Below are 127,891 nucleotides of genomic sequence, written 5' to 3'. Positions count from 1 at the left end.
TGTAGTTCCACTTTGGCCTCATCGGACCATCTCCTCACCGTCTTAACTACAGGCTTAGCAGCTTTCAGCTTCTGCCTGTAGGACAGGATAAGATGAACCATACAGTGATCAGATAGTCCCAAGGCTGCACGGGGGACAGAGTGGTATAAGTCCTTTAAAACAGTGTAACAATGGTCCAGAGTGTTAGAGTCCCTGGTGGGACACTTAATGTGCTGTTTATATTTTGGCAGTTCGTGGCTCTGTTAAAGTCCCCCAAAACAATGAGCAAAGAGTCCGGGTGTTTTTTCTCCACATTGTTTATCTGGTCAGCCAGGTGTTGTAACGCCTCAGTAACACAAGCCTGAGGAGGGATGTAAACTCCAACCAGAATAAATGAGGAAAACTCTCGCGGAGCATAAAACGGTTTGCAGTTTATGAATAATGTCTCCAGATGAGGACTGCGCGATTTATTTAGAACCGTGACATCAGTACACCAACCTTCGTTAATGTAAAAGCAGACTCCGCCTCCTCTCGTTTTCCCTGTAAGCTCCGTTTCGCGGTCCACTCGGTGCAGGTGAAATCCAGGCAGGTGGAGAGAAGTGTCCAGGATGTGCTCACCAAACCAGGTTTCGGTGAAGCACAAGGCAGCAGATCTGTTAAAATCCGTGTTGATTGTGTTGAGGAGCAGCAGTTCATCCATCTTGTTGACCAGAGAGCGGACATTAGCCAGGTGAATAGACGGGAGTGCAGTGCGAAACCCCCGCTGCCTCAGCCTGACGAGAGCGCCGGCTCGCTTCCCCCGGTGTCTCTGGCGTCCTCGGCGGAGACCATAGAGAGCTGCTGCTCCTCCAACAAGGAGCTCTGAAAAACTTTCCGGATTGATGAAAGCCGATGAAAGAACTTTACTGGTGGTTAATTCAATGTTTATGAGTTCTTCTCTGGAGTATGTGACCAGCGAAGAAATGCAAGAAACACAACAAATACACAAAAACGTAGAAAGTACGAGAGAGCGAAGTACCGAGGCAACCGTCCGCAGCGCCATCTTGGAGTATAAGTCCAATTAAATCAAAAAAAGTTGGGACGGTGTGGAAAATGCAAATAAAAAAAATAAAGCAGTGATTTCTAAACATACTTTGACTTGCATCTCATTGAAGACAAAATGAACCTCAGATATTTCATATTCTGTTGGTCAACTTCATTTCATTTGTTAATATCCATCCATTTGTGCATTTTAGTCCTGCAACACATTCCAAAAAAAGTTGGGACGGGGGAAATTTAGGGCGAGTAACGAGGTACAACAAGAAAATAATGATGCAATTTGAAACAGGTGATGTCAACAGGTGACTGTAATCATGATTTGGTTGAAATCAGTATCCAGGAAAGGCCAAGTCTTTGAGGAGTAAAGATGGGCTGAGGATCTCTAGTTTGTCAACAAATGCCTGAGAAAATGATTGAAATGTTTCAAAACAATGTTCCTCAAAGAAAGATAGGAAGAGATTTAGATATTTCACCCTCTATGGTGCATAATATCAAACCACTGAAGGAATCTGGAGGAATTTTAGTGTGTAAAGGGCAAAGGGTTCAAGCCTAATCTGAACTCCCATGATCTCCGATCCCTCACTGCACCAAGAACTGCCATTCATCTACAGCTGATAGAACCACGTGGGCTCGGGGTTACTTTGGCAAACCTTTATCAAGCTACAATACGGAGTTACAGCCACAAACACCAGTTAAAACTTTACTGTGCTAAAAGGAAACCTTATGTTAACTGTGTCCAGAAGCGCTGTCGACTTCTCTGGGCTATGAGGCATCTGGGATGGACCATCACACAGTGGAAACATGTATTGTGGTCAGACAAATCAGTACTCCAGATCTTTTTTGGAAGAAAATGCTCCGAAGATGAAAAGGACCATCCAAACTGTTACCAGGAACAAGTCCAAAAGCCAGGGTAAGTCACAGTATGGGGTTGGGTCAATGCCCTTGGTGAAGGTAACTTACCGTACACTTCTGTGAGCACTAATGCAGAAAAGGACACTGAGATTTTGGAGCAACATATGCTGCCGCCAAGACGACGTCTTTTCCAGGGAGATTTCAACAAGACAATGCGAAACCACATTCTGCTCACATTACAAAGGCGTGGCTGTGGAAGAAGAGGGCGTCTGTCCTTTAAAAAACAAAAACATTTTAATGAGGTAAAACATCAAAGAATGTGCTGTTGTATGGTTTTGAGTGCAATATAGGTCAAAGATTATTTACAAATCATTGTTTTCAGTTTTAATTTCAATTCCAACATATTGTCCCACCTTTTTCTGATTTGGGGTTGTATTAATTAGCTTTAAAGCATATATGCAGAGCCATGGCCTCACTTTTGTTTATAAATGCCTTGAGACCTCAAGAATGGCACAGGAATAGTTTTAAGCGTTAACAATAAATCTAATATAGTCATTTTTACGATTAAAGTGATTTATATAGGTAGCGGTCTGAGTGAACGACGTTGACATCTGTGACGTCACAACAGGAAGTCTATCAGTCTCCTCGCCATTTCCGCTATACTACAACACAGAGCTGACTGCAACTCCGATCCTCCATTTTGAGCTAATTTATCGCCATGCCACATAGATGTGTTTTTGGCCAGTGCAGCAACATGACAGTAGGTGGATTTACGTTGCATTCATGGCCCAAGAATGTTCAAACTGCAAAGATTTGGACGCGTTTTGCGAGAAGTTCATGAGCACATTGGGTGCCTATGAAGTGGTCTCTCCTCTGCTCTGCACATTTTACTGAAGACTCGTACGAGACCTCTGATCTGTTGAGGAACGTTGGTGATAAGTCCATATTGAAAGAGGGTGCAGTACCAACAATTAAAGGAAAAGAAAACTACAAGAAAAGGAAAGTATTTTATTTATTTATTTTTTTTAAATAGGAAAGTGAGTTCAGTTGCACCAGTTCTCCCGGAGTGAGCCGAGGGTTGTTGCTAAAACCCGGGACGGGACATATCGCTCGGGCAGTGACCTCCCCACAGTTGTTGCTAAAACCGGTGACGTCCCGTTCCGTCCCGGGTTTTAGTAATTGCCTGAGCCGAGCAGTAATGGCGGAATACACAGTATGAAGAAAAGTGAATGAGTGGAGCAGTCGTCTGATTTCTAAACTGGATATTGCTGCCATCTCGCCCTTACATGGAAGAAGTGAATGAATGGAGAACTGAACGAACAACTGAAAATCAGATTGTTTCAAAACAGTCAGCCACAAGATCAGCCTTCAAGAAGCGAGAACACAGATGGGTAAGCTCCGACTTCCATTTGGATTAAAACAAACAAACAAACAAACAAACAAACCCAAACCACGTTGTTTACCTGCATTTAGATTAATCCATGTAACTTGTATTGTGTGTTTAAGTTAGTGGTATAAGATTATTTAATTTGCTTCAGAATGTGATTGTCTCAGTTCATCTGATTATTTAATGAGCCTTTTATGTTTTATCAGTGAAAATGCATGCATGTACATGTATGTTGCATAAGTTATAACACCCATCCTGTTTTAATGAGAGTCAACCCACAATCAATGAAGTCAAATCAGTCTTAGTTGAGCGAGTCGGTAACGGGATTTCTTACTTTCACCATAAATTTTTATTTATATGACTTTGGTCTATAGGTGTCAAAGGTCTCGGCCTTAAAACCGGTTACCGCTGTGACATCACGCGCTCAGGGCTGGCTGGCTCAGCGGGGCAGCTCCAATGACAACTTTGTGGTCGATTTTAACTCTCAAAAATATATACATTTTATTCAAATTTATGTAGCATACAAGAGTCAAGGGTGGAGATACTATCCACTCAAATGTATTTAAAAATAAAGGCTCTGCGTATCTCCTTTAAGGTACTTGTCAATTCGCCTATTTCAGTTATTTTTATTCTTTTTAGTCAATTATTTTTATCCTATTCTACCTACTGGTGGCACGGTGGTTAGCGCTGTCACCTCACAGCAAGAAGGTCCGGGTTCGAGCCCCGTGGCCAGCGAGGGCCTTTCTGTGCGGAGTTTGCATGTTCTCCCCGTGTCCGCGTGGGTTTCCTCCGGGTGCTCCGGTTTCCCCCACAGTCCAAAGACATGCAGGTTAGGTTAACTGGTGACTCTAAATTGAGCGTAGGTGTGAATGTGAGTGTGAATGGTTGTCTGTGTCTATGTGTCAGCCCTGTGATGACCTGGCGACTTGTCCAGGGTGTACCCCGCCTTTCGCCCGTAGTCAGCTGGGATAGGCTCCAGCTCGCCTGCGACCCTGTAGAACAGGATAAAGCGGCTAGAGATAATGAGATGAGATTCTACCTACCCTATGATTTTTTATTAATTTGAGATATAACAAACAAAAACAGGTATACTCTTTCACTACTTTCATTAAAATGCTTTGTTTCCCAGCTGGAGGCGATGGATGGAAGGATGAGGAACTCCAGAGACGGGGGATGGGGATGGATGATTGTTGCTTCTTCTTTCGTCACCCTGATCTTCACTCGCTCTGTTGCCAGGTGAGTTACGATACATCATGATATAAAGACTGCATTCAGGGTCGAGTCCAATTATTATGCCCGTGTTTCCGTGGTGAACGTTCCTGGTGTTCAGAGTCACGTTACGAATCTGTTGATTTTCTGAGCTCCACAGTCAGATTATTAAAGTGATGTGTGTAATTCACACCTCCAAAATTATCAGATTTTCTTGTATAGAAGCATCCGAGATAGAGTTTTATACTAGGATCTAGACAACTGGCTTTAAACACAAACACTCACCTGTACAGTTGGAAAAAAAAAAATCCAGGATAAGGAAAGAAGAAGGAAACTGGTTTCAAATGTAATATGATGTAACATAAAAGCAATTTAAAAATGAAAGACTAATGAGGAGATATATTTCATCATGGCCAGGTTCTTGCCCAAACTGATAATCGTATCATCAGTTTTTCTTTGGCTAATCAGACAAAATACACCACCACTCTTGCCAGAGCATTTGGGGGTTAGGTGCCTTGCTTGAAAGCACTTAAGCCAGTCTTGCTGGTTCAGGGAATCGAACCAGCAACCATTTGGCCATGGCTTCCCCCCAAAATGATACATGAACGAGAAGATTTTGAGAGTGTTGAAATAAATCGATCAAGTGTCTCGTATAATAACCAATATGTGATTGCATAAATCATCCTAGCATTATCACATTAATCACTGGTTTAATTTAACAAAATGGCTTCCACAGTCATCATTCAGCAGCACAGAGTGTCAGAATAGCACTTGATCCAGCATAGAGTGTTATTTTATATTCGATGTATTTATATTGTGCTCAGATAGTTACTCGCAATTTAATGAAGCCATAAGATGCTACATTAAGGTCATGAAATTATATTTGTTGAATTAATAAAATAAAGTTGGTGCTTGTGTTAATTTGATGCACTCCAAGTCTGCAGTCAAGAAAATATGTGAAGGATCATCTGAGCGAGAGCTCATCTACTATGCTTACAAAGAAACTTTCATTTCATCCATAAAATATTCACTCAAAGTTGCTCCTGCACCAGGGCCTGGTCGTCCCAGGCAGTCTCCTGTTCCAGTACTAACCAGATCCTTAAGGCGCACTGGGCGGCACCAACCTCCACTTCTATAGCCCTCGGCCTGTCACCTATTACCGGTACATAGCTAGGGTTGCAGTGGGGGCTGGTCCTCTGGTAACTATGAGAGTTTGACTCCCCACTCGCATTTGTATAGAGATCTTGCAGTCACGTGACCGGAAAGTACACAACCGCCATCTTGTCGGTCAAAAACACCGCTGAATACTGCTGCACTCATGTACAGAATGGATCAATTTCAACCGACGGACTACACGGCTCATTTTTCTAATGAACAGATAACTAGATATATGTCTAAAATAAACGATCTACAGATTTGTGACCCTTATGGCTTACCGGACGGAGTTTTCACGACCGGATTTTGAACTGTCAGCGGAATACCCGGACGTGTATAATTACCTCATTAACTTTCCCTCGCGGGGCGGCACGGTGGTGTAGTGGTTAGCGCTGTCGCCTCACAGCAAGAAGGTCCGGGTTCGAGCCCCGGGGCCGGCGAGGGCCTTTCTGTGTGGAGTTTGCATGTTCTCCCCGTGTCCGCGTGGGTTTCCTCCGGGTGCTCCGGTTTCCCCCACAGTCCAAAGACATGCAGGTTAGGTTAACTGGTGACTCTAAATTGACTGTAGGTGTGAATGTGAGTGTGAATGGTTGTCTGTGTCTATGTGTCAGCCCTGTGATGACCTGGCAACTTGTCCAGGGTGAACCCCGCCTTTCGCCCGTAGTCAGCTGGGATAGGCTCCAGCTTGCCTGCGACCCTGTAGAACAGGATAAAGTGGCTCGAGATAATGAGATGAGATGAGACTTTCCCTCGCTGTTCAGTGGTGAAGCACTGCGTGCTTATAAATCTCTGGACAGTTATCTCTACAGAAATTCAGGATTTGTCAGCGACTCAGATGTGGCATCTTGTAAACAAGAATCCTCATTGGATGGGTAAGTCACTTAAGTATTGAGTATAGCACTGACCAGCCGATTATAGAATAGAATAAGGTAATTCCAACTGTTATTCCAAATCATCCGTCTTGTTTACATGGATCTGGCGTTGGAGAGGTAGAGGCTTGGCAGTGGAGATTTGAGTGGCTGTTTTCTGAGCTTAGTCAACAGGCCGGCTCTGCAGCCTCGCTTTTGCTTCCGCTCCCGGCGCCACCTCCTTCGCTTTGCTTCCGATAACAATCCACGGACACCCCACTGGTCTCGCTATCTCGTCTGGAATGTTTTTTTTTTTTTTCTCGTCCGGAATGTTGCGCATGCGATGGAAATCGCTACAAACCGTCATTTTCTGCTGGAAACCAATGTCCAGTAAGTCCATACGGTTGTAGTGGATATTGAAGTCCGGTACAGATGAACAACACGCAAAAATACACACAAAAAACATAAAAAACGTGCACAGGTAGGGAGAGCTTGTAGCCACAGCCGTTGTAGTAGAATTGTATATAGTAGGGTTTTCCAGAAGAAAAGGTAGAAGTAAAAGCAGAAGTAGAAGGCGGAATATGGCGTTTGACCGACAAGATGGCGTCTGTCACAATCTGGATCGGCTGTGACGTCACATGCAAGTGCTCCATTGCAGAGTGCCTTGCCAGATGGCAGTAGGTACCATTTTTATGATGGTCTTTGGTATGACCTGATGGCAAGTAGAACTCGCAATCTCCCGGTCGAGAGGCGGACATGCTAACCAGCTCACGGTAACATTCACTGCTCCAGATAAAGCCGTGTCTCTTATTAAGATGCATCTCCTTTGATGTACTCAAAAACATTTTTGTGGACTTTAAAGTGATAATTAAGCAATTAATAAATTGATTGATTATTGAGCGAAAACTCAAATAATGCATTAAATACTGTAGTGAATTTTGAGCCAAAACATAATTTGAGTGAACTTGCAGCCAAAACATAAATTTCCACATGACATTGTTTGTAGTTACATCAGACTGTCAAATGGTGGTGCTGGACTTAATGCTGCACCTCACCCGAGCTGAGATCACAAACGAAATATATGCTTAAATTGCATATTCTGGATCAATTTCATTTTTTTTTATATGAAAGTATGCCCCTTTACACACTCATCCAGAAGGGTAATTTTGCACAAGGCCATCTGTCTACAGCAGAAAAAAATAAAATAACAAAACGCGTCTGGAAAAATCCCAAGGGAGTCTGGAGCCAGATTCGTGACGTCACCTGCGGAAGCGCCAGCAGGCTGCGCGAGCTTTGCACGGTTTCAGTGCACAGCTTGTGTAGACCAAGCGCTCCCATTTCTCTCTCGTTGTCCGGTCTTTTGGGAAATGATGAGTACTAATCCCATCATGATTAGTGTTGCTACACCCTCCTAAGATACATCTTAGGATTACGCGATAACATTGAGGAAATTTGCAGAAAACCACCAGGTCGTTTTCTTATAAACAAACCAGCACTGACGTAGGATTCAGAATGAGGCGTCCCGCACGCAATGTCACGAAAATCAATGTTTGCCAGGAAATTCAAATGCAAAGTTTTTTCAGAGGCGGACCAATTCGCCTCAAATGGCTTGATTTCAACTGAATTTTTCCTGGTATTGTGCAAGGTAAAAAAAATTGCAGAGAATGCAGAATGTTACAGATATTTGACCAAAGTTTAATATAAATAGGAGAATTACATTGGCCTTGTGCCTGAATTTACCCGTGATATGCACTTTAAGTTCAACAACAGAGTTGAGCATAACTGAGCCACAGCTCAGTTAAAATATAGCCAATTAGTAGCAACGTACATCTGTTTGTAAACCTTTAAAGATATAAAAGGTAGCTAATGATCATAATTCTTATCAATATCTATTATTTAACCCATGAAGAGAATCATTAATAAGATTTTTTTGTTGTTGCTGCAGGTGTCTGTCGATCTTCTTTGTGGAGTTTCAGATGCAGTTCTCCACAGATTACTCCACAACGTCATGGATTCACTCCCTGCTGGACTTTACCACTATGCTCTTTGGTAAGAAAAATCATTTACAAGATCACAGTTTCCAAAAGAAAACTTCAACATATCGACAATGTTTTTAATCTGTTTATACGAAGCGTCTGCTGTTCAAGACCCTGTGAAGGACCTGTTATGATTGAAACAATAGTGTATTAGAACGAGTGCATGAATATAAACCTGTGATTTGCAGCTACTCTACTGTCAGAGCTGCTGTTATAGGAAAAAAAGGGGGGGGGGGAACATAGGCGCTATTGTTGGACTTTTAAAATCAGTCACTCCAATCTGAATACATTAATTGTATTTTGAAACCTTGTTCCCATTTCTTTAATGTATCTGCAGCTCCTTTGGGTAGTTGTGTAGGAAACTGCATGTCCACTAGAATAGCAGTGATGACTGGAGGACTTTTATCTTCTGTTGGACTCGTCCTCAGTTCCTTTGCCCCCAGTCTGCAGTTCCTGTATATGTCTCTGGGAATTCTCACAGGTGAGACACAACAGGTCTTAGCTCTGTATTTAAAGGGTCAGAGTGGCAGCTTGTAGACTTCTGGATGGTGGGAGTAGGGTCTTGTTGACTGGCAGTTATTGAAGCTTGTAGGCCTAACATTGGTAGGAGTATGAGCTTGTAAGCTTCGGGATGGTACATGTAGGAACATGTAGGTTTCAGAATGGTGTGCATAGGAGCTAGTATGCCTCAGGATAGCAGGAGTAGGGCCTTATAGACTTCATGGTAGCAGGAGTAGAAGCTTGCCGACTGCAAGCTGGCAGTTATCAGGCCTACCTCAAGCTGGCAGACCTTACAGTGTTTGGTAAGTTTAGGCGGTTGAACGGCTCATCATGACATAAATAGGAGCTTATAGCCCTCAGAATAGAAAGAATATGAGCTTGTAGACCTAAGAATGGCAAGAGCTTGTAATCCTCAAAATGGCAGCAGGAGGAGCTTGTAGTCCCTCAGATGGTACAAGCCAGAGTTTGGAGGTCCCAGGATGACAGGAGTAGCAATTTGTACATTTTACAGTGATAGTTGTAGGAGCTTGTATGCCTCAGGATGGCAGGAGTAGGGCCTTGTAAACTGTAGGATGGCATCAGTAGGAGTTCATAGAAGTCAGGCTGGCAGTTATAGATGCATGTAGACTTTACAATGGTAAGAGTAGAAATTGTAAGCTTCAAGATAACAGGAATAGGAGCATGTAGGCTTCAGGAATGGCAGGAGTAGGAAATATTGGGCTTCCCGATTGTAGGGGTAGGAGCATGTAGGCTTCAGGATGGAAGGAGAAGGGGTTTGTAGGCTTCAGGATGGCAGGAGTGGGAAATATTGGGCTTCCCGATTGCAGGAGTAGGTGCTTATAGACTTCAGGATAGCAGGAGTAGAGTATGATCCCTTAAGATTTGAAATTCACCACTTTCATTTATATCCTCCACAGGTTTGGGATTTGCCCTCAGTTACACACCAGCGGTAGCGATGGTGGACACCTATTTCAATAAGAGGAAGGCTTTGGCATATGGAATTGCCATGTCTGGAAGAGGCATTGGAATCTTTATCCTTCCTCCTCTGCTTCAGTACTTGATCAACCTGTACTCCTGGAGGGGGGCTCTTCTTATCCTAGGGGGTCTTGTTTCAAACTTGTGTGTCTGTGGGTCTCTTATGAGGCCCCTAGTGGTCCAAAATAAAGGTGAAAAAGAGAATGCCAAACCAATCTTTGATGAACTTGATGTTCAGGGGGATTTAAAAGCAGTCAAGTTGGTTGGTATGGGTCAAAATGAGGATAAATGTGATAAAGAGCAAGAAGAGGTAATGAGTCTGCTCAGATCTCAGGGAGGACAAGCTAGCCATGAAGGGTTAGGAGAGAAAACGAAAGATTCCAATCAAGAAGAGATGAAGGACAAAGAGGAAGAACATTCAGAAGACCTCATGCTAACAGATACTGATATGACAGGAAACTTAAAAGATTCAAAGCAAGACACAAAAAGTGAGCCCACTAACTTGAAAGACTCGTCAGCAGAATCAGTTATAAAAGATTCAGATCTAGTCACTAAGCAAACGAAATCAAATCTTGCCAAGTCAATGGTGGCTGACCTACAGATAGCTGACTTGAAGCAGCATGACTCAAAGCTAATCAACTTTATGCTAACTGACACAAAAACTGATTCAAAATTAGTCTGTTCGGTGCTAGGCAACTCAGAACTAGCTGACTTGGATGCCCAAGATGACTCAAAATTAGCCAAGTCAAAATTTTGTGTCTTAGGGTCTGATTCAAAGCTACTGGAGTTAATGCTAGCTGAACCAAAACTCGCTGGCTCAGAGGTAACTGATTCAAAATTAGCTGACTCAACGCTAAATTACTTAAACCCAGCCGAATTAATGCTAGCTGACCCAAAGCTAGTGACACCAAAGCTTCCCAACTCACAGTTGCTTCGTGAGATGTCATCTGAAGGTCCTGGTTTTCTGATCAAGCAATCAAGAAAAAGGAGAGAACTGGAACGCTGTTTCTTCCCACCCTCCTCAGACAAATACAGCTTCCTGCTCAAGCCTGACTTCCTGTTGTTCTCAGTATCTGTCCTGTTCCTGGCGTTTGGCTACAGTTTGCCGTTCGTGTACCTGGTGCCATATTCTCTCAGCATGGACATCAGTCAACATCAGGCTGTCCTCTTCATGTCAATCCTAGGAGTTATGGGAATTGTGGGTAATATTACTTTTGGATTGATCTCAGACAAGAAGTGAGTAAATATCATGATCAAGGTCTTACTAATTAGGTGCTAATTGGTCTTAAAACTAACCTGACACTATGGATAATTCACTGCTAATCTGAGACTGTTGTTAGTCTGTTTTACTGCTAATCCAAGACTGATAATCTACTGCTAATATGATATTACTGCTAAACTATTGACAATTTATAGTTAAACTGAACCTAATGCTAATTTCCTACTAATCTGAGATTATTGATAATCTACTAATATTTAAAGACTACTTCTAATCTAACAATAATCTCAGACTACTGCTAATGGTGCTAATCTACTGTTAATATGTGATTGTTCCTGTTCAGGTACTGATCTGAACCTGCTGCCAATCTAATTCCTAATCAGAGACCACTGCTAATCTACTATTAAGGTTATTGTTGATAGTCTGCTACTAATCTGAATCAGATGATAACTTACTGCTAATCTAATTCCTAATCTGAGACTACTGCTAATGGAGTTAATCTATTAATGTGATTGTTGCTAGTTTTGCCAATCTACTGTTAAGCTAATTCCTAATCTGAGATGACTGCTAATCTACTTTAAATATGTGGTGGTTGCTAGTTTGCTACTAATCTGAATCTAATGCTAATTTACCGCTAATCTGAGACTACTGCTAACCTGCCACAACTAAACCAAGACTACTGCTAATCTAGTATTGCTAATATGAGACTACTGTTAATCTACTTGTAATCAGAAACCACTGCTAATTTACTGTAACATGCTAATAATGAGACTATATTTTGTTTTTTTCACTCAGGTGTTTGAGGACATTTCGTGTAATCACGTTTCTGATCACAGTGGGATTCGAGGGACTCGCATGCCTCTTCGTGCCCTTATTAAGGAGTTTTTCCACACTTGTATCCTTCTCCATTTTCTTTGGCTTCTTTGATGGGGTCTGTACGGCTCTCACTCCTGTGGTGACCTGTGACATCGTAGGCTCCGCCCACCTGTCCTCAGCTCTGGGTGTGATTGGCTTTTTGCATGCCATTCCGTACCTCATCAGCCCACCAATAGCAGGTGAGAACACTGCATAATTATGGTCCAAAATGATTACAAAGATTCTGGGAAATAATACATCCAGGGTGTTGTACATATTCCACTTTCTCACAACTGTCTGACTGTTTCTCTTTGTCTACCTATCTGTCCATATACTAGTGCATCTCAAAAAATTAGAATATTGTGAAAAAGTTCAATATTTTCCATCAGTTATTTAAGAAAGTAAAAGTTATATATTATAGACTCATTACACAAACTAAAATGTTTCAAGCATTTTTGTATTTTAATCAGTATGGCATACAGTACAAAAACATTAAAAAAACATCTCAAAATATTAGAATATTTCATTTTGAGTTTGAGTAAAACAGTATGAACACAGTATCTCTCGGTCTAGTTCAGTACACACAACCACAATCATGGGGAAGACTGCTGACTTGACTGTTGTCCAGAAGATGATCACTGATGCCCTCCACAAGGAGCGTAAGCCACAAAATGTCATTGCTGAAAAGGGTGGCTGGAAAAGGTGCACAAGCAACAGGAATGGCCGCAGTCTTGAGAGGATTGTCAAGAAAAGTTGATTCAAGAACTTGGGAGAGCTTCACAAAGAGTGGACTGAGGCTGGTGTCAGTGTATCAAGACCCATCACAAACAGACATCTTCAAGAAAGGGGATACTACTTTCGCATTCCTAATATCAAGCTACTCCTGAGCCAGAGACAATGTCAGAAGTGTCTTATCTGGGCTAAGGAGAGAAAGAAATGGACTATTGCTCAGTGGTCCAAAGTCCTCTTTTCAGATGAAAGTACATTTTGCATTTAATTTGGAAATCATGGTTCTAGAGTCTGGAGGAAGAGTGGAGAGGAACAGAATCCAAGGTGTTTGAAACCCAGTGTGAAGTTTCCATAGTCTGTGATGATTTGGGGTACCATGTCATCTGCTAGTGTTGGTCCACTGTATTTTATCAAGTCCAAAGTCAACACAGCCATCTACCAGGAGATTTTAGAGCACTTCATGCTTCCATCTGCTGACGAGCTTCTTGGAGATGCTGATTTCCTTTTCCAGCAGGACTTAGCACCTACCCACAGTGCCAAAATTACTACCAAATGGTTTGCTGACCATGCTATTACTGTGTTTGATTGGCCAGCCAACTTGCCTGACCTGAACCCCATAGACAATCTATGGGGTATTGTCAAGAGGAAGATGAGAAACACCCGACCCAAAAATACAGATACGCTGAAGGCCACTATCAAAGCAACCTGGGCTTCAATAACACCTCAGCAGTGCCACAGACTGATCACCTCCATGCCACACCGCATTGATACAGTAATTCATGGTAAAGGAGCCCCAACCAAGTATTGAGTGTATAAATGAATATACTTTTCAGAAGGGCGGCACGGTGGTGTAGTGGTTAGCGCTGTCGCCTCACAGCAAGAAGGTCCTGGGTTCGAGCCCCGTGGCCGGCGAGGGCCTTTCTGTACGGAGTTTGCATGTTCTCCCCGTGTCCGCGTGGGTTTCCTCCGGGTGCTCCGGTTTCCCCCACAGTCCAAAGACATGCAGGTTAGGTTAACTGGTGACTCTAAATTGACCGTAGGTGTGAATGTGAGTGTGAATGGTTGTCTGTGTCTATGTGTCAGCCCTGTGATGACCTGGCGACTTGTCCAGGGTGTACCCCGCCTTTCGCCCGTAGTCAGCTGGGATAGGCTCCAGCTTGCCTGCGACCCTGTAGAAGGATAAAGCGGCTAGAGATAATGAGATGAGATGAGAGATACTTTTCAGAAGTTGGACACTTCTGTATTGTAAATCCTTTTTTTGATTGATCTTAGGGAATATTCTAATAATTTGAGATACTGGATTTCTGATTTTCATGAGCTCATCTCATTATCTCTAGCCGCTTTATCCTGTTCTACAGGGTTGCAGGCAAGCTGGAGCCTATCCCAGCTGACTATGGGCGAAAGGCGGGGTACACCCTGGACAAGTCACCAGGTCATCACAGGGCTGACACAGACACAGACAACCATTCACACTCACATTCACACCTACGGTCAATTTAGAGTCACCAGTTAACCTAACCTGCATGTCTTTGGACTGTGGGGGAAACCGGAGCACCCGGAGGAAACCCACGCGGACACGGGGAGAACATGCAAACTCCGCACAGAAAGGCCCTCGCCAGCCACGGGGCTCGAACCCAGACCTTCTTGCTGTGAGGCGACAGCGCTAACCACTACACCACCGTGCCGCCCATTTTCATGAGCTATAAGCCATAATCAAAATTAAAACAAAAAAGGCTTTAAATATTTCACTTTACATGTAATGAATATAGAATATATGAAAGTTTACCTTTTTTAATTAAATTACGAAAAAAAGGAACTTTTTCATGGTATTCTAATTTTTTGAGATGCACTAGTGTATATATAATATAAAAATATTTTTCTGTTTGTCTCACTATCTCTCCATATTTCTGACTGTGTGTAACTTCCTGTCTGGCCATCTTGGTTCTGTCTGCTTGTCCATCTTTCTACCCGTCTCTCTCTGTCCCTCTGTCTGTCAACCTATTTCATTACATTAACGGCATTTTATCCAGAGCGACATACAACATACCCATCCTGGGGTTTAGGAGCCTTGCTCAAGGTCCAGGGAATCAAACTGGTAACCTTTTGGTCCCAAAGCTGCTTGTCTAACCCTTAGGCCATGGCTTCCCCATGGAAGACTTTCATGGCTTTATTTCAGTTGCTATTGCTCTATGGCTGCAGGTGGGAGCAAAGGTGCCTGCCTAGGAAGGCTCTGGGCACTTCAGCGTCTTCCTTGTCATCAGCAAAGTGACCTGAGCAGGGAGAGGAAGGAGGCATGAGTTAGCATGCTCTGGGATAACCCAACTAGCCTGCGTTTGTATTAGTAGCTGCTCCAGCCGTGTGTGATAAACTGGCTCTGCCCCATGGCCATACTGCTCTTGGTGGTCCAAAACAGTGGTGCTGAAGTGTCACTGTCTCTTCAGCGCCATTGCAGCCGTAGTGTGAGGAGCATTGCGTTGCTTAGGCGGGGACTTTCTTGGGTTGCCATCATACGATCCATGTGGTTGTCAATCTGTTTGTCCTCATAACTCTTTGTCTCTGTCATTTTCTCTCTCTTTATCTGTTCACATGTCTGTCTGTCCCCATTAGTTTTGACAGGTTGTGATTTAGTATGAAACTGAAATCTGGCAAAAAATCTTCGAGACATTAGAGAAATAGAATTAATTTTAATTTAATCACTCCGTGTGTGTTTTTCTCAGGTTGGCTGTTGGATCAGTCAGGCTCTTACACGGTGGTCTTCCTCTTCAGTGGACTCTCACTCCTGTGTAGTTCTTTCATCTTGGCTGCTCTGTCAGTACTGCGTCACTGCTGTAGGGAGCATGCTGTCTCACTTCAAAACCATCACCAAGCCTGAAGTCACAGACACAACGTCTCTAAAAGCATATTTTTCAAGGAATAAAAAAAAAAAAGGTCACAGCATCTCAAAAAAATCTAGCCCAGGAGACACACACTGTCTGACTATGTCTGTCTATCCATCTGCCTCTGTCAGTCTTTCAAACAATTTTCTTCCTGGCCATCTCTCTGTCTGTCTATCTGTCTTTGCCTTTTCATCTGTCTCTTTTTATACCTGTCTGATTGTTCATCTGTATCTTTTGGGTTCTGTCTATCCAGCTGTCTCACTGTCTGTCTGTCCGTCCATCTCTCGGTCCAGAAGAGTGTGTAATAATGAACTTAAAGCTATATGGATGTGCGTTTGTGTTCACCATCACTAATTAGCTAGTTAGCAAGCATGATATTAGCTAGTGACAATGGTGCTACAGTAGTGCAATAATCATGGGTTCTCCATCCCAAACCATGTTCTTTGACAGTACAGTGACTTATGATAGTTCTTCTGTCGATGCAGGATAAAGTAATAACTAGCCCATTAATCAGGATAACTATTTATGGTAACTCTAAAAGCAGCTATTTGTACTTGATGTATGCGTCACTCAATGCTCTTATATAAGGCTGATGTCTATAAAACAATCCTTCTACACACGGTTCACCCTGTGGATGAGTGTAAAAGCTCTGTACCTGTGGAAATGTGAAGATCAGCGCTTGAGGCTGCACTTAGATGAGTTCTGGTGGTCATTTCAACTCCAATTGTAATGTTAAAGGATAAACTCCCATTAAGTAAGTACACATTATCATCACCACGTGTGGTTCAGTAGGTGAGTGTTGCACCTGGCTCAGGGTGAACAACCGGGTTTGGAACCAGCCCTTATTGGGCTGACTATAACTTATACATCATAGTTGTTTACAGATGAGTAAATATGGCTGTAGGAGGTGGCTCAGTGGGTGGAGTCTGTATCAGGTATTTGTGATTGGGGTCTGTACAAAGTGGCTCAGTGAGCGGAGTCTGTCAAACGATCAGTGGGGGGGGGGTGTATAATAATAGTATATAACAGCAATGTATAATAAATAGTATAGCAGTGTAGCGTACCATATAGCGTCGCATTGTATAATAGTGTACGAGTATAGCACTGTATATAATATAGCACTATAAAATAGTATCGTGGTGTAAAACAGTGTAGCACTGTGCAATAATATAGCAAAGTGTAATAGTGTGAAAGTGTACAGTAGTATTGTATTGTACGTGCGATGATGGCACAAGAAAGCCCCTGCCTAAACAGTGCACTGCTCCTCACACTACCACTCTGATGATGAAGAGGAGACAGTGACACTTCAGCACCACTGTTTTGGGCCACCAAGAGCAGTGTGACCATGGGGTGGAGCTAGCTCATCACATACAGCTGAAGCAGCGCCTCAACCTACCCTCCTGGAGCAGCCAGAGGAGTGTAAACAGTTTCCAGTCTGGTTCTTGCAGAGTATGATGATAGACACCTGGAGTGGGCATGGATCTGGTGGGTCCTCTTCCCAAGTCTGCCTAGAGCCATGAGCACATACTGGTCATTATAGAGGACACCACACCTTACCCAGGGGCAGTTCCTCTCTGGAAGACCATGAAAGAACAATTGCTAGGGTGCTGGTTCTGCTTCTCTCCTGTGTGGGTCTCCCAAAGGAAGGTTGTGTGAGGGTTGCTGCAAGTCAAGCAGATTTATACCTCAGTTTACTACCCTGGAACAATAGCCTGGTTGAGCAGTTCAAACGGACACTGAAGAGAATGTTGTGGTGGATGAGGATGGCAGAAACTGGGATCCTCCTTCTCCCATACATCCTGTTTGCAGTTCAAGAAACCCTACAAGCATCAACAGGGTTCATGTCATTTAAGTTCCTGTTTGGGAGAAGGCCCTGGAGCCTCTTAGATGTGGCAAGAGAGGTCTCGGAAAAGCAGCTATCCCCAATTCCTACTACCATTGAGCACGTGAGGGAGATGCAAGACCACGATCAACAGGGTGGCCCCCATTGTCCACCAACACATGCTCAAAGTCCAGGTTGAACAGAGCAGAGTCTACAACTGCCCTGCCCAGCCCTGGGAGTTCCAGCCCCATTACTGTATCCTACTTCTTGTACCAACAGAAAACTGCAAGTTCCTCACATGCTGGTAGTGCCCCTTCACTGTGTCTGAGCAGGTCAGCCCCATCAACTACCACCTGCAACAACCCAGGAAGAGGAGACCCACATAAATCTGCTAAAATGATGGATTGAGCCTCTCCTGATACTCTCAGACCATGCTTCTGTCCCCCTGGAAACATCGGGGTGCACCCTGGTCTGGTAAGGTGAAGAACTCATGGCCCAACTACAGTGAGAACTGGGAAAACTACTGGACCAATTTGGGGATGTATACTCAGTAGAATCAGGTTGGACCCACCTAGTTCTGCATGACATTAAGGCCCCCCTGGGGTAGTGATCAGACAGCTCCCCTACTGTATCTGAGAGGCCCACTATCATGCAATTGAGGAGGAAGTTGCTTGAATACTGCAGGATGGGGTCCCTCAAAGAGTCCACCAAGTCCCACTGTAGCAGTTCCCTTTGCTGAATGGGAGTCTGAGACTGTGCAACTGACTTCAGAATGCTCAGTGGAATGTCAGATGATGTTGACATCTACCCTCTGCCCAGGTTGGATGACTTGGTTGACCGTCTGGGGAGGACCCGCTTCATATCCACCATCAACCTCGCCAAAGGCGACTGGCAGGTGGCTCTGACACCTGACCCAAAACTGCCCTCACCACCCCGTCAGGTCACTGCCAGTATTGGGTACTCCCCTTCAGCTTCCATGGGCACCTATAATGTTCCAAAGCCTAATGGACATCTTGCTGCACCCCACCAAGAGTTCATAGTGGCCTACTTAGATGAGGTCATCATTCACTTGTCCACCTGCACAACCTCAAAGTCATCTTAAGGGAGCTGAGAAAAGCAGGGCTCACTGCCAACCCCAGAAAGTGCCACCTGGGGCTGACCAATAATAATAATAATAATAATAATAAGTTCAATTTATATAGCGCCTTTCAAAAAACCTAAGGACGCTTTACAATTATAGACAAAGAAAAAAAAAACAAAAAATAATAAATAAATAAATGAATAAATAATAAAAAAAGTAAAAAGTCCACCAAGTAGGGGTCAAGATGTAATTCCAGTGGTGTAGCAGCCACAGTCCCACCAAAAGGTGCATGAAAACGAGTCCCACATCTCCAGCACAGCTGCCGTGATGCCGTCAGCCACATCGCGCGAACACCATGCCGTGGATCCACAAAGCGAGCACAGAAGCTCCGCCACGCAGAGCGCTGGTGTGTCCCAAACCGCCTGCACAGCCGCCGCGACGCCACCGAGCAACATCGCTCGGAACATCACGCCAAGCATTAAAGCACAGAGCGCTGGACAACCACGAATGTTAAATGAGCAACGAGCTCACTGCAGTCCATAGCTGGGAGCGCAGGCATCGCCCACGGCGAACCAAGGTCTGGAGGGAACCAACGCCCAAAACTGGATCCGGAGCTACACCACAACCGGCGGACAAAACACTCAAACAAACATCAAACTACACACAAACACAGAAAAAAATAAATAAATAAAATGAAAAATTGAAAAAGAAAGAAAATAAAAATAAAATTAAAAAAGCTCTGGTGAGAAGCGGCAGCCAAAATGCGCACGACGTACTCTCAACCGGAAACGAAAAAAAAAAGCGTGAGAGTCCAAGGTGCAGTACCTGGGCTATCACATCAACCAAGGGCTGCTGAAACCATAGGCAAGGAAAATTGAGGCAGTCCAGAAATACCCCTGGCCCACCATCAAGCAACAGGTAAGTAATCTTCTTGGGGCTGGCTAGATATTACCACAGGTTCATGTCTCATTTTTCCTTTATAGCCTCTCCCCTCTCTGACCTGACTAGAAAAGGCAAACCAGATGAGGTGCAGTGGACCAACAAGGCAGAGCAGGCATTCCAGGCCCAAAATAAGGCCCTCACCACCATCTCTGTCCTCTGAAACCCAGTCTTCTATCAACCCTTCAACACCCAGATGGATATATCACAAATGGGGCACAAGTGCTCTCTCAGGTCTTGGAATGAGAAGAACATCCCTTGCTGTACATCAGCTGCAAACTGTCACCCACAGAGAAGCAGTATGCGGCTGCAGAGAGAGAGAAGCCTTGGCCATCAAGTGGGCGATCATAGAACTCCAGTACAATCTGCCTGGTCATCACTTCACTCTAGTTACTAACCATGCCCAACTTCAGTGGATGACGACAGCAAAAGACACCAATGCCTGTGTTAATTGCTGATTTCTGTTCCTCCAAGACTTCTGTTTCCAGGTCCTGTCACGGAACAGACAGGAGAGGAGATCAAATGCGCTCAAACCACAGTTTATTAATAATAGGGGAAAGGGGAGTTGGAAGAATGTGTGTGGGTGAAGTCCAGTGGCAGGAGAACTGAGAGGCAGGGATGGCTGGTGGTGACATCTGAGGTCTCCCATCCAAGTACTGACCAGGCCCGACCCTGCTTAGCAGCAGAGATGAGACGGGACCAGGCGTAGTTAGAGAGGTGTGGCTGTAGGGCTGAGCGAGCTGGAGATCAGGCAAAGGTACAGGAGGAGCAGGCAAGAGGCAGAGTCGACAGAACAGAAGGCAGATCAGGTTACCGGGGCTGGAGAGCAGACAGACAGAACAGGAAATCTTCAGGAGTCAGAGTAGTAGGAACACAGAGCAGGTTATCAGGCTGAGAGTTGCAGACGATCCGACACTGAGGCTAGGGAGAATTGCAGCTTAAATATACCCAGGGGGAAGCAGGTGATTGGCAACAGCCAATGACAATGACAGTCACTGAAATTTAATAAGAGGAAGTGAGTGCAGGCGTGGCCGGTAATGCTGAGTGGAGATGTACCTGAAGAGAGAAGCCCACAGGTAGGACCATGACAGGTCCGACATGGAGCTGGGACCCAGCAGAGGAACACCAATGGCCTATCAAGACACTACTGCCTGTGGGCCGAACCTGCAAGAACAGTATGCTTGGCGCTGGGGGGGGGGGATATTACTGTGGTCCAAGAAAGCCTCACTTAAACAGCAAGCTGCTCCTCATACTACCGCTCTGGTGCTGCTGAAGGGACAGTGACACTTCAATGCCACTGTTTTGGACCACCAAGAGTGCCATGGCCATGGGGCAGAGCCAGTTAATCACACATGGCTGGAGCAGCTTAAGCACACCTCAATCTACCCTCCTCGATCAGCCAGGGGACTGTGAAGAGGCACTGCCACAAACACAAGTTAGTCTGGTTCTTGCAGAGCATACTGAATGATGCCTCCTTTTTTTCCCCTGCCTAGGTCACTTTGCTGATATCAAGGATGATTAGGAAGACACCAAAGCAATAAGAGCACGTCCAGACAGTCCCCACTGCTCCCACCTACAGCTGGAGAGCAACAGCGACCGAACACTCGGCTGGCTCCTGCATCCTGCTACACCACTCTCACACAGCCTCCTTTTCCCTCACTTCCCCCTTCCTTTTGAAGCAATAAAATGGCACCTCCTTTCCACTATGCCCGAGTTAAGTGTCTCTGCTCACTCTCCATAGCCATGAGTGGTACATGTGGCATGGATAATGGTATAACAGTGAATACAGCTGTGTACAATAGTGTTGCGTTTCAGCCTGTTAAAAAAAAAGGGGGGGGGGGAATCCAAAAGAAAAAAAGGTGTATAATATTGTAAAGTATAGCAGTTTACAAGTACAGCCAGATTATACATTGGTATATAATAGTATTGTATATTAGTGTATCGTGGTATAGTATTTTCGAATAGTTTAGTACTGTATATACATTATAGTTGTATATAAACAGGAATATATTATCAGAGTATAATGGTTCAGTGTTTTCCAATAGCATGGTGTGTATAATAGTATATTAGTGTGCATATATAATATAGCCATGTATAACAGTACTGTATATGGACAAGTGTTTTACTGGGAAATACACCACTCGTGTTTTTCATCAGAGCTCCATCCGGGACATGGAGAACCAAAACCGTGGCACAAATCCCTACATGTCACTCGTGAGGAAATCAATGAATTTTGATAAATTTGGGTACTTTGTGGATGTTGGTTTGAAGATATGAAGTTTATGTTGAAAAACTTGCATTTTTCATACGAAATACATTGCAGGTCTGAGTGATATATTTCCTGATATTTCACTCTGATGACATCACTCCCAGCGTTTTCCCACTGACTAGACGCGCGTTGTCAAAATGGCGAGCCAGTTCAAAATTAAAATTCTTTTGATTAACTTGCGTATTTATTTGTGGATGTGTCCATATAATATAAAGAACATTACATGGTGGCGTGAAGATGTGAAGCTTATCTTCTCATGTTGAAAAATGGCTCACTCGTGATGTATACATTCACCACTCGAAGATAAACTTCATATCTTCGCGCAACTGTGTAATATCCTCTATATATCAGAGTATAGTGGTATAGTATTATATAATATGGCATGTATAATATTGATGATGATGCCCTTTATTGTCACTAGTCACATGTACCAGCGAGATTAGCCGTCAACCTGTCCGTACATATACAACATACAATTGACATAGGGTAGACAGGACAGGAAGACAGGGATGAAGATAAAAAGGAAACATAACATGAGGAGAGATAAGGAAAAAAAGAACACCCCCCACTATGCTCCTGTCAGGAGTACAGTGTAGGAGGAACATTTAAAAAACCTTTGCACATAAGCACACAACAACACAAGTACACTTTAAACACGGGACTTGAGGGGAGGAGGTAATCCAGCGCAAGCAAGCAGCCATCCGCTCCTGCAGCCATGAAGGCGCTGGTCACGTACCCGCTTGTCACACTGGGGGTAAAAATGGCGACCGCGGAAAATTAGAGAAGGAATGCGAGGAATGCGAGAGTGTCTCCCAGCAGTGACCTTCAGGGGGAAATGTTGCCTCAGCAACAGCCTGAACCGAGGCTGGTGCTGTCTCAGGGAGCCGAATGTCGATAAGATATAAAAATTGTTTGGTCTTTCCAGACGCAGTCTTTGCACGTCCACACCGCTCGTCCATATCTGTCCATTCCGTCCATTCTATTCCAATTCAAACTGATCTCCGAAAAACGTATTCCTTGCAAAGCTGAAAGCTGCTCCAAGATAACAACCATTTTGTGGTTAAAGTTCTGAATGTCCACAGTCCAAGTGCCAACAGCTTTGCCCACCACTCCAACCATATCGGGCAGCTTTGTGGGGCTTTGAACAGCTGTCACCGTTGTCTGATTTCCTCGATATACCAGGGCAATGCCTAATCCAATCAGCAAAAGTCCTGTAATAATGGTTCCGAATAGGTAGATATCTTCAATGTCCTCCACAGAAAGAATCACTAGGCACACGACCCGCCACCGCTCCCACGCATCCATCGTGTAACCAGCTGCAAACGTTCCAGCAGGACAGGCGGGTTCCCCTGAACCCAGGCTTCTCGTCGAGAAAACTGTGTCAATTTCGTTAGGAGACCAGTTTATCAATTCCATGCTTTTTTTAGTTTAGAAAGTAATGCAGGGAGAGTCTCTTCAAAAAGTACAGCAGACGAGACAAGACACAGAAGCACAAGCAGGGGAAAAAAGGAGGGAGAGGGAGAGCAGAAAATGCGACCGCCTTCCATGGAAGCACGGAGAGAAAAAAAAAAGTAACAAAAAAAAAAGTGTATCAGTTATTGTATGGTTACAGTTAATTAAACAAAAAGCAGAGATATAACAGGGAAAACATTGTCATTTTTTAATCTAATCTTTACACAAACTCCCTAACATCAATATACACAAACAAACATGAAGCCATTTATTGAAAGCAACCCAATTCAACAGCATTTTACAAATAGCGTCTGAGTTACAGAGTGGCGAAGGTTTTTCCCCCCCTTGGAATTTGAGCTTTTTTTAAAGCAAATTTATGATTTTATAATCTTGTAGATGTAACGGCAGACTCATTTACCATCACATAATGAGGGAGACGACAACAAAAGTAAGCTTTAAGAAATTTATTTAAACAACAAAAAAAACATGTCTAGGGATAAAATATAGGAGTGAGGTTATGCGTGAGTGGATGCAAATAAAAATGGTCAGTATATAAGATTGTGTTCAAAATAAAAGAATAAGAGCTGAGGACAGAGAGAGAGAACAAGCAGGTACAGTAGTTCCAGTCAAGACAGAGGGAGAAAGAGCCTCCTGAGGCCATAGGCGCCAGCCCCTTTATAGCCCAAGCTGGCATTACAGGTGTACCAAATCAGGTAATCAGGTACCAGGACCCAGCCCTACCCGTGCACTGACAATGCTGGGCCTGAAGGGGGCATAAATGGGCGTAACATAGAATATTGAATTTTTTTCTCATAAATTTACAACTTTGACCTTGAAAATTCTCATTTCATCTCATCTCATTATCTCTAGCCGCTTTATCCTGTTCTACAGGATTGCAGGCAAGCTGGAGCCTATCCCAGCTGACTACGGGCGAAAGGCGGGGTACACCCTGGACAAGTCGCCAGGTCATCACAGGGCTGACACATAGACACAGACAACCATTCACACTCACATTCACACCTACGCTCAATTTAGAGTCACCAGTTAACCTAACCTGCATGTCTTTGGACTGTGGGGGAAACCGGAGCACCCGGAGGAAACCCACGCGGACACGGGGAGAACATGCAAACTCCACACAGAAAGGCCCTCGCCGGCCACGGGGCTCGAACCCGGACTTTCTTGCTGTGAGGTGACAGCGCTAACCACTACACCACCGTGCCGCCCCAATTCTCATTTCTTTTTCTCAAATTATTTTCCCCTCTTTTTTAAACCTACAACCTATTTGTCACATGCACACTTCAAGCACAGTGAGAGTCATCCTCTGCATTTAACCCATCTGAAGCAGTGAACACATACACACCCAGAGCAGTGGGCAGCTATACTACAAAGCCCAGGGAGCAGTCAGGGCTCAAGTACATTGCTCAAGGGCACCTCAGCCCAAGGCCACCCCATGTTAATCTAACCTGCATGTCTTTGGACTGCGGGGGAAACTGGAGCACCTGGAGGAAACCCATGCAGACACGGGGAGAACATGCAAACTCCACACAGAAAGGCCCTCGCCGGCCACGGGGCTCGAACCCGGACCTTCTTGCTGTGAGGAGACAGCACTAACCACTATGCTGCCCATATAATATAATTACCCCTTGTTGTATATATTAAAAAAAACAAACAACAAAAAAAACGCCCCCTTGGTTAATGGTTGGAAGAAAAAAAAAAACCCAAAACCTCTATTATTACAACTTAACTACAAAACTAAAACATGAAAAATCAATAGTTTGTAAAGATCTACAAGCAAAACATTAAGGTTTTGGCGCAAAAAAAAAAAAACTCTGGGAAGGAAAAACACCTTGAGAAAACATGAGGAAGGAACCTTGAGAGGAACCAGACCAAAACAGAACCCAGATGAGGATGGTTAAAATTATAATGGATTCAGAAATGACACTCGTGCTTGAGTTCCTGTTCCCAAATTTGGCCCAGGAACTCGAGCACGAGTGTCATTTCTGAATCCATTATAGTTTTAACTTCAAGTCTGATGGATCAAACTGAAATTATCTGTTCAGTGATGGAGACTTGAGAGCAAATTGCAGTCTTAAGGCTACACGACGAACATCCCCAGCCTTCTTTATCATTTCTTTGTGGAACCATCAACAGTAAGTTCTTTGATCTTTAGGATGTCCATGTTGGAGGCCATCAGATTAACGATAATGTGCAAATATTTGTGTGATGTAAACAAGATCGATTTTTTTTCTTGGCTGTCGCTTGGATCCTCTTTAACGTCCCTTTAGAGAACTAAGGTACATTTCCATTACTATTCACGTCTCTCTTGTCTTCTTTTCCTTTGACGAGTTCATGGACCTCCATCGCGGTATTCCTCATGTTGATGGAGAGGAGGTTCTCACGCAGCACTTTGTAAGCTCCTGCCCTGCCATGTTTCTCATACCAAGCCGTCAACAGCTGATAAGCCCGCTCACTCGCGTCACGAGGATTTTCATCCATTATATTGTCTATTACGGTCTGAGGCAGCAGTCCCTGACGCCTGACCACTTTCCGGACCACATTGAAACCCAGAATTTCCGCTATTTTCGGCAGCAACTCTTTCAAATCTGGATCTACAGAGAAAGACAAAATCACAGACCTGGGTGTTAAGAAATGTCATGAATCTCAAAAGGCAACGGTAACATTTATTTAAAAAAAAAAAAACCTCTGATGAACTAAAAGTCCTTGGCTTGCTTGTTTGTGTTTAGAACCAGCTTGTCAAGTTAACAGTAGGAGGTGAAGCTTAACTTAGAAAAATAATTCAGGTGTAGGACAAAAATTTAGCGCTTTAGTCAGTAAAAAAAAAATTCTCTCTAATTTCAGGCTAAAGTTTTATTGTAAGAAATGTTTTTAAAATCCATTTTACACTTGTTAAGCACAGGAACCCTTGTTGCTAACTTGCTAGCATCCCTCAGTAGTATTAACAATCTGGCTAGCCTCATGCTAACTAATTGGCTAATGCTAGCTAAGAAAAAAGTGTCACTAGCATTGCTACATAGTTAAAAAATTGATGCTTTCGATGAAGCTAGATATCAACTATTCAGAGATTTGAAATATATTTGAACAAATATTGTTTGATTTTAAAGACATGCTTCAGGAAGTTTCTTAAGATTAGCACTACAACAACAGTGTTGCTAAAATGGACAAGTGTGTATTTTTTAATGTGCTAATAATAAAAAAAAGTGAACTCAGGACACCTCATTTAACTAGCTGGGTTTCTTACATCGTAAACTTGTACTACTTGCTTGCTATGTAATCCTAGATGAAAAAAAATGCTAGTCTTGCACTTGCTAGTGAGCAATATAATTCGTATATGCTAATAAAATAAAACCTGTCATGCTAGCTAGGCTAGAATTAGCAGATCACACCAACCAATTATCTCTCAATAATGTTAACGAGGTAGCTAGCGTTAAAGGAGAACTGAAGTCATTTTTAAACTTGCTTTATTTCTTAATTAACGCGTTATTCAATTACGTTTTCGGTTTTAGTAACCTTATATCGTGACTCGTATTGGCAGCTAATTGCAATTAAATATTATACTCGTCGGCCTATTCGGTTTTTAGCCGTGTTGAATTTAGTTCATTTGGTCCACGGCAGGCGTCGCTTATCCACACGATCTTCACGAGACTTGTGCGAGACTTCGAAACGTTAAGAAGTGTCAGCCAGGTGTCAGCGCCGCCATTTTTAAAACTGTTTTCCAAATGAAATATTGCACAAAAACGAGTTTAAATGACGATTACTGCCGACTTTTTTCAAACTTTCCTGATTGCATTCAAAACAAACAAAACTTCCAGCTTGATTACGTCAGCATTCAAAAGAGGGCACGCGCGTCTTTTGACAACCCGTGTCCGAAATCGCTCCCTACTCACTATATAGTGAGGACGCCATTTTGTAGTGCTGTCCAAAACCTTAGTGAGGATTATTTACACCCTATATAGTGCACTCAAAGTATCCCACAATGCATCACGAAAAGTAGTTTACAACGATGGTCACTAACCAAAGCAATATATCCCATCATGCATTGCAGTCACGCTGAAAGAAATCAAATTAAAAGCCTCAAATTTGATTTAATAAAAGGCAGCGACAAAGAAGAAAGAAAGTATTCAGCCTTGATTTAAAAGAACTGAAAGCTGCAGGTACTTTGTATTGATTAATGTGTGAAATGCGCTCAGTATAATATGGATTTATCACAAAAACACACGCATGTATTTATTATTTTGAAACCCACCAGCCGACTGATCTGGCACGTTTTAACTGTGCGACAGTATTGACGTAAATACCAGCGCGACGGAGTAGTGTCCGAAAGCGTTTTTTCATTTTGCCAATGAGCTCCTTATATAGTCCTCTATATATTAATTCCCTATATAGGGAGTAGTGAACGAGTGAGTGATTTCGGATACAGGGAACGTTGACAGATGTCGGTCACTTTGATTTCCGCTGTACATTTTATTTCCGTCCTACGACGTCTCGCACAGGTCTCAACGAATCTCGTTTACGGCCGTCGCTTTGACATATGGACTGATAATATTACAGAGCGTATTTCAAACACTCATAACTTGCTACAGCAGCGACAAAATTATCAAAAATGCATTCCTATATTTAATAAAATGAGATAAATAGAATTTTGATTAAAAAAAGTTGCCTTCAGTTCTCCTTTAAATGCTTGTTCAAAAGCAAAGCTAGCTTTAAAAAAAAAAAAAGCTAGCTAGAATCAGTCTTGCTAGCTAGTTAAAGATGCAGCACGCTGGGACAGTTTTATGGTATTTATTTCCCCAAATATCGTTCAGGGCTTCAGTGTAGAACAAAAAAACCCAAAACACTTAGAGAATAAATGGTACTTTATGTTTTTATGTTAAAGGTTTTTATTATTATTAATTTGATGCTCTGAAGAAAAATTGAATTATAGTCATAGGGATAGAATTAGTAACCTTAGTAAATACCTTAAAAAAAAATTGTGTTTATTTTGATGATTTAACTTGATGTAGCTTTTATCATTTTTTTTTTTTATTTTCCTTTTATTTAATATGTAAATTAACCTCATGGGGACCTACACACCAAATCCCATTACACTTGTACCGTATTTTCTGGACTATAAAGCGCACCTGTATATAAGCCGCATCCGCTCTATTTTTCAAAAAAAATTTAAAAAAAGATATACAAGCCGCACCGGGCTATAAGCCGCAGATATCTATGTTGAAAAATTAGATATTTACTGCATGTACAGAACGATTTTGTACTGTAAATGTACATGTACGTACCTGAACAGATTCTTTCCGAACAGTGCCTTTTAACACGGCAGCAACTTTGCTGATTAAAACGGAACAGAACCAAGAGAAAATAACCGGTATTTATTTACCTTCATTTCTCCTGTGTTTGAAACCACAAGTCACTTTAATCATCTTCGCTGGATTTGAAAATAATTACCAGTTAGTAATTTGTCGTGCGTGTTCTATCTGCTAAAGATCTGCTAATTCTTCTTTGCATTGATTTTTCGTCTATCTTATTTTTGATTCTACTTCCGGTTAGAGCGCCCCTAGCGGTGGAAGAAAAATCCACAGAATAGCCGCACCTTTGTATAAGCCGCATGGTTCAAAACCTAGGAAAAAAGTAGCGGCTTATAGTCCAGAAAATACGGTACATTAACAGTAAAGTTTTTTTTTTTTAATTCGTTTGTTTGACAAGGGCCAAAATTTGATGGTACTTTTTACATTTAAATAAACAAACAAACAAATAAATAAAAACTTACCACCCAACAGCTCCAGTGACTGCGGAGGAAAGAAAAAGGAAAAGAAACATCATGAAAACATCACAAAATCATCAGAAAAAAAAACCACACAAAGCATCTAAAATATTTGGATTTTGGACTAATATTACACAGAATAAACACTTCTGAGCCATTTATTCTCCGTGTCTCTCACCTCAGTACTGTCCTTTCTATGGGGTTTGAAACAAAACTTCTGTTTCCTCTTTAGAACCCACATGATGAGTGCAATTGTTAGTCCGATTACCGCGATCATGACGAAGATGGGAACTGCGATACCTTGTGTGGCGTTTCAAAAAAAAATAAAAAAATCCAGGTCATTAAAACGCATTTTTAAAAAAATACTTCCAGTCATCACCTTTAGTTTCATTACATTTTAAAAAAATGTTCCACTTGCTGTTTCACTGTGTTTTCATTCTTTATGAGAATTACCTGTTACACTGTGAGCACAGTTCAGCGTCTTTAAATCCACAAGAGATTTATAATGTGTTTTTTTTTATCCATCTCTAGTTACATTTAATATTCTGAGAAATGTTTCCTCCATCACTTATATTACAGCAGCGATAAACACACAGTCCTTCCTTCACCAGCATCTTCTCTTTTCTCTCAGAAAACACAAAAGTCTGACTGACACTGGAGACTCCTTCCTTACAGAACTGTTAAATTCATTATAAATAAACCAGTTACATGCAGCTGTGCTACTGTCCGAGAGAATTCATCAACACCTTCTGACCAATCAGAGTCCAGAACTCTACAGTGCAAGTTTTAACTTGCGGTAGTGCAAATTGTTACTCTCACTCAGGATCGTTCTACTTTATTCTATAACATTCATAGAACATTTTAGGATGCTATTTCTCCCTCAGTTTTCAACCAAATCATCACTAAATTTCGCATGAAGAATCCCTCGGGGCTGAATTATGTTGCTGATCTGGAATGATCCATGAAAAACTTTTTTTTATTTTTTCCAATCAGTTTTTTAAAATTTTTATTCAGGTCGGCAGCACGCAACTTTTCCTCACTAAACGTCATTCTGTATTACCGTTCCAGATGTACAGTGCCTTGCAAAAGTATTCATCCCCCTTGGTGTTTGTCCTGTTTTGTCGCATTACAAGCTGGAATTAAAATGGATTTTTGAAGCGTTAGCACCATTTGATTTACACAACATGCCGACCACTTTAAAGGTGCACATCGTTGTTTTATTGTGACACAAACAATAATCAAGATGAAAAAACAGAAATCTGGAGTGTGCATAAGTATTCACCCCTTTTGTATGAAACCCCTAAATAAGAGCTGGTCCAACCAATTCACTTCATAAGTCACATAATTAGTTAGTTAAGATCCACCTGTGTGCAATCAAAGTGTCACATGATGTCTGTATAAATCAGCCTGTTCTGGAAGGACCCTGACTCTGCAACACTACTAAGCAAGCAACATGAGAACCAAGGAGCCTCCAAACAGGTCAGAGACAAAGTTGTGGAGAAGTATAGATCAGGGTCGGGTTATAAAAAATATCCCAAGCTTTGAATATCCCACGGAGCTCCATTAAATCCATTATAGCAAAATGGAAAGAATATGGCACCACTACAAACCTGACAAGAGAAGGACCCGCCCACCAAAACTCACAGACCGGGCAAGAAGAGATGCAACAGAGACACCAACGATAACGCTGTGGGAGCTGCAAAGATCCACAGTGGAGATGGGAGGATCTGTACTTAGGATCACTTTAAGCCGTACACGCCACAGAGTGGGGCTTTATGGAAGAGCGGCCAGATAAAAAAAGTGTCACTGCTTAAAAAAAAAAAAATCACGTTTGGAGTTTGCCCAACAGCATGTGGCAGACTCCTCAAACACATGGAAGAAGATTCTCTGGTCAAAGGAGACAAAAATTGAACTTTTTGGCCATCATGGGAAATGCCATGTGTGGCACGAACCCAACACCTTGAGAACACGATTCCTACAGTGAAGCATGGTGGTGGCAGCATCATGCTGTGGGGATATTTTTCATCTGCAGGGACAGGAAAGCTGGTCAGGGCTGAAGGAAAGATGGATGGCACTAAATACAGGGCAATTCTGGAGGAAAACCTGTTTGAGTCGACCAGAGGTTTGAGACTGGGATGAAGGTTCACGACAATGGACAATGACCCTAAACATACTGCTAAAGCTACACTGGAGTGGTTTAAAGGGAAACATTTAAATGTCTTGGAATGGCCGAGTCAAAGCCCAAACCTCAATCCAATTGAGAATCTGTAGCATAACTTAAAGCAGTCAAAATAAAAATTGTGTCAAAATAAAAATGTGCACCTTTAAAGTGGTCGGCATGTTGTGTAAATCAAATGGTGCTAACCCCCCAAAATCCATTTTAATTCCAGCTTGTAATGCGACAAAACAGGACAAACCCCAAGGGGGATGAATACTTTTGCAAGACACTGTACAGGGTACTGTGACCAGCTAGCGCAAAATCACTGTGACTTTAGCCACAGTATCTATCTAGTTTTATTTGAACTTTGGTTTAATAAACTAGAAATACATTTAAATAAACATCTTTCAAAAAGAGCACACAAACTCTTTTATATAAACCGATACGTTAAACAGAACGTTGTGAAGGTCTAACAGTTCTCTGACATCATGACGTTTGAAGTTACAAACCTTGAGACTGTTTTTCGTTGCACACGGTGTTATTGATGAGACTGCAGGGTTCTTTAATCCCAAACTCACACCTGCCAGACAAACGGAAAGGGGAGAAAAAAAAAAAAAGAAAAATACCATATTTATCAGTGAATGGGTTTGTTATTGCGTACAAAAAAAGGTTCTATTCAAAAAATAAATATAATCATCACCAGATGAAAAATATACATCTCTTCACTTTTTGTAGTTTTCGCTTTTAAATACAGTCCTGTGCAAAAGTCTTAGGCACATGTAAAGAAATGCTGTCGACCAAAAACGGCTTAAAAATAATGAAATTAAATGTTTCAGCCTGAAAAAAAAAAAATACTATAAACAGTAATCAGTGAGCCATAATAAAAGAAACAAAGTCAGTATTTGGTGTGAGACGACCCTTTGCTTTAGTCTCAGGTCCAGTGAGGTCAGTTTTATGCGGAAATGATCTGTAGGTTTTACTGAGCGTCTTACAGAACCAGCCACGGTTCTTCTGGACACTTTGTCACACTCGCGTCTTCATTTTGCACCAAAACCCAGCAGCCTTCATTATGTTTTCTTTTTTAATCTGAAAAGTGCTCTCTTATGGAATATACTGAGCAAACTTTTTTTCTGTAACATTTAATTTTTTGCTGGAAAATGAACATTTGGACTCTAAAATATTTCTGTACTGACTCGATAATGAAGAAGTCATAAAATAGAAATCTATAACAAAGTTTGTATGAAAAAAAATAGGGTGGCGAAGACTTTTGCACAGTACACTATACATCTCCCCACAATCACTGGATATGAGCAGTCCTGTGCTCTGATTGGCTACCCTACTACTAGGATATATCAGCTCATATACCATGAATAGAGAAAAACAAAAATGGCGGAACCAACTGAGGATGAAATAAAAACTCTACTCGAAAACAAACCCCCCCCAAAAATTATCAATTATTTAAAAAAACAGAAATGACTAAAACGCTACGTTCACACTGCAAGGCTTAATGCTCAATTCCGATTTTTTTGTGAAATCCGATTTTTTTGTGAGGTCGTTCACATTAACAAATATATGCGACTTATATGTGATCCTCAGTATGAACGAAAAGCGACCTAAAAGTGTTCCGCATGCGCACTGCAGGATACGACGACGTCACACGCAGTGAGCATGGCCAGTGTTTACGGAAGTAAAACCGCCCGGTTGCGGTATGACCCATCCAATCTAGCTTGAATAGCTGCATCCCCCCAAATGGAAATCAGCTCCCTAACCTCTGCGTCCTTCCATTGAGAAGATTCAGAACCTTCACAGCCCGAAGCGTCCCTCGCATTGATGTCATGCGCAGGGGCGCAGATACGTTTTTTGAACTGGGGGGGGGGACAAAAAACTGGGGGGGACAAAGCTGCCAGCAAACCAACCCCAACCCCGATATGCCTGTCAAACTTGTGGGTTACTATAGCAACCAAGCTCGAGCTCGCAACCTGTGCAGTCTGCGCAGCTCAACCAACCGAATATCAGTCTTTGTTTTGTTTTATGTGAGTTGTTGCAACTATATGTATACACTGCTGTGCACCTCAATAAACCGAATGGTAATTAGTCTTTTGGTTTTTCCGTGAGGTTTGCCTTATGCAAAGTGGGGGGGACCGAACGAAGTGAATTTAAATCTGGGTGGGACGAATCCCACTCGTCCCACCCTCTATCTGCGCCCGTGATTATGCGCCATGTTGTTGTAACTTTTTTTGAGAGACCCGCCGCCTACTTCAGCGCAGAATAGTGACGTTTGTGGCTTGTTGATGACGTGTAAGTCGGATGAATGCGACCTGGCGGTTCAGACTGAAGTCGCATATGAAAAGAGCAGATAGGAATCGGAATTAGGACCACATATCCAAACGGCCTGGGTCGGATTTGAAAAAATCGGATCTGTGTCGTTCATATTGTCAATAAAAGATCGGATACAGGTCACATATGGGGAAAAAGATCGGATTTGAGTCACTTCAGCCTGCAGTGTGAACGGAGCCAAAGAATATAGATTTTTGTTTGCTTCCCCCCCCCCCAATATCTCCTGTTCCATACTCCAGCCCAGTCGGTGGCGGTAATGCACCTTTAAGCTGGTTTGCCAAACACCAAAAAACCCTAAAGAAGAAGAAAACGCCAAAAAATACAAAAGAAACAAAATATGGAATGAAAGTATTTCATGGTAAGAACATATCTTTTTTTTTTTCTCAAGAATTATCTCATCTCATCTCATTATCTCTAGCCGCTTTATCCTTCTACAGGGTCGCAGGCAAGCTGGAGCCTATCCCAGCTGACTACGGGCGAAAGGCGGGGTACACCCTGGACAAGTCTCAAGAATTATCATTAAAGCATTTTCACAAAAGTGTTACCGTCATTTCGTCGGTTTGTTTACATTCTAAGCGGAAATAATTGTACAAAACATCTGACAACGTTTTTATTTAGCAAATTTGCAAAAAAATTAAATACACTCTCTCAAAATCCAGTGACTGCAGATAGAATAAAAAAGTTAATTCCACTCAATCTTGTCGTACATGGCTTATAGCCAACTCGGTGCTACACGCCCCGTCGGCTATCAGCTCATGTACGACTCGATTTCATGGAATAACTTAATTTCATATACACACACACACACACGCATATTGGTGATAAAGCTTTATCACGTAAAAACATTGCTTCAATTAAAGGGTAAATGATTTTGTTGAAAAGGTCGTCACATCTTCACTGAGATTAAAGGAATTAACTACCAACATTTTTTTTCCATTAGCACCTTCCAGCCATCTCTACCAAGGGTGCCAATAATTCTGGATCTGTCCTCTAATTGAAGGATACCCTCACGTCTATAAACATTTTTATAAATCTAATATCTGTGAACACTTAAACCTCCTCTGTACTCTGAATGATCTCCCCTTCAATCTTTCTGCCGCTGAAGACTTCACAGTAATGTGTGTGTTAAGTTTCTTTAGATTTACATTTAGATTTATACACGTGTCGTACGTACGTGCTGCAGGCATAGCAGATTCTGCAGTAGTCTCCTTTATCGCAGTAATGGTCTTCCTTACAGCGGCAAACAGTGTTCGAGGTCGATGTGCATCTTCGGTCTTCCACCATGTTGTCTACGGCAGAGATACGAGAGCAAAATAACGTGTTACTAAACAAACATTTTTGGATCATCTGCAGTATGACAATTATTTACGTGATCTAAAGTTAACAAAGGACCATCATGGGGGAAGTCTGCGGACAGAAAATCGAAATCCATTTCACTTTTTATTCATCGACAACAGATTAAGAACTGAAATTGGCTGTGAAAAGCAACAAATTCCGGTAATATTTTGGTAAAAGCCACAAATAAATGAACACCCTGACACTGACGTTTTCCACCAACAGCATTATTCCTCTCAGACCACAGTAATTTAACATCAACTTTTTTTTTTTAATAAAGAACTGCATGTTGAGGCTCTCAAGTGGTGCAATGAAAATGTGTTCGCCCTTTCATCTGGAGATACGTCTGTGAAGGCTCTCATGCCCCTTTTCCACCAAAGCAGTTCCAGGGCTGGTTCGGGACCAGTGCTTAGTTTGGAACCGGGTTTTCTGTTTCCACTGACAAAGAACTGGCTCTGGGGCCAGAAAAAACGGTTCCAGGCTAGCACCAACTCTCTGCTGGGCCAGAGGAAAGAACTGCTTACGTCAGCAGGGGGGCGGAGTTGTTAAGACCAACAACAAGACCGCAAAAGATCGCCATTTTTAAGCGACGAGAGGCAGCAGCTGTACAAACGCGAAGTCATCCATTATTATTATTGCTGTTGTTGCTGCTGCTGCTTCTTCCATGTTTTTGCTTCGATATTCGCGCCAAGGTTTATGCAAACGTAGTGACGTAACTGATGTATACAGCGACGTAATGACGTGGCTTCCCTTAGCACCGCGAGCTATGGAAAAGCAAACTGGTTCTCAGCTGGTTCGCAAGTTGAACGAGTTGTGAACCAGCACCAGCCCCGAACCAGCCCTGGAACTGATTTGGTGGAAAAGGGGTATGAGTCATCCAGGTCATCGTCAACCATAGGTGCTAAAGAAGGCAACTGGACTTGTTTGAAATCCTTGAAGATGTTTTGCCTCTCATCCAAAAGGCTCCTTTAGTTCTGTCTGACTAGTGGAGAGTTCCAGGTATTTATCCTCTAGTGGTCATTCCCTACATTTCTGGACTATCTGAGAAACTCAGGAGGATCTTCTACAAACACAACATGCCTGTGTACTTCAGACCCAGTAACACTGAGGCAGAAATGTGTCCACCCTAAGGACAGAACACCTAGACGCAAACAGGACAACGTAGTGTACGCAATTCAATGCAGTGAGGAATGCACGGACCTGTACACTGGGGAAACGAAAACGACTGCTTCACAGGCGCATGGCTCAACACAGGAGAGCCAGTTCCTCAGGCCAGGACTCTGCAGTCCATTTTCATCTCCATCATTAAGGACACTCGTTTCAGGACTGCAATGTAGCCAGAGAAGACCGGTGGTTTGAAAGAGGACTAAAAGAAGCCATCTTTCTCAACCTGAACAGAGGAGGTGATCCGAGACACCATTTATCAGCCACCTACAATGCAGTCCTTGGCACACTTCCCAGAAAAATGAATACACATCCACACCAAGGCCCTGTCCACACGGCAACGGATTCAGGTGAATCTGATAAAATTGTTTATCGTTTCGGCCTGGCGTCCACACGGCACCGGCATTTTGGGTGCCCCAAAACGAAATCTTTTGAGAACGGGTTCCAGAGTGGAAAAATCTGGCAACAGAGCTGTTGCGAAGTCGTCTGGATGAGTAGAACGGATTTGTTTACGATGACGTCACAACCACATGACTGTCAGTGCTTCACGCCGGGTAGAAGTGTAACGAACTTGATGCGAGTTGTCAACAAATCCTATAACTTGGTTCATGAAACGCGCTTACAAAATATTTTCACTGTGAATATTTATTGTGTAATGGTGCAAAGTGAGAGAGAGTGAGTGAGAGAATAGCCCTTAGGGCAGAGTCTTTAGTCCAAACACTGCGGAAGCAGTACCAAACCGCGCACCGCCCGTGCGCTTTCCAAAAACAAAAACAATCCCGCCAGCAAAAATAGGAAAAAAAAAAAAAAAAGGAGCGATCTCACCTCTTCAGATGTTGGTTTAAGTCCGACAATACATTCCTCAAAAAGGGCGTAGAAGAACAAAGTAATCCATCAACGTGTAGCATTCAATTTATTCCGGACCATTAAAGAATTCTGGAGGATATCAGAATGTTGGCGTACCGGCTTCCATCTACCCCCATTCATTCCTCTTTCCGCGTCTTTCGTTTTACGCTACTGATTAATAATCAAAACTTTATGTGGCTGATGCTACAGAAGAAGGGGTTTATGCACATGCGTCCTACTTCTTCTATTGTTCTGGTGTCTCCGATGGGACCGTCTTACAGCGCACGTAGAGGTGTGGCATGTGTATTGCATCGTTTTCAGCAAGCGTTGCGTTGCCATATGGACCTGATATTTTACTGATCTGTTGCCCATGTGGACGCGATATTTAAAAAAAAAAAAAATCTCGTTGCCGTTGTGTGGATGTAGCCTAAGACTCAGCTGACTTCAATGACCCACATGATGGCAGAGAGCGCCAACGATCCACAGATCACCCTAACGACCCTCTAGGCTACTAACACCGTTCACACACAGCCTCCAGTGACCCGAACACCTACAGGATGGCTGAGAGGGTCAACGACCCATGTGACCTCAACGACTCTCCTTAGGGTTGCTTTTGGTCCACTAGAGGATAAATGCCTGAAACTCCCCACTAGTTAGACAGAACTGAAGAAGCCTTTCGGATGAGAGGTGAAACGTCTTCAAGGATTTCAAGCAAGTCCAGTTGCCTTCTTTAGCACCTATGGACTTTCATCTGGAGGTCGAGTTTGAATCCTTTTAGCTCAAGAGCAAAATTGGCCATACTCTCAGGGACGAAGGGAGGCGTGGCGTTCTCTCTGGCTTGTCAATTACAGTGACACGAGCCAATCAGGCATGTGGAAGTGGGCAGATAGGAGGCGCTTGCCTCCGAGTGTTGTTCACCACCCCTGGATGTTGCCTAAGCAGCACTTCGAAAATATGCAGTTGTCCCAGCCATGGCCTAAAGGTTAGAGGCAACTTTAGGACCAAAAGGTCGCAGGTTTGATTCCCTGGACCAGCAGGAATGGCTGAAGTGCCCCTGAACAAGGCATCTAACTCCCAACTGCCTGTGGTATGTCGTTCTGGATAAGAACGTCTGCTAAATTCCTGTAATGTAATATACCTCAAAGGAAGCACCTGATAGCCTTCGCCTTCCTGGTTATGTGATAGGAAGAGCCATTTGGTTTGTGGGAATTGGGCACATTGGAGAAAAAAAACGGGGAGGTAAAAAAAAAAAAAAAAACCTCCGCATTGTACGTTTTATCGTTACTTTTAATGTTCATGAAATGAGTTAGTTCCTGTTGTCACTTACATTCTAGCAGCGATAAACAAACAGTCTTTCCCTCACCAGCCTCTCTTTATTCTCTCTCCAAGTTAATATGAAAAAAAACCCCACAACTTGTCATCTTTTGTTACCCAAGAAACTATGAAGAAGCGTAAACTCCTGTGTCCTGAAGATGTCGGAAAACTTAGTTTCAGCTTCACCTCTGACACTGGAGACTCCTTCCGGAAACTTGTATATCAAGGATTTTTAAAAAGGACAAATCTGGTCTGACCAACCAGAAACCAAAATTCAAAAACCCGTTCAGGGACGTACCATTGTTGCCACACGTCCTACAGCGTTCACAGTTTTTCTGATTGCTCTCATGATCCATATACGATCCTGACTCACAGGAGTCACACTGCGGGGCACTTCCATTTGAAGTGCAGTCACTCTTTAAATACGTACCTGAAAAACAAAACACAAAAAATAGAAAGGAAGTCTTCCGTGTTTAGAGCTTAGACAGTTCTACGTACGGTTCATTTTAACATCTCCAATTCGACATGATGCTCAGGACGGAATGGAAGCTTTGTCTTTCTACAATTTTTTCTGCATGAAATACGACTTTTTAATTAAAAAGGGAGCTCGTAAAGCTTCATGTTGGAAAAAACATCACTGTCCAGTTTCTTTTTTTGAAGTACCATTCCCAGCTGTTTGTGGTTTTACCTTTGGAACAGAGAGAACACCGAAATCCGTTACTCGCCAGGTAAAACCCAACAGACCCTGACTCGCGCCTCCGACGTCTCGGGTCATTTCTTCTCACACACTCAGCCAAGCAGACGACGCTCCACTGCAGGGAGGGGAAAAAAAAAAAAAAGGGGGAAATGACATGACAGTAATTTAGGAACGAACATCACACCTTGACTCATTAACTTGTAAAGTGTCTCGCTGCCTACATGACCCCAGTGTCAGTGAGACAGTTTGCATATCTGGTCATGTGACCTTACCGGAAGAACAGGATGACATTCATTGACAGATCAAGTGTGGTTTCAAGAACAGTAGCTGGTTAGGGTTTGAGAAAACTGCAGTCAGTGGTGCAGTCGGCGCTAAAAACTTGTGCTCACTAGCAAAAATTTCAATAGCTGTGTAGCTGGATATCGTTAATACTGAAATAATATTGCTATCATGTTGGTTATATGTGATGGCGTGATCAGGTTAGTATAATTAAACCTCTGTGTTTCAAATGTTTTTAATAGAAAATGCTAACAGTTTTTATTCTATCCGCATTCACTGGATATGAGCGATCGCGCGCTCTGATTGGCTACTCTACTACTAGGCTATCAGCTCATATACCGTGAGTAGAGAAAAACAAAATGGCGGAACGTGTTGCTGAACCAACTGAGGACAAAAAAAAAAAAAAAAAAACTCCACTCGAAAACAACCATTCCCCCCTCCCAAGAAAAAAGCAACAGAAAATGAAAAAGTATTTGATGGGAAGAACGTAGCTTTTTTTTTCAAGAATTATTAGTAGCAATTTGTGAAAAATGCTACGTCATTTTGCCGGTTTGTTTACATTTAACAGTTATTCCACAAAATCTTGTCACACATGGTAAATGGTAGTCGGTGCTACGTGCCTCATCGGCTGTCGGCTAATGTACGACTCAATTTTGTGGAATAACTTAAATATTAGCGCATGTGTCCAGAAAAGTTCGTATCAGTACGTATATGACGGAAAATTCCGTGGTGAAGTTAGCTAGATGGCTACAACTGGTTACTTCCTGGGAAAGCTGTCCCATCTTCTACAACTCTCCATCTCCATGTATTTTTAGGTCTTCCACGCTTGCACTTTCTTTCTGGGTGTCTAGCGAAGTGCCGTTTTTATGTCTTCTCTTTCGTGCATCTTCTCATCAAGATGGTCTCTCGGGTGGCTTGTCTGAACAGGTCTTTGCTGGAGACGGTTCTTGGCCAAAGGATTTGTAATATTCTCCTGAGATCGTTTTGTATGGGATGCTGATCAGGTCTTTCTCAAATCATCCTCTGGCATTCGGAGCCAGACAAAGGAGTTGATCGAGCACAGCTCTGGGACATTTTCAGTTTGGTGTTTTTACTATACTGTGATGATTTCTATAGGTTGTTAAGGGATCTGAAAGCATTTTGGGCTTTATTTACTCAATTCTTGAGGTCAAGTCCTGCTTCTCCATCGTTACTCACTATACTACCAAGGTCAGTAAAGTTTTCTGAGATAGGAAGGTTTTCTCCGTTTAAGTGTCAAGTGTAGTTGTTTTACCGGCAGTACACGCTCAGGGACTTGGATTGACCAGTTTTTCAGGTTACTCTGGTGTAATAATGAAAGACAAATAAAACCAGTGACATTCCAAACAGTACTCAAGTATCAAATGCCAATGTATTACTACTTTAATTAAAGTCCATTTTTAAATATCTTCTGGTCTAGTACTTCTCACTTCCAGCGGTAGCTTGTTCTATGTCTGAGGCCTGTAGTATTGTAGACTATCTCGACGTTTGCCAGAGCTGATGGGGATCCCAGTCCGAGAGGAGCTCGACAGCAGTTCGGGTACGAACCTTTATAACAGAAGGTTTTGCGGACTGCCTTAAACACTAGAGGGTTGACTTCAACCCTCTTAAGGCCTCTGCATGCTCTTGCAACAAGGCTTTCGCAGATAGCTTTTCGCAGACAGTTGTAATTTATCGTTGAGCGGGGAGTAATAGGCGTGCGCGACGTTATTCACCGGCACAACGCAAGGGGGCGCGAAGTCGCTAGGAGTAGTTGGTGGGTGTGGTTAGTGGAGTGTTTATCCTCCGGTTACTTATAATGACTAGAACTTTTTTTTTTTTAAATAATGACTAGAACTGGAGTCGTATAGATGTACGTACTTCCTCAATCAGCTCTTCATGCTGCTCCATCTTCGCTCGTGTTTTTAAAAATGCCGGTCGTGAAAACAAACCAAACCGGGAAAGTAGGGAAGCGGAAGTGCGTGTACAGCGGATGTAGAGTGGACCAATCAGAGCCCTCTTGTCTGCGAGGCTTCTGCGGTGGTCACAATTTTTGGGAGGTGCGCGCAGAGCGTCTGCGAAGGTGGGGGGGCTACGCAGACACTGTCTGCGACGCTATCTGCGAGGACTGGGTTGTCAGCATAAATTGGCCTTTACTCGGGGGCTCCGTCTAAGGTATTAGGCAGAGACCCGTCCACCCGTAAATTTGACGGGCGATTGCCGATTTCAACGGGCAAGTATACACACAGACGGATACTGAAACGGACGATAATGCTGAAAATTTTCGCACATGAATACTCCCACATGTCATCCGATAAATCCAGTTATGTTCCGCCCACACACGGACTGGCCATCGGGAGTAGCGGGAGTTTTCCCGGTGGGCTGGTGGTTCAGCGTGGGCCGGCGGAGAAAAAAAAAAAAAAAAACAGTTGCGCGCTGGCCTTTAATATGATAAGCAATGTTAACAGTTTGTTAAAGAAACTGTTAACATTGCTTATCATATTAAAGGCCAGCGCGCAACTGTTTTTTTTTTTCTCCGCTGGCCCACACTGAACCACCGGCCCACTGGGAAAACTCCCGCTACTCCCGATGGCCAGTCCGTGTGTGGTTCCGCCATCATTTACAAACCGTAAGAAACACAGTTTAATACGAAAAATACTGAAAACTTGAAATGAAAAATCAGAATATTTCATCGTTTCCGCCATTTTGGCCCGCACTGAATCTTGTAACATGCGGACTGAATAAATCGCGAATTCTGATTGGTCAAAAATTGCCAAACACCCTGCGTTGTAGTTTCCTCTTTCTTGGCGGGAGAACCGCATTTTTTTTTGCTGACTCACTCTTCTGGATCAAGATGAATCCCAACAAACGCCCCAAATTGAATGTGACAAAAACTGATTCGTTTTTCCACAAAAAGACAGAAAAGGTATGTGTGATACATTGATTAACAAGGGGGTTTCATTGGGGTATGGTAAAATAGAATACTGTTGGGTTATTTTTTTTTATTAAATACTGTAACTAGATCAAAAGATTATATACAATTCATTGTTGTTTATTTTCTTTTCACTTTTGTTACCAAATCAGACACCATACATACATCTGATACATTCAGGAGTGAAACTGAAAAAAATACAAAGTAAAAATATGCAATATTTCTGATCAAAAATTACACGCCATTTCACCCTGAAAATGTCCTAGAATGCAGGAAATGAAGTCTAAATTTCAAAAATTTTCTGGGGGGGCATGCCCCCAGACCCCCCTAGAGGGACTTCGCGCCTGCGCCGCTCGTCTTCGCACCTGCGGCGCTTATCAGGATTATATAAAATATTATTTTTGACTGGTAAATTTCTTTTTCTGCCTAATACCCTAGCTCCGTCCCTGCCTCCACTAACAAAGTCTCAGTAGAGACAGGGTCCTGGAGGAGTGTACGGCCTGTGATGATCCTGGCAGCTCGGTTTAATGCCTTAGTTGTAGTGTGTGTGTTTTGTTGTGCAGCGACACAGTCATCCATTTACATGTAGAGGTGTTGACATTTATTTCCTGTCAGGAGCAGGGTTGCAAAGTTTCCAGGAATTTTTACATTTATTAAGTTTTAAAACATTTTATCACCCAGAAAAACAAATTAAAACCCCTCTTAAACCTTTCAATTATGTACCGTTTTGTGCTAATTCAGAATAGGACATATTGCTAAAGGCCAATTAATAAAAGGCTTTTAGTTTTTCAATATTAGCATTATATTCAGATTTTTCAGTGAAAAATTATTATTCTCAATCATCCAGTCCGAGGGACACTTAATAGAAATCCAGTCAAAATTGTCAAAGGTCAAATGCGCATTCCCAAGTTCCCTACCACAAAAATGTAGAAGGTCTTGTATCCCTTAGTCTACTATGCATATTTTGAATACTTTTTTTTTTGGTGTGTGTGTGTGTGTGTGTGTGTGTTGGGGACCTCTCGAATCTGCATTTGAATAGATTTCTTTTAAGTGTCCCTCGGACAAGATATCTAGTAATTTTGAATTGAATAGATTATTTTTCTAGAGTGTACCCTTTGGTAAGAATTAACTGGAAATCTAACTCATTGCATAACAAGTAGTGATTTCTAAAAATCTTGCGAAAACTCAATTTTGACCATTTTTATTACAAATTCTTTTTACAAAACTTGACTTGTCTACAGATTTAAATCACAAAGGTATCACATCATAAAATAAGGAATATTTAAAAAAATGTAAAATTTCTAATTACTAGTAGTCTTGAAATAAGTTTTGCTGCTTGTAAAATATATTGGTGCCACTTTTTTTTCTTTGAATCTGGAGCAAGGCTGTTTAATGTCATTGTTTTAATAGCATTGTATAGCCTAATCCGATCATTTGCGAGCAAATTACTTGACAGGATACGGTTTACAAATCAGTTGCAAAATGAAAAAGGAATTCAAGCTGTTGAAGTAGAATTAGTAAACAAAAAAAAAAAGTTACAGGAAGCAGTTTTCAAAAATCATAAGTAGAGTTAAAGTTGCTTTTGAAGAGGAGTTCTCACAAAGTCTAAGGTTATTGTTGAATTCATTATACATGTAGCAGGAAAAACCCCTATTGTTTTTGTAAAACATTTGGTGGTTATTAATTTTCTCAGTTGTTTAATTAGTTACATGCTTGTATGTTCTTCTGAACAGAACAGAGACCCAGAGAAATATCCTAATCTGAATAAAAGGACCTTTTTTTTTTTTTAAATCAATTTTTAAGTAACGTTGGTTTTGAAAATTCCTGAAAGTTCCCCCAAAATTTCCATGGAAATTCTGCAACCCTAGTCAGGAGCTCAAGACTAAATCTACATACATACATCTCTGGGACATTCCACCGAATGGCTGCCATTTGCTTGTTGTACCACTCCCAAATTAAACTTAATTTGTTATATCTTTTCAACACTGATTATAACAACACACATTTAACTATTCAAAATGTGTATTGGTCAACCTCAGGCTACGTTATTATTATTTTTTTTACAAGGTTTGGAAGTCAGTCAAAGATGGCTGCATACTCTTTATATGAGTAACAGGACTGAGTTTTAAGCCTAGGATTAGCTAATACATGGAATTAAGCCACATGGCATCATCGCTAATAGCATGACCACACTTAGCACATTCCACTGATTTACCAAAAATCTGTATTTTTAATATAAACAAATATCTAGTTAATATCTAGAGTGTTTATACTGTTTATATTGTCTGTTTGAGTGTTTAGTCTGTCGTTATCTATTGTTTATACTGTTTATTTATACTGTTTATATTGTTTGAGTGTTTAGTCTAGTTCATATCTAGAGTGTTTTATACAGTTTATATTGTATGAGTGTTTAATCTGTCTTGTTCTTATCTAGTGTTTATACTGTTTATTTATTCTGTTTATATTGTTTGAATGTTTAGTCTGTCTAGTTCCTATCTAGAGTGTTTATACTGTTTATATTGTTTGTTTTTCAATTATTCTATTTTTATTTACTGCATTGCCAGTTTGCACCGTGGGTCAGAGAGGACTGATTTCTCATCTGTGCTGTATATCGAGCATGTATAGCATATTTGACAATAAAGTTGACTTGACTTGATATCATCTAAGAAATAATTTAAGTAACGGACAGTATGTTGACATTGACCTTATCAGTCAGAGTTAAACAATCATCAAATATATAGAAAAGTAAATGAGAGAACTAACTTTTGGTCTTCCCATGGCCTTCAGAAGACACAACTGATGTAACTTCTTGTGGAGCATGTGATTTATGGAATGTTCCTAAATTTGTCAGGTGGGTCATTCCGTGCCAACTCACCTAAATTTCAGGAACTCCCCCACATCACCGTCTCAGATTTTACTCAAAAAATTCTCTAATCAAGAATCATATGTTTGTACCACACATGCAAAATATTAGCCCCCAATTATGTTGTAGTTTTGGAACTACAGGCCTTTGAAATATTGATGTCAAAACACCACGTCGAAATTGGCTCTTTCCCCAACTTCAGAGACCCATAACTTTTTATTGCAGCTATCTAGAAAGTTGTGTGTGCAGATTCTTACTGAATGATACCCACTCTTTTCAAATCTGTTGCCAGAAAGCCTCTGAAGGACATACTTTTTGCATAATAGGAAGCCAAAAATGGCATTTTGGCCAAAATCGCTTAAAATTCATTAAAACTCAAAGGGGCCTAGTAGAAATATGAAACTAGTTAGATTTTTTTCCTCATTACATAGTAATTGTAGGGTTGTTATCTGTTCACAGAAACATATTTTGCGATGAAAATTATATTCCTGAATTTTTAAAAATTTTTTTAACATCTTACGTCCTTTCCAAGGGGGCTAAAATAGGGCATTTTTGCCATCTTATTTGTTAATGTGGCTAGGGGTTTAGGATCTTCTAGTTTTTTGTGAAGATGCTCTCATATAAGATGTAACTACTCCCTGATTTTTTTTTAACAAACGCCCCTTGCTTCATATTTTAATAATTTTTTTTGTACATGGACAGTTTCATCATTTTTCACTTTTTTCCATATTCAGAACTCTGTAACTCTACACTGGAAAATTCCTACTAGCAGCTATTTCAGATTTACATACACTGACATACAAATTTTCATATTTTAGTAGTAGTCTGCCCAAGAAATTCATATTTTTCTTTCTATTGGGACCTAAAAACAGCTATTTGGCCAAAAATGACAAATGTTGACTTGATATTTTTCAAGTTCTGGAGGGAATGGGTTATTTTCCTCATAAATTAAAGATGTGGTGACTTTTTCTATCCATATATATATATATATATATATATATATATATATATATATATATATATATATATATATATATTAGCAATGATATCCTTAGTAAATGTTGATTTTTAATTGAAAAATGTGTCTTACATTCCTGTTATTTGAAATCATATGTCAATTTCATGAGACAAGGACGAGACAACACATTATCATGGCCACCACAAAGCAGGAAAGATGAATGTTGGGTGCCTTTGCTTCATGTCCTTTGTGTGGTAGAGGCCCCAAACATAAAAAGTGGGGGACGCCATTACCAACTAACAGAGGATGACTTCAAACTTGTGAAAGACTTAAGTTTTAACTTATGTACTACTAGATGACAGTTTATGAGTGTCTTAGCACATCACATGAAACTGTACTGCCTGTGAATGAATTACCCATTATCATGGATGCCCATATTTGACTTTAAATTATGTACAAATCTTGTGATGTTTTTCAACATCATGATCATGGATCATTGAATGTGTTAATATGTAAATAAAACCTCATTGCTAAATGTTTTGTGCTTACACAACCTTGAAGTATATAAAAAATACTACTCCAGAATTTTGTTGTTATTTTTCTATATTTTCCAAGGATATTCAACAAAAATTGCAATTATACCTAAAATTTTCTAATTGCAAAAAATAATATACAATACAGAAAAAGTTGTTCAGGAAATGTGTATGCCTAGATTAGGTTCTTATAAGCCTTAATTTGTGTGCAAAACACCCCTTTATTATTCCCTTGTTTATTAAAAGCTGCCCAGCGTTTTTGTCATTTTTGGCCAAATAGCTGTTTTTAGGTCCCAATAGAAAGAAAAATATGAATTTCTTGGGCATACAACTACTAAAATATGAAAATTTGTGTGTCAGTGTATGTAAATCTGAAATAGCTGCTAGTAGGAATCTTCCAATTTAGAGTTACAGAGTTCTGAATGTGGAAAAAAGTGAAAAATGATGAAACTGTCCATGTACAAAAAAAATTATTAAAATATGAAGCAAGGGGCGTTTGTTAAAAAAAATCAGGGAGTAGTTACATCTTATATGAGAGCATCTTCACAAAAAATTTGAAGATCCTAAACCCCTAGCCACATGACCAAATAAGATGGCGAAAATGCCCTATTTTAGCCCCCTCGGAAAGGACGTAAGATGTTAAAAATTTTTTTGTAAATTCAGGAATTGAAATTTCATGGCAAAATATGTTTCTGTGAACAGATAACAACCCTACAAATACTATGTAGTGAGGAAAAAAATCTAACTAGCTTCATATTTCTACTATGCCCCCTAGAGTTTTAATGAATTTTATGTGATTTTGGCCAAAACGTCATTTTTGGCTTCCCATTATGCAAAACGTATGTCCTTCAGAGGCTTTCTGACAACAGATTTGAAAAGAGTGGGTATCATTCAGTAAGAATCTGCACACACAACTGTCTAGATAGCTGCAATAAAAAGTTATGGGTCTCTGAAGTTGGGGAAAGAGCCATTTCGTCATGTGGTATTTTGACATCAAAATTTCAAAGGCCAGTAGTTCCAAAACTACAATGAATTGGGAGCTAATATTTTGCATGTGTGGTACAAACATATGATTCTTGATTATAGAATTTTTTGAGCAAAATCTGAGACGGTGATGTGGGGACCCTTAGGTGAGTTGGCACGGAATGACCCAGGTGGGGTAATATGTTTGGGTAACAGGACTGAGTGAAAACCCAAGGACACGACTAAAATGTGTATTTTAACTAAGATATTGTGGATTTCTTATGAAAACAAATATTTAAACCATGGAGTCACACAACAGTGCAAAATAAATACTGTTTCTGAAAGATTTTAATCATAATATTTCATAGTTAGAGTGCGGGGATGGGTAACACATGCTATTTTTCAGTGTTTTAGGTAGTTTTTATTAATCCTTACAATTATATAATCTTAAATTTGAACTGTGCAGGACATTCTGCGTAAAAAGGAAATGTATTTTAAAGTACATTTTTATGTGCATTTATACATATAATTTCCTATGGACGGAAATGGCACCGATTCGGTGGAATGACTCCTCTGCCATATTACAGGAATAATTGTCGTAAACGTGAGAATGCTGGCTGGCTGAGAAACACGTGACCTAAATTAAAGCTAATTAACTTTTTTTTTTTTTTGGTTAATGAGAAAAGTGGGCGGCACGGTAGTGTAGTGGTTAGCGCTGTCGCCTCACAGCAAGAAGGTCCGGGTTCAAGCGCCGTGGCCGGCGAGGGCCTTTCTGTGCGGAGTTTGCATGTTCTCCCCGTGTCCGCGTGGGTTTCCTCCGGGTGCTCCGGTTTCCCCCACAGTCCAAAGACATGCAGGTTAGGTTAACTGGTGACTCTAAATTGACCGTAGGTGTGAATGTGAGTGTGAATGGTTGTCTGTGTCTATGTGTCAGCCCTGTGATGACCTGGCGACTTGTCCAGGGTGAACCCCGCCTTTCACCCGTAGTCAGCTGGGATAGGATCCAGCTCGCCTGCGACCCTGTAGAACAGGATAAAGCGGCTACAGATAATGAGATGAGATGAGATGAGATAAGTGTTAATATTGAAATCTCTTTAGTTTCTCTGAACACGGTGGAATTTTTTTTCCCCTTTCAGAGCGGGAAGTTTTCCGTCTGGTTAAAAACACAGCGACAGTGAAAGTGAAAGTGAAAGTTATGCTGCGTTCATGTGCTATGGGAAGGTGATATTTTCCAGTTGGGAAGTGGTATTTACCAGTGTGTTGTGTTCACAAATTAAAGCTGGTGGACCAGATTCAGAATCAGGCCTGTTATTTGGCTAAAACAATTCTAGATTGCCTTGTTCATCAGCTGCAGCAGGAATAGGAGTTATCAAAGGTCAAAAGGTCAATAATGCTGAACATTTCCTGATCATGACAAGCAGAGATTTTCTTAACACATTGAATGCCACGCAGTTTTTGGAAATTTGGCTGGAGCCACAATGAGAGAAGCCAGTATCTAGATCATTGTTGGCGTTCTTTGGACAGCCACAGAATATTTTGTATTAGGCTATAATATACATATTATAATGTAGTACATAACATGACTCGTTTAAAAGGTGAGAGTCAGCTTTCCGTAGGTAAAAACCACTTCTTTCTTGGTTCATAAGCTAGTCTTGTACCGCTCGCCGCCATGTTGAAAAGGTTAAAGTTCATCTCACCTCGGCAACTCGTGTATCAAAATTAACTACGAGTTGCCCAGTGGAAAATACCACAAGAGGGGGCGCTCATGTGTGCTTTCCATGTCGGCGTTTGGTATTTAACATAATTCCCCATAGCGCATGAACGCACCATAATAACCACCTGTACACACACACACACACACACACACTAAACCAACAGAGCAAGTCAAAGCGATCACTTAACCCCAAACTCATTTCTGTTGTGTTGCCCATGTTAAACACAGCTGCTTATATTTAGACCGGAAGTGGCCTGCATGACACACTAACACACCCGCGTGAGTTGAGAAACGTGACAGAAAGGAAGAGAACATAAACACAGCCGGTTCTTATGATTACAAAATAAAAAAACAATAATATTTAAATGTTGTTTACTCACAAACACACAGAGCAGCCCGAGCAGCTTCATCTCCCTCACACACCCAGCCTCAGGAATCTTACAGACTTTCCAAAATAAACCACCCTCCTGTAACAGGAAGTGACACAGAGTGAGAGTGAAAGAGAGAGATCTTGAGTGTGTGTGTGTTTTACATATATGGACTGTAGGGGGCAGTATTGCACAACTTTCACTCCATGGTGTTTTTGAGACATTTACCCCTTCTGTCACCTCCAAAAGTTTTCGCACCTCTCGAAAAAGTGCATCCTGGAAAGAACTTCAAAAAGGTATACGTGTGTGTGTCATCAATGCTGCTCTACGCGTCCCTGTCGCTGAGCTGTTACCATAGAAACGATATCCGGTCACAATTAATATAGTAGAAACCTGCACGACTGTCAGAGCTGCTCTTACAGAGAATTAAATCAACACCTTCTGACCAATCAGAGTCCAGAATCAGAAGCAAAACACACACACTGTGTGCCATGTTATCCATAATGAATATGTTCAGCTTTTAAAAAGGGGTGCCAATACTTTTGGCGCAGATTAAAAAAAGTGTGTGTGTGTGAGAGAAGGAAGGAGGTTAGCAGCCATTAATATGAACACACACACCCTGAACCTGTAGTGTGTCCTCTCAGTGAACCCAGCTTACTGTCACACTCAACCTGTTAGTGACACCTTGAAGCCTGGGTGTGTGTGAGAGAGAGAGAGAGAGAGAGAGAGAGAGAGAGACACACACACACACACACACACACACACACATTAACGACTTGTGAGACAGAAAAAGCCATGAAACTGTGTGATATTCAACACTCTGTACTGTTATTCCAGACACCTCACAATATGGCTGCATTCTATTAACAACCAAGCGCCCTTGGTAGGCAGGCCGCAGTTAAAGCTGTTGCCATGGTGATTGTAGCTAAGTAACAATGCACAAGTAAAGTGGCAGCTAGCTTGTGGTATTTAGCGACATGTTTCCATAGTAATGTTACTAGTAGTAGAAGTTAGTACACTATTTAGCGCTCGTGTTGTAACACAACCGTTACACTGTACATGATTCTAGAACCTTGGCATTACTGGCTCAAGAAAATTTATCATCCTAAGAACTCTCCAGCTGCATCTAAAGACCTCTAATGCCGCTTTTCCACTACCAACGCGGCTGAGTCGGGCTGAGCCGTGCCGTGCTGAGTCGAGCTGAGTGGGGCTGTTGGCGTTGCATTTCGACTACAACCGCGCTGAACCGTGCTGGCTGGAAGTGGGTGGACACATTGGGTGGAGTTAGCGAAAGTGGGTGGACGTCAGGTGATATCGTTAGGCGGCGCAAACAGTGACATCAGTGAGGTTTTAAGCGGTAGTCTCACGACCCGAATAGTAAACAATAAACATGGAGGACATGGAGTCGTTAGTGTTGCTGGTCTTGGTGCTGTAGCTTGTTGTCGCCGACAACGCCAACAGATACTGGCAAGATTGTATAGATGAGGCGAGGCGCATAAGGCTTCATAATTCTCCTTCTTCCGGGTTTACAGATCCCAGCGTGCTCACGGGGCGTGTGTGGGCGTGTGAGGACACTCCTCCTCACCAATCAGTGCACGGGGAGTGTCTGCTCACGCCCCCAGCCTCACTCGGCTCGGTTTGGCTCGCTTCAGCCCCACTCCAAAACCGTGCGAGTTTTGGGGGCTGAAGCGAGCTGAGTCGTGCTGTTCTTAGATAGTCAAAACGTGAGCCGTGTCGGGCTGAAGTGAGCTGAAAAAGGGTAGTGGAAAAGGGCCATAAGTTCTGGCCACACCTTCAGCTGGAGACAGGAAGAACTCGGAGAACCTGAGCTGGAGTTCTCGGCCTCACACTTCGCATCTAGAACCCTCAGTGCACGAGGGAGGTGGAAGGGGCGATGGGGTGAAAACTTCTAGAACCTTCACACTAAAGATAACAAGGATTCTAGAATCTGTGCACATTCAGGAATCTTCATACTAAGGATCCTAAAATCACCTCAGGGGGGATAGAACCTTCCCTTTAAAAACTAACACACTGAGGGTTTAGAAGGTCACCTTCACAATGAGCATTCTAGAACGGAGCATTCGGAGCGCTTCGGAAACCTTTGCACAGAGGATTCAAGAGTTCATTAATATTCTAGAACTGTTACCTCAATAATTTAAAAAAGCAGCTTTTGCACTGAGCATTCTAGAACATTCACACCAAAGATTCAGGAAACTTCACATTGATCATTCCAGAGCCTTTACATTGAACATTCTGCATCAAAGATGACAAAACCTTTGCACCAAACATTCTAGAACGTTCGCGCAGAAGATTCAGGCACCTTCACAGTGCGCATTCTAGAACCTGTGGATGAAAGATTAAGAAACTTTCACACAAGCATTCAGGTACCTTCACTTACCACTCGAGAACCTTTGTGTGAAGAATTTACTGTAAAAACATTTGCACGGAGCATTCTAGAACATTCAGGAACCTCCACACTAAATATTCTAGAGCCTTTGGATCAAAAAGATTCAGAAACATTTACCCTGAGGATTCCAGCATGTTCACTAGTTTAGAATATTCTCGAACACAGTGCTGTGAAAAAGAGTGTGAGCTAGTCCCAGAGTACATCAGCTCTGATTGATTTCATCACTAGTAGAACGTTACAGACACTTTAGAACACACATCAAAGTGTGTGTGAGGTTTAGACGACAAAACGGACAACTCTGTGGTCTGACTTGGGCGTCACCATGAACACTGTCTCTCACACACACACAGTTATTGATGTAAATCAGACCGCAGTGTCACTGGTGTGTGTGAGTGAGACCTTTAGCCCACCAGCGAGGAAAACACACACTTCTGAAGAAAACCACCTTCCCCCCAACCCTTGTGTGTGTCATCCTCAGCTGTTTTGGCGAACGATGCACGTCAGTTAAAGCTGCTTTTTCAGGTTCAACTGTCAAACAGAGAGAGAGAGAGAGACAGAGAGAGAGAGAGAGATCTGTCCTCAGTCAGAGTTCCTGCACTGTGTTCCTCACACTGAATGGAATTGCTTGTGCGTGTGAACACAAAAAGACAAACTGACTATTTTCCCTTAATAAACCATGCGCAGGGCGGCACGGTGGTGTAGTGGTTAGCGCTGTCGCCTCACAGCAAGAAGGTCCAAGTTCGAGCCCCGTGGCCAGCGAGGGCCTTTCTGTGCGGAGTTTGCATGTTCTCCCCGTGTCCACGTGGGTTTCCTCCGGGTGCTCCAGTTTCCCCCACAGTCCAAAGACATGCAGGTTAGGTTAACTGGTGACTCTAAATTGAGCGTAGGTGTGAATGTGAGTGTGAATGGTTGTCTGTGTCTATGTGTCAGCCCTGTGATGACCTGGCGACTTGTCCAGGGTGAACCCCGCCTTTCGCCCGTAGTCAGCTGGGATAGGATCCAGCTCGCCTGCGACCCTGTAGAAGGATAAAGCGGCTAGAGAAAATGAGATGAGATGAAACCATGCGCATGTAGGGAGCATCTTGCTGAATGGAACACGGCATCAGTATAGCGAGTGTTCAATTCCGCGATCTGTCATCACTGAGTATCGTTACACACCACGTCTTGTGTTTCTGTAATCACTTTATATCCCTCAGGAGGTGTATGAGCAGGTCTCTCTTTCTCATGTGAGAGACAGCAAGATGGGTTCATCGAGAGGACACACGTGTGCGCGTGTGTGTGTGGGAGTCAGAGCTCGGTATTAATTCAGACATGACAGCCGCTCATTTCTCGAGGCGGCAAACATACTGTAATCCTACACGCGCGCGCATACCGTACACACAAACACTGAAAGGAGGAGAGAGAGCCTGAAAGTAGACGAGGCAAATAAGAAAAGTCGAGAACCTGAGACAAACAAAAAGATGGAAAATGGGAGAGATGAACCGAAAGGAGGAGGTGGAGATAGGGAGGAAGTGAGAGAGAGAGCGCAAGAATGACAAAAGGAGAGCAAAACGGAAAGAAAGGAGACACAAAGAGGGACTTGATTTTTCCCAGGCGTTCGACCTTGTGAATCATTTGCTCCTTTTAACCAAGCTGAAGCACCTCAATATCAACAAAACCTTATGGTTATGGATTCAGAGCTTCCTAACCGGACGAACGCAACAAGTAAGGCTTCCTGCGGTACTCCCTGGGCTGGCGTTCCACAGGGTTCTGTAATCTCTCCATTGCTGTTCAATATTTTCATTAAATTACATCAGTGGCGCAATACCAGAGGATATGCGTGCGCATATTGCTGTGCAGGTATGCTGATGATTGCTAGTCTGGCTAACGCGACTTCAAAGCTCTGCGAGCATTTGGTCTGGTAGAGATATTAAGCCCAACCGTTTCCCAAAGGCGTGGTTGACCCGCCTCCCTGAAATGCCTCAGTTTGCTACTGGTCGAAGCCAGAAAAGGCTGTGACGAAGCTTAAACCAATCACATCACTCTTTCCTCTGACGTATGTGACGCGACGGAAACTGCTTGAGTAACAGGAAGAAGATAAATACCTCCAGGGCTGCTCTTTGCTCCGTTTTCAATGAGAACTTCCCGTTGAATGCTTTCAATACAGCATCTACTGCTGTGTCAAAGGCTTGCCGCTGCTCCATGTTCGTAATGTTTCTAGTGAATGAAGCGCTTCCGGCATAGATTCTGTTAACAATCTATGGCTTCCGGTCGCAGTTCTACTACGTCACTGCCTTGAACACGCCTCTACCCAGGGCCGTTGGAGATGCTCAAAGTTGATTGGCTCCCGATTTTTCGGGAGCTTGGAAGAGCTGGAGATAGCTTGCCTTGCCAGACTAAGCTCGCAACAGGCCCTCGTGTTGCGTCACACTTAGGACGGGCGGGCCCAGGCTAGATGATTGCACCTTGTACGAGAGTACATCAAAGGTCTGAGTCCACGATGTACGGTAAGTGGTGCTTGATAATTTGCACGAGTGGTCAAGTTCCAACCAAATGGCTCTCAACAGCGAGAAACTAAAGATAAGTGGATGTCCTTCAACCAGGCATCCACCGAGCCTGACCACCTGTACACAGGAAGTGATCCCATCAAGAGAGTCTCAACGTTTAAAAACTCTTAGGTGTTTGACAACAGGATCTGCACTGGAACCACCATGTTAATGAAAGAATTACCAGTGCTAACAATACTTACGCGAATGCAGGAAGGATAATCTACTTAAGGTTGTGGGGAATCACTGCTTACTGTACTAAGATAAGTCCGGTGCTAGAGTACGCATTGCCAGTCTGGAACAGTATGCTGAAGTACCTCGCAGAGAAAATACAACAAGTGCAGGATTGCCATAATTGGCATCCCGAAGACAAGTCTTGCAAGTCTGGAGGAACGAAGAGATATGAGATGACCATACATGAGCTTGAAAGAATTATTAAGGACCCTTACCATCCAAATCACGTGTTCCTTCCAAGAATGGCAGCCCACAAGTACGCAACTAAGAACAAAAGTGGTCTTGCAAGACCATTATCAAGACTGTCTTTTATCTCAAGAGCACTTATTCACTTCTGATCTCATTAACCCCCTCCCCCACACATAGCTACCGATGTGAGATAGTTGTTCGAGCTGGTGTTTATCAAAATCTGCATCTACAAAAGTAGATCTCGATGCTGAAATTGAACACTGGATCCAAGCTGCTAGTTATGCCTGTGTTTGAATGCGTGAGAAGGTATTGGAGGAAAGAGGCAAAGAACATACCCAATTATTGGTACATCAGGCAGTTATTCTGTCGTCTCTCTTGTACGGCTCAGAGTCCTGGACCACATATAGGTGGCACCTCGAGCCACTGGAAAAGCACTGCCGTCGTCATCTCCTCAGGGTCAGTTGGCAGGATTGACAAACAAACAGCAGTATTTTGAAGGAGGCCAACTGGGGGAAGCCATGGCCTAGCTGTTAGAGAAGCAGCTTTGAGACCAAAAGGTTCCCGGTTTGATTCCTTGGACCAGCAGAAATGGCTGAAGTGCCCTTGAGGCAAGGCAACTAACCCCAACTGGCTGCTCTGGGCATGTTGTACGTCGCTCTGGATAAGTGTCTGCTAAATGCCTGTAATGTAACTGTACTAGCATGGAGTCTATGGTAATACAGTCAACTCCAAAGGTTGGGACACATCCTGAGCCAAATCCTCTACGGTCAACTTGGCTCAGGAAGAAGGGCGTGACCAGGTCTGAGAAAACGCTTCAAGGATCATCTTAAAGCCTCCTTAAAGTCACATAACATCACTACATGATGATGAATTGGGGGGACCTTGCCTGCAACAGACCGGGAAGGATGGCAAAAATGTATTCTGCTTTGAACTAGGGACACGCCGCAATTGCTGGGTTGCATCTGGCGTCACATCCACCTCGTTAGATAATGCAAGACATGAAGTGGTGGTCAGCTGAGCTCACCGTTTAAAGCAGGGGTGTCCAAACTGATCCATAAAGGGCCGTGTGGCTGCAGGTTTTCATTCCAGCCATGCAGCAGCACACCTGACTTGGCTCATTCAATCAACTGAACTGTCTTCACACAGTCAAATACTTGCAGCCACACCCACCCTTGATTAAAGGGTGGGTGTGTCAGTTGATTGAATAAGCCAAATTAGGTGTGCTGCTGCATGGCCGGAATGAAAACCTGCAGCCACACGGCCCTTTATGGATCAGTTTGGACACCCCTGGTTTAAAGCGTTACCATCACTGCAGCGCCTTGATAGTCATTAAAATGCCCTACGATTGCATTGGTTTGCGCTAGTCGAACCAAACAAACTGAAACTGAAAAGTTTCTTCTGGATTCCCAGTGATGTGATAAAGCATGAAAGAGCAAAGGATTTTACCCAATGACAATGAGAAAGGTGGCTCATAAACCCTTCACTGTGATGGAAGGGAGCAGAGTCGAAGAATACTCGAGTCTGCAGTGATCACTTCGTGAAAGGTTTGTAAATTCCTTTGATTTATTTCGTTTGGATTCGCAAAGTCACTTTATTCGCCATTTTCCATTATTTTGTGATGTTTTGAAGGAAGTTCAGGAGACGCTTCAGTCCTCAGATGTGTTTTTGTTTACCGTTTGATCATGGTCACCATATTGGAAACTAGCACGCATGTTTTCACTTTACTTATCAGGATGCCCAAGCGATCTTTACAAGGACGATGATGTAGATTGGGCTCCTACACTGAACTAGAGAGAGATGATCATCGAGACGATCCATGGAAACACAAAAGCCGAGCTCACGAGTTAACAGCGTGAAACTGCTTCCCTGGCCGTGCAGTTACAGTGAGCCGTGATCACTTCTCCGTCCTGTTTCACCAATCCCCAGGTCTTTAAAGGATCTTTGTGAACGATTTACCTGGAAGAGATCATCATGGAGGATTGGGAATCGAGTGGTTGTGGTTTGTTTACACCTGATACTAAAACTTGCAGCATCCTAGCAACCATCACAAAGACGCGTACAAAAAGCCTAGAAATTCCTCCTTACCCGGGCAAAAACGATACAGGATTTACCTTGTAGTGTCCTGATCCCCAAATCTTTAACCCAGCCACGTATAAAAAGTTGTACACATCCATGCTCTTCCAGGTTTTCATCTGTGTGTCCGTGTAGAACGATGTCTGCAGCACCAGGTAGTTTGAGATGTCGGGGAACTTGACAGATGGATCATTTTCCAGCTCGTAGGAAAAAGCCTTCTTTGTAAGCATGTAAGGATCTAATTCTATTGCAAAGAGCAACTTTCTGAAGGTATCTTGATTGGGACAGTTTCACTAGCTCTTTGCATAATGGCAGCCAAATCAGTTTCCCTGACCACCACTTCATTCACCGGAAGTAAACTTGCGTGACTGAATACAACCTATACTGAACAGAAATGTCTATGACACAAAGAGTGAGAGAAGGAACCTCCACCAGCTACTTCTGACTAGAGGTGGGTAGTTGTCTGCCTCTCGCATTGGACCGGTCAGAAACCTCAGGGTCCACGACTGAAGTTCAAGCAGATACTCATTTTGAGTGATTCCTGATGATCAAGATCTCATCGAGACAAAGAACTAATTTCTTGTTATGCCTTTTTTTTTTAAAAACCCATGCTGCTAAAGTGATGACACATCAGAGAGCTCACATAAGCCTATAAAATTTGTGGAATTTATAGTTCTATAATTCTGCAAAAGTTGCTGTGTGACTGTTATTAAAAGTGCTGTACAAATAAAAATGGAATTGAGCTCCTCGTGGTTCCTGATGGTCTTTAATGGACATTTAGTGAAAATGTGTTGTTCCTGGTTTGTGAGGGCGAATAAAATATCCGTTTTTCATTCTCTCCACATTCACTGGATATGAGCAATCGCGCGCTCTGATTGGCTACTCTACTACTAGGATATCAGCTCGTATACCATGAGTAGAGAAAAACAAAATGGCGGCGCGTGTTGCCGAACCAACCGAGGACGAAATAAAAACTCGACTCGAAAACAAAACCTCAAAAAAAAGTTTGATGGCAAGAAGGGTTTTTTTCCCCCCCAAGAATTACAGCATTATTCACAAATTGCTCGTTATTTCGCCAGTTTGTTTACATTCTAAGTGGAAATTATTTTGTCGGCTGTTTTGTATAAAGTTTTTATTTATCAAATTTGCAAAAAATAAAAATGCTCCGTTTTTCAAAATCCAGTGAATGTGGATAGAATAAGTTATTCCACTCAATCTGGTCGTACATGGATTATAGTGCTACCAGCTCATGTACGACTCGATTTTGTAAAATAAATATTCTTATAGTAATTATATACATTATTTAAAAAAAAACAAAAAACAGGTGGTGTTTAACAATAAGCACACAATCCCTACTGGAAACCATTAAACTAAAACCTCAATCATTTCCTCCAGATTTTCCTAATGAACTGAAAACCTAGAGCAGCTAGCTAAATGCGTAACGTAGTACCTGAGTCAACCTTTCTAGCTAGAAAAAATTAAACTGTCTAACGGATGGAAGCGACTTCCTGTCTGTTGTGTAGACACAGAAATATAAAACAGGCAATGTTTAATAAAAACACATTGTATAGCATTTATTAAACATGTACACTAACTCCAATATAACATGCACACCAGTTTGTCCTTTAAATGTTGAGTGTTAACATTATTGCAAACACTGGTTCCCTGCGCTTCTGTGTATTATATATAGATATATTTATATAGATTTATTATCTTAGGATTAAAAAAAAAAAAAAAAACAGGACAATTACATGGTTTTCTTCTTTCTGCAAAGTTTAACATTATACACAGCGAGGAAACGGTGGGGGAAGGGTGGGGGAAAGAACTACGCATCCCAGAATTCATGGTTCACAGCGTAAAGGGGCAGGGTCATATGGGTTGAGTAGGAGGGGCTTGCGGACAGCACAAGAAGCATTCACAGTAAGGGAAACGGGCGTGTGCTGACGGAGCGACATCCTTTTTTTTTTTTTAAATAAATTTTTAAAAAATTAAATATATTGTGTAAAAATATAGAGCACTCAAAATGACATGACTGCGAGCTCGGTAACGGAAAGGAGGCGGAGTTACACCGACTGTTAGGACGCCCCTGTGATCTCATAAGGTGGCAGTTGGGATTTAATCTAAAAAAAATAACAGTCAGTCAGTCATCTGAACATCACGAACAGCCCCACAGCCGTGCTTTTTTTTTTTCACTGAAATGATCTCACTGGCAAAAAGGAGGCGGAGTTTATGGATGCCACTGCGACGACATCAGGCAGCAGTAGATTTTCAAACTCAAAAAAAAATAAAATAAATAAAACAGCCAGCTACCGGTCACCTTCACTCCTCAAAATGCAACAGGACCAACGACTAGCCTTTTCTTTTTTAGCCCTGCCCCTAACAGTCACATTTTAACGTTCAGAAAGTTTACGATTCAATATAAAAATAAATAAACGACTTGTACCTTCAGAGATACAAATAGTAACGATGTGTCAGCAGCTGATGCTAATTGTAGTTACAGATAACACAATTTCAGTCTTGAAGTATTTTTAGTAATTCATGGACACATCTGAGGTAAACGTTGATGATCCTGATCGTTCTATCCGGTTCATAAGGTCACTTTGCCTTTACATCGCTAGTTTGAAACACTTAGCTAGCCAAATCAAAAGCTAGCTAATCATTACCTAGCTGATACCTTTTCCGGTTGCCTAGCAACAATGTCCTCGCAACGTTTCAGTTACGTCTGAACGCACGATTAGCCCCGGGTTTGGTATCATTCTTCCTGTTCACTCTTGATTCCTGAACAACGTCGTATGCTTTTATTTTCGCAAGGCGGCCATTTTGGATAGGTCACAAATGGAGCTTGTTAGGATGAAGCTCCGCCCCTGATGATCAACTGTGATTCAAGTCACTTGCAAAAAATTCATTTAACTGTAAACTATTGTAATGTTACACAATATATTTAATTATTTAAATCATTTTGATTTATCTGAGGGGACGAGAAAACCAGAACGACCAAAAAAAAAAAAACTCCGATGACATCACAACGCGTGTTCAAAACATCTCGGCTGTGTCTCATTCAAGTTGATTTAAAGTCATCTAAAGTTATTCTAGTGCACTGCTGACGTTGGATATTGAGAACACGTCACTCTGATGTCTAAAACATCATACTGAATATCGCGGTATGTCGTCTGATTAATCAGCACACACCCTGGGAGGGGACAGGAGACTGAGCGAGCGAGGGAGGGAGGGAGGGAGGGAGAGAGGGGTGGAGGTTGGGCGGGGTTTCACAAGGGAGCGAAGGAGATGAGGAGACGGAGGGAGCGACTGGCGACTGCAGCACTGGCCTGGGTGAAGAGAAGGAAAGAAAAAAGAAGAACCATTGAGAAATAAACGGGCGTGATTTCGTCTTCGTCCGTCCTGCTCCTCCTCTCCTCGCCTGATTGCCAAGTTTATCATCTGACACAAAACTGGATTTTTTTTTTTAATATAGATTTATATTTATATATAGATATATATACAGAGTAGCTACAGGACCCGCCCACTTGCCTCAGCCAATGGTGTAGATATCCATTTAATAATAATAATAATAATAATAATGCAGAGCTTGGTCAGGAGAGCAGAAGTGATGGTTTGGTTAGCGAGGGCAACGTGGGCAGGTCCTTTTCTCTTCAGTACATTTTTCAAGTTTTCTCCTTTTCCCCCCCCCCATCTGGTGTTGGTTGGCTGTTTGTTTTTTTTTTAATGTCCATGTCTATTATAGGTAGCTGAATTCGTGTGTGTGGCGAGTGTGTGAGAGATCAGACTTTCGTGATCTGTGTGTGCTGTTCCTCGTCAAACGGTTCGTTCTCGGGGTCCGAGTCGGTCGTGTCCGAATAATGGTAATGATCTGGCTCGTTGTCGCTAACGTCCGGAGTGACAGAGGTGGAAGTGCTCGCCTCAGAGTTCGACGCCTCGTCCACCGTCTTCGTGAAAAACAGCTTCACCTGAGAGAGAGACAAAGAGAAGAGACAAGAGAGCGTGAGACAGACAAAAGGGGGGGGAAGGGGAAAAAAAAAAAAAAAAAAGAGAGGAGAGAGCACGAGAGGAGAAAAGAGAAAAAAAAAAGCAAGCGAAGAGGGACAGAGAGACAAAAGAGAGAAGTGAATGTTCTGGAACTGGTCCATAATCACTGCTCAGTGGTTGTTCTATCCGACTGTGTTCACCTGTAACGTGTCTTCAGGATTACTCTGCGTATTTAAACCCTCCGTATCTTTTACGAAGTTTTATTGTGCCCCTGATCTACGAGTTTACAAGGAGAGTGTCGGAGAATAATCACGCCCTGATTAGTGTTCCGGTCGTGTCCTCACCTTAAAGTTAGGAGAGAAGTATCTGTTCGCTTTGTCTTTATTCGCCTTGTCCAGGTCGTTCTTCGTCAGCCCGAGAATCAGGTAGTCTTTCTCTCCGTCCCGCTCCCTGTCTTTCTCTCTCTCCCCTCCGCCCATCCCTCTATCCCGCTCAGAGGGAGAGCTCTGGCTCTGATTGGACGAGTGGCTGTCGCTGTCGTTCATAGCCGACCCATTCTCCACTCGCTCTCCACTCTCGTCCGGCCCGGGGATGAAGAACGTGTTCACCCAGAAGTGGAACATCTTCTCCTGCACACACACACACACATTTATATTTTATAACCACGCTACACACAGATCTGATGCAGGGTGAACGCCCAGATCAAACAGGGTTGAGAGGTCACTGACCTTCTTCATCATCTTGTTCTGCTTATGAAAGAACTCGACTTTGATGTCTCCACACACAGGAAGCGGCTGAGGAAACTCGAAAATAATGTGTTTGTCCTCTCGCCTTGTGTGAGCCGGATGCGACGTGTGGATCTTCACTTTCAGCTGGTAGACAACAAACTGAGGATCTGTGTGTAAGAGAGAAGGGAAAGAGGGGAAGAAGAGGGGAGAGGGAAAAAAAAAAAAAACCCTTCAAACATGATGTCACTTCCTGTATAGAATTTCCCAACTCGGAACCTCCCCATTTCCCAAATTCCCCATCTCTGTGTAACTCAAGTTCTTTGGTAACTCACTTTTTCAACAGCAACTAAAACTGTCAAACTTTTGTGTTACCATGACAACCCCCATCTGTTCATCACTAACGCAGGGGTGATAGCGTTCCGGCGCGCCGTGCCGGATTTCCGGCGCGCCGTGGCTGGGGAAAAAAAAAAATCTAGTTCGCCCATTGTCCTGTGTCATTCTGAGATGCGCAGATAGACAGTAAAGGGAATTCGGAATTCCCTTTACTGTCTATCTGCGCATCTCAGAATGACACAGGACAATGGGCGAACTAGATTTTTTTTTCCCCAGCCACGGCGCGCCGGAAATCCGGCATGGCGCGCCGCAACGCTATCACCCCTGCTAACGTTAGCCAAGGTAACAAGATAACTAAAACCTGTAGCTAAAAGTTTTCCACACGGTTAGACTGAATTTGCACATCAGCTTGTGCTGATGTTCTGAATGAGGACTCGAGTGTGCTGGGACTTACTGCAGGTGCCACTGCTGAACATGGGCAGCGTCTCGAACACCATCTTGTGGAAGAGCAGAGCCACGGGTTTGTAGTCCAGACGGTTTTTCAGCAGGAAGCTGTAATAGTGCACATACCGCCGCTGACTCGGGATTGTCACACCCTGACACACACACACACACACACACACACAAAATAAAACATAGCAGTCAGGTTCTAAAGCTTGGGCTCTTGAACAAGAGCAGGGTTCGACATCAAGCTTTTCACTGAGGAGACTTGAGAACAACTGAGGCACAAATCTGGTAAATGCTTAATAATTTGGACACTGTCCTAAAAAGCTCATTCCAGCTAGGGGTAAAAACAAAAAAAAAAGAAAAAAACACACACACAGCTGGTGAATATGGTATTACTTGAATAAACTAACTACTGAACTCAAGTCACCTAAATTCTTGGGCAACTCGAATCCATAAATGCTTACGGAACCCATATTTCTCTGCCACTCACTAACTCAAATTTTGATTCTTGGCAACTTATTTTTTGGGAAACCATATTCTTATTCTTTGGTCACACACTGTTGGGTAACTCAAAATTCTTAGTCCTGAGTAAACCAAATTCTTATTCCCGAGTAACCCAAATTCCCAAGTAACCCAAATTTATTCCCCCGAGTAACCCAAATTCCCGAGTAACCCAAATTCTTATTCCCCCGAGTAACCCAAATTCCCGAGTAACTCAAATTCTTATTCCGGAGTAACCCAAATTCTTATTCCCCGAGTCACCCAAATTCCTGAGTAACCCAAATTTATTCCCCCAAGTAACCCAAATTCCCGAGTAACCCAAATTCTTATTCCCCCGAGTAACCCAAATTCTTATTCCCCCGAGTAACCCAAATTCCCGAGTAACTCAAATTCTTATTCCCGAGTAACCCAAATTCTTATTCCCCGAGTCACCCAAATTCCCGAGTAACCCAAATTCTTATTCCCGAGTAACCCAAATTCCCGAGTAACCCAAATTCCCAAGTAACCCAAATTCTTATTCCCCCGAGTAACCCAAATTCCCGAGTAACCCAAATTCTTATTCCCCCGAGTAACCCAAATTCCCGAGTAACCCAAATTCTTATTTCCCCGAGTAACCCAAATTCCCGAGTAACCCAAATTCTTATTTCCCGAGTAACCCAAATTCCCGAGTAACCCAAATTCTTATTTCCCGAGTAACCCAAATTCCCGAGTAACCCAAATTCTTATTTCCCGAGTAACCCAAATTCCCGAGTAACCCAAATTCTTATTCCCCGAGTCACCCAAATTCCCGAGTAACCCAAATTCTTATTCCCGAGTAAACCAAATTCCCAAGTAACCCAAATTCTTATTCCCCCGAGTAATCCAAATTCCCGAGTAACCCAAATTCTTATTCCCCCGAGTAACCCAAATTCCCGAGTAACCCAAATTCTTATTCCCGAGTAACCCAAATTCCCAAGTAACCCAAATTCTTATTCCCCCGAGTAACCCAAATTCCCGAGTAACCCAAATTCTTATTCCCCCGAGTAACCCAAATTCCCGAGTAACCCAAATTCTTATTTCCCCGAGTAACCCAAATTCCCGAGTAACCCAAATTCTTATTTCCCGAGTAACCCAAATTCCCGAGTAACCCAAATTCTTATTCTCAGAGTCACCCAAATTCCCAAGTAACCCAAATTCTTATTCCCCGAGTCACCCAAATTCCCGAGTAACCCAAATTCTTATTTCCCGAGTCACCCAAATTCCCAAGTAACCCAAATTCTTATTCCCCGAGTCACCCAAATTCCCAAGTAACCCAAATTCTTATTCCCCGAGTCACCCAAATTCCCAAGTAACCCAAATTCTTATTCCCCGAGTCACCCAAATTCCCAAGTAACCCAAATTCTTATTCCCCCGAGTAATCCAAATTCCCGAGTAACCCAAATTCTTATTCCCCCGAGTAACCCAAATTCCCGAGTAACCCAAATTCTTATTCCCCCGAGTCACCCAAATTCCCGAGTAACCCAAATTCTTATTCCCCCGAGTCACCCAAATTCCTGAGTAACCCAAATTCTTATTCCCCGAGTCACCCAAATTCCCAAGTAACCCAAATTCTTATTCCCCCGAGTAATCCAAATTCCCGAGTAACCCAAATTCTTATTCCCCCGAGTAACCCAAATTCCCGAGTAACCCAAATTCTTATTCCCCCGAGTAACCCAAATTCCCGAGTAACCCAAATTCTTATTTCCCCGAGTAACCCAAATTCCCAAGTAACCCAAATTCTTATTTCCCGAGTAACCCAAATTCCCGAGTAACCCAAATTCTTATTCCCCGAGTCACCCAAATTCCCAAGTAACCCAAATTCCCAAGTAACCCAAATTCTTATTTCCGAGTAACCCAAATTCCCAAGTAACCCAAATTCTTATTCCCCCGAGTAACCCAAATTCCCGAGTAACCCAAATTCTTATTCCCCCAAGTAACCCAAATTCCCGAGTAACCCAAATTCTTATTCCCGAGTAACCCAAATTCTTACTCCTGAGTAACCCAAATTCTTATTCCCGAGTAACCCAAATTCCCGAGTAACTAAACTATTTTTCCTTTGGCAACTCAACTTTTTTCCACCCAAGTTCACCATCATGGCCCATGTTCTGGTGGCTTATAGATCAGATCAACCATTTACAAAAGGCATTGTGTGTGTGTCATCCTAATTTAATTTGCATCGCTGTCACATTTAAATACGACACTGAAAGCTGACTGATGTAACATCGCTGCTTGCAATCTGCTCCTACATTACAGGATTTCCACGAGTTGACGTGCAATGCAAACAGATACCCTGAGAAACCATCACAAGCCCGTCTGAGATGAGTACACACCCACTCAACCATCTCAGAAGGGCAAAGTTTAAAACCTGAACATGACATTCACATCTTCAGCTAGACTTTTGTTTGCAAACTTTAAATCATAATTTTCTTTACGATATAAAGTTTAACCTTTCTGAGATAGTGATTAAACCATCGTGTGTCCGGTCAGATTGGCAGACTTAAAAAGTCAACCTCTGGTCTCATGTGTAGTAATGACTGATATATATATATATATAAAAATTACATCATCATCATCATCATCATCATCATCAGTACTGCAGTCTCAGTTATTATTTTCGACAAATCATTTGAACCACCAGTTTGTCTCTCCATACCTTCTTGTCCCTCGTCCTCACTTCTCCATAGAAATCCAGAGCTTCCTGCGACTCCTTAAATTTCCCACGATGCAACAGGTAAGCACAGATCATCACCCCTGTGCGCCCTTTTCCTGCTTTGCAGTGAATTGCTGCAACGTGGTTCTCGTCCTCGGAAAGCCACTGATCGAGATCCTCACAGAACGGCTTGATGAGCTCTAGCTGAGGGGGGTTGTGGTCTTCAAATGGGTACTGAGCCACTGCCAGAGACCCAAAAAAAAAAACCCACAAGATCAGACTTCCTGTTCACTGTCTTGAGGCACGGACTGCAGTTGGAGATCAAATTATTCCAACAGTGTTAACACAGACAAAACAGTCGACCATTTTACTAATTTAATTATTAAGTACATCAAAGCAGGCATGAAAGCAAACCTTATAGCCATTCCTTTGGACGTAAACACGAGAGGCTCTAAAGCGGAACCCTGTGGGACACCATACTGCACTTTAAGATCTAATTCATGTTCTAAGCCCAACTTCACCATTTTGAGAATTCTGTAGTTCTCATTAATAAACATGTCCACAATCCGCCCAGTTTCCATGATCCGCCCACTTCCGTGGATGTTTGTGATATGTATTTCTGAAAAGTTTACCGCGTCATGGTTTCACTTATAATTTTGAAAAGCCTGTTTTTATGTTTCAGTGTCAATATGTAGACCATCTTTTTAATATTTATTTTATTCTTAGTAACTATTTTATCATCACTACGCGGCTCAGGGAGACGCATCACTGTTTCATTGTGTAAAACAACAAAGAAAACTTGATACCTGACTGAAATTTCCTGAGCTTTCCATCATTTCTGCCATTTTGTTTAAACAGCTTGAACATAAAACCCCGCATGCCAAGGTCACTTGTACACGACCCAAAGCAGACATGAAATTAAAAAAAATTTAATACGGAGAACTTCATCGCAGTATGTCCCACCATCTTGAAACTACAGATAGCGTGGCAATCGTTTCATCCATACAGCATGAAAACGACTCGTAAAAAAATAATCAACGTCCCAGATCTACATCAAAGTAACCCATGAACCGTCTACCATCTGTATGTACGAGCAACACCCAACTCACACCTCTCAAATTAGAAAAAAGTACTTCCTGTTTCATGACGAAAACACCGCAATTCTCCACAATATGCACATATTTATTATGACGGAATACCACTTCCTGTTGTTGCTGCTGCTTAAAAAACAAAACAAAACAAAAAACCTTCCTCGTCCTGATTTAGCATCATAACCTGATGGAAAAAAAACCTAACCGTTCACATGAGTCAGAACCGCACGACGTAGTCGCGGTAAGCCTTTGGCAAAGCGGTTCACAGCAACTTCCTCTCTTCATTTCCCTTTAAATTAAGACTAGCCAAAAAAAAAAAAAAAAATTCCAAACAGAATCTGTACGTTATGAAATTCAGGACTAAAACCTTTGTGTTTCTGTAATTAAAGATAGATCCCTTTATACATAAATTAACTCCAGGTCCACTTGTTTTGAAAGTGACATTAGATCAGAAGCTTTTTCCTTTTTAAAAAAAAAAAATTCCTGTGTGTAACGTGTCCTCGTCCACTTCTCCTCTCTGTTTCCTCTTACTCCTGATTCTATAGCTGTCGGATTCCCCCCCAATTCATTTCTCGTCTTACGGTTTCGAAATGAATGGTCCTGCGTTCCCTTCAATTCTGTTTCCAATTTTAATGCACCCTCGTCCACTTCCCCTTAAAATGAACTCGTCCTGCTTTAAAAAACAAAATCACATTACTCCTGATTTAGAACTAATCTGATTCAGAGAGAGATACAACCCAGAAGGGCTGTGTTCCAATCCAGTTTTAATGCACACTTGAAGTTAGCAAATACAAAAATCCCTTTTTTTAATTATAAAAGAAAAAAGGTTTTGAAAAAAATTTAAAAAAAAAAAAAAAATCTGGTATAATTTAACGTGGTTTTCTGTATCTGCACGTTTTTTCCTGGACTCACCCCGACAGTTGAATTTGGCCGTATCATAGTGTCGTTCTGCACATCTGAAAACACACACAGTACAGTAATAAAACTCTGTGCTGGGGATCAGCTGGTGTGTGTGTGTGTGTGTGTGTGTGTACAGGAACGTGTATACAAGTTAAGGTATGTGCATGTGCACAGGTAGGGGCTGAGAGAGAAGAGGAGAAAGGAGCGAGAGAGTAGAGAAAAGAGAAAGCAAAAAAAGAGCGAGAAAGAGAGGAGAGATTGAGAGGAGAGCAAGAGCACAAGTGAGGAGAGAGAAAAGAGCAAGAGAAGAGAGCAAGAAGAGAGGAGCGATAGCATGTGTGCACTTCTAACCCTAACAGTTTACAGATCCTCATCATGGACCCGATGTGATGGCAAGACTGGACTCTCAGTGAGTCTCTGGGGTGTTCACACGGCAACTTTTACTCCGGTGTAGCGCCGGGGCTGCCCCGGTAGAGCGTTCACACGGTGCAAAGTTATACCGGTGTAGCCCCTGAAAGCTGCTTAAACCGGTGCAAATCTAACCCTGCTCGGGAGGTGGTTTAAGAAATTTACTCCGGAGTAAATGCTAGTTTGCGGTAGTCTGGCTAACGTGACTTCAAAGCTCTACGAGCTATTGGTCTAGCCAAGATATTAAGCCCAACCGTTTCCCAGAGCCCGTGGTTGACCCGCCTCCCTGAAATGCCTCAGTTTGCTACTGGTCGAAGCCAGAAAAGGCTGTGACGAAGCTTAAACCAAATCACATCACTCTTTCCTCTGACATATGCGATGCGACGGGGCTAACTGGTAGATTAAACTCTTACCGAAGCCGGTTGGAAGCAAGGCGAAAACGTCCTTCCTTTCAATAAATACCTCCAGGGCTGCTCTTTGCTCCGTTTTCAATGAGAACTTCCCGTTGAATGCTTTCAATACAGCATTCGTGAATGAAGCGCTTCCGGCATAGATTCTGTAAACAATCTATGGCTTCCGGTCGCAGTTCTACTACGTCAGTGCCTTGAACATGCCTCTACCCAGGGCTGTTGGAGATGCTCAAAGTTGATTGGTTCCCGATTTTTCAGGAGCTTGGAAGAGCTGTAGATAGCTTGCCTGGCCAGATTAAGCTCGTAACAGGCTCTCGTGTTGCGTCACGCTTAGGATGGGCAGGCCCAGGCTAAGTTTGCGGGGCAGCACCGATATAAAATGGGACGTCTGAACGCTACAGGGGTAGACTCGCTATGTGTGAGGAGAGTTGATTACATACGGGCATTGCATAATTTGCATCCTGGTATTTTGCGCTTCCAAAATGGCGAATATCAACAACAACAGAACTGCGTGTCTTCCAGTGTTGCAAGATTGGGCGGTTTTAAGTGCATTTTGGCGGATTTGAACATATTTTGGGCTGGAAAACGTCAGCAGTATCTGGCAACACTGGTGTCTTCATCCACGTTGTTTTCCCGGCACTTGGTGATGCCATGACAACCGGGAAAAGGAAGTACATTTTCACACATGCGCATATTTCATTTCCGCATTATTACTATCGTATCGCACGGTCGCAAAAACTGCCGTGTGAACACAAGTGGGGCTGCACCGGTGCTAACACGCTTCTCTCTAGTAAGCAGGTTTGTGACGTGTGAACGCTCCACAAAATTTACACCGGTGTAAGATATATCGCAACAAAATACATCGGCGCAGCATCGATGCAAATATGTGTCGTGTGAACACCCCTTCTCTCTCTCTCTCTCTCTCTGTGTTCTTCTTCTTGCATCATTTATAGGGAAAAAACAATAATTTGGTGCACAAGTTTTTAATTTAATCTGGGTTTTCTGAAATCAGCACCGGGTCAAATATATACTGTACATACACCCGTCTAATATTTGGTTAAAACGTCCCTTAGCGATTTTCACCTTCACCATCAAGCTCCCATCAGAACTCGGGTTGGATCTCGGCCCTCTCTACTCGCCAGAATTAACAGAGTTCAATTAAAAGGGAAAAAAATAAAAAATGTGCGCGCATTTCCTGGAACTGATCCGACTTTTACACACAGTCCACGTGTTTTTGACTTGTTCTAAGCTTCACGCTAGAATTCCGGAAGGCTGGGAGAATTTTTGTCCCAAGACAAAGGGGTGCCCCTCCTCTTTCTCCCCATACAAGCTCACCCAGTTTCAGTCTTGCATAAAAGGCACACGTTTTTACACCACCTGATACGGTCTCTCTTCAGCGCTACACATTCGGCAGGAATACACGTATCCTGCTTGTGTCAAGTACGCGCGCGCAGGATTTTTTTTCCTCTTGGTCACATGCTGCTTTGCTCACACTGCCCTACACTCAACATTCACAATGTAAAAAGGTATAGGTGATAACGGCGCTAAAGAAGGAGGGGTGAGCTTGTGTGGGGAGAAGGAAGAATGATGAAGGGCACCCCTCCACCACCACTTTGGATTGGGATGAAAATCTTCAGAATTCTAGTGTTAATATTAACCTGAAGAATTGAGCTTCCATTCACCAGCTCTCCAAATCAACAAAACAGCCCCAGAGCATGATGCTACCACCACCATGCTTCACAGGCTACACCGCTCCTCTGGCCGTTGTGGCCAAACAGCTCCATCTTTCTCTCATCTGACCATAAAGCTTTCCTCCAAAAGACTTCTTTTTTGTCCATGTGTTCAGCTGCAAACTCTACTTGAGCTTGAAGATATAGATTTTGGAGCAAGGTCTTCTTTCTTGGATGCCATCTTTCTTGGATGGCAGCCTCAGTCCATGGTGATGTAAAACTCTTGTCTGAAGACAGTGTTCCAGAAGCTTCCATGGCAGGCCTGTTCCTTGGTGGTTCGTGACCATCCGAGCCAACTTCCTCTCAGATGAAGGGGATAGTTTGGATCTTCTTCCAGCAAAGTGGCTACACCTCCGAATAACTTCAGAAGGTACCAGCTGTAGTCAGTAATTTTCAAGAGGAAGTTCAGAGGCCTTGGTCTTTGGCACGTTAAGATGTTTTAGAGCTTTCAGCACCGCTGAATTAATCATCCAAGTGGGTGTATATTTTTGAACCTCTTATCAAAAACCCAAAATAAATGAAAACTTGTGCACCAAATTTTTTTTCCCATCCCAATTATAGATGTTGTACAACCATTCCACCACAGGAAAAAAAAAAAAAATCGCTGAAAGTCCAAAATTACCATCACATTCATGTCTATCAGAGGTGGACAGTAACAAAGTACATTTATTTGAGTACTGTACTTAAGTACACTTTTTGAGTATCTGTACTGCAGAAGCATATTGAAGTATATAAACGTTTTATTCCAAGAGAAAGCCTCCAATGAAGTTGTCTGTGCTTTTAGAGCTAGCAATAATGTTACAATAGCTATACAGTCTGGTTAGTCAAATGACTTTCTATAGATTTGCCCACCAAGTTGCCGTAGCCTTGTCCACGGCTAACGTTAACACACAGCTAGTTAACTTGGACGCTGTTAGCATATAAAAACGGAGTTATGCCAAGACGAATAACGTTAACTTATCTGAAGTCCTTTCAGAAATATATGTTTTAGCATAATCTTACCAAATAAACAGAATCTTTCTTTTCTAGTAACATCCACTACCCGATATGATTTCGAGTTTGAAAAGAGTTCGCTAGCATGTCAGGTGGAGTTTCACTGACTAGCTAGTTTAACGTTAAACCACCATGATTCCACAGCATGCGTTCATTTTCTGAATTCACATCTGTCTCTGGTAACGGCGTTAGGTTTTGTAAGCGTCGTGGCAATAATACAACGACGCATTGACAGAAAATGTACTTTTAATACTTAAGTATTTTTAAAAGCAAGTACTTCAGTACTTTAAGTAAAAATGTGACTGGACAACTTTCACTTGTATCAGAGTAACATTTGACCAGCGGCATCTGTACTTTGACTTAAAGGTCCCATGGCATGAAATTTTCACTTTGAGGTTTTTTAACGTTAAAATGAGTTCCTCTGACCTTCTTAAGTCACCCCAGTGGCTAGAAATGTCATAATGTGTAAACCAAACTATGCCCACCCGTTGTCAACATTTGAGAATGGCGCGTCAAAACGGCACGTTGATAAGCTCTTCCCTTTACTACGTCAGCAAGGGAGATGATCCCCACGCCCCCCCTCTGGATTCCCACCCACTGTATGGATTGCCCCGCCCAGTTGTAGTGAGGAGACCATAGAGGACACAACATGGCACCACCTAAGCGAGTGAAACATGGAAATTGCGCTGTACATGGATGTGACAACACAGAAAGGAGTCTGTTTTTACTGCCGACGGGAGAGCCCCTGAAGACACAGCGGCTTAATTTTATTTACTTCAATAATACGCCGTCGAGTCTACCTAAGACGGTGTATGTTTGTCGGAAGCATTTTCCTGATGAATGTTTCCACAACTTGGGACAGTACAGGGCAGGTTTTGCACATCAACTGTCACTGAATCCTGGGTCCGTACCAAGCATCCCTGCCGCATCAGCCACAAACACCGAACAAGTAAGTGTATAACTGTTAAGTCGTTTTGCCGTGTTTTAAAATCGGTGCCACGTTAGCCTTGCAATGGCTACATTAGCTGTGCAGCTAACCGCTTCCTGCAGTTAGCCAGGTAATCTGCGCTACAAAACCAGGGTCGGACTCCGGGTCAAAAGCGAAAGCTTGGACTGTTGCTTGACCTGCCATTGCTACTGTTCACACACAGGTAGCATGCCCGCAGCTTGGTCAAGCCCCTCCCCCTCGGCCCGCCCCCACCCTCTACCCTTCCCCGCCTCCATGCTTCTCATTAGCAAAACGACGCACTGGGAAAAGGGCTGAAATGGGGCTTTCTCCCAGGAGGCTATATCTACGTGCCGAGGGTTCATTTCGAGAAAGGCTGCGGATATAACATCCGGAAACCTCCACGAGCCCGTTTAAAGCACCAACAAACCACCATGCCATGGGACCTTTAAGTAATGAAGTTGGTACTTTGTCCACCTCTGATATCTATGATGAGTGTCCGTAAACTTCTGACCTCAGCTGTTCAAGTTGTTCAAGTGTGAAAACTTACAGGTTATAGATTTTGTAATGGTTTCTGTGTTTGGAATCCAAAAACCTGCAAAGACAAAAAAAAAAAATAAGTATATACAGTATATAAAAACCATTTAATATGCTGTGGGAAAATGGTCTTCATTTTTATTTTATATTCATCCCCAATTCCAAAAAAGTCGGGACGCTGTGTGTAAAAAAAAAAAAAGTAAATTAAAACAGAATGCAATGATTTGCGAATCTTTTTTGACCTATATTCACATGAATACAATACAAAGATGAAATTTTTTTTTTTCAACGATTATTGTCCTCAGTTACCAAACACTGAGTAGAAAAAGGTGATGCTACGTTTACGTTTTTGTCTTATTGTTGTACTTCTGTGTACCATGCTTTGTGGCTTTTATACACTGCCACACAAAAAATAAAAATCCACTGATGTGATGACAAGTGGCAATGTTGCCGAGTCTCGACCTGACCATCTGAATCAACCCCAGATCAGAACCCTGCCTCCAGAGGCTTGTACTACAGTGGACACTACGCATGATGGGTTCATCGCTTCATCAGCTTCCCTTCTTACCCTGATACGCCCATCACTCAGGAATGGGGTCAATCTGGACTCATCGAACCCAAGCCACATGACCTTTACCCGTCGCCCCAGAGTCCAATCTTTATGCTCCCTCGCAAACTGAAGTCTTTTCTCCTAACCAGTCTCACGAACGAGTGGTTTTCTGCTGAACACACAGCTGTTTAGTTCCAATCCTGCAAGTTCTCATCACACGGAGTGTGGAAATGCTCTTAATTTCACTATTAAACATAACCGTGAGTCCTTCTGCCAAATTTTTACCATTTGACTTCAAGTGTTTAAGTGATCTCTGATCACGGTCAGTCAGGATCTTTTCCCAACCACATTTTTTCCATAAAGCTGACGGGTCATCTCCATCTTCCCAGGTTTTAATAATGTGTTGGTTAGTTCGTAACCCAATTCCAGTCATTTCAGCTCAAATCTCCTTAGTTGTTTTCTTTGACCTTCTGAAACATAGTTCCATGATGACGAGATACAACTTCAAACATATCGGTTTAAGAAATGAGCAGCTACTCACTGCATCAGGTCGAGTTAAATGAATCATTGAAGCTGAAACACATTAATCACTGCAGTAATTATAAAAATCTAAGGCTCTTTCATATTTGCATATTTAAATCCATATATCCTTTTTTTGGGGGGGGGCAGGCAACGTATATTGCATCTATTGTTTGTTTCTCTTGTATACTGTGGACTCCTATCATACATGTTTCCTCTTATTTATTCCCTGTACAGCACTTTGGAGACACTTGACTGAAAAGCGCTTTATAAATAAACTTTACTTACTACTTAAATGGTCAGATGTCTGCAAAAAGTTCCAAAAACTTGTGACAGGAGCGTTTACCACCGTGTTACGCCACCTTTACTTTTAACAAAACTCAGTAAAGTGTTTAGGAACTGAGGACACTAATTGTTGAAGCTTTGAAAGTGAAATTCTTTCCTATTCTCACTCGATATACGACTTCAGGTTGTTCAACAATCCGGAGTCTCCGTTGTCTCATTTTGCACTATACATCAATGAGGGGCAGGCCAGTTTAGCGCCTGCACTCTTACTATAAAGCCCTGCTGTTGGAACATGTGCAAAACATGGGTGGTTGTTGTCTTGCTGGAATAAACAGAGATGTCCCTGAAAAAGTCATTGTCTGGATGGCAGGATATGTTGCTCCAAAACCTCTATGTACCTTTCAGCATTAATGGAGCCTTCACAGATGTGCAAGTTACTCCTGCCATAGGTACTACCACACCCCCCCATACCATGACAGATGCTGGCTTTTGAACTTTGTGGTACTTTGCGTCAGTCCAGATCAGATGAGCTCAGGCCCAGAGAATTAACCAGCGTTTCTGTATATGGCTTTCGCTTTGCATGGCAGATGCAGCGATGAACTGTGTTTACAAACAGTGGTTTCCTGAAGTGTTCCTGAGCCCATGTAGTAATATCCTTCATACAATCACGTCAGTTTTTAATGCAGTACTGCCTGAGGGGTTGAAGGTCACGGGAGTTCAGTGTTGATTTTGGGGCCTTGCTCTTACATGCAGAGATTTCTCTGAATCTTTTGATGATGTTCTGGATTGTTGATGGTGAAATCCCTAAATTCCTTACAGTTGTACATTGAGAAACACTGTTCATAAACTTTTGGACTATTTACTCACACAGTTTTTCCACAAAGTGCTGAACCTCACACCATCCTTACTTGTGAACGACTGAGTCTTTCCAATTACCAGTGAACCTCTTTGCCTGTAGAACGTTCCAAATGGGCATTTTTGAGCATTCTACAACTTTCCTTCATTCCTTAATCCTTCATGCTTAATTGAATTTGGACCAGTTTTTTGAAGAACGCTTGGATTTTGGACCCGTTTTTACATTACAGACATTTAGCAGATGCTCTTATCCAGAACGACGTACAACATACCCAGAGCAGTTGGGAGTTTAGGTGCCTTGCTCAAAGGTACTTCAGCCGTTCCTGCTGGTACAGGGAATTGAAACAGCGTCCTTTTGGTCCCAAAGTTGCTTCTCTAACCAAAGATGAACGCTTGGACTGTGGACCCCCTTCTCCGAAGAACGCTTGGACTGTGGACCCCCTTCTCCGAAGAACGCTTGGACTGTGGACCCCCTTCTCCGAAGAACGCTTGGACTGTGGACCCCCTTCTCCGAAGAACGCTTGGACTGTGGACCCCCTTCTCCGAAGAACGCTTGGACTGTGGACCCCCTTCTCCGAAGAACGCTTGGACTGTGGACCCCCTTCTCCGAAGAACGCTTGGACTGTGGACCCCCTTCTCCGAAGAACGCTTGGACTGTGGACCCCCTTCTCTGAAGAACGCTTGGACTCTACAACTTTCCCAGTCTCTTGTTGCCCTGGTCCTAACTTTTTTGGAACATGTTGCAGGCATCAAATTTAGAACAAGTGTATATTTACAAAAAAAAACAGGTGGTTATCAGTTTGAACGTTAAATATCTTGTCTTTGTCTTGTATTTAAGTGAATACAGAGTGAAAAGGATTTACAACTAATCACTGTATTTGGTTTTGATTTACTTTTTTTTTTTTTTTTACAGAGTCCAAACTTTTGTGGAATCAAGGTTGTATAATTCAGAAAGATCAGAAGAAACAGTAAATATGAGAGAGAGAGAGAGAGAGAGAGAGACTAACCGTACGACATCATCTATGTTGTTGCGGTAAACTCCCTCCAGTCTCTCAGCTGGAAACCCCATAGCGATGATGTTCGGGTAAATATCTAACACACACGTTAAGGAACCCAGATCTGTCCAATCACATGTCACACCTCATACACAAGACAGAGTATATACACTCATTAATCCACATTATTCTCTCTCCTCCCCCCTCACACACACCGGAGTGTACGAGTGTGTGTGTGTGTATACGTCACCGCAGAGACGGTTACTCTGTGGTTTGGTGGTAAATGGACAGCTGGGGTTACATTTTTTCGGGAACTAAATGAAACGGCAGAGGCCAGGTGCTGTCACTCTCTCTCACACACACACACACACAAACGACCCAGAGTCACTCCTGTTACACACAATTACTACACAACACTCACCACGACGCTGCTGCTGCTGTCAGAATAAAATAAACGGCTCATCAGGAAGAGTTTACAATGTGGTGAACTGCAGGATGAATTTGGGGGCGGAGTCTGAGTTTTACTCGTTTTATACGATTCAGAGTCGAATTGTGAGCCGCGCTTCCCTTAAAGAAGAATTATTTCACAGAAGACGAGATCACATGTCCATATGATGCTCAGTAACTGCCCGTGTTTGAAGGGGGTATAAACGCACAGCACTACAACGCTGCGGTCTCTCACCGTGTTCGTATCTCTGATGCGTGGACACGTCACACCGTGGACGCAGACGCTCTGTGGGGACACAGCACGCCTCTGGGCGGGGAACGCAGGCTCGCAATGTAAACACACACTGAGTGCGTTTACATGCACATAGAGAAAATCGAATTTCTGCCGTTGCTCGACTGAAATCCAAGTTCTAAATGCCATGGAAACACCTTAGCTCGGGTGAAATTGAACCGAACTTGATTTCTCGTAATCGAGCTACACGACCTAGATTATGCGATTGTAGCCGAGCTACTTAGTGCATGTAAACCCTATCGAGCTACGTAGTCGAGCTACTTACTTCAGCACTGCCCCTTCCGGAAGTGACGAGTGACGAGACCACAAGCGGGAAACATGACAGCCTCGGTTGGCATGACAACAGTAGTAGCGAGCAGCAGAAGAGGTCAGGAGGAACAAACGAAGAAGAGAAAATGGCGAGCAGAAACGTGCACTTCTGGAGCAATGAGGAGACAGAGTTCATGCTCATTCAGCTTAAGGAGTTGAATATATTAAAATTCATGGACGGGAGAAAAACGCGCAATGGTGAACACGGAACTGATAACTTTGTTTATACTCTTGAATAGCTCTTCTTCATGACGACAACCGGAAGTGTACCAACACGATGGGGCATGTAGCGCCACCTGTGGCTCGGGTGCACAATGTACCTCACACAATAGCTCGATTTCCTTGTGTGCATGTAGGATTGGATTTCTCTGGCACCCCTGCTGGGACCCTTAGCTCGATTACCGACAGCAGCTCGGTTTGGATGTGCATGTAAACGCACTGACTGATGTGGATTTTAGTTCAGCGTAAAAATCACTAACGCAGGAATACTGAGGTGCTTCTTTACACCAACATTACAGTCTCTGTGTAAAAAGGGTGAGAGAAAGAAAGACAGGCAGAGAGAGAGGGAGAGAGAGAAAAGACAGGCAGAGAGAGAGAAAAGACACTGAGATACAAAGACAGCAAGGAATGTCACTATTTTGTGAAAGAGGTGTCAAGAAAGCAAGAAAAAAAGCAATAGATAGAAAAGAAAATGCACTAAAAATGGAGGAAAAGATGGCGGCAAAAAGGAAAGAGGAAAGAAAGAAAGAGGATAGTTGGATGCCAAAAGCAAACAAAAGAGAAAAAAAGAAGACAGAATAGATGGATGTACAAAGAAAAAGGGATACCAAAAGTAAAAGGGCAGCTGGATGCCAAAAAAAAAACCCAAAAGGATGGAAAGAGAAAAGAAACTCAGCGACAGAACAGCAGAACAGAAAAGGGGAAAAACAGAAAGAAGAAATTAAACAAAAAGAGAACAAAAATTAAAAGAAAACTGACAAAAAGCAAGGAAATAAAACGCAAAGAAAGACAAAATTATACAGAAAGCAAGAAGAAAAGAATGAAAGAGAACGAACAACATACAAAATGAATAAATGTATAAATAAGCAAAGAAAGCGTTGGGTTCTGCTGTTAAACAGACGAGGTTCTGACGTTTTAGACGCCGAACTGCAGGTTTTCTGTCTCGGTTGTTAAACGCTTCACTACATGTCTGATTGTGATATAATTCAGTTGGTTTGGACGTTCGACGTGAACACGTGATCAGAGCTCAAAGCCGCACCGAGACAGGAATCAATACGTGGAATCGGGGTGGGGGGGGGTCACGCTGAACGCTCTAAAATCATACTGGTGAGCGTTACGCGACCGTCCACTCTGTTTGTACTAGCAGCTAATTAGTCCAGAATATTTTCATTCAGTTATGATTAAAAGAAAAGGAGATGTATAAAACAGAGGGTGGGCGGACGGGCAGTCTGTGTGCAGGGACTTGAACCATAAACACCTCGGCTGATGGATGAATTAGCACTCGTTATTATTACTACACTGGTATAAAAGTGAGTCAAAATAACTTCCACTTTATTTTTTTTCCTTCACTCTTTACCCTAACCGCTCATTTCTTTCTCCCAGCTCTCTCTGCACTTTACCTTTTATGGAATTTTGTGGGCGTCACTATATGCAAATGAACTGTGTCAGGAATGCACTTCACTCAAACGTATGAAGAAAAAAAAATTAAAAATCAGGATTAACAGATCGTCTGTAAATGAGGTTGGGTTTACGCAAACATTTACACAAAATTACTAAAAATTTGTGAACGAAGCTCGATGTACGGTACGAGATTTTATGCTTCTCAAAAATATCTTTAAGCACGAAGAAGGCTTTGCGTTGGACATTTCAAATTTAATGACGACAAAAACAAACTACAGGATGCAGGCTAGCTGAGAAAACGCTAGGGGAGTAAAACCATCACAGCTCTTACGCTTCTGTAGGTTATTCTCGGAGATCTGCTGCATTCAGTCTTCAACAACAACAGAAACGTATTTTAATTCCATCTGTAGAAAAGATTTTCTGAAGAAGTGAAACAAAACCCCGACTCATATCCAATGCCAAGATGGCTAATATCGCTAGATGAGCGCTAATATTGCTAGTAGTACAAGTGCATGAACACACACCACTATTTAAACCACACAGACGTAGTTAAAGGAGTCGTCCTGTGACGGCGCTGATTCATTAATATTAAGCAGGTTACTTAATTTGGTATCGTAACGCCCACAAGCGCGATTCACTCACTCCAAACTGATTCTCGGGTCGATTCAGTCAAGCTGTACCGAGCTCTGGAACCGGTTTGGACAGATACCATTAACATGGGCTTTTTTTTTTTTTAAGAACAAACCTGTGTTTGGAAGGTTTTAGGAACGATTTCAAGCCTCTAAGGTTTGGGCAAAAATGATGTTGTGCACCAAGTTAAATAAATAAATCACAAATCAAACCTCAAAAATGCTTTAACAGTAAAAACAAAACTATAAAACACGATCAGAGGGTTCTGTCCTGGACGACGCATCAAAAATGACCTCGTACTTCTGTAAATGTAACACCGCGAGTTGGCCTAGTGGTTAGCGTGTCCGCCTCTCGATCGGGAGATCGCGAGTTCTACTCACGGTCGGGTCATACCAAAGGCTATCGTAAAAATGGTACCTACTGCCGTCTGGCAAGGCATGCTGCAATACAGATGCGAGTGGGCAGTCAAACTCTTGTGGTTACCAGAGGACCCGCCCCCACCGTAACCCTAGCTATGTAATAGGCGAGAGGCCGAGGGCTACGGAGATCGGCGCCGCCCTATGCGCCACAGTGTGGGAAGGGACTTTGACTTTTTGACCGACTTCTGTAAAGGTGATACAAACTACTGATGAAAATCCTCTTATTCAACAGGATCCATAAACATCACCTGGAGCTACGGATTTAAAGGGGACACGCCGTGTGGAAAACGTTACCTTTACGGTCTGTAACAGACAAAGAGAGGAGGCTGTCGCTAACTTGGCTTAGCTTCGCATGCTCAACGTACTCAACATTAGGGATGTCACCGATCGCAAACTACAGAAATATTATCGCGTATATAATTCCAGGAATACTTCCTTGATATGTTCAAAAACATCCGAATGTCATCATAAAAACAGCAACCTGAAGACTGTAGCATGGCAATTCTGTGGGCGGGGCTGACTGGTCTCATTTAAAAGATGTGAGCCAATCAGAATGAAGATCTTTTTAAAGGAACAGCCACAAAAATCAGCCCATTTTATCCTAAAGTGATTACACAGCACCATAAAACAGCACGAGGGAAAAGAAGCAAGGTGTTTTCAATTTAACAAAAAAAATCAAACGTTACAAAATCATCTCTGGGAATAACATAAGTGAATCGTGTTTGGTCCGTCCCCTTTAAACACAGCGCAGCCTTTCAGATGAGAACACGGACACTCCGTGAAATCAACCAATACAAATCCCGGAGATCTCGGGGAATAATTACATTACACACTTCCACAGGAGAGACTCAACCCAACACCATACAGGGCTTCAGAGGCATCTTCACTTCATGCTTAATCGAGCCCAGACCCGTTTTTAGACGAGCACTCGGACCTCGGACCCGTTCTTAGACGAACTTTTGAATTTTGGACCCACTCTTTGAAGAATGCTTGGATTTCTGAACCATTTTTTAAAAACTGCTTGGATTTCGGACCGATTTTTGGAAGAATACTTGAATTTTGGACCTGTTCTTTGAAAAACGCTCGGATTTTGGATTTATTTTTGCACTGACCAGATAACGTTATGCACATGCTCAAAATCATCAAAAGTTAAACTCATCCAAATCATAAAACTGTGATTCAGTCTCAAACTCGTTTCTGAACGCGACTGGAAAACGTCCTAAATGCAACCTGTGCCATTCAATGCAAGACAAGCTCATCTCATCTCGTTATCTCTAGCCGCTTTATCCTGTTCTACAGGGTCGCAGGCAAGCTGGATCCTATCCCAGCTGACTACGGGCGAAAGGCGGGGTACACCCTGGACAAGTCGCCAGGTCATCACAGGGCTGACACATAGACACAGACAACCATTCACACTCACATTCACACCTACGCTCAATTTAGAGTCACCAGTTAACCTAACCTGCATGTCTTTGGACTGTGGAGGAAACCGGAGCACCCGGAGGAAACCCACGTGGACACGGGGAGAACATGCAAACTCCACACAGAAAGGCCCTCGCCAGCCCCGGGGCTCAAACCCAGGACCTTCTTGCTGTGAGGCGACAGCGCTAACCACTACATCACCGTGCCGCCGCAAGACAATCTTTTGTTTAAAAAAAAAAAACCAAACCCATAATATGATGAACTGATCATAACCTGATGATACGGCCCGACAGAAAACCACACATCAAAATAAAAAACGGTGAATTTAACCTTCACCCCACTCTCCGATGGCGACGCCTCCTAATCCACCCACCTCTTATTCATTTTAACCAAAGAAATTAGGATTAAAAAGTAAATAATTTAAAAAAAAAAAAAAGCAGCCCGGCTTGTAGGTCAAGGATACATGTAAGGTCCAGATCGAAGCCATCTTCTTGGTATCGTCTCTTTTCTCGGCTCACAATCTGCTTAATGAAGGCCATCGCAGATCCCAAGTTCACCGACGAACACGATTCCGGATAGAAAGTCGTTCGTCCCCGTGTGCACCGTTTTAAAGCAGATTCAGATATTTACACGTGTCTATGACACAACACGACGGCTTCGGAGATCCTGTCCGATCCAGCAGATCCTGGTAGTGAAACCGCTCCTAATTACGTTAAGCGTATACCTGTGTCCAGAAAGTTCTTGGATCTGCTTAATACATAAATACATAAAGACGCTGTCCGGGGTCTTGGATGCGAAAACCTGGATTATTTTTAAACCTTAAGTCAAAAGCAGGCCTTGTAGAGCGTTCCGAATCCTGAAAAAGAAAAGGAGTTACAGCTTCTGGGTGTAAAATCAGATTTCGAATGGATGTCTTGGACGTTCCTCGCGGTTCTTCAGGCCTCCTGATGACGAGCGGAACTGTTTGAGATGGAGAAGACGGATCCTCTCCAGCAGGATGGAAAAGCAGGACTATGATATTCCAGTCTACGATGGAAATCACGCCGTATCCCTTCTTCGAACGGTTCTGAGATTAAAACGAAGAGTTAGGGTTTATACGCCGTAAAAGCAGGGTTAAATTCGGGTCTTTTTGGACGTGTGGACCAGGATTCGGACTCGGAATACGCCGTGTCGGTTCTGTTCGAAGTAGTAGTTCTAGAAGGTAGGTGTGTGTGTGAGAGAGAGAGAGAGAGAGAGAGAGATATGAAGCTGAACACCAAGCAGGCCCTGAACCTTATATATATATATATATATATATATAGATATTTTCCAGAAAGCTTCAACTCGCTTTATAAAGAGCTGCTAATGAATAAAATGAGCTTATAAACGAGAGTCCTAAAGCTGTAAGGGCCCAAACAGGGCTCCAGTCCTCCTCCAGACTCCAGCAGGCCTGAAGCTGACGGTCTCAGGGTCTGTCACAGACATAGCACAGGGTTTATAAATGTGTCCTAAAGCTGATCAGGATGCTCGTGGAGAGTAAAACGAAAGCAGAAATCCTGAGTGTCCCAATCCTCCAGGAGAGAAAAGGGCTCTCCGATCCTCCAGGAGCCCAAACGCAGAGCATCAGATCCGCCGTGATTTACCTCAGAACCGGGGAACAAAACCTCTCCATCGCCTCTGCTGCAGGGGTCACAGGAGCCACCAAACGTCCCTGCTCACTCCCGATCAGTCTGTAGGGGCCATTTCTGCCTCTGTGTCTGTCTGTCTGTCTGTCTCTCTGTCTGTCTCTCCTCCACCTTTAAAAAGCCCCAGCCGTCCTGGTGAGACTGACAGAGCTCATCTCCTCCGTTCAAAAGGTCGCCGCGATTTCCGCCGCCAGCCTCCGCCTCTCACACCCCCAACACCCGGCCTTCACAGCAACCTCCACAACGCACATTTATCCACAGGAATCATCTTCCCGTCGTCTCTCTCGGTCTCTCCACACAGCTCAACTCTCAAACTTCCATCATGGCTTCCAGCGGAGGAAAAAAGAAGCTAGATCTGGCAAGCTGAGAATCCCTCCGCCGCCACGACAAATAGCGCCTGTGGATCTCGGCTCCAGTTCACTCAGCAAGGCCTCAATTACTAGGTTTTAGTCACCGATTCACTGCAAAAACATTTCTTTTAAAAACCCGTGATTTTGTTTCTCAAAATTTTTTTGTTTATAATTTTTTTTTTCCACCGAGCAGAAGAAGCGGTTCGAACTCAGTGTGTTGGCTCTAACTGTGAGGCGGAAGAACACGCGGCTCGAGAAGTGGCGCTTCGACCCTGTCAAAGTGGTCACGTGATCAGCTCATTGGGGAAGTTTGTAATGTAATGCATGTTACAGTACACACAAATACACACGGTTTTATTTACATACACTATTTTAAAGTATTGATATTGTTCATTATTTTACTTTATTTTATAGGTCAGTTCAAAATTTACAATGCAAGCAATGATGGATGATCCATCCATCCTCTACAGGGTCGTACTGTGGGTGAGACCTATGGTCAATTTAGAAGAAACCTTTATTCATCACATGCAGAGTGAAATTCATCCTCTGCATTTAATCCATCTGAAGCAGTGAACACATGCCAGCGCCCAGGGAGCAGTCAGGGGTTCGGTACCTTGCTCAAGGGCACCTCAGTCCAAGGCCGCTCCACATTAACCTAACTGCATGTTTTTGGAGGAAACCGGAGCACCCGGAGAGCATGCAAACTCCACACAGAAAGGCCCTCGCCGGCTGCTGGGTTCGAAACCGGAACCTTCTTGCTGTGAGGCAACCGTGCTAACCACTACACCACCTGCATGTCTTTGGACTGTGGTGGTGGTGTAGTGGTTAGCACGGTCGCCTCACAGCAAGAAGGCTCCGGGTGTGGTTCCGGCCTTTCTGTGTGGAGTTTGCATGTTCTCCCCGTGTCTGCGTGGGTTTCCTCCGGGTGCTCTGGTTTCCCCCACAATCCAAAGACATGCAGTTAGTTTGACATGGGGCGGCCTTGGGCTGAGGTGCCCTTGAGCGAGGTACCGAACCCCTGACTGCTCCCCGGGAGCTCTGGGCTGCCCACTGCTCTGGGTGTGTGTGCGTGTGTTCACTGCTTCAGATGGGTTAAATGCAGAGGATGAATTTCACTGTGCTTGAAGTGTGCATGTGACGAATAAAGGTTTCTTCTTAAAAAAAAAAAACAGCTTCTACAGATCATCTCATCTCATCATCTCTAGCCGCTTTATTCTGTTCTACAGGGTCGCAGGCAAGCTGGAGCTTATCCCAGCTGACTATGGGCGAAAGGCAGGGTACACCCTGGACAAGTCGCCAGGTCATCACAGGGCTGACACATAGACACAGACAACCATTCACACTCACATTCACACCTACGCTCAATTTAGAGTCACCAGTTAACCTAACCTGCATGTCTTTGGACTGTGGGGGAAACCGGAGCACCCGGAGGAAACCCATGCAGACACGGGGAGAACATGCAAACTCCGCACAGAAAGGCCCTCGCCGGCCACGGGGCTCAAACCCGAACCTTCTTGCTGTGAGGCGACAGCGCTAACCACTACACCACTGTGCCGCCCTGGGTGGATCATATATACAATATATCAATAATAGAGCTTGATAATGAACTGGGAGAATAAATACAGTGTAGTCCAGTTCGTGCAGTAGTGCAGTTCTTCAACACTCTTATGGTCTGTGGGAAGAAACGGTCCCACTCTGTTGGGTCATGTCCCAAATGAAACCAATTTAGTTTAAATGATCAATCAAGTAAGCTTTGGACTATAATTACAATTATATTGTGATCATCATTGTGGTATGATAAATAATATGGACCACCTGGTTATATATCACAGACCTTATTTTAATAAGTAATAATCAAACACACACATTTTAACCTATGCGGCTGTGGTCAGGTGTCTTCAAGTATGGTAGAGTATAAAAGAGTGTATTAGAGTATGAAAGAGTGTGTAAGAGTATGAAAGTGTGTAAGAGTGTGTTAGAGTATACAGAGTGTGTAAGCATGTGGTGGAGTATACAGAGTGTGGTCGAATGTACAGAGTGTGTAAGAGTGTGTTAGAGTATACAAAGTATGGTAGAGTATGATGGAGTATACAGAGTTTGTTAGAGTGTGTTAAAGTATGCCGAGAGTGGTAGAGCATGGTAAAGTATACAGAGTGTGGTAGAGTGTGTTTGAGTAAATGGAGTGTGTTAGAATGTGGTGCAGTGTAAAAGAGTGTGTTAGAGTTGTTAAACAGAGTATGACAGAGTGTGGTGCAGTATAAAAAAGTGTGTTAGAGTGTGGCAGAGTATATAGAGTGTGTTAGAGTGTTTTAGAGTAAACAGAGTGTGGTTGAGTGTGTTAGAGTAAACAGTGTGTGAGAGTGTGGTAGAGTGTGTAATAGTATGCAGAGTGTGTGAGAGTGTGGTAGAGTATACAGTGTGTGTGAGAGTGTGGTAGAGTGTGTTATAGTATACAGGGTGTGTTAGAGTGTGGTAGAGTATACAGTGCGTGTGAGAGTGTGTGAGAGTGTGTTAGAGTATACAGAGTGTGTGAGAGTGTGTTAGAGTATACAGAGTGTGTGAGAGTGCGGTAAAGTGTGTTATAGTATACAGGGTGTGGTAGAGTGTGTTAGAGTATACAGAGTGTGTGAGAGTGTGGTAGAGTGTGCTATAGTATACAGGGTGTGGTAGAGTGTGGTAGAGTATACAGAGAGTGGTAGAGTATGGTAGAGTATACAGAGTGTGGTAGAGTGTGTTATAGTATACAGGGTGTGTTAGAGTGTGGTAGAGTATACAGAGAGTGGTAGAGTATGGTAGAGTATACGGAGTGTGGTAGAGTGTGTTATAGTATACAGGGTGTGGTAGAGTGTGGTAGAGTATACAGAGAGTGGTAGAGTATGGTAGAGTATACAGAGTGTGGTGGAGTGTGTTATAGTATACAGGGTGTGGTAGAGTGTGGTAGAGTATACAGAGTGTGGTAGAGTATACAGAGTGTGGTAGAGTATACGGAGTGTGGTAGAGTATACAGAGTGTGGTTGAGTATACAGAGTGTGGTGGAGTATGGTAGAGTATACAGAGTATGGTAGAGTATACAGAGTGTGTCCATTTTAAACGAGCCTTGGCCCAGAGAAGACGTCTGCGCTTCTGGATCATGTTTAGATACGGCTTCTTCTTTGAACTATAGAGTTTTAGCTGGCAACGGCGGATGGCACGGTGAATTGTGTTCACAGATAATGTTCTCTGGAAATATTCCTGAGCCCATTTTGTGATTTCCAATACAGAAGCATGCCTGTATGTGATGCAGTGCCGTCTAAGGGCCCGAAGATCACGGGCACCCAGTATGGTTTTCCGGCCTTGACCCTTACGCACAGAGATTCTTCCAGATTCTCTGAATCTTTTGATGATATTATGCACTGTAGATGATGATATGTTCAAACTCTTTGCAATTTTACACTGTCGAACTCCTTTCTGATATTGCTCCACTATTTGTCGGTGCAGAATTAGGGGGATTGGTGATCCTCTTCCCATCTTTACTTCTGAGAGCTGCTGCCACTCCAAGATGCTCTTTTTATACCCAGTCATGTTAATGACCTATTGCCAATTGACCTAATGAGTTGCAATTTGGTCCTCCAGCTGTTCCTTTTTTGTACCTTTAACTTTTCCAGCCTCTTATTGCCCCTGTCCCAACTTTTTTGAGATGTGTTGCTGTCATGAAATTTCAAATGAGCCAATATTTGGCATGAAATTTCAAAATGTCTCACTTTCGACATTTGATATGTTGTCTATGTTCTATTGTGAATACAATATCAGTTTTTGAGATTTGTAAAGTATTGCATTCCGTTTTTATTTACAATTTGTACTTTGTCCCAACTTTTTTGGAATCGGGGTTGTAGTATACAGGGTGTGGTAGAGTATGGTATACAGAGTGTGGTCGAGTGTGTTATAGTATGCCAGCGTGTTTGAGTGTGATGCAGAGTGTTTAAAGTGTGTAACACCATATTAAGGTGTGATAGAGTTTGATAAAGTATGTTATAACATGGGCGGCACGGTGGTGTAGTGGTTAGCGCTGTCGCCTCACAGCAAGAAGGTCCTGGGTTCGAGCCCCGGGGCCGGCGAGGGCCTTTCTGTGTGGAGTTTGCATGTTCTCCCCGTGTCCGCGTGGGTTTCCTCCGGGTGCTCCGGTTTCCCCCACAGTCCAAAGACATGCAGGTTAGGTTAACTGGTGACTCTAAATTGAGCGTAGGTGTGAATGTGAGTGTGAATGGTTGTCTGTGTCTATGTGTCAGCCCTGTGATGACCTGGCGACTTGTCCAGGGTGTACCCCGCCTTTCGCCCGTAGTCAGCTGGGATAGGCTCCAGCTTGCCTGCGACCCTGTAGAAGGATAAAGCGGCTAGAGATAATGAATGAATGAATGAATGAATGAATGTTATAACATGTGAGAGTGTGGTAGAGTGTGAGTGTGTTACTTGTGTTTCTAAGTGTATGTTATTAGGTGAGAGAGAGAGAGAGAGAGAGAGATGTCTGTGATAGACAGACAGTTCCAGCAGGTGGCAGTAGTGTGCTGTATAAAAGCCCCACATTAAAAATATGACGTCATTTCTTTTGTGTTCGCAGCTCAGCAGCTTCACTCTGATTTTTTTGGTGAAAAGATGCTGTTCCTGTGTTTGACTTCTTTGAAAGCTGATCTCCATTAACGATGAAATTAATAAAATACTAGAAAGCTAAGAAATAAAACATACCGGTACGAAAAATAATTAAATAAAAAGTATAAAGCGGCTAGAGATAATGAGATGAGATGAGTATTACTTTTGAAATAATATAGAATAAACTAAAAAGATTAAAAAATGACAGAAATGTTTTGTGACTTAAACACTGGATATGAAAGATAAAAAGCTCTGAGCTGTTCGTGTTATAGAAAAAAAATAAATCACCAGAATGTCTTCAGTTTAAACAACAAAAGGATCGTTTTCACAAATTAGTGAAATAAATATGTATATAAAATAAACAAGTACACACCAATGTTTTATGATTGGCTGCATAAAATAAATACAGAATATATTCTATAAATTAACATGCATCTTTTTTTATATTAAAAAAGTCTTTATATTCATATATTCACATTATAATTATTATATTATTCTTTTTTATTGTTTGGCTTGTTGAGACCCTATGTGTGAATATAGTGCAATCATTAACATAGCAAAATAAATAATAATAATAGTAATAAGTAAAAAAATTCTAATAAATAAATTAAGACATAATTATGATTATATAATATCGATAAATATACACATACTGTACACGTTATATATTTAATTTATTTTCCAAAATGGATTACATACAAGGGATAAATATTTATTTAATAATTATATATATATATATATATATATATATATATATATATATATATATATATATATATATATATAATATTTATATAAATATTCAGATTATAAATGAACACATCCATATTAATTTAAAATAGCTAAAGCAGGCATGATTTTTATTTTGTAATATTTTGCTTCATTATTTACTGAGCTGCTCCTTGAAATACAGCAGGTTTCAGAAACACACGGAGTCTTGCATCATGCCTGTGAGTGTGTGTTCAGCAGTCAGGTGTGTGTGTGTGTTGTATTTTTTTCTATAGAACTGGGCTTCAGCAATTTTGAAGTTGTTAAAGAATGAAATAAATGTAAATAAACCACAGCATTGTTCAATTCTGGTGTCACATTCACTGGACATTCTCCATCACCTGCAGGTTCATCTACTGCACAACACACTTCACACAACAACTCCCATCATGCTTTGCACCACTCCCTGTCACCTGAGTACTAATTATGAACACCTGTTCTCAATCACTACCAAGGACGCGTTATCCTAATGGGCCTCATAGGCAGCTGCCCAGGGCCTCGGCCACTAGGGGGCCTCGGAGGTAGCGAGATCGGAAAATATGAAACGATATTTTCACAAGTTTTGATCATATTGATAACATGTTTGATGCATTTTGCCACCCGTAAGGAAGCCCACCTTGTCCCATCGCATACGGTAAATCACCCGTCATTGTCAATATGATCACTGTCCACCATGTCTTCACACGAGGCGATTAGAAAACATGATAGTGGTGCTAAAAAACGAAAGCAAGCACAGCAAAAAAGAGACCGACAAACAGAAATTCTTAACAAAATTCCAAAACTTTCAAGCTTTTTTAAAAGCGTTGATCACCCAGAGGATCCAGCTGAAACTGGTACATCTTCCCTTGACAACACTAACCCTGACACAGATTTGCCTGCACAGATTGCTAATGCTGCACAGATTGCTAACGATGATATAGGTTCAGTGGAGGAAGAGCCATGTGAATGCGACTCGCCATCGGCCTCCTTAGATGGCATTGGTGATGCACACATAAATAGGCCTGACCCAGAGACATTGTTATCTACTCCTGATACTGATGTCGCATCTTGGGGTACAATAACAGAAGAGTTGCAGAGTCAATAAAGGTGTAAAAGCATCACTTCTGTGCCAAAATGCGGACGTCTGCTTTGCCGCATCTGAGCGCATATACCGTACAAGACTGGTAAAAGACATTTAACTAAAGCGCTGTTCACACGCTCCATGCGCAATGGAGCACATGTTCCAAGAGATTGGTTAGTTTACTCTCCCTCAACGGGTAATGTTTTTTGCTTTTACTGTCGGCTTTTTGGCGAGAGCCCATCTTCTTTCTCTTCCACCGGTTTTTCCGTCTGGAAGCACAGCTTTGCCCGTGCAGAGGAACACAAAGTTAGCCAACCACACAGAAAAGCCGCCCTTGTCTGGCTGGCACGCACTCAGGCTCGTTCGATTGACTGTGAATTATTGGAGCAATGCAAAGATCAGGAGAGCTATTGGCAAGAAGTTCTTAAACGAGTAGTTGCCGTGATTTTCTGTCCGAGTGCGGCCTGTCATTTCGAGGAAGTGAAGAGATTTTCGGGTCACCTCATAATGGAAATTACCTCAGAATACTAGAGCTTCTTAGCCAGTTCGACCCTTTCTTATCTGAGCATATTAAGAAATATGGAAACATGGGGGGGTAGCACCTCTTATCTCTCGAATACAATATGCGAGGAGTTCATAGCATTAATGGGGCAACGCGTTCAGGCAGAGATAATTAAGCAAGTGCACCAATCCAAGTATTTTTCCATGATTGTTGACTGTACCTCTGATTTGGCACATATTGACCAGTTGAAATTTGTGGTCCGATATGTATCACAACAAGGCAAAGTGTTTGAAAGATTTCTGAAGTTTCTCTCCATATTCAGTCATACGGGTGATTCGCTTTTTGAATCGGTGTCTCAGATTCTTAACAAAACGAACCTTGATATCCAGAATTGCAGGGGGCAGTGTTACGATAACGCATCAAATATGTCAGGGGTGTACAAGGGTTTGAGAGCACGCATCCAGGAGGTAAACCCCTTGGCCAACTGGATACCTTGCGCTGCTCACTCGCTCAATCTTGTAGGAATGAGCAGTGTTGACTGTTGCACTGAGGCTACCTCTTTTTTCAGATTTTTGCAGTCCTGCTACACTTTTTTTTCAGGATCTCCTCGGCGATGGAAAGTTTTAATGGATGGGCTTGAACCAAACAAAAACAGACATTTAGAGACATTAAAGTCCCTGTCAGACACAAGATGGGCTTCCCATGCACAGGCCACTAAAGCGCTTTCCATTAACTATCAAAATATACATCATATCTTGCGCAGTCTTTCTACTGATGCAACTCAGACTGCTGACACAAGAGAGGAAGCTAAATCCCTTGTGAAGAAAATGAATAAACTCGAGACAGCTTTTTTTAGTCTGTTTTGGAATAAAATCTTGCAGAGGTTCCAGACAACCAGTGTTATGCTGCAGACAGTTGATTTAGATCTCATTAAGGCTGTAGCCTTGATTCAGTCACTGACCGATTTCGTCCAGGATTTGCGTGATCATTTCGAAGAAATAGAAATAGCAGCCAAAAACATCTCTACTACACAGCAATACAGGTCAGAAACTATGCGTCAGGTGACAAGGTCAAAGAGAGCTGATGAATCAGACACCCCTGATCATATTCTCACTGGGAGCGCGAAGTTCCGTGTGGAGGTTTTTTATGTCATCATAGACAATTTAGTAAGCGCATTGCACAAGAGATGCGATGCCTACAAAGAGATCTCCAGTTTGGCTTCATGACCACTCTGCGAAACATGTCCACAGATGAGATCCTCACCGCCTGCCGCAAAGTCGTAAATAAGTTCAGTGAAGACCACCAGGTCGAACTTGAGGATGAGTTTATCCAGTTTGTATCATTCTGCAGTAACATGAGCATCGATCTCACACCTAGCAATATGATGAGGCTCCTGAAAGAGCGAGAACTATCAAGCATTTTCCCAAATGTGGAAATAGCGTTGAGGATTTATCTGACGCTCCCTGTGTCAAATGCTACCGGTGAGAGATCTTTTTCTAAGCTTGGGCTCATCAAAAATCGCCTTCACACCACAATGACTGAAAACAGATTAAACTTTTTAACTGTAATGTCAACTGAATATGATCTGCTATGCCAGCTTGAGTTCAATGATTTAATTAATGACTTCGCTTTCCAGAAAAGTAGGAAAGTGCCCTTGTAAGTTGACCCATGGCTGTCAAACTGAATGCGCAAAGCTGTGTGCCACTGCTGTTTGGGACATTACGTGTGTGAAAGGATGAAATGTTTCACATAGCCTAACATTTTGAGATTTATTTCTGAGAAGCAAGATATTTTTCTTTCTTTGTTATCGCTCTTTGTTTTCACAAGTTAAAAGTTGCCTGGATTCCAAAATGAAAACGAACGGTTATATACCAAATGAATGTTCTTGTTCTGAATACTAAAGAAACTGTTGTAGGCCGAGGTTATGTTCTTGACATGTTGTTCATTGACTCACTCATTCAAAGGCTTCTTGAGGCTAAACTTTAGTGATCCAGACTTGTTAACCATGATGTCTGATGGAGTTTTTCACCATGCAATTGCCTATTTCACCATTGCTTTTTCTCGATTAAATAGGTGTTGATGGATATAAAGTTTTATCGTTCAATAGTATTTCTAATTGTGCCATTATCATTATTTAAGCTTCTGTATCTAGTTAGACAGGCACGTCTGAGGGGGTGAATTTGCTGAGCACAGTTGACAACAGGCGGGGGTGGGGCCTCGGGGGTGTGTCTGCCCAGGGCCTCGGCAAGGGTTAACGCGGCCCTGATCACTACCACACACGACTTAAGGACTCTGCATTCAGACATGTTGTAAAGTATTTTTCTGGTTCATGCTGTTTATTACCAAGCCATTGTTTATGTTTGCTATTTCGGGTATGAGGTGTGCCTGATCATTGAGATTACCTCTTGTGTTATTCTGTTTATGCCTGTTTGTTGACTATGCCTCTGCTTGTTGGATTTGTTTGCCTTTTTGACTTTTTATTAAAACACTTGCATCCTCTCATTTCGTGTCTGGTGCTTATGACCAAATACAGTACTTCGCCATAACATGGATGCATCAGTGCAAAAGAACTTGCACAGTGTGCTCATCAATCAGGGCCAGCTCATGAATAAACAGCAAGAACGCCTCCAAGCCACAAAGGAGAAACTCATGCAGCTAGCCGATGTGCTGTTGTAACCTTCCATTCCTTGCTTCTCGCAAACCTGTTCAGTCATCACCAGCTTGCTAATTGCACGGCCAGACAAAGTCAGCGGCAAAGCTGTGCAATGCCAGGGCTTCCTGCTACAGTGCTCTATGTATTTTGCTGTGCAAGAGGGAGCTTTAGATCAGGACAAGGTGGCTCAATTCATCAACCTGTTAACAGGCAAAGCTATCTGCTGGGCTACCACCATCTGGGAACAGAATCATGGGGCTTTGCATACCTATAAACAGTTTGGCCATGTTCCACTGGGTGTTCAACCACACACCTGAAGGCAACGAGAGCAGCGAAAGCCTGCTGGATATTTGGCAGGGGTAACGATGTGCCACTGAATACACACTCGAGTTCTGGACACAAACTGTGGGAAGTGGATGGAATGAGTCTGCGCTAAAGGCTGTCTTCCACCATGGACTCAACGCAGACATCCGCATGGAGCTCGCCTGCCATAATGAACAAGTTACCCTCAATGCTCTCATTGATCTCACCATTCACCTGGATCAGATCATTCAACACCAATCCAAAGTGTCAGGTACTGCTTGTACCACAGCTCAAGCTGCCAGTCCAGAGCCCATGTAGATCCAGCACACCTGGCAAAGCATTGGTGAAAGAGAGAAGCGATAACGTGAGGGCTGGTGTTTTTGCTGTGGCAACACCGAGCAGCTCATCTCCAGTTGCCCACTATGCTGAAAGACCCTAGCCCAGAAGCAAAGCAGGGAGAGAGCCCCTGTGGCCTCTCACCCTGCCTCAGTGAGTCAATTCCTATCTCTCTCTCATAAATCCTTGATGCTACCAGTGCAGATAGAATACTCAGGCTCCCTTTCTCCCCTTACAGCACTGATGGACTCTGGGGCTGCTGGAAACTTCATTGATCGTCACACAGTCGAATGACTTCAGATCCCACTGCTCCTCCTATCCAAGCCTCTGCCTATTCATGCCATTGATGGTGGACCCACTGTGATGCATTGCACTCCATCACTGGTGCTCCATGTCAGGGCCCTGCACAGGGAAACCACCAGCTTCCTGGTCACATTCACACCTGCTCACCCCATTGTACTAGGTATGCCTTGGATGGAGCAGCATGACCCAGTCATCTCTTTGGCCAGATGGGAGATCATGCAGTGGTCACTGCATTGCCCCTAACACTCCTGCCTGCAACACCAACACCTCTGCTTCACCTCCACCACAGTGGAAAGTCCAAAAACCATGGAACAAATTTGAATCCCTCAGGAGTGCCACACCCTTAAGGAGATATTCAGCAAGAAAATGGCCAGTGGTCTGGCCCCACATCGGCCATATGATTGCACCATTCATCTGCTATCTGGCACTTCTCCCTATGCAGTCACATCTACCCCCTATCCCTCTCAGAATAATAGGCTATGGAGGAGTATGTGCAAGAAGCAATCACCCAGGGTTATATTCAACCCTCTACTTGACCCACCTCAGTGGGCTTTTTCTTCATCATAAAGGAAGATGGGGGTCTATATCCATGTATAGACTATTGAGGGCTAAATCAGATCTCTGTCAAGTACCCATATCCTCTGCCTTTTGTGCCCTCAGTCCTGGAACAGCTACGGCCAGCCAAGGTCTTCTCAGAACTGGACCTTAGGAGTGCCTACAACCTTGTGCGCATCTGTTTAGGGGAGGAGTGGAAAACCACCACTGGTCACTATGAATACATGTTCATGCAATATGAGATCTCTGGCACCCCCTCTATCTTCCAGTGCCTGATTAATGATGTGCTCTGGGACATGCTGGGAAAATTCATGATCGCTTACATTGATGACATTCTGATCTACTCCCCCTCACTGGACATTCCTGGAGTACATCATTAGCCCTGAGGGAGTCACTATGGACCCTTCCAAGGTCACCGCTGTTATGTCTTGGCCCATTCCAAAGACTGTCAAGGACCTGCAATGCTTTATCGGACTTGCAAACTTTTACCAATGCTTCATATAGGGGTTTAGCAGCATTGCCATGCCCCTGACGTACCTTCTCAAAAAGGGGGCCAAGAAACTGGCCTGGAACCCATTGGCTGAGGTGACTTTCTAGGCTCTCAAGAGTGTGTTCACGTCGATACCCATCCTTAAGCACCCAGACCTTGAACAACCCTTTATGTTGGAGGTGTATGCCTCAGACACAGGAGTTGGCTCTGTACTATTGCACCATTTCAGGGAAAAGCCAAAACTGCATCCAGTGGCCTTCTCTTCAAGGAAGCTGTCTCCCACTGAACAAAATTTATGATGTCCACAACCAAGAACTCCTAGCCATCAAGCTGGCCCTGGAAGAATGGTGGCACTGGTTAGAAGGCACAAAGCACCTGTTTGTCATATTTACTGACCATATAAATCTGTAATACCTGTGCACTGCTAAGAGGCTGAACCCGAGACAAGCCCGGTGGGCTCTTTTCTTTACATGCTTCCATGTTACCCTGTCTTACTGTCCTGGTTCCCACAATACCAAGGCCGACTCCTTGTCAAGTCAACATGGAACAAACGAACCTGAACCATGCCTGAACTCATTTTTCCTCCTTCATGCTTCATCAATGCCATAACCTGGGAAATCGACCAAGAACTGGCCTGCACATTGTCATCCCACACTCCTCCGGGATGTTCCACCAAGCTCACATATGTCCCACCATGCCTCAGGGCTCATCTCATCATGTGGGCTCATACCTCTCCTAACACTGGCCACCTCAGGGTTCAACACACTTACCAGCTCTGAAAGATCAAGTACTGGTGGCCTTATATGCTCGCCAACATTAATCAACAGTCTCTTCCTGCTCTGAATGTGCCAGAGCCAAAGTTCCCAGGTCAATGCCAGTTGGCAAGCTTATGCCTTTACCTACCCGAACTCCCATCACAGTGGACTTCCAGACAGACCTCCCTGAATCTCAGGGGAAAAGTACCATCCTGGTCATGCGTGACTGCTTCTCTCACTTCTTATGCCTGTTGCCCCTGCCCAGTCCACCCACAGAATTCGAAACAACCGAACTCCTGTTTAACCACATATTCAGAAACTTTGGACTTCGCTGGACATAGTCAGTGACTGGGGTGGCCAGTTCACCTCCCAAGTCAGGAAGGCATTCATGGAGAAGTTGGGTATTACCATGAGCCTCAAATCAGGCTATCATCCTCAAGTCAATGGCCAAGTTGATCAGGCCAATCAAAAATTGGCACCTTCCTTCATATCTTCTGCTCAGACAACGTGGAACATTGGTCATGTTTACTCCCATGGGCTGAATATGCACAAAACTACCTGTGACACTCTGCTACACAGCTGACACCCTTCCAATGCGTGTTTGGCTTCCAGCCCACCTTGTTCCCCTGGAACAACACCCCCACAGATCTCCCAGCTGTCAGTGAATAGCTTCAAAGGAATGAGCAGGTGTGGGAAGCTGCTCAACAACATATGAACCAAACTACTCAAAGACACAAGGAAAATGACAATCGTCATCCAGGTGAAACCCCTGAGTACCAACCCAGGGACAGAGTGTGGCTGGCCACCAGAGACCTTCAGAACCGGGCCAGCTGCAGAAAGCTACAACCCCACTGCATTGGACCTATAAAATCTTAAAGAAAATCAAAAAAGTCATCTGACTCCTAGAGTTATCATCACAGTTGCCTCTCTCCCTCCTTCCATGTCTCTGATTTAAAACCTGTCACTCTGGGACCACTTGCATCCAATTCCTCAGCCAGCACTCCCCCAGAACCCCTTGAAGTAGAAAGCTTACACTGTTAGACTCTTCTTCTTTTGGCTGCTCCTGTATGTTCAGGGTTGCCACAGTGGATCTGTTTCACATATTTGATTTGGCATAGGGTTTACACCGGATGCCCTTCCTGACGCAACCCTCCCCCATCTATCTGAGCACTAAGAATGCGCTGTCTTGTACAACCCCAGTGACTGGGTATTTTACCAAATCTGCATGGGGGAAACCAGAGCGCCCATGCAGACACAGGGAGAACATGTAAACTCCACACAGCAAGGCCATGAGATTTGAACCTGGAACCTTCTTGCTGTGAGGCAACAGTGCTAACCACTACACCACCATGCCACCCTTCCTAGACTCATGCTGGAAGAATGATGGCTTCAAGTACCTTGTGGACTGGGAGGGCTATGGCCTGGAAGAGCAATGTTAGGTTGCTGCCAAGGACATTCTTGACCCCATTGCTCATGAGGGAGTTCCATGCCACACGCCCCAACAAACCTGGCCCCTTTCCCAGAGGCCACCCTTGCACTTGTTCAGCTCCTGGAAGGAGCTCATTGGAGGGGGCTCGGTCACATTCACTGCATGTTTTTCATCACCTGCATGTTTAATTTACTGCACAACACACCTTGCACTACAACTCCCATCATGCTTTGCACCAATCCCCGTCACCTGAGTACTAATTATGGGCACCTGTTCTCTAATTATGGACTCACTACTTAAGGACTCTGCACTCAGGGCCCGTCCACACGAGTACGTTTTTGTCGAATCTGCATAAATACTTTATCGTTTCGGCCTCACGTCCAGACGGAGCTGGCTTTTTCGAGATGTGAAACCGGTATTTTTTGAAAACGGGTCCCAGAGTGGAAAAATCCTAAAACGCCGGATAGCCCGGAGTCGTCTGGACAGCGAATGCGGATTTTTTCAGAAACGATGACATATAAGCCCTGCCTCTCTAACCTTTAACCTCAGCTGCCGCTGCTAGACGCATCATAACAACAACAATGGCAGACTACAGGCTTGTGCTCATACTGCAGAAACATCCAATGTGACACGAAGTAGAAGTTCCACTTCATTGTCGGTCCACACAAAAGACTCTCCTCTTCCTCTCAGAGTTGCGTTGGCCATGATCATCTTCTTCTCGTGTTATGAGCTTGTTTGTAAACAGCGCATGACCTTTATACGCATGCTCCATGGCTTCTCTTCCAGTTTTGTGGTGGCATCACAGCGCCACATACAGGCATGGCATATGTACTACAGCATTTTGGGTCGTTTCCAGTGAATCCGTGTGGACGCAGATATTTCTGGAAACGACTCCGTGTTTACGGAGATTTTTTTTCAAAACAACAGCGTATTGGGTGAGGCTGCGTACTCATGTGGACGGGCCCTCAGACTCACTTTGGGAAGTATTGTTTTGGTTCCTGCTCTTCATTACAAAGCTGCTCTTTGTTTGCTATTTCCGGGTGTGACTTGTGCCTGATCATTGATGTTGCCTCTGGGATTATCCTGTTTATGCCTATTTGCACATTGCTTGAACTCTGTCTGTTGACTATGCCTCTGCTCATTGTTTGGGATTTGTTTGCCTTTTCAAGCTTTTTATTAAAACACCATTCATCTGCACTTGCATCCTCACCTTCCATGCCTGGTGTTTTGTGAGATGTGGGTTGTAATTGGTCAGAAGGTGTTGATTAATCTTCTATAACAGCAGCTCTGACAGTATTACAGGTTTATATTAATGCACTCATTCTAATACGCGATCATTTCTATAGTAACAGCTCATTCACACGGACAGATTAAAAATTTGTAATGTGGTGAAGTTCTCTCCTCATTCAGGAGATGTTTATGTAACATTTATATAAAGAGTCTCCAGTGTCAGTGCTTTGTAACAGTTAGAGGTAAAGCTGTGAATAAGTTTTCAGACATCTTCAGGACAGAGGAAATTATAATAATAATAATAATTATTATTATTATTAATTTCAAGAGAAAGAATAGAGAGACTGTGATGGAATGACTGTTTTATAGTTACTATAACGTACGTGAGAAAAGAACCCAACACGTTTCATGAACATTAAAATTTTCATTTTAAAAATTTAGGATGTGCTATTCTTTAAGAGATTAAAAATCGTTCTTGGCAAATTGCTGCAGCGTAAGAGGAATAAAACATTTCAGGTGGTAACAGCCACATCATATTCTCACAAAACGCTTACAAGCACATGTTCATATTCCTTTTGGGATCCTTAAGTTTGTATACATATTTCATACAAAAATTCACCTGTAGAGTCTGAAATGTTTTATTCAAACATAGGCCCGCTCTTTAATTTTACACTTTTTTTTTTATTAGCTGTCCATCATGCACACCGCATCCTGGTTGCATCCCTGCAGCAGCTTTTCATATCGTTTTCTCACATCCTGGTACAGAGGTGAAAGGTCATCGAGGCCCGGAAGGGTCAAAGGTTGCTCGTTGAGCCGTGCCTGCAGCCGGAGTCCGTCAGGGCAGTCAAACAGTGCCATCAGCAGGTTGGCGGCATATGGTACAATCAGACCGGTACGGAACACTCGCCCACGGTGAGAGGCAAAGTTGGAAGAGTTGAGAGGAACACTGTCTTTAAACAGGTCCAACAGTGTGAGCAGAGGCAGTAACGTCTCAGCGTGGCCCACCTGCACCATGACCACCTCGGAGACATGCCCACCCGACCTGACCCACAGGGATAACATTACATACAGTACAACATTTAAAAGACTTTAAAAGTTCATTAGTTAAAATGTTTTACAGTGTGATAGCAGCAGTATTTGGTTTCATGTGGAAAAAAAATTTCAATTAAATAAGTAACCAAAGAGTAAGTAACTAATGAGTAACTGATTATCAAGTAAGTAACTACAGTAATAAGTAACCAGTAACTAAATAACTATAAAGTAACTAGTAAGTAAGTAGCTAACTAACGGAGTATGTAATTAAGTAAATAAGTAGCTAATTAAAGTGACCCAGGTTGATGTATTAAAAAGATCAGTAGTACCCTGTGGAGCTAGGATAACCCCTAGGTACTTGAATCACACGTTGTATTGCCCGCTGCCTCAGGCCTGTGAAGGAGAATGAGCTGGAAAAACACAGCGCACTAATGTTTACACTTGGGTACAGAAACGGCCGAAGTTTATCCTCATTATAATATTATAATGAGCAAGATCGCAACAAACGTGGTGGAACCGGTGGCCTCCGACACAGACTTGTCTGCCGTGTTTTTTCCCTCTCTTTTCTAGCACGTTTTGCCGCTGACAATGTCAGATACTTCCTTAAAATCGTTGTTTTATGTCTCGATTTAGGAGACTTCGTTCGATCTGGGCTGTCCGCCATGTTTGCTGTGGCTCCGCAGTCATGACCTTTGACCCGCACATGACCTTACATGACTTTTCCGAACTGTCTGCTGAGCGAGCGGTTTGTAAACAGACTAACACGTGGTTAGGACGCCACGCATTAGGAAATAAAATACAGTATATCGAAACACGATGCATCCCAGCTATGGGGATGAGTATCAGCTCAAACAATTCAGAAAGGGGAGCGGATTAAACGATTCCTGAACCAGCACATCGACCTGCATCACTTTAAGTGTGTGAGTAAGTAATGAATAAACAACTCATGTAAGTAACCATGTCGCTCACTAATGCCGCTTTTCCACTACCAACGCGGCTGAGTTGGGCTGAGCCGTGCCGTGCTGAGTTGGGCTGAGTCGAGCTGAGTGGGGCTGTTGGAGTTGCATTTCGACTACAACCGTGCTGAACCGTGCTGGCTGGAAGTGGGTGGACACATTGGGTGGAGTTAGCGAAAGTGGGTGGACATCACGTGATGTCGTTAAGCGGTGCAAACAGTGACATCAGTGATCTTTTAAGCGGTAGTCTCACGACCCAGATAGTAAACAATAAACATGGAGGACATGGAGTCGTTAGTGTTGTTGGTCTTGGTGCTGTGGCTTGTTGTCACCGACAACGCCAACAGATACTGGCAAGAGCGTATAGATGAGCTGAGGCGCATAAGGATTCAGAAATTCTCGCAATTCGTAATTATTCTTCTTCCGGGTTTGCGGTGTTTACAGATCCCAGCGTGCTCGCGGGGCGTGTGTGGGCATGTGAGGACACTCCTCCTCACCAATCAGCGCACAGGGGAGTGTCTGCTCACGCCCCCAGCCTCACTCAGCTCGGTTTGGCTCGCTTCAGCCCCACTCCAAAACCATGCAAGTTTTGGGTGCTAAGCAGGGCTGAAGTGAGCTGAGTCGTGCTGTTCTGAGGTAGTCGAAACGCGAGCCGTGTCGGGCTGAAGTGAGCTGAAAAAGGGTAGTGGAAAAGGGCCATAAGTAAGTAACCAGGAAGTAGTAAGGAACTAAGTATCTAACTAAATAATCAATCAATAAAAATAATTTTTAGGTATTTTTGTTACTCTATCTCTAATTAATTTGATCATCTTTTTTTTAAATTAAAAACTAGTAAATTATTTTCATTGTACTCTTTGTTCTATCGTGTGTTTTATCATTAAGGTTCTTTTATTACAATAAATGGAGCATAACTATTTCACTGTAAAACACTTTGTGCTGCTATGTGCATAAAACTTTATTATTATTATTGTGTGGTCTTTATAATAATCTGAACACCTGCTCCATGATAAATGCAGTAGTTGTGAGTTTCATACTTGATCTGACTGGCCACTGTGTCGAGGCGTTTGAACAGATCGTGGAAGAGAACGCAGCTTGATTTCCTGTTAATGTCGTGACCAAACCCACGTTTCCAAAACTGCTTCAGATCCCCAGCGTACTCCAGTACCTAGGAGAAAAAAATAAAAATACTATGAATAAATATTTATGTATTGACTTTCATCAATCAGTTTAAAATGTATTTTACAGAGTGACAGTAGCAGGTATTTGGGTTAATGTGGAAAAAATAAAATAGAACAACCTTTTATTAAATTACGTAACTAAAGGAAGTTATTATTATATAAATAGGTTTGATCTGAATCCTGGGTAAAATAAAATAAAAATAAAATACATTAATCTATAAATTTGCATAGGTTTTAAATGAATAGAAGAAATTGGCATAATAAATAGACAAACAAGCAAACAAACAAAACCAACCAAATAAATAAATTTAAAAATTTTTAAGTATATTTGGCTTGATGTAGCAAAAAAAAAGGAAACTAAATAAAATAAATTGTAAAAAATTATGATAAAAATTAACTACATTTAATTTAAAAATATAATTCCATCTGAGGGGCGGCACGGTGGTGTAGTGGTTAGCGCTGTCGCCTCACAGCAAGAAGGTCCTGGGTTCGAGCCCCGTGGCCGGCGAGGGCCTTTCTGTGCGGAGTTTGCATGTTCTCTCCGTGTCCGCGTGGGTTTCCTCCGGGTGCTCCGGTTTCCCCCACAGTCCAAAGACATGCAGGTTAGGTTAACTGGTGACTCTAAATTGAGCGTAGGTGTGAATGTGAGTGTGAATGGTTGTCTGTGTCTATGTGTCAGCCCTGTGATGACCTGGCGACTTGTCCAGGGTGTACCCCGCCTTTCGCCCGTACTCAGCTGGGATAGGCTCCAGCTTGCCTGCGACCCTGTAGAACAGGATAAAGCGGCTAGAGATAATGAGATGAGATGAGAATTCCATTTGACTAAAATAAAAATAATACAAATGAATTAAATTGTCAAAATACTTTCTGGAAAAAATATTTTTTTCAGAAAGTTAAACACTTGAAAACAAACCAACACCACATGGATCATTCCCAAATAAAACACTTCCCTGAAATTTGCTCAGCGTGCAACTCAATTAACCAGGTTCCGGATCAAAAATATTTGAAAATGAACTTCAGGCCCTAATCACACGAACACACTGACGTATGGGTGTGGTTTTATCCGTACCTGTCCATCTGCTTCGTCGAGTAACCAACACCAGGGTGAATTCACGCTGAGGATGGTGAACTCGTACGCACACAGATAAAACACCGTCTCCACAAAGTCTGCAGCGCAAAAGAGACGCCGTTCAAACCTGAGCTTGTGTTCAATCTGATCAGCCGGTCACCAAATCAATCACATGACATCTCTACAATATTGTAAGTCAGGACTCTATACGAATCGACTGTGAAACATGGTGGCGGTAGCATCATGTTCACTCTCTTGTACCTGATGTTAGCCAGTTTTTAATAGCCATCTTGATGTGATACTTAGCCATAGAGGGAACTCTAATCTTAGCTATGCTAACTAATAACCTGGCTAACTAATTTAGCTAACTGGCTAGTTTAGCTAACGTTCCTTTTATATTATATTGTGTAATACTTCAAACCAGTATTTGAGACTAGAGGTTGATGCACATAACGTTTGCGACTGGGTAATGACATTTTATTTTAGTTCCAAGCTTGTTAAAGTAACATTGCTAGTTAGCACACACTCGCCTGCAGTGACATTGCTGTAAGGAAGCTGTAATCGATCAGCGAGTTTCTCCTGAGCTCTCTTCATCTCAGGGCCATTCTTAAAAAGTTCTACCTCCATCGTAGCATCTTTGTTGTTCTCCACCGTCTCCAGCAAACGCCGACATTTATCGAAAAAACGCATCAAATCATCGTTAATGGTGTGCGGCAGATCCACATCTACAAAGAAATAAAGAAGGGAGTGAGGGGGTGTGGATTGTGTGTCTAAATCTCAGTGAAGGAGGCATGGCCTCTGTGTGTCAGTCTCAGGGAAGGAGGCGTGGTCTGAGTGTCAGTCTCAGTGAAGGAGGCGTGGCTTCTGAGTGTCAGTCTCAGTGAAGGAGGCGTGACTTCTGAGTGTCAGTCTCAGTGAAGGAGGCGTGACTTCTGAGTGTCAGTCTCAGTGAAGGAGGCGTGACCTCTGTGTGTCAGTCTCAGTGAAGGAGGTGTGGCCTCTGTCAGTCTCAGTGAAGGAGGCGTGGCTTCTGATTGTCAGTCTTGGTAAAGAAGGTGTGACCTCTGTGCATCAATTTTAGTGAAGGAGGCATTGCCTCTGTGCGTTAGTCTTGGTAAAGGAGGCGTGGCTTCTGTGGGTCAGTCTCAGTGAAGGAGGTGTGTTCTCTGTGTGTCAGTCTCAGTGAAGGAGGCATGGCTTCTGTGCATTCGTCTTGTTAAAGGAGGCGTGGCTTCTGTGGGTCAGTCTCAGTGAAGGTGTTGCTCTGTGTGTTAGTCTTGGTAAAGGAGGCGTGGCCTCTGTGTGTCAGTCTCAGTGAAGGAGGTGTGGCCTCTGTCAGTCTCAGTGAAGGAGGCGTGGCTTCTGAGTGTCAGTCTTGGTAAAGGAGGTGTGACCTCTGTGCATCAATTTTAGTGAAGGAGGCATTGCTTCTGTGCGTTAGTCTTGGTAAAGGAGGCGTGGCTTCTGTGGGTCAGTCTCAGTGAAGGAGGCGTGGTTTCTGTGTGTCAGTCTCAGTGAAGGAGGCATGGCTTCTGTGCATTTGTCTTGTTAAAGGAGGCGTGGCTTCTGTGGGTCAGTCTCAGTGAAGGTGTTGCTCTGTGTGTTAGTCTTGGTAAAGGAGGCGTGGCCTCTGTGTGTCAGTCTCAGTGAAGGAGGCGTGGCTTCTGAGTGTCAGTCTTGGTAAAGGAGGTGTGACCTCTGTGCATCAATTTTAGTGAAGGAGGCGTGGTCTCTGTGTCAGTCTCAGTGAAGGAGGCACGGCTTCTGTGCATTCGTCTTGTTAAAGGAGGCGTGGCTTCTGTGGGTCAGTCTCAGCGAAGGTGTTGCTCTGTGTGTTAGTCTTGGTCAAGGAGGCGTGGCCTCTGTGTGTCAGTCTAAGTGAAGGAGGTGTGGCCTCTGTGTCAGTCTCAGTGAAGGAGGCGTGGCCTCTGTGTGTCAGTCTTGGTAAAGGAGGTGTGACCTCTTTGCATCAATTTTAGTGAAGGAGGCGTTGCCTCTGTACGTTTGTCTTGGTAAAGGAGGTGTGGCTTCTGTGAGTCAGTCTCAGTGAAGGAGGCGTGGTCTCTGTGTGTCAGTCTCAGTGAAGGAGGCATGGCTTCTGTGCATTCATCTTGTTAAAGGAGGCGTGGCTTCTGAGTGTCAGTCTCAGTGAAGGAGGCGTGGCCTCTGTCAGTCTCAGTGAAGGAGGCGTGGTCTCTGTGTGTCAGTCTTAGTGAAGGAAGCATGGCTTCTGAGTGTCAGTCTCAGTGAAGGAGGTGTGGCCTCTGTGTGTCAGTCTCAGTGAAGGAGGCGTGGCTTCTGAGTGTCAGTCTTGGTAAAGGAGGTGTGACCTCTGTGCATCAATTTTAGTGAAGGAGGCGTTGGCTCTGTGTGTTAGTCTTGGTAAAGGAGGCGTGGCTTCTGTGGGTCAGTCTCAGTGAAGGAGGCGTGGTCTCTGTGTGTCAGTCTCAGTGAAGGAGGCATGGATTCTGTGCATTAGTCTTGGTAAAGGAGGCATGGCTTCTGTCAGTCTCAGTGAAGAAGGCGTGGCCTCTGTGTGTCAGTCTCAGTGAAGGAGGCGTGGCTTCTGAGTGTCAGTCTTGGTAAAGGAGGTGTGACCTCTGTGCATCAATTTTAGTGAAGGAGGCGTTGCCTCTGTGTGTTAGTCTTGGTAAAGGAGGCGTGGCTTCTGTGGGTCAGTCTCAGTAGGCATGGCTTCTGTGCATTAGTCTTGGTAAAGGAGGTGTGGCTTCTGAGTGTGTCTCAGTGAAGGAGGCATGGCCTCTGTGTGTCAGTCTCAGTGAAGGAGGCGTGGCTTCTGAGTGTCAGTCTTCGTAAAGGAGGCCTGACCTCTGTGCGTCAGTCCAGTGAAGGAGGTGTGGTTTCTGAGTGTTCGTCTTGGTAAAGGAGGCGTGATCTCTGTGCGTCAGTCTCAGTGAAGGAGGTGTAGTTTCTGAGTGTCAGTCTCAGTGAAGGACGCGTGGCCTCTGTGTCAGTTTCATTGAAGGAGGTGTGGTCTCTCATGCCCCTTTTCCACCAAAGCAGTTCCAGGGCTGGTTCGGGACCAGTGCTTAGTTTGGAACCGGGTTTTCTGTTTCCACTGACAAAGAACTGGCTCTGGGGCCAGAAAAACCGGTTCCAGGCTAGCACCAACTCTCTGCTGGGCCAGAGGAAAGAACCGCTTACGTCAGCGGGGGGGCGGAGTTGTTAAGACCGACAACAATAACAAGACCGCGAAAGATCGCCATTTTTAAGCGACGAAAAGCAGCAGCTGTACAAACGCGAAGTCATCCATTATTATTATTGTTGTTGTTGTTGCTGCTGCTTCTTCTGCGTTGTTTTTGCTTCGATATTCGCGCCAAGGTTTATGCAAACATAGCGACGTAACTGACGTATACAGCGACGTAATGACGTATACAACAACGTAACTGACGTATACAGCGACGTAATGACGTGTCTTCTCTTAGCACCGCGAGCGATGGAAAAGCAAGCTGGTTCTCAGCTGGCTCGCAAGTTGAACGAGTTGTGAACCAGCACTGGCCCCGAACCAGCCCTGGAACTGATTTGGTGGAAAAGGGGTATGTGTGTCAGTTTCATTGAAGGAGGCATGGCTTCTGTGTGTCAGTCTCAGTGAAGGAGGTGTGGCCTCTATGCCAGTCTGCCTATCAGTTGTAATAAAGGACAATCAGAAAAACACACTTTAATGACAGAAAAGCACATTTTAAGGATTGCGCAATCGCCTTTAGAGCAAGAACACAAACTCCTGGGATAATGCACACACACACCCACACACACACACACACACACACACACACACACACACACACACACACAGAGTAAACAGTGTACAGAAATCTGCAAACATGTTTGTGTTGCACTTTAACCTGAAATGTTCACCACAGCCTGAAAGCCTGCAATCAAACTAAATACACACAAGTTTTAAATATTGCAGATTTAAATAAGAATACAAACAAAACTGCCTTTAAGGCTGAAACACAATTCAGCTCTTTAGGAGATCTATAACATAGAACGGTAAAAATGAAATAAGAGACAGGAAGTGTCTGCAGTAGTGTAATGTGGATGTGAAACTAAAGATCTAAACCAGTTAAGGAGACTCAGCTCACACACTCCTGAGGAATTTAATAAGATAACTCAAATATCAATATGTATATAATATTTAATATACTCCACCTTTAATGCCGAGACCCTCCAAGAGTCCGAGTTGGAAAGCCAGAGTGCTGTTGATACATCTGTGCTTGGAGCTGGTGATGAACTTCACTCGTCCCTCTTCGATGTTCGCCTTCGTTATCAGCTTTGGGAATGATTTAACCAGCCTCTGAGCCAAATGACGATGATCTGAGCGTCCTTTGTCCACCAGCCGTCCATCCATGATCTCCTTATACCACATCTTCCAGCTCTGGAGCTCCTTGATGCAGCTCAGATCAGCTTGGCTCTGCACCATCTTGGAGACCCGGATCATCTTCTTGATGTTCCCTGAGGTGGGGTACCGGGTTCCGTGTCTGATGATGGTGCTCAGGTGGACGGCTCGACATTCTGGAGATGGAGGTTTCACCCAGGACTCATTGATGGCCAAAATATCAGATTTGAGATGAGGGTTCACCTCTTCATAACGACTTTTGGTGTTGAAATATTTCACGTTGGCTGGAACGGGTCCGGGTGGTGACATCACGTTACACCAGGATGATGGACGTGCAAAAGACACAGTGTGAAGATTAAACACAACTAGAAATAAACACAAGAAGGTCATTGTACTGCTGAAAATGTCACCCAAGTCTCCAAATGGTGTCTTTGTGACTGGTTAGGTTTGTCTCAACACCAAGCTCCGCCTTGTCATACTGTGATAGGTTAGTGGTAGAAGCTCCTCCCCCTTTCATCATGACTGGCTGTTAGTTTGTCCAGTCTAATTACACTTACCTCACCCACATAGGCTATTTAAAAGGATAAAATCAATTCAGGTCACTTGGTTGCAGTGGTGGCTGGTAGTCTTTCAAACAGGGGAGGCTGGTCGGTTACGATATGTCCAGATTTTAAAAGAAAAAAGAAAAAACACATCAATTTAGCCCATACTCTTGCCTCTGATCTGGCTGATTGTTGGCAGGGTCACAAACTGTGAAATAACAGGTTCTTTTGGCCCATTAGCCTACTGTCCAATATACATGATGGTGGTGTTGGGGTGGTATATTTTAATATTTTATATTTTAAAATTGTGGCATGTTGTTTAAAAATTGATCATTATTGAAAGCAGCTCTTTGTCAGGAACCTCAGCAGTAACAGCAGAGTGTTCTGGAATAGGCACAAGCACTGACCTTGGGGAGCCAAACATGGAGCTGGGTGCCACACATTTCATTCAATGACACTTTCCCTATATTTTACTTATTTTGACTGAGAAATGTTTTATTGACAATTTTGATAACCCTTCACTTTTAATCCAGGTCTGTAGTGTGAAATGTTCTCGGCTGTGTTTTTGTTTAAAAATGTTTTCCAAATTGTAGCTGTGTTTAATTCATATCCAGAGAAATATATATTCCAATATAATATACTCAGCATAAACATTTTAAATAGATTCTATATTTTTGGTCCATCCATGACATATTACTAAAGTAGCCTATTTACTGTTGTTGATGTGGGTCACTTGCTGTTAGCCAATTCACTTTCTCGTACCAGGAGAGCTGAAAGGAACGAGTATTATTCCCGACCTTTTTCACCAAGTCAGTTTGAGGTGTTGGTCTACCCTGCTCTTTAATTTTAATTTTTTCCTCGAAAGGAAGACTGGCAAATGGCTTCGCCAAAATTAAATCAGCAATGCTTGGCATCCGTGCGCAGCTTTCTTGCTAGCTGACTAGCCCCCTCAAGTTCAAGTTCAGTCACTCAAATAAACGAAATTTCTGGAACTAAGATAGCAAACTTGACAACACTATATTTACACTTTATTTACAATGAAAATATATACAAACTAAAAAAGCTGGTCGAAACCGTATGTAATGAATGAAATCGAAATGTAAGCTGATCTCTTACAATACACCACAGCACTTGCGAATCCGCATGGGACTGAACTGAAATTCACCGCTGCCTGTCTATATTTGAAATGAGCTGTCAATCAAAGAAAATATCCGGCCGCTTTCACCAATCTTCTTCTTCTTCTTCTGTCGATTTATTGGCGGTTAACAATCGATGTGTATTACCGCCATCTACCGGGCTGAGGTGTGATCTCAAGGGATATTAATCGTTGCAAATGCTTGTATGAGAATAAATCAAAACTGAGCCTGTAGTCAGACCTTGAGCAGGTCACGTCCTGATAGAATGTTCAAAAAGATATCAATATTATGTCTCGAGCAATGTGTTATCATAACAGTACAATACACAGTGAGACACAAGGTCACAGAAGAATTCTAGCCTTCTCGCTGAAATAGTAAAATAGAATGGAGTAGAATATTAACAATATTAAGAGATGTATGCTCGAGTTAATCCTTGCTCTTCTTGACGAGTATTGGTGCTCAGAGGGCGGGCATGCCCTATCAGCCCTCGTCCCACCTCACTGGAGCTTAGAGAAACTCCAGCCAAATTGTCCCATGAACCAAACAAAATCTTCCCATCAGTGGCGATCCTAGAGTGATTTACTCCCCGGGTGAAACCCCCTGCTGGCGCCCGCCTGTCTTGTTTTTTTTTTGGGGGGGGGGGGGTTTGGGGACCTTTTTTTGGGGGGGACCTTTTTTTTTTCGCGCCCGCGCTCGTGCCGCCCCCCCGCGTTGGGCTCTGTATTAGCCAACAGAATGTTAACAGCTTTACATGGTCGTTTAAACATTTCTCATCGTGTGTTGTACGTCGTGGACGCGGCCCGTTATAAATTTGCTGTTACCAGAATGGCAATGATCAAGTCGTAATGTATTACTTAAGACTCTGTGTAATGTCATAGTAGTGTAGTACTATGGTAGTAAAGTCTTTTTAATGACTAGTACAACGTTCCGCTGGCGGGATTGTGCATATTATGGGGCTACGACAAGTTAGGCACACACACACACTGATGACGTCACCTGTGCAACTTTGGTATTGGGCTTCCCCATCCAAAATGTTCACACACAACCCCCCCGCCTGTCTTGTTTTTTTTTTCGGGTTTTTTTGGGGGGGGACCTTTTTTTTTTTGGGGACCGTTTTTTTTTTTCGCGCCCGCGCTTGTGCTGCCCCCCCCCGCGATGCCGCCCCGGGCGGCTGCCCGGTCGGACCGCCCCCAGGACCGCCCCTGCTTCCCGTAAACCAATTACGAGGATAACCAAACAAAAATCTTCCCGTAAACCAATTACGAGGATAACTTTCACCAATCACCAGTCTCATCTCATCTCATTATCTCTAGCCGCTTTATCCTTCTACAGGGTCGCAGGCAAGCTGGAGCCTATCCCAGCTGACTACGGGCGAAAGGCGGGGTACACCCTGGACAAGTCGCCAGGTCATCACAGGGCTGACACATAGACACAGACAACCATTCACACTCACATTCACACCTACGCTCAATTTAGAGTCACCAGTTAACCTAACCTGCATGTCTTTGGACTGTGGGGGAAACCGGAGCACCCGGAGGAAACCCACGCGGACACGGGGAGAACATGCAAACTCCGCACAGAAAGGCCCTCGCCGGCCCCGGGGCTCGAACCCAGGACCTTCTTGCTGTGAGGCGACAGCGCTAACCACTACACCACCGTGCCGCCTCCAATCAGCAGTCTCCTCGCGGAAAGCTTTGCCATGTCCCTCCCACTGTGAGGCTGGGACTCCGTGGGCGGGCGTTTTCGCAGTATTTGTCCAATAACCGTCTTGCATTTTGAGATTGAAAGCGCATCGCTCCCAAATGCCATTGAAGTCCACTGAGGCTGGGCTGCATCGCGCTGTCACGAGGGGGAAAAACTCACGCACACATTAGGCGAACTGGGGAAAGTTATAACGGAATGATTTCGCACTGTAGTTGGGTTGAGCACATATATTTCTATGATTCTGGATCTGAAATAGCAATGTTATAAGGTCGGCTATAACATAAGCCTAGCGCAATTCATCCTACACGATGTTCGTCATTTTTAGAGGAGGCTGAGCCTCCCTCGTTGTCTTAGAGCAGTCGCCCGTGCTTGGTTATCAGCTGGGTGCGATTTGCTGGGGGGGGATGGTGGGGATCATCCCCCCCTCTGGTTTTTATCTCTGCTGAAAAAAAATCCTCGGGGACAACCCCGTCAATAAAACAAACAAACCAAAAAAAAAAAAAGTTGACATGACAGGCATGTTGTGAGACAGTTTTCTATGGTCTACATTGCACTCACTTTCAAAATGACCCGAAGTGGCAGCTTTGATGTTCACGAACGTCCCCAGCAAATAGATACATTGTAGATAATAACAATATCCAGAGTGTGAACGTGGATTTAGCGCCATGAATCACATCCTTACTGATGAGCGCAACAGAATGAATGGATCCACACTGACAGCCTTCTTTTCCTCGCTGTCAGTGGGTCAGACGTGCGTTCCTTCCCTGCTGAGAAATTCGCAGAAATGTGGATTAAAGAAGGGCGAAACGCGGCGGATAGCGCACTGACGGGAAAGCAGAAAAGGCCACATGAACTGCGCCATCGGAGCAAACTGTTCATTTAGTATTCATGTATTTCAGTGATTTTCGAGTCACTGTCCATTTAATCCGGAGGGAGAGAAACATCACAGCAACGCGACAAGCAATGCGAACTTTGTTGTGTGTTAGTGTTCGTGTATTTAGTCAGAGAGATAGGAAGATGAATTTACTATCTCTGGTTTAGTGTTCCTTTTCATTTAGTGTTATTCATTTGATGTCATCGGATGTTATTGAGCTGTTAGCCTATTGTTACCTTAATTTTGTGACGTTTCATGATTTAAAAAAAAAAAAAAAACATCCCGCCTTCTGTTTCTTTGACAAATCGCACCCTGGTTATCAGTGTAAATAAAATAAATCCCTTTCAAATCGTTCTACAAGCCACGCCCATTGCGCTAGTTTTAGCTCCACCCACTAGCCTACAAATTTGTCTAGTACAGAAAAATGCACTGTGAGGACAATAAAATGATATAAACAGAATGTAAATGATATGCAGTATTATATTTTATAGTGGGCAGCACGGTGGTGTAGTGGTTAGCGCTGTCGCCTCACAGCAAGAAGGTCCGGGTTCGAGCCCCGTGGCCGGCGAGGGCCTTTCTGTGCGGAGTTTGCATGTTCTCCCCGTGTCCGCGTGGGTTTCCTCCGGGTGCTCCGGTTTCCCCCAGTCCAAAGACATGCAGGTTAGGTTAACTGGTGACTCTAAATTGAGCGTAGGTGTGAATGTGAGTGTGAATGGTTGTCTGTGTCTATGTGCAGCCCTGTGATGACCTGGCGACTTGTCCAGGGTGTACCCCGCCTTTCGCCCGTAGTCAGCTGGGATAGGATCCAGCTTGCCTGCGACCCTGTAGAAGGATAAAGCGGCTAGAGATGATGAGATGAGATATCTTATAGTGTCAGTATTACAGAAGTGTTGTATAAATCATTCGGCAAGGTGACAGGAAGTGACGTGTAGTATAGTGTAGAGTCAGTAGGAGGCGCTCTGTGACTCATGAATGGTCTGAAATCACACCAACCCAAATTTAATTTTTGGTTTAAAGAAAGTTTTGGATCATATTTGTCTCCATTTTTATTTCATTAAAATGTTTGATATATTAAAAATAAAGCTGTACTAGGATTAACAAAAATAATTAATAACAACAACATTTTCTTTGGACTGAGATGAACAACTATACAGGTAGAGAGTGACTGTTTTAAAAGTATAGTATTATTAGGTTTATTAATATATACCCTTTTAGATAGATAGATAGATAGATAGATAGATAGATAGATAGATAGATAGATAGATAGATATAATCAGATAAATTAAATAAAATATAATGAAAATAACATAAATAATAAATAATACAATGAATAATAGATAGATAGATAGATAGATAGATAGATAGATAGATAGATAGATAGATAGATAGATAGATAGATAAAAAGTCCTCCTGAAACTGTTAGAAAAAAACTGCAAGAAAAGAGAAAAAAATTAATAAACTGTTGAATTATCTCATCTCATCTCATTATCTGTAGCCGCTTTATCCTGTTCTACAGGGTCGCAGGCAAGCTGGAGCCTATCCCAGCTGACTACGGGCGAAAGGCGGGGTACACCCTGGACAAGTCGCCAGGTCATCACAGGGCTGACACATAGACACAGACAACCATTCACACTCACATTCACACCTACGCTCAATTTAGAGTCACCAGTTAACCTAACCTGCATGTCTTTGGACTGTGGGGGAAACCGGAGCAGATTCAGATTCAGGGTTAGCGGGCTGCTAAAGTTTGCAGGCACTTCGCAAGCAAGACTCGGTGCAATATTAGCACAATCTGATAGGATTTACCGTATTTTCTGGACTATAGAGCGCACCTGTATATAAGCCGCATCCGCTCTATTTTTTAAAAAAAATTAAAAAAAAAAAGATATACAAGCCGCACCGGGCTATAAGCCGCAGATATCTATGTTGAAAAATTAGATATTTACTGCATGTACAGAACGATTTTGTACTGTAAATGTACATGTATGTACCTGAAGAGATTCTTTCCGAACAGTGCCTTTTAACACGGCAGCAACTTTGCTGATTAAAACGGAACAGAACCAAGAGAAAATAACCGGTATTTATTTACCTTCATTTCTCCTGTGTTTGAAACCACAAGTCACTTTAATCATCTCATCTCATTATCTCTAGCCGCTTTATCCTTCTACAGGGTCGCAGGCAAGCTGGAGCCTATCCCAGCTGACTACGGGCGAAAGGCGGGGTACACCCTGGACAAGTCGCCAGGTCATCACAGGGCTGACACATAGACACAGACAACCATTCACACTCACATTCACACCTACGCTCAATTTAGAGTCACCAGTTAACCTAACCTGCATGTCTTTGGACTGTGGGGGAAACCGGAGCACCCGGAGGAAACCCACGCGGACACGGGGAGAACATGCAAACTCCGCACAGAAAGGCCCTCACCGGCCATGGGGCCTGAACCCGGACCTTCTTGCTGTGAGGTGACAGCGCTAACCACTACACCACCGTGCCGCCCCATTTCATAGAAAATCACACAATAAAATTTTATACAATAAAAGCTGCCTGAAAATAATAAAAACTTTATTTGTAATACTGAATGTTTAATATTGACCTACATGGCTGTTTGACTGAAAATGAAACGATTGTAAGGGAGACCGGGGATGGATGTAAGACTTTTTGTCTTCACACCTATAACCTGCAGAATTTTTGTGACAGAGTGCTCAAATTTTGACACAGCATACCCTCATCACTTCTACAAATAGCAATGTTATTGCTCACATCTTGAGCCTCCAGATCCTCCTCAACAGCATGGATGACTTCATCATCACTCTGAAAATGGCAACCACGTGAGTGGGATTTCAGTTTGGGAAACAGACAGAAGTCAGATGGTGCCAGGTCAGGTGAGTAAGGTGCATGGGGCAACAGTTCAAAGCCACATTTGGCTGCTTCTGCCCCGCCCCTTGTGCTGTGTGGACAGGGGCATTATCCTGGAGCAACAGCAAGCCAGCTCGAAGCTTTCTTTCCTCTCCTTTTTTCTTTGATTCCTTCTTTCATTTGAGTTTTTGTGGGCAGTGATACAAGACGTTATAGTTTACAGTTATGCCCCAAAGTGGGAGTTACACCCCTTGATTCTGGGTGAGGCTGAGAACTTTTTGAAGTACCCTCATACAGTCAGTACTTTTGAGGGTACTGCCCCAGTGACATGATGTTGTATCCCTAAAGGTAAATGTTTTTGGACTACTAGGGACCAGAAATGTTTCCGCTGATTGTGAAAAAGCCCTGATTTACCATGCAGATATTTATTAAAATTAAACCAGAAGTTATCATCATTAACCACAGCCATTTTCTGGATGCTGGTGCACGCACATGTGAACATCATGATGCCATCACTCCTGGTTTTCTGCTCTACCACAAACCTGAGCCAGGGTCACCTCACTCCAGTCTCCTACGCCATCAATCCAGCTCCTTTGTGGTCGTCCTTTAGATCTTTTGCCATCCACCTTCCCTGCTCTTATATGATAACCAAAGAATTTCAGTTTCCAGTGCGTCACAGTTTCTATCAACCTCTCTGGCTCTTTTCGCAGTACAGTAAGTTATACTGGTAAAATTTTTGTGCTATACATGGAATCGATCGATCGATTGATAGATCTATCCATGTATATTTTAGTGGGACGTTCATTAATATGTAAACTCATTAATAAAGATAGGTCGGCACAGTGGTGTAGTGGTTAGCACTGTCGCCTCACAGCAAGAAGGTCCGGGTTCGAGCCCCGTGGCCAGCGAGGGCCTTTCTGTGCGGAGTTTGCATGTTCTCCCCGTGTCTGCGTGGGTTTCCTCCGGGTGCTCCAGTTTCCCCCACAGTCCAAAGACATGCAGGTTAGGTTAACTGGTGACTCTAAATTGAGCGTAGGTGTGAATGTGAGTGTGAATGGTTGTCTGTGTCTATGTGTCAGCCCTGTGATGACCTGGCGATTTGTCCAGGGTGAACCCCGCCTTTTGCCCGTAGTCAGCTGGGATAGGCTCCAGCTCGCCTGCGACCCTGTAGAACAGGATAAAGCAGCTAGAGATAATGAGATGAGATGAGATAAAGAAGGGTGTGCGTTTTATTTACTTTTGGCCACTTATATGTCACATCAGTGCGTCACTGAAGCTCAGAGTTACAGTTAAACTGAAATTTCAGCCTTGTTCTGACCAGAAAAACAAGTGTATGCAAAATAGTAGATTATTTAATAAATATTACAGTTAGATTCACTTTAACTACTTGATTTAATTCTCTCCCCCAAATCTGTCCCTCTGAGTTACATGTTGGTCCTGAGATCGAGATGCTGAACCTCTTCTGCTCCTTGGACCTGCCTGATCCATCCTGGTGTCCTGTGTCTGGTTGGAGTCTCATCGCATCGCTCCTGTGGAGGACGGCCCCATGAGGACAGTTGAAAGTCACACCTGGAGGACGCTCTGGACTCTTACAGTAATGCTTTTATGGCTGAGGACTACAGTTGACTTGCTAACTTTAGGACTGCAGTCAGCTGTCATGAACAGTTTTGCACTCAAGTTTCCATCAGTGAAGTGTTTATAACATCAACGAAACTGGCTTCATGTTAAAACTGTTAATGTTATAGTCACTGCGGACTTCTGCTACAACTCTGAGCTGTGTCACATTCAGAAGTTTGCCGATGACACAGCCATCGTTGGGTGTATCAGTGACGACAGAGCGGAGGAGTATAGGAGCCTGTGAGGGACTTTGCTGTGTGGTGCAACAGGAACCATCTGCAGCTCAACACCTTGAAGACCAAGGAGCTGGTCATTGACTTTGGGAGGTCCAGACCAAGGTCACGACCAGTTCTGACCAAGGGAGTCGAGGTAGAGGCTGTGGATTCCTATAGTACAAGTACCTCGGGCTGTGGCTGGACAGCAAGCTGGACTAGACTTGCAACACCAAACACTTATACAGGAAGGGACAGAGCAGGCTATACTTCCTTAGGAGGCTGCGATCCTTTAACATCTGCAGGAAACTCCTGTGGATGTTCTATCAGTCTGTGATCGCCAGTGTCCTGTTTTACACCGTGGTGTGCTGGAGGGGCAGCACATCCAAGAAGGACACATCCAGGCTAGACAAACTGATCAGGCGGGCCGGCTCTGTGGTCGGCATGAAGCTGGACTCTCTGGTGACGGTGGCAGAGAAGAGATGTATGGACAAACTATTGAACATCATGGACGATGCCAGTCACCCTCTGCACACTGTCATCAGCAACCAGAGGAGCCTGTTCAGTGACAGAATGCTCCTTCCCAAGTGCAGGACGAACAGACTCAAAAACTCCTTTGTCCCTCACGCCATCAGACTGTACAACTCCTCTCTGGGGGGGAGGAGGGGTAACAGGAGGACAGAGGACGGGAAGGAGCAGTAGCCTAGCCTGACGATAAGCAATACCGGACAATGTGCAATATAATGTGCAATGTCTCTCCTGCCGACCCCCCTCCCTCTCTTCCCCCTATCTTATTCTTTTTATATTTGTATATGTAAATACTTAATTTATTTTTATTTATCTAGAAGTTTTCTCTATTTCTTTTCTCTGTTTATCTGTAATGATGCTGCTGGAATCTTAATTTCCCTGAGGGAACCCTCCCAAGGGGATCAATAAAGTTTTATCTAATCTAATCTAATCTAATCTAATCTAATCTAATCTAATCATGCTGTCTGTTGTTGCCCAAATGAGGATGGGTTCCCTTTTGAGTCTGGTTCCTCTTGAGGTTTCTTCCTCATGTCGTCTGAGGGAGTTTTTCCTTGCCACAGTCGGCACAGGCTTCATCATTGGGGATAGATTAGGGATAAAATTAGCTCATGTGGGACATTCCACCGAATGGGTGCCATTTGCTTGTTGTACCACTCCCAAATTAAACTTAATTTGTTATATCTTTTCAACACTGAGTATAATAACACACATATTTAACTATTCAAAATGTGTATTGGTCAACCTCAGGCTACATTATTTATTTTTTTTACAAGGTTTGGAAGTCAAAGATGGCTGCATACTCTTTATATGAGTAACAGGACTGAAAGTAACAGGACTGAGTTTTTTTAAAACATATATATCTTTATTGGGTTGCCAATATACAGTACAATCCATGTTCAGTCAGAAAGGATACATTTCACCCATTTTTTCCCCCTTTTAGAACACCAACAACCCCCTCCCCCTACCTAGAGAGTCACATTTACATAACTTAATCAAATAACAATGAGTAATAATGCTGATAAGCAAACACAACTCTCTCCCCACCCACAAGGAAAAAAAAAAACAGGAGGGGTGAACAGTAGCTAAACCAACCAAAAACAAAATAAAATAAAATGGAACATTTAGAGGAGTCCAAAATGCTTGAAAAAATAATTTAGTTAACTTAAACATGTATATGTTATGCCTGGAGCTCGACCACCATTACATCGAATCAAAGACAATCACTGGCTTCTTTCAGAATCCTGACAGGATATATACATATATATGCACACACACACACACACACACACACACACACACACCCCATCTTAATTAGCACCATCCATCATAATCATTAATCATCTAAAGAGGGAGTGGAATTGATTAAGGAAAGAATGGGATTCCAAGTTTTATAAAATTTGTCGGAGCACCCCCAATACTGTACTTGATTTTTTCTAAGTATAGGAATGACATTAGATCCTTTAGCCAAGAGTTAGGGGAGGGAGGATTCTTATCCTTCCAATGAAGTAAAATACATCTGCGGGCTACCAAAGATGCGAAAGCGATAGAATTGTTTTCCCTGTTGGTGAAGTGTGTGAAATCTTCAGGCACACCAAAGATGGAGGTTAAAGGGCTCGAAAGCACCGGTTTGTTTAGAGCTTGTGAAAAAGTATTGTAAAAAGAGGACCAAAATGAGCTTAATCTTGGACAGGAAAAAAAAACGTGTGCATGACTGGCTGGTGACAGAGAGCATCTGTCACATGTATCACTTGTATTAAAAAGTTTTTTAAGTTTGGCTTTGGAAAAATGTATCCTGTGTAGAACCTTAAACTGAATTAATGTCAGACTGGCACAAGAAGAGGTGGCGTTAACCCTGTCAAGGGCCCTTTGCCACCATTCGTCTGACAAGGTATCACCTCGCTCCTTTTCCCACGAATTCCTAATTGCCAGAGGGGATGATAGTGATGACAAAATTAATTTTACCACAGTTGAAATGAACCCACGGACTGCAGGAAGAGACAGAATTGCATCAATGAGAGTACGAGGTGGTTTGTGGGGGAAGTTAGGAAAATTACAACGAGCAAAATCTCTGGTTTGGAAATATCTAAATAAATGAGCTTGTGAAAGGGCAAATTTAGTTCATAAGTCATCAAAGGAAATAAAAATGTCCTTATCAAAAAGTTGATCAAACTTCATCAGCCCTTTCTCTTTCCACAGAGTGTAAGTTGAGTCAAGTGCCGGGGGTGTAAATGAATGGTTTTCACAGATGGGCATTAATGTAGAAAGGGAGGTGATTTTTGAAGTGCTGTTTAAACTGTTTCAGGATTTTAATAGTAGACAAAACAATTGGGTTGGAGGTGACTTTAGAAGGTTCTGCATTTAGAGGAGCACATATTAAGGCTGATAAAGAAATGGAGTTGCATGAGTAGGCTTCCATCTGACACCAATCTGTACTGGGGGAGTTATACCAGGTATAGATTTTTTGCAAATTGGCTGCCCAATAGTATGCCCTGAAATCCGGCAGAGCAAGGCCACCCTCATCCTTGGTTCTTTGCAAAATTGAGTATTTTGCCCTTGGATTCTTCCCCGCCCAAATGAAATGTGAAATAATCTTATCCAATTCCTTGAAAAACACTTTGGGCAGGTATATAGGTAAACACTGAAAAAGAAATACAAATTTTGGTAGGACATTCATTTTAACAGAATTGATTCTACCTATAAGCGACAATGGGAGGACATTCCAGCGTAGTAGATCTGATTTAACCTTTTTAACCAGTTCCACAATGTTATGTTCATACAGCAAAGAAAGACTATTCAAGATATTAATGCCTAGATATTGAAAACTAGAAGAGGCTAAGCGGAATGGTAGTGCTTGAGCTGGGATCCGTTTTGCTGCATTATTAAGCGGGAAGCATTCACTTTTATTAATGTTCAATTTATAACCAGAAAAGGAACCAAATGTGTGTAAAATGTCCAGAATCTTGTTGGTGCAGACAGTGGGGCTTGAGACATAGAGTAAGAGGTCATCAGCATAAAGTGATACTCTGTGCTCAGTCCCATTCCTATAGACACCAGTAAAAAGCGGTGAACTCCTAAGGGCAATGGAAAGTGGTTCAATCGCAATGGCGATAGCGGACATCCTTGGCGGCAGCCGCGTGTTAAAGGAAAGAAGTCGGACTGTTTGAATTAGTTCTTACACTAGCAATTGGGGCGCTGTATAGCAGTTTAATCCACGAGATAAAATTTTGACCGAAACCGAACCTATATAAAACTGAAAATAAATAATTCCACTCCACCCTATCAAAAGCCTTTTCCGCATCCATAGAAATGACCGTTTCAGGGTCTTGCGATTCAGGTTTCGACAGTATTATATTGAGCAGACAGCATATATTTGAGGATAGCTGCCTGCCCCTTATAAAACCAGTCTGGTCTTTTGAGATGATGCTTAGTAGGCAGGGGTCGATGCGGCTGGTGAGGGTCTTAGCCAGCAGCTTAATGTCACTGTTGAGCAAACTGACAGGATGCCAGCTGCTGCAATCTTCAAGGTCCTTATTTTTCTTTGGGATAAGTGATATTGACACTTGAGTCAAGGACAGAGGGAGGGTGCTGAGTTCAAAGGAGTCATTAAACATATCCAATAACAGGGGAGCGAGTTGATCAGAAAATTTCTGGTAAAATTCAGATGGGAAGCCATCTGGGCCTGGTGCCTTGCCACTTTGCATTAATTTAAGACTGGCTTTCACCTCTTCCAAGCGAAGAGGAGCATCTAGAGTATTTTTGGAATTAGTATCAACTGAAGGGAAAACTAAGTTATCTAAGAATTTGTTCATTGAGGTAGTGTCTGATGAGGATTCTGATTTATATAAATCAGAATAATATGAAGCGAAAATATTATTTATCTCGGTTGGGTCTGTAACTAAAGTTTGGGGGTTTTTACGAATTTGTGTGATGAACTGGGAGGAGGATTGATGTTTTAGTTGCTGTGCTAGTAACCGACTCGCCTTGTTTCCATATTCATAGTAAGTGCCTTTTGTACGTCTTAAAAGAAACTCCGCTTTGTTTGTGGAAATGAGGTCAAATTCAGTCTGTAATTTAAGTCTCTCCATCTGGAGAGTGGGATTGGCTGAAGTGGAGTGTTGTCTGTCAATTTGAAGAATTGCCTCCATCAGTTCAAGTTGTCTTTGTTTTCCCCCCTTTCATATCCTGGCGCTATATGAGATAATCTCTCCACGTATTACTACCTTGAGGGTTTCCCACAGGAGAGAAGGTGATGTAGAGACAGATTTGTTAATTTTGAGAAAGAGTGAAATCTTGTCAGAGATAAATTCACAAAATTTGTTGGATGATAATAGCCCAGTATTTAATCTCCAGGTTGAGTGGCTTTTAGTTTTAGGGACTAGTTCCAAGTCTAATAAGAGGGGGGCATGATCTGAAATAACTATCGATGAGTATTCACATTGTTTCACTGAGGGTAATAAAATCTTATCAAGGAAAAAGTAATCAATTCGAGAGCATGTTTGATGAACCTAGGAATAAAATGAAAACTCTTTTGCTGTCGGGTGGTAAAAACGCCACACATCCACACTGCCAATTTGATCTGTGAATGCAAACAAACATTTAGCTGCTTTGGATTGAGTTTTTGTCTGTGAAGATTCTCAGTCATCCAGGTACATAGTAATCTGTGGTTGGTAGAAGAGAGCAACTGGACTTGCTTGAAGATTCTTGAAAACGTTTCACCTCTCATCTGAAAGGCTTCCTCAGTTCTGTCTGACTAATAGGGAGTATCAGGTATTTATCCTCTCATGGATTTTTTCCATCCAAGATGGCGCCGCAGACGGCTGCCACGGGACTTTGCTCTCTCGTACTTTCTATGCTTTTGTGAAATTGTTGTGTTAATTCTTCTCCGTGCTACACGGAATGCTGCGCTGAGGTTTTTTTTTAATGCCTACATATTCCGGTCCTGATAGGAGCGAAATGTGTGGGTGTTTTTTTCCTCTCATCTCTCATTTCTCAGCCTCTCCCTTCCTGACAAGCCTCTCTCCTGCTTTGCTTCTGCGGACTCGTCTTGTCTGAGAGACCCTTCCTGCACTGTTCTCCGAATCGAAATTGTGGATTTGATCAACTGGTCACTTCACGCAATTGACACAATCTTTTCGATGAGAAGTCTGGGTTCGGGGGAACCTGCCTGTCCTGCCGGAACGTTTGCAGCTGGATACACCATGGATGTGCTTGGCGATTCTTTCCATGGAGGACATTGAGGATATTTACCTATTCGGAACCATGATCACAGGATTTTTGCTGATTGGACTTGGCATTGCCCTGGTGTATCGAGGAAATCAGATAACGGTAGCAGATGTTCAAAGCCCCACAAAGCTGCCCATCATGATTGAGGCGGTGGGCAGAGCTGTCGGCACTCAGACTATGGCTGTTCAGAACTTGAGTCGCAACATTGATAACATCATGGAGAAGTTGATGGCTTTGCAGAGAGAAATGGATCATTTTGGTGGCCAGAATGGACAAGCGGGTTAGGTGAAAAAGGACATGTCTACCCATCTTAAGCCTAAACAAATTCCAATCTTATCTTGGCTCTCCCAGCCAGCACTGCCTTCAAGACCGTCGCTGTAGAAACGCGATTCTCCCCCTGGAGTTCACTGCAGTGAGACTCTCTGTGTGCAGCGTTGCCAGATACTGCTGACGTTTTCCAGCCAAAATATGTTCAAAACCCGCTAAAATGCACTTAAAACAGCACAATCTGGCAACACTGTCTGTGTGTGTGTTTTTTTTTTTCCTTCTATGCTTTCTTTCTGTCTGTACATACCTGGCAATAAAGTGCTTCTGATTCTGATTCTGATGGATCATCATAGAATCAGAATTCTGATGGCTGCATTGTAGGTGGCTGATAAAAGATGTCTTAAGCCCTATTCGCATGGGATAAGTATTACCTGTGGACCTCTGGTAATTCGGAATAATTACAGAGAATGTCTGAGTTCTTAGTCCCGTGTGAATGCGCCATGTCCGTAATTTGCCAAGTAATAATTCCGCCGCGAATTACCTACTGTGTTTTGGCAAAACACAGACGTCCAGTGGTAATACAAGTCCTGTGTGAATGCGCATGTCTGTGTTTGTAATTATTAAACGCGCATCTCTTGTACTTTTCTGGAGTGAATAATGGAGGATACGGGCGAAATTTTGATAAACAGCATTTCAGGGGCAAATGGTAGTAGGCCTATCCTGTATTTGAACCTGATAAGCAGAAACAGCTCCAAGAAGAACTCCAAGAAGAAAGCACGAAGAATCTTCAACTGGATGGCTTGTGAGGCAGCATATGGTAAGGAGCCATGCTAACCCCCATGACACAGCAATACGAAGATATTTTGGTTAACGGAGGGAAGACAAATGTTCGTTTAGCAAAATACCTGGCTATGTGTAAACAGCGCCATAAACTGCCTGTTCACTTACATTGTCATCTCGAGACTGTTTTCATTTGCAGTGACCCCGCCTTCTCATTTTGAGAGCGTGGAGCAAACATACTGCATCCCTATCATATGCGTTTCCCCTCTCTTAATTTGGATACAGTGCTATTCTTATGCCTACTGTGTTTTCATCCTACCTTATTAATGCACCATTAATGTACTACAGTAATATGTTGGCACTTCCAACATGCTACAACTGTATTGATTGTTGCCAAACGTGCCTTTATTCTAACCACCTACCCAACCTTGTTTATAGCTGATATCTGGTACCCTGATAGAAGACCCAGGGAGAGAGGCCTGTCCTTCTGGGAAGTGGAGGTGCTGGAGAACTTTCGGGAGAAAGACTGGTACCAAAACTTCCGAATGCCCAAAGAGGCCTTTGAGAAGCTGTGTGACCACCTGCGCCCACACATTAAGCCCCAAACCACCAACATGCTGGCACCAATACCTGTTCAGAAGAGGGTGGCACTCACAATCTACAGGCTTGCAAGTAATGTGGAATTCCATGATGTTGCCAACTTGTTTACCATTGGGACCAGCACAGCATGCAACATCTTCTGGGAGGTGTGTGAGGCACTGAGTGATCTCAGGAAGGTGTTTGTGAGGGGGCCAAAATCTGTTCCAGAGGTCAACGGAATCATCAATGGTTTCGAGAGGAAGACCGGATTCCCCATGTGTGTTGGTGCTTTGGATGGGACACACATCCCGATCATTGCTCCGCAGAACTATCCCACCGACTACTACAATAGGAAAGGGTGGTATAGTGTTGTACTTCAAGGCCTTGTTGACCACAACTACAAATTCATGGATTTTGACGTTGGGTGGCCTGGAAAACCGGTCACAATGTCTGTAAATTCAGTGAATTACAGACTTTTGCTTATCCCGTCCGAATGCGCCACACAATAACACAGAGGTGCGGGGGTAATTGCGAATTACCAGAGGTCCATAGGTAATACTTATCCCGTGCGAATAGGGCTTTAGGCACCCACCTCTGTTCAGTGATGGTCGTTCCAGGTTGACAAAAATGAACGATCCTCTCTGGCTAATATGTCTGCCAGTTTTCTGGAAGTCCTCTCATACTCCCGCACCAGTCGAAGGGATCTCATCCCAAAGTGCGTAGAAACATGTCTGTGAAGATTCTCAGTCATCCAGGTACATAGTAATCTGTGGTTGGTAGAAGAGAGCAACTGGACTTGCTTCGACTGGTGCGGGAGTATGAGAGGACTTCCAGAAAACTGGCAGACATCTTAGCCAGAGATGATTGTTCATTTTTGTCAACCTGGAACGACCATCACTGAACAGAGGTGGGTGTCTAATGCTGCGTTCATGTGCTATGGGAAGATGATATTTTCCAGTTGGGAAGTGGTATTTACCAGTGTGTTGTGTTCACATGCTTTTGTTGTTGTTGACAAAGGACGCAGACTGCTAGTTAGCAATAGTTAGTTAGCTATCGTTAGCAATAGCGTCTGCTCTGGATAGGTAAAAACAAACCATAACAACACATTTTTAAAGGAAACGGATTTCTAACGTATTATATTACACTTGTTAATGATGCAACATTGCATAGACACACCAAAAACTACCCACTAGTACTAGTAAAAAAACCTTTAGTAGCGTACAATGCTTACCATTCAAGTGTCTTGTACCGCTCGCCGCCATGTTGAAAAGGTTAAAGTTCATCTCATCTCGGCAACTCGTGTATCAAAATTTTCTACGAGTTGCCCAGTGGAAAATACCACAAGAGGGGGCCTTCATGTGTGCTTTCCATGTCGGCGTTTGGTATTTACCATAATTCCCATAGCACATGAACGCACCATAAGACATCTTTTATCAGCCACCTACAATGCAGCCATCAGAATTCTGATTCTATGATGATCCATGAGAGGATAAATACCTGATACTCCCTATTAGTCAGACAGAACTCAGATGAAAGGTGAAACGTTTTCAAGAATCTTCAAGCAAGTCCAGTTGCTCTCTTCTACCAACCACAGATTTGGATTGAGTTAATTTTCTTGAGCACGATCTGTCAAGTATGGGATTGACAGATAAGATAAGATCCCCCCCCCAAAAAAAAGATGAAGTGATGTGTATCTAGGCACGGAATGGATGAGAATAGGGAAGTCATAAAATTAGGACAGTCCCAGTTGGGGGCATAAACACAAACCATAATAACAGGAGTTTGGAACAGCACACCAACAACAATAATATAGCGGCCATTGAGATCAGATATGACCTGTTCTGATGAGAACTGTACTCGCTTGTGCAATAAAATAGCTGTGCCTCTTGAGCGACTGTTGAAGTTGGAATGAAAAACTTGTCCAACCCAGGGTTTTCGTAGTCTGGTGTGGTCGCATAGACGAAGGTGGGTTTCTTGGAGAAACGCAATGTCTGTTTTCAAACTCTTAAGGTGTGAAAGTACTTTTGTCCTGTTAATAGGACCACCAAGTCCCCTGACGTTCCAACTTGTGAGTCTGATGGTTCATAGCATGTCCCTCTAGCTTAAGTCAGCCATAGAATGAGTGAAAAAAATATCAATCTTCTAATTGCTCTGATGAGGTGGTGCCTTAGCCGAGTTAGCTTAGTAACAGAAAGCAAGGTAGCAACAACATATACTGTGCCATCATGAGAGTCCAAGGGAAAAAAGAACACTCCTCTTCCAAAAATAAGCGAAAAAAAAGAAAAAGTCCCAAACACAACAAATGCAGATGTCCTTAATGACACCTTCAGGTTCAAAACTTGCTTACACACTTGTCCTAACCTCATCTTTAACATGATGAGCATGCAGGAACTACTACCTAACACAACCGATTGACTGATAGGAGCTTGCTTCCTTTTCAACTGTGAAAAAGTGTACACCTCTGATATTTTTGATTTGGCAACGTAGAAACCTTGGTGTATCAGTTTTTAAAGTAAAAGAAAATAAAAATAATAACAGTAATCTCATCTCATTATCTGTAGCCGCTTTATCCTGTTCTACAGGGTCGCAGGCAAGCTGGAGCCTATCCCAGCTGACTACGGGTGAAAGGCGGGGTACACCCTGGACAAGTCACCAGGTCATCACAGGGCTGACACATAGACACAGACAACCATTCACACTCACATTCACACCTACGCTCAATTTAGAGTCACCAGTTAACCTAACCTGCATGTCTTTGGACTGTGGGGGAAACCGGAGCACCCGGAGGAAACCCACGCGAACACGGGGAGAACATGCAAACTCCACACAGAAAGGCCCTTGCCGGCCACGGGGCTCGAACCCAGACCTTCTTGCTGTGAGGCGACAGCGCTAACCACTACACCACCGTGCCGCCTGTAATAACAGTAATCACATCACACATCACATTATCTCAAGCCGCTTTATCCTTCTACAGGGTCGCAGGCAAGCTGGAGCCTATCCCAGCTGACTACGGGCGAAAGGCGGGGTACACCCTGGACAAGTCGCCAGGTCATCACAGGGCTGACACATAGACACAGACAACCATTCACACTCACATTCACACCTACGCTCAATTTAGAGTCACCAGTTAACCTAACCTGCATGTCTTTGGACTGTGGGGGAAACCGGAGCACCCGGAGGAAACCCACGCGGGCACGGGGAGAACATGCAAACTCCGCACAGAAAGGCCCTCGCCGGCCCCGGGGCTCGAACCCAGGACCTTCTTGCTGTGAGGCAACAGCGCTAACCACTACACCACCGTGCCGCCCCTAATAACAGTAATAATAATAATAATAATAATAGAGTCTTACATATTAGGAGCTTAGTTTAAGTTCAAAATCTCAGCAGGAAAAGCCTGCCTATTCATCTTTAATGTTCATTTGACTTCACACAGACGTCTCCTCAACAAAAATCACCCTCGATCTCAACAAGGGTGAATTACAGTGAGACGCCGTAGGCTTATCAGGCCGTTTGGTCAGCCCACAATTTCAGTCCAGTTTTCAGAGAGCATCAAAAAAGTTAAAGGAGATGTGTAAAGAGACGTCATGTTTTCACTTACTGCTGAGATCACGATAGAAATGCTCCGCTTCATCCGCGGAGTCAAATATACGAGACTGCCCGTTAACAGTAACCCGTAACCACGCCGGGTAGATCAGACCGAAACGTATCCCATCCTTATAAAGGAGAGACTTCACTTTGTTGAATGATGCCCGTTTCTTGGCGAGTGAGGCACTGAAATCCTCAAAAATCCTTATGGGATAACCCTGGTATGAGATGCTCTGTGTTTTCTTCGCCCAAAGCAGCACTTGCTCTTTCTGGATGTACCTGTGAAATTGAACAAGCATGGGCCGGGATCCCTGTGCCAATTTCGGCCCCAGACTGCGGTGAGCTCGGTCCAGTTCAAAGTTAGTATCCAGCTATGCGTCTCCGTTCACCTCCCTGAACAGCGTAGACATGAAGAGCCGAGCATCGGTCCCCTCCGCTCCCTCGGGGATGCCAATCACACGGAGATTCTGCCATTTGGATCGCGAAACCAAATCCTCGACAGCCAGCTGCAGCTTTTCGTTCATTTGAGTGGTGGTCTCCACCTTGGATTTCAGTGTGGCCACTTCGCACTGCAGAGTCGTCAGGTCATCTGAGTGGGAAGTGAGGGCTGTTTCCATTGCAGAGATGGTAGCTGTATGCGAGGCTACGGTATCGGCGATCTTTTGGAGAGTTGCTTGGATAGGAGCCATGGCAGTATTCAGGGAGGTGGTGAGTTCACCTGTTACATCTTTGCGAAGTTTCTCGAGTTCACCGATGAGCAGGTCCAGTGTTAGCGGTTGGGCTCCACCTGTTGTTACACTGCCAGCGTCTGCCTTGCTAGCTTCTTTATCGTGCGTGCTGAAGTGTTGAGTCAGCTGGGGCTGGCTCTTGCTGCGGTTCCCGTGGGATTTACTCATTTCAGCTCCAAAAAATGTTACGTTGCCAAAATAATTCAAAAAGTCTGAGTGTAGATATGCTAAAGTTACAAATGGTCAGGGAGCAAGCTCCAGGCATGTGGTCACTCCGCCGCCATTACCGGAAGACCTCAGGACTGAGTTTTTAGCCTAGGATTAGCTAATACATGGAATTAAGCCACATGGCGTCATTGCTAATAGCATGACCAAACTTAGCACATTCTAGTGATTTACCAAAAATCTGTATTTTTAAAATAAACAAATATCATCTAAGAAATAATTTAAGTAACGGACAGTATGTTGACATTGACCTTATCAGTCAAAGTTAAAAAATCATCAAATATACAGAAAAGTAAATAAGAGAACTAACTTTTGGTCTTCCCATGGCCTTCAGAAGACACAACTGATGTAACTTCCTGTTGAGCATGCGATTTATGGAATGTTCCGAAATTTGTCAGATGGGGTAATATGTTTGGGTAACAGGACTGAGTGAAAACCCAGGGACACGACTAAAATATGTATTTTAACTAAGATATTGTGGATTTCTTATGAAAAAAATATATTTAAACCATG

At 43.2% G+C, this 127,891-nt stretch overlaps 4 protein-coding genes across 4 annotated transcripts; 1 reads left to right on the top strand and 3 right to left on the bottom strand.

The window, feature by feature from the left end:
* Positions 1-4,394: 4,394 nt before the first annotated feature.
* Positions 4,395-15,655, top strand: LOC132894690 (monocarboxylate transporter 12-B-like). Its single transcript, XM_060934834.1, has 7 exons — positions 4,395-4,492; positions 8,414-8,517; positions 8,842-8,985; positions 9,923-10,252; positions 10,934-11,216; positions 11,995-12,254; positions 15,501-15,655. Exons 1-7 carry the CDS (start codon positions 4,395-4,397, stop codon positions 15,653-15,655), a joined length of 1,374 nt encoding a protein of 457 aa, XP_060790817.1.
* An 8,648-nt stretch (positions 15,656-24,303) lies between these two features.
* On the bottom strand, positions 24,304-49,578 carry fas (Fas cell surface death receptor). The gene is made up of 8 exons (XM_060933298.1): positions 49,469-49,578; positions 38,841-38,964; positions 38,451-38,582; positions 34,668-34,782; positions 31,666-31,736; positions 29,177-29,298; positions 29,005-29,023; positions 24,304-25,831 (listed from the first exon to the last, which is right to left on the bottom strand). Exons 1-8 carry the CDS (start codon positions 49,496-49,498, stop codon positions 25,512-25,514), a joined length of 933 nt encoding a protein of 310 aa, XP_060789281.1. The 5' UTR covers positions 49,499-49,578; the 3' UTR covers positions 24,304-25,511.
* An 8,854-nt stretch (positions 49,579-58,432) lies between these two features.
* On the bottom strand, positions 58,433-82,920 carry ptena (phosphatase and tensin homolog A). The gene is made up of 9 exons (XM_060933297.1): positions 81,367-82,920; positions 75,777-75,861; positions 72,574-72,618; positions 67,549-67,592; positions 65,549-65,787; positions 62,384-62,525; positions 61,597-61,763; positions 61,213-61,497; positions 58,433-60,849 (listed from the first exon to the last, which is right to left on the bottom strand). The coding sequence occupies exons 1-9, from the start codon at positions 81,440-81,442 to the stop codon at positions 60,664-60,666; spliced, it is 1,269 nt and encodes a 422-aa protein (XP_060789280.1). The 5' UTR covers positions 81,443-82,920; the 3' UTR covers positions 58,433-60,663.
* Positions 82,921-98,608: 15,688 nt separating this feature from the next.
* LOC132893741 (multiple inositol polyphosphate phosphatase 1-like) lies at positions 98,609-106,906 on the bottom strand. Its single transcript, XM_060932859.1, has 5 exons — positions 106,330-106,906; positions 102,690-102,884; positions 102,160-102,257; positions 100,947-101,077; positions 98,609-98,966 (listed from the first exon to the last, which is right to left on the bottom strand). Exons 1-5 carry the CDS (start codon positions 106,904-106,906, stop codon positions 98,609-98,611), a joined length of 1,359 nt encoding a protein of 452 aa, XP_060788842.1.
* Between the last annotated feature and the right edge of the window lie 20,985 nt (positions 106,907-127,891).

Source organism: Neoarius graeffei, chromosome 11, assembly GCF_027579695.1.
Source record: "Neoarius graeffei isolate fNeoGra1 chromosome 11, fNeoGra1.pri, whole genome shotgun sequence".
In the NCBI taxonomy this organism is placed as follows: domain Eukaryota; kingdom Metazoa; phylum Chordata; class Actinopteri; order Siluriformes; family Ariidae; genus Neoarius; species Neoarius graeffei.
Note: the sequence above shows the minus strand (reverse complement) of the source record. Positions and strands in the feature narration are given on the sequence as shown.

What these genes read in the sequence shown, in the direction of transcription:
- LOC132894690 (XM_060934834.1), top strand. Translation starts at nt 4,395, where the DNA reads ATGGATGGAAGGATGAGGAACTCCAGAGACGGGGGATGGGGATGGATG. An exon ending in TTCACTCGCTCTGTTGCCAG is followed by an intron (nt 4,493 to 8,413) that starts GTGAGTTACGAT and finishes TTGTTGCTGCAG; the next exon opens with GTGTCTGTCGATCTTCTTTG. An exon ending in GTCTCTGGGAATTCTCACAG is followed by an intron (nt 8,986 to 9,922) that starts GTGAGACACAAC and finishes TATCCTCCACAG; the next exon opens with GTTTGGGATTTGCCCTCAGT.
- fas (XM_060933298.1), bottom strand. Translation starts at nt 49,498, where the DNA reads ATGAAGCTGCTCGGGCTGCTCTGTGTGTTT. An exon ending in TCGGGCTGCTCTGTGTGTTT is followed by an intron (nt 38,965 to 49,468) that starts GTGAGTAAACAA and finishes CCCTCCCTGCAG; the next exon opens with TGGAGCGTCGTCTGCTTGGC. An exon ending in CAACGAAAAACAGTCTCAAG is followed by an intron (nt 29,299 to 31,665) that starts GTTTGTAACTTC and finishes ACGCCACACAAG; the next exon opens with GTATCGCAGTTCCCATCTTC.
- ptena (XM_060933297.1), bottom strand. Translation starts at nt 81,442, where the DNA reads ATGGCCTTCATTAAGCAGATTGTGAGCCGAGAAAAGAGACGATACCAA. An exon ending in CATTACAAAATCTATAACCT is followed by an intron (nt 67,593 to 72,573) that starts GTAAGTTTTCAC and finishes GTGTGTTTTCAG; the next exon opens with ATGTGCAGAACGACACTATG. An exon ending in ACTTCTCTCCTAACTTTAAG is followed by an intron (nt 60,850 to 61,212) that starts GTGAGGACACGA and finishes TCTCTCTCTCAG; the next exon opens with GTGAAGCTGTTTTTCACGAA.
- LOC132893741 (XM_060932859.1), bottom strand. Translation starts at nt 106,906, where the DNA reads ATGACCTTCTTGTGTTTATTTCTAGTTGTGTTTAATCTTCACACTGTG. An exon ending in GGAGGGTCTCGGCATTAAAG is followed by an intron (nt 102,885 to 106,329) that starts GTGGAGTATATT and finishes ATTTCTTTGTAG; the next exon opens with ATGTGGATCTGCCGCACACC. An exon ending in TCGACGAAGCAGATGGACAG is followed by an intron (nt 101,078 to 102,159) that starts GTACGGATAAAA and finishes TTTTTCTCCTAG; the next exon opens with GTACTGGAGTACGCTGGGGA.